The sequence below is a fragment of the Arvicola amphibius genome, chromosome 7, assembly GCF_903992535.2.
Source record: "Arvicola amphibius chromosome 7, mArvAmp1.2, whole genome shotgun sequence".
Taxonomy (NCBI): Eukaryota; Metazoa; Chordata; class Mammalia; order Rodentia; family Cricetidae; genus Arvicola; species Arvicola amphibius.
The window spans coordinates 7486900-7631078 of NC_052053.1; the positions used below are offsets into that span (position 1 = coordinate 7486900).

At 43.8% G+C, this 144179-nt stretch overlaps 1 protein-coding gene across 5 annotated transcripts; it reads left to right on the plus strand.

Moving 5' to 3' along the window:
• The first annotated feature begins 6305 nt into the window (after positions 1–6305).
• On the plus strand, positions 6306–108467 carry Znf385b (zinc finger protein 385B). Of its 5 annotated transcripts, none has more exons than XM_038336207.1 (9): positions 6306–6501; positions 21702–21844; positions 42274–42312; positions 45941–46051; positions 72203–72365; positions 102897–103142; positions 104115–104293; positions 105074–105175; positions 107015–108467. In XM_038336207.1, exons 2-9 carry the CDS (start codon positions 21758–21760, stop codon positions 107234–107236), a joined length of 1149 nt encoding a protein of 382 aa, XP_038192135.1. In that variant the 5' UTR covers positions 6306–6501; positions 21702–21757; the 3' UTR covers positions 107237–108467. The 5 variants fall into 5 exon arrangements, with proteins under 5 accessions (XP_038192135.1, XP_038192137.1, XP_038192139.1 ...); XM_038336208.1 differs by lacking the exon at positions 6306–6501 and adding an exon at positions 6996–7098; XM_038336210.1 differs by lacking the exon at positions 6306–6501 and adding an exon at positions 44321–44368 and having other exon boundaries at positions 21766–21844.
• Positions 108468–144179: the final 35712 nt, after the last annotated feature.

Sequence of the window (144179 nt, forward strand, 5' to 3'; positions counted from 1 at the left end):
CATATATTTTCAACACATTTTAAACCATTTTGATGTTTTCTTCGACACTGAATCTTTCTTTTACTGTATATCTCTCTTTTTGTGACCACATAAGTCTTTAATTTACCCACCAAAATCTGTAGAACTAAAGCCGTAACTTTGGCGGCTGGATCCAGCCCATGCCTTAGCTTTCTAGCCTCATGGCGGAGGTACCCGCAGGATCCATGTTTATCGCCACAACTCTATGGCATTTCAAGGTCCCTGCCAGCAAGCAAGCTGCAACAGTGTCAAACAACAGTCAGGACCGCCTGCTTGAAAGAGTCAGAATTTGCCCTGGTAGGATGACCCAGAAAGCCGGCATTTTAAAACAGCACAACTTTTTTCCTGCTATGGCTGAAAACAAACAAGCATGCAGTCAGCTTTTATCAACGCCATTTAAATGTTTCGTAACAGGACCTCTTAAAAGAGCTGCAGGGTTTTGCAGCTAAAGCTGAGTCAGGAAGCCTCTCTTAGATGAGAGCGCTTGCTCAGATCTGAGAAATTGCTGCTATCAAGAAAACATGCTTTACTCTATTCTTTCCCAAGCTTTCTCAGGTTTTCTGTGGATTCAGTTATCCACGTTGGGTGCCATTCTGTAGTGATTAGCTGTGGGCTGGCTTCCCGCTGCCCTATGCCCCAAAATAATTACACAGAAACTGTATTCTTTTAAACACTGCCTGGCCCATTAATTTCTGCCTCTTACTCACATCTCTTGCTTTAACCCATATCTAATTATCTGTGTAACACCGCGAGTGGTGTCTTACCGGGAAAGATGTAGCATGTCTGACCTGGTGGCTGGCTTCATGGCATCTCTCTGAGGAGAGGCACGGTGGTCTAACTAACTTAGGAGAGGCGTGGCATCTGACTGAGCCATCTACCTCACTTCCTTCTTCCTGTTCTGTCTACTCCACCCACCTAAGGGCTGGCCAAGGCAGTTTCTTTATTAATGAATGAAATCAACACAAACAGAAGACTCTCCCACATCACTATGGGATTTGGTGGTAGATGAAATACAGGTGAGACGCTAAAGGGAGCATCAAAGAAGTACACGTGTTAAGATCTTGCTTACATCCCGACTTCAGTGACACCTTCTCTGCCCATTCTAAACCTCTTAGTTTCTCCTTCTGTGGCAGTAGTTGATTCATGATTTCGTGCGGTTAGTATGGCTCCTGGTGTAAGGAAGTATTAGTGAACATAGGAAAGATTCTGGCCTTGCTGAAGGTTATCTTCTTCCTGTACTGCAGTCCTGTGTTTTATTTTGTTTTTTTTTTTCTTTCCTGGTAATTTGTAACAAAATTTTATGTGTCTCATTGGTCACTCATTATTTTAGAGATCAACTTTTCAGAGTCCATGTGTCTAACTGAGAGAGAAAGGAAGCAAAGGCTAGTTCAGGTAACTTCTCCATAGGTTTGACTATGGAGTTTGTATAGGTTTGCCGGCTTTGAGTATGCATAGTTGGACAATACAAAGCTACCATCATGTCATTGAAACACAATCGTTTTTACATTAAAAGGGGATTACTTACTCTCCCAAGAGTTACTCTGAAACTGCAGGCCGCTCCAGTGATGTAATTACATAGGTCAGTTAGTCTGTGTCCCCGTCAGAAGGAGTTTATACAAAGTGCTGGTGCAGGACTGTCTGCGGCCACCGTCAACTACAACAGTTCATAGTGAAGAAAAAGGAAGCTTAAATTTGGGTTTTATGTTTAAAAAAATGGCCATTTCAGACTCCCAAAGGGTTTAAATATATTAAATTCTTATAGGATTTGTTTTGTGAATTTATACCAATTATAAATTGATTCTTTAACAAGATCATGTTCATGTTCACACAAAAAAAGTAAGCACGTTTTCACCCACAGAAAAATGAGCTCTGGTTAGGGCTCTCTGAGTATGTCTGCACAGACCACAGAGATCACGGTTCAGGCTTTCCAAGTCAGACAGGCCATACACAAAAAGGATTCTGCCTCCATTTCAAGGCCCAGTGTGGTAGTGTTGCCACCGAGGTGCTGTTGCTGTCACAGTGCTTCGTTAAATGCAGCTACCCTGTGGACTAGCAGAGCTCCTGAGGTCTGCCCAGGAAGTCAGTGCTCACCTGTGATCTCATGTCCAGGGAAGATGCTCGGAGCTCCAGGATGCTGCGCTCTGATCGCAGGGCTGGAGGTGCAGCTCAGAGGGAGGAGGTTTGCACAGCCTACTGGAAGCCCTTGTTCAGTCCTCGGGACCCTGTACACCAGGCGTGGTGGGGCAAACCTGGAATCCCAGCACTTAGGAGATGGAGATGGGAGAATGAGGAGTTCAGAGTCATCTTCAACCCTCTAGTGAGTGTGAAGCCAGCCTGGCATACATGAGACCCTGTCTCAAAGAAAAAATAAAAGAATGGACCCCATTTGTGAGGGGGTAGACCTTTACCCTTGGCGATGTTCATAATTATCAATGGGAAATAAGACCATTAATTGGTGTATAATAGCAGGGCTCTTATAATAAAATATAAATTCTATCCCTTTCATCTCATTCATTAATTCATTCAAGATACTTCACTGTGTACCTTTTATGAACAGTGCAGTAGGCAAAGCAGAGAGCCAAATCTATTGTCTAACCCCAAAGAACTTTGCTTTTCCTCGAGAAGACCATACCAACACAGTAATGCACAAACCAGTGTCTTAAGTATTTAATAAATGTTGCAGTAAATACATTTCAGGCTTAGAAGAAAACAAAATCCTTTTCTTATAAACGTAGAGAATACATCATGTGGGGGGAAATTGTATCTAAAATGAAGCTTTAAACATAAAAAAAAAAGACTCAAAATAAGACAAAATGGGAGACATGTCCTTGGAGGTATGGCATGAATGAAACAATAGAACCCAGAACGCATGCCCATTCAATTAGGAGACGAGAAATAAACAAGTAGGCATTGCTCTTGGTGGAAGTCTATAAAACACAAAGGAGTAAATAGTTCTGTTAAATATGAAGAGGGCAGTGGGTGCTGAGTCGAAGCCATTGGAAGGGAACCATGGTGATGGCTGAGTGACGTTAATGAGAACACTCCCAGAGTCCTTCAAGAGTCTAGGCACAATCATAAGAACTTACATCATTATTTCTCTCAGCCCAGCTCAGGAGATAATATTATTATTTTATTCTTGCTCTTCAGACGAGAGAATTATATCTTAAAAGGCAATTAATTCATGAAATATTCAGTTACCGAGTAGCAGAGTGGAGATTTGAATGAGTATGTTAAATTTCATAGCCTATAACTCACCAAGGAAAGCCACAGAAAACACTTGAGTAGGAAAATGGTTGATTCAAGATGCTCTCAAGAATTCCACTGGCTAATATTGAGTACAGTTGGTAAACATTTTATGTGAGTGCACTGGAAGTTTTGAGGAGTCCCATCTGGGGTACCATGTGTTACTAAGGAAACCGAGGTCCCCTTCTCAGGGTTCTTAGTCTCCTTAATAAAAGAATTCAACAGCAGGCTCAGTAGGATGTTCAAGGGCATTTTTATCAAAGGTGAAAAGAAAAACCACAGGACAGGTAAATCTCAGTAGCTGCATCGGGAAGGGAGGTGGAGGAGAGAGAGAATGCCTTTTAAAGTTAGGTTTGGAGGCAAAGCAGCCACATAGCCAAAGGAAAGTAACTCAGAAAAAGCATAAAAAAGCCCAGAGTACACAAGAAAAGATGCTTAGGCTCTGACCAGCGTCTGAACAAAAGATGCATAAAAGAGAGAAAAAAGAGAAATGCAGCTTTCTGTGTGAGGACTCTTAAGAGGCTGGGGGACCTGACAGTCACAGAGCAAGGATGCTAGGAAGGAAAAATCGTTCTCATTAAAGGGACAATTATTTCTTCCACTACTTCAGAGTAGTGTTGCATGAATCTGCCCTCCCAAGGGGTGGTCTCTTAGTAGCATGATTGATCTGTCTGAGTAGATTAACTCTTATGTTTGGGGTAGCTTGGAATGATAGGTCTCCACCCAGTAGGAAAGATTGCTGTTATAGTGAAGTATAGATACCATTTCGTTCATTCATTCATTTATTCAAGGTATTTAATCAAGATGCTCTCTTATATTATTATTATTAATTATATTATTATAATAATTATATTATTATATACCTGCTTCATCAAGAAGCAAGCAGTGTGGGTCTCGGTGCAGATGATGGGGAGGATTGTGGTAAGCAGAGGAAACTGAATTTATACAGATCACTAATCTGATAGGAGAACTCAGAAGAGGGAGAAATCAGGTGTAACATCACAGCATCAGGTCTCCTACAGTCTGAATAGGAAACCCCTGGTGCTAGACTAGGAAATAGAGACCCCTGGGGAGTGCTAGCTGGGGTTGGGGGCAGCTGCCAAGGCAAGGCTGTGATAATTGTCTTTCATCCAGCGCAGGTTGGAGGTGACGTATCACTGTGTTATTGTAGGAGAGACCTGGAAGGTGTCTAGAAGGTCAGAAGAGATGTGGGATTGTACTCAACCAGTGGTTGAAAGGTCACGAACGACTAATTAAAGTCTTCTAAACCCTGCTAAACCATACTAGAGAAAATGCAAGTGTGGGCTGCTCTGGAAGGGGTTAAAGTCGAGGGAAAAGAAAGAGCAGTTGTGACTGCAGTTCCCAGGATGTAGTAAATTTTCCTCAAGAGTGGAATGTCTAAAGAAAGCTGTTTGGTAAAGTCTGGAGTGGGTGGACCACAAGATACATAGTTGCTGCCTATTGGTCCAAGCTCCTCCCATCCTTCAGACAACCACTTACTTGCTCCCTCCCTACAGAGCTTTTGTCTCCCACCTACAGTCTCCCTCACGGAGTTGTAAGCCGATCTTCATGGCATTTCCCACCAAGAGAGTCTGCCTGCTTCTGGTTGCCTTGGGGTGGGACCTGTTAAAACACAGATTTGCAGTGCCCCACCCCGAAGGCCTGGGATGGGGACTAGGAATTTGTTTTTCTTGCCCAGTTTGGGGAGATGCTAATGTAGCTCATCTGGGGCCCACACTTTTTTGAACTCTGACTGGAAAGAAGCATTGATAGGAAGGATAATAAAGTTTGGAAATTCGCTCATCGCAGATGCAGAGGTGGTCCTGAAAAATACTCCAGGCAGGTGCAGAATACTTTGTCTCCTGACCCATGGGCTCCTTAAGAGAGGTGCATCATGGGTGGAAGTTTGATTTCACAAAAAGACAGCATGACTGTCCCTTCTCTTAGTCCTTGGAGAGTAAATATTATGTCAGACACACGCAAGTGTTAGTTAGAGGGAAATGAGCTCAGAGCTGACCTAGCACGTTCCCATTTGGTGTGCTGTTTTACCATTGCACACGCGGGCGCTTACTGGAGAAGCGTGCTATCTAAGAGCTAACTTAATGATCACCACTCTGAACTCGGCATCCGATTATTCTATTAGGCGGCTCTCCTTTCCCTGCTCACGACTGTGCAAACCTGACATGATGGGTTTTTGTACATCTAACTCTTGGCTCTGGCTGCACCAAGTTGCACAGTGTTGTGCAAACATCAGTGAGATGCTCTCTAAGCAAATTCACCTGTATTGGTGACAAAACCACACACAGTCCCCACCCCCCAGCCACAGCCACATTGTGCAACATGGTCAGATGACCGCCCTCATTCTGACCACAGAGCCAAATGACAGGCTGAGTTAGAGGGGGCCCGAGTTAAATATAACAGTTGATACTGAATCATTTCACTCCCAGGACTAGACAAGTGCCAATTTCAACACGATCATTCCCCCATCTAGCTGAAATTAGGGTTTTGAGTTGGACTGTATTGACATCACTGCTAATCTTGTCAACATCAAATTGCCATCAGCTTTAGTCTTTTTTAATTGTATGCTCTGGATCTTTACTTAAAACCTAAATTTCCACGGGAAAGAAAGCATTTTTTCTCCCCCATTCCGAATAGCTAGTAAATAAACTGTTTTCTGCTAACAGAATACAAAACAGGCTCATTTGGGAACAGGTTCCACTCTGAAATAAAAAGCAAATTTAAATTTTAGATCCAGCTGCCCATTTATGAAAAAAAAAGCAACCTCTTGTAATTTACATGATACCAAGAATTCCAAATCATTGATTGAGCTCTGTGAGTATTGAGCTGTTTTGTTGGGGGAGAAACAGGTATCAAATTCATCTTGCCACAGTGGAGTGAGTGTATGGGGGACTGAGAAAAAAAAAACAAAAACAAACAAACAAAAAAAAACAAAGAAAGTGACTTGTCGGTCTTTTAGGATATATTTGGTTGTCTGTCGTCAGAAGGTAGCCTGCCCTCTCCCTGGAATCCTGTTGCAAACACACTCCTCTGTAGTAATTAGAGCTAGGCAGCAATTAGGGACTTGTGATTTGTTCGGAGGCACTGCCTGCCGGCCTTTCCTAGCGCCACATCTCGCAGGAGCTCCGGGTGGAGAGGATGGAAGGATTTATCTCTCAGAGTATTGCCGCGCTCAGTGCGGGAGCAAGGGCGTGAGCGCGGACAGTAATCTTTAAAGCGAAGGTAAGCATTGCTGAGTGCTCCGCGTTCGCACCGCGGGGAACTTCTCCCCGAAATGTGTGACAGAAATATAAAATTGTTCAAAGCAGCTGCAGGAAAAGAAAAACATCAGAAGCAGGAAAAATAACACTTGCTAATTTTAAGACACCCCCTACCCCCTGCCGGGCGCTCACTCCTGGTCTCCTGGTTTTCCTAACTTGTTTGTATTTAAAGTGTGTTGTGGAGGCACTTAGCTAGAGATCATAAAGAAGCAATCGGATGATTCCCTGTGCTGTCTGTCTGAGCTACAGCTCTTTTTCTTTTTGGAGTTTCTCTTAGAATAACTGCTGGTCACCAAGCAAAGTGTATATTTAACCCAAGCGTGTGGGAATTGCCTCTCTTTCTCTTGTCTTTAAGCCGAGGATGTTCCCCACCTCTGAGTCCACATTCATATTGACAAAGCCTGCAATAAAATGGGGTGACGCGGGTGATTTGTACTTTTGTCACATGATTTTTATGACGGGCCCAGTGCAGGCTGTAAAGGTCCATCTACTTTTAGTCAAACTCAATGGTTTCGTGTTTGTTTCCAGTGTTGGGCACAGAACTCTCTCGGGGCAGCCGGTAAGCTTAGCTCCTCCAGAGGGAGTAGTGATTGTTCTAAGGATGGGTGGATTTTGTGTGTATTAAACAGGTGCTTGGGGCATCCTCGCTTCTCCTTGAAGGTTACCACTTTGTTTTCTCGTCATTTTTTTTCCTTTTCCTTTCAATATTGCTGATGATAAAACGCGAGTACATGTTACTGCTGGGAAGGGACCTGGGAACCCTTGGCAGCGGGAAGATGTTTCTATCTCCCGGTCCCCAGTGGGATTTTGGGTGGTTTGGAAAATATTGAAATGGCATCAGGTTCTTGTGTTTTGTCTCGCCGGTGGACTCGAGGTATAAACACTGAGGGTTCAGTGAACTCTTGCGACCAAAACAAGTGTGTTAAAGCCAAAGCTTATTAATGTTCCCAAGGTCCTTCGTGCTCTGTGATGTGTGGCCTCTTAGGCTGTGGTGCTCAGTGTAGCCATCACAGCAGACGGGCACCCCACTGCGGAAAGATGCATTTAGGCTTCTCTCTACTGTCATTGTTACCATCTTGTATGATCGCTTTCTTTTCTTCTATTGTCGTTTGTTATGTGTGCATGTGATACATGTGTATGCATGTGTTCATATGTGTATGCACGTGGAGACGGGTGTCTGTCACTCTCCCCGTCACATTTTGTGATAGAGTCCCTATTGGTCCTGGAGCTCACTGACTGGACAAGACTAGCTGCCAGGGAACTCCAGGGATCCGAACTTGGGCCATCGTGCTTGCACAGGAAGTGGTTTACAAACTAAGCCATCCCCCATAAGGCCCTGCAAGTTTACCCTCTCGTGGGATTGTTTATGTGTGCCATGTCATTTGTCAGAAAAGCATAGGATGATCACAATCCACCTAGGGCTCTAGAAAACATCTTGTTAAATACATATGTCAGAAGTCTTCTTAATGTATGCGGTGGAACCATGAGCCCTGAGGTGAAAAGGGATAGTGCTTGTGAGAACCAGGACACAAGACTAAGTTTCTATAAACATACATCCTAAAAGCTCCTGCTGCATTTTAAAATAGAAACTAAAAGTCTATGGGAGCGTCTGAGTTCCTAACTTGCCCCACACCGTTACAAGTTGAGCAGATATCACTGTGGACGCACATAGGAAATCAGTCTTCAGCTGTTACAACCACTTGAGACATACACAACCGGAGGTGTGCGGCCTGATAGAATTGTTGTGCTGTGGCCAGATCCTCAAGAGGTCTCGCTCTCAGTCTCTCAGTGTACAGAGAAATCAGGATTAACCCAGCAGAGCCGCAAAGGAGGCAGAGGCAAAAGTCTTACGAGTACATTAGTTCCCGGTACTATTATGGTGAGAGACGGACAGAGAGACAGTAAGTCAAACAGACGAGGACAGACCAGAAGATAGAGAACCTGAACAGGTCAGAAGAGATGAGAGGCGGGGAAGACTGGCAGATTGGGATTCAGAAGTACGGTGATAGGGACGAGAAAGACAGAGTTCTGGCTTGTGGGAAAAGAGAGGGAGTGGACAGGCAAATCAACCCAAGTTTAAAAACACAGAGAGATGATACCGTTTGGGAAATTCCTGGAATATGCCTCATCACAGTAAATTCAGTGAGCATCGGGTTCATTTTTCATGGTTTTATTTTTCTTTCCATTGGTGTCTGTTCAAGCAGGGGTTACTTAAAAGGTTGTGTGAAGTCCAGAAGAGACCAAGAGTTAAAGTAAATGTGTTCGAAAGAAAACATTTCCATTCCTTTGCTGCCGTGTGACATAAATCGTTGAAAAGAAGAATAATGAGCAGCATGATGAATTCTTTACCTTCATGGGACTCCTCATTAAAAGCCCATTATGTCCACCACTCACCGTAGTTTCCTGATGAGCTCAGGATCGTACGGGGTAAGCAATTCCATGAGAAGGAAGTGTACAGGAAGAAACCAGCAGTGAGCCGTAGACTAACAAATTCATGTATTGAGCGGGCAAGGGAGACTCATTTGGAAAGTCAAAAAGATATTCCCGGTAAGGAATACATACTATCTAGCTTGGATAAAATCACATCTTTTGCAATAATGTGGATGAAACAGTATGATGAGTGTCTTAGTTAGGGCTTCTATTGCTGCTACAAAACACCGTAACCGAAAAGCCATTTGGGAGGAAAGGGTTTATTCGGCTTATGCTCTGCAGCACTGTACATCACTGAAGTCAGGGCAGGAACCTGGAGGCAGGAGCTGATGCAGAGGCCGTGGGGGGAGGAGTACCTCTTAATGGCTTGTTCTCCATGGCTTGCTCAGCCTGCTTCCTTATAAAACCCAGGATTATCAGGCCAGGGGCGACACCACCCACCATGAGCTGGACTCTCCCCGATCAATCAGTGATTGCAAAAATGCCTTATAGCCAGAACTTATGGAGGCATTTTCTCAGTTGAGGTTCCTTCCTTTCAGATAACTCTAGTTTGTGTGTGAGGTTGACATCCTAGCCAGCAAGGATGAGCTAACTGGCGAAAAATGTCACACGTTGTCACATGTGGAATCTTCAACAAAATGCAAAAGAATAAAAACAAACAGAAAGGAGCCTACCCAAGAAGGGGTGCAGGGAGGGCAGAGGGCAGTGTCGGTTGGAGGGTGTAGACCTGTATTCATGTAGCAAGGATAAACCTAGAGAATCCACAGACAGCACGAAGGCAACTATAGTTAATGATATCATTTGGCATACTAGAGATTTTTCTGGGGATAGATTGCAGGTGCCCTCACCACACACAAAGGTAATTGTGGGATGATGTTAAAACTGCTTACCTACAGTAATCACCAAATGATGCTTAACGTAATATGCACTATATAATATTAAAAACCTTTTTCTACAGAGAAGAACAGCAAGACAGAAACATATTGAAGTCAAGCTAGAGAATAAAAATTGCCATGAATTTGATGCCTATATTCTTTAGGAAAGAAAGAAAGGAAGAAAGAAAGAAAGAAGGAAGGAAGGAAAGAAGGCAGGAAGGAAGAAAGACAGAAAGAACGAAAGAAAGAAAGAAAGAAAGAAAGAAAGAAAGAAGGGCTTGGGAGGAGGTAGCTTGGTTAGTAAAATTGCCTGCATTGTCAGGGAAACCTGAGTTCAATCCGCATAAACCACTGAACAAACTACCAGGTATGGTGGCTTATACTTGTAATCTTAAGGTGGAGGGGGCACAGATGTTTAGAATCCCTAGCCAGACAGCCTAACCTACTTGGTTAGTAGTAGGTCAGTCAGAGACCCTGACAGAGAGAGAGAAAGAGGGGGGGGATAGATAGATGATGGATGGATGGATGGATGGATGGATGGATGGATGGATGGATGGATGGATGGATGGGTAGATAGATAGATAAAACGTAAACCGTGATGTGTGATGCTTTGGAAATACATACATTCAAGGTTGTCCTCTGGACTTCACACACACACATATGCACATGTACTAACACACACACACACACACACGCATGCACGCACGCACGCACTCACGTGTTTCTGCGCACACAGGAAAAAGAAGGAAATCCCATAAAAGAGAAGCAGGGACAAAGCCAGTGCGACAGTACAGGAGTAAACACAATGTGTAGGACAGGGATATGGTTTCTGAGGAATCACTCCGATAAAGACAGTTCAGGCAGGGCCCTATCTGATGCTGTTTTGCATATCACTCACGGCTCAGGAGCCACTGCTTGACTGAAACAAGTAGCATCAATTGCTAAGATGGCAGAGGTGGCAGAGTTCCAAGATGTCAAGCCACGCACTGGCCCAGCCTGCTAAGCCTCCACCAAAGCCCCTGTGGAGTGTAATTGCCCCTGGGCTACAGGCTGTTCTGTGTTTACCATGATGAGGTTGATAGCAAGGTGTGTCTGGTCGCCCAGCTCCTGTGCTTGGAGGAGTTTGATGCGCTGCCTAGCTAGGCTGTTGCGTCCCGTGTAATTGTTGCTTTCTGTTCTGTTTTTGCTACACAAGAAAAAGATGATGGGGTGGACATTTTAGGAGACAAAACTGGGAAATTCTAAATAAGGAAATGGTGTTGGTTCCAGTCCTCTTTGCAAAAATGAGGCACACACAGCCACTATGCTTCCTTCCCTCTCCGGAGCCTCTCTCAATCGTTGCCCCATATCAAGCCTAGTGTTACCTCATGGCTCACACCTGCTCATCACGTTGCCTGGTTGCCTGGTATAGCGAGGTCACACACTCCCATAGCAGGCTTCCCTGGGGGTATAGCAATGGTCTTCATGCTGCATGTGGCCCTGAAGGTTAGCTGGGAGCCATCTCTGCTCCTGGGGAGAATGGCTTCTTTGATGGTAGACGCTCAGGAGAATCCCCTTTGATGACGGCTGCCATGGTTGCTAACTGTCCGCTGGCAGTTTTCCTGTGGTTGGGAAGAAGCTCATGCACAAGGGACCACAGTGGGCTTTGCCTGTTATTCCCAAACTGTGCTTTCTAGGAGCCCATTGCCTTTGATTGGGTGGTGGGGGGGGGGTATGGGAACAACAGTTTTTGAATAGCTTTGAAGTGTTTGGTTAATATTTAAACCCAGGAAACCTTTTCTCTTTATCAAGGTGGGAGTAGAAGGCTCAGGCAGAGCAAATATTAACTGTGTTTCTGTAAATTGAGCAAGCTTGGGGGAAGGTATCTTTTTAAAAGCCCAATTTATACCCACCACAATTCCTCACCCACCACCGCTTTTAGTTTATAGATGTAAATTAGCCTAAATATTGAATGCAGGAACTGAAATTCTTTCTCACCAGGGCGTGGAGCATTTTGTGTCCTGGAGCTAGGATTTGCAGCAGCAGCTGGTGCCCTGACCTCCTGAGTGACTGTATCCAGCCCCTTTCCTGCTGGGCCCTTTGTGCCAGGCTGGCCCAAAGGGAGCCAGAGGTCAGAAGGGCCTGCTGCTGTGATTTGCTCCCATGGCAGGCCAGTTGCCATTGCTTGGGAAAATGTGTCTTTTTCAGATAGTGAGGTCATTGAAGTTCTGATGGTACATCTCTCTAAACCCACCAACCCAAGTCTGAGTATCCCCGACCACAATGCTGTTGAACTTCATTATATTGATCCAAGTCATGTGGTTAAAAGCCTGGCTTTAATGGACTCTGTCCTTTTCCCATTGGGGAAATTTAAAAACTCATTCAAAATGAGGTGTCGCAATCATTCCTGTGTTCTCCTTTAAACTGGGGAGAAATGCCAGTCTGCGACCACATCAGCTCCTCTTTCGTCAGAGTTCTTTCTTCCGTTATTCATACTGACAAAACACTGACGTTAAAAATCTTCATTTAGAAAAAAAAAAAAGGGCTTATTCTTTTCTGTTGAATTTCCAAGTTGAAAAGCAAAACAGACCGATACAGACTGAAGTGCTTGGAGATAATGGTGCCTGCAGAGGTGATACACGTCTGCTTCCTTGGTTCTTGAGGGGCAGAGGCAAGAAGAACAAGAGACTGATGGTCTCAGCAACACATTGAGGTCAAACATTCAGGGCCAGCCTGGGCTACAAAAGACCCTAACTCAACCCTTCTCCAACACCCCAAGAAAGAAGATCATGAAAATAACATGTAATCCGTATGCAACTTGGTTGTGCCAACTTAAATATTTAAAATGGTGAGCCTGGGCAGTGGGCTCTTTATTCACCAGTCAGGTGCAGTAGTGAAATCTTATTTTACTCAAGTCTAAATGATGTTTATCTCTAACAGGATATGAGATAGAACTTCTCAGGGAACATTCGATCACTTGAGAAGCAGTGTTGGCTCTTCTAGGAAAGTGTGTATTTTCAGGACACTTGCTAGAATAAGCTGTAGCTGTAGAGCACTGTTAGCTTTCTGTCCTGCAGTGCGGGGACAGCGAAGCCTTGCTGTGCCTGCGTGGCAGTCGGGATGCCAAGGCTGGGAGTCACTGAGCTGGCATAGCTTCGGACCATCTCCCTGAGCCTTTTGGCCAGAAAAATGTCACCAGGCTCCTGTGACCTCTCAGGCCATGCCTGTCCTCAGACAATTTTAGTAGATCCGTGTCTGGAGACCACTCTGGCTTCTCTGAACGCTTGGTAATTTAGGAAGCGGCACATGGCGTTCCCTCTTGGGAAGTCAGGTGTATTAAAATGCTGCTTGCAGCCCCTGAGGAGGCATCTGTTAGGAGCCCGGTTTCCCTTCCTCAATCCTGCACAGCCGTACTTCATGCTACTGAAGAACAAGTTTTGACTATCTAAACTTAAATCGTGAAATGTCCCTGTTTTTGTCTCCAAAGATTGCAGCCGCCACAGCAGAGCATGCCACATGCTTACCTAAACCATCAGAGTGCACTCCTTAGTTAATAAATCTCACTCATTCTTCGAGCATTTTGGTATAAGAAATTCGGTATGTGGGCCAGATAGTCAGAGAGAAATCGATAGCTACCTGGCTGTGTGTACTCTACGGCCACAGCATGAGAAAAGCTATCTTCCTGATGAGTTCACCATTTTGTATAAAAGCTCTGCATTACGGCTAAACTGAAGGACATCACGGCTTACCATCCACCATGACGCGGTCTCGCTGCTGTTGTCTCATGCACAACCTCATTACTGCCTGCACACCAGAGCATGGGGCTGCCAAGGATTTCCTTGTCAATGCCGCATTCCCCTGTGCTCCTGTGGTGGCGGATGCTGAGGAATCTCCCTGCAGGCTGAGGGGCATGGGGAGCCTTTGCTACTCCAAAGCCCAGAAGCCAACAGTTAACACTGTAGGGACTCACCAGGCTGAAGAGGTGGATCAGTGGCAAAGAGCCTACATATCCTGCTCTTCCAAGACCTGGCTTCCATCCCCAGCACCTACATGGAAGCTCACACATTTCTATTAACTCCAGTACCAGGGACTCTCATGTCTTCTGCCCTCCATGGGCACCAGGCACACATATTGTACATACGATTACATACGTGCAAACAAAACATTCCTACGCATTAAATTAAAATAATAAAATCTTTTTAATTGTATGGCCTCAGACTTCTAGATACACACTAGCCTCTTGGACATCAGACTCCTGTCTCTCTCCTAAAGCCAACAAGGAAGTCCCAGCATCATGGCATGCCCATTAACTGACCAGTCACTTAGAGCACAGTCAAGGAAGCCATGGAAAAGGAAACCCAGAATTCACTCAACACACTAACAGCCTGTCAGTATTCAGAGAGGTCCTCTTTACTGGGGAGTTTTCCTCTTATCTGTGGAAAGGTTTTCTTAACAGACTGATCCTGTTGTTCAAAAACAGCTGTTAATGCACACAGAAAGGCACCCTGGGAGCTCTTTTCCTTGCCGCGGTTTCTCGCCAGCGTTCCATTACTCACTCTTGTATACAGTTGGGTTTTTCTCACTACCGGAGTCCGTGGTTGTGAATATTTTGCTGTATAAGGTCCCGATATTATCTTATTCCTTCTCTAGTGGATGGGTTAGTTGGCGATCTTCCAGCTGGAACGACTGTTGCTATGGCTATTCTCTAATACACACTACTTCTGTGAGGCATCTGTCTGGAGGCAGAACGGCTGAATCATGGGGCATGATGTACCATGCTTACGGGAACGCTGTCAAATAGGTTTTCCCAAGTAGTTGTAGCAATTTATGCTTCATTATTGACTGCCTGATTCCTCGATGCTTCGTCTGTCTTCAGTGTAGATGTGACCTCATATGGCTGTGTAGTAGCATCTCCTTGTACTTAAAACTCTCACCTCCCTAACGTCTAGTGAACCACGTTTTGTAGGATTCTTAGCCATTTTAATAACTACTTTGTGAAATGACTTTTTGGGTTTTTCCTCATTTTTCTTGTTCTAATGTCTTATTATCTTTCTATAGACAAAGAACCTGAATATATACTATCTATACTATATCTGTGTGTGTGTCCGATTAGATCTCTCCCACTTGCCTTTCGTTTGCTTAGAGGCATGTTTTTGTTTGTTTTGTTTTGCTATACCCTTGTTTTAGTAGGATATGTCCTCAACCTTTTCCTTCTGTTATCAATGCCTTCAACTTCCTGTTTAAGAAACATCTGTATATTCCCGGTCATAAAGATGCTCTAGTTTTCTCTTCCTTGTTGCTCCTGTGATCCACAAACCCTAAGAATACCTTGAGAGTCCACAGTGTTCCACTTAAATACATTTGATTTCTTTGGTGTGCTTAAACAGTCCACCATATTCTCCTGTATTTACCTTCCACAACACTATCCATTCCGCACGATTGATCTTGGGAGCCAACTCATCTAAGGAAGTGTTGATGAAACCAGCTTCCAGCCATGCAATTCCGTTCTCCATTGTGCCTCCTGAACAGTGTGTTGATAACATACATACCCTCCACAAGTCTTGCCTTTTAAGATAAATATTAATGGACTTACCTACTTATCTTTTCCCAGGGTGTGACATGGTGTCTGGGGCATGAGAATAACTGATAACCACAGTTGTTGAAGCTTATACAACACCAGCTTTGTGTCAAGAACACTGCTGAGCACCTTCCAAAGAAAGCTCCTAGGACTTTGCCTGGTCAAGGGGAAAAGTGCTCTCCCATCTAAACTGTGTCCCCATCCCTGATGGCAGCTTTTTCACACAGAGACTTTTGATTTATGTAGTAATGGTCTAGGCTTTTGAGTCAGAGGATCAGGAGTTTGGATCCAGGCTGAAACCCCTACTGGGTAATTTTAATTGCTCTAAATCTCACCATTCTCTTCTGGAGATGGAGATAATAATACAAGCTTGATGATTTATATTGGAATTTAATAAAACAAGGGTTCAGATCACCTTACATTGTACCAAGGATGTGGTAGAATGTCGGTAAATATTTATTAGTAGTATTTTCTTATAAGCCCATCAGTATCATACCTTGATGGTTCCTTATAGCTTTTGAATGAAATAATACCATTCCTCGGAAAAGATTATTTTTAAATCAAAGCAAAACATTTTTTGCTGCTCGTTCGCTTCCCAGTCACTCACACCTGAAATAATCACTCAGAAACTATATTAATTACAACACTGCTTGGCCAATAGCTTAGGCTTCTTATTAACTAACTCTTATATCTTAAATTAACCCATTTCTATTAATCTACATATTGCCACAAGACTCGTGGTTTACCGGTAAGGGTCTCTGGCGTCTGTCTTCTTTGGGCAACTACATGGTGTCTCCCCAACTCTGCCTCAAAGCTTGGTTTGTGATTAAAATCATCTTCTCTGCAGCCGAAGGATGTACCTAGATAGTTAGAGTGTCTCCATCAATAACCCAGCAATGAAAACCAGGAGTCAGAAGTCAAATTGCCTGGATTTGAACTCTTGCACCTGTGCATATAAATTGTTTTGAAGTTGGACTCGCTCTGAGCCTTCGTTTCCCATCTCTGAAATCAGGCTAATAATAATAATATCCTGTTGTAGCATCAGATGAGTATCTAAGTATAAATATATGTGCGATCTATGAATACAGATGAATATCAGTGCCATGTGTAACATGCTTGGTTCATTGTCCTGTGCTATTATTCTATAACCATTTTGGAAGCAAAGTTTTAACAGTGTCAGTCGTTACTCACGTAGTCACCTCCTAGTGGTCGTGCTTGGTCAGTGACCTCTCGGTCTTTTATATTTTCCTAACCCAACAGGCTGGGAGAAGTGCATGGGTGCTCTGTTATCAATTGTGCTGGTCAGGGGGGTAAGGGGTCCAAAATCTGGGAAAGCAATGAAAATTTTTAAAAAATTGAACTGCCACTCATTTTAATTCCTTTAGGGAAATATTTGGGCGGTCTGTATTTGGCACATATGGCGTGCTAAATTTTCTATATCAGTACATGCTAGAAGGGACATCCCTGGCAGTGGCCTAGGGAGAAAGTCCTGTGTAGTTAAGAACAGGCTTCATTTCACTCAGTAAATAGTTCTTCATTTGGGTTGTCTGGCTCTCATGACTAAGACTTAGATGTTTTGTTTGTTTCTGTTACGGAACAAAGATGAGGCACCAGGAAGCCTTGGGATTATAACCTAAAATGGCCTTCCAGATCACATTTCTAAAGGTCAGAGACTAAAACAATAATTCCAAGTGTCACTTGGCCCTCAAATGAGCTTTCATTGTGATGGATTATGACATAATCCATTGACATGATAAGGTACCTATTATGTTACAGAGGCAGTTGACTGAAATAATAGGATTCTTTTTTATGATCACAGTGGTGAGTCTTTCACGTATTACTGATTTCATCAAATAGATAAATATAACTTCTATTTGTTGGGACTCAGAAAACTATAAATGTGCCCCCTAAGTAGGGTGCTTTGCTATGCTGAGCATGGTGAGCTGATAAACTGCACCCCCCAAAGTAGGGTACCCTGTCATGATGAGCATGGTGAGTTAACAATTGGAAGGCCTTGGAAACGTGGGATTAAGGTCTCTCTGACTTTGACTCTCCTTCTGGATGTTGAACGTGAAGCCAGCGACTGCTCCTCCCTTTTCTTCCCACCCCCACCTAAAAGAGAATTCATTAGAACCAGAGAAGTGTGGGTGGGTGGGTGCGTTTCATTTTTCATTTTAGCAGGAAGTTTGATAAATACATGGACTATAAAAAGACCCATCAAATAAAGTGAAGCCCTATTTTGACTTTGTTCATTTCTGTGAAACTCAGCACTTTCTACGCTGGCCTCAAGGGGTTAGCATCCTAGATTGGACTGTGTTACTGTCATAAAATACTGACCAAATGAGCCTGAGGAAAGAAAGGGTTTGCTTCATCTTTGCGGTTACAGCCCACCATCAAGATAATTGAGACGGGATTGTCGCAGAGACGCTAGAGGAACCCTGAGTACCAGCTTTCTTCCAGCTTGTTCAGCCTAGGACCACCTGCCCAGAGATGGCACTGCCCATGGTGGGCTGGGCCCGTCCACATCAATCATTAATCAAGCAGTCAGGCCAATCTGATGCAGGCAATTCCTAAATTAAGGTTCCCTCTTCTGAGGTGACTCTAGTTTCTGTCAAATTGACAAAAACGAACCGTTACAGTTAGTAATTCAAGAACGGCGACAACAAAAACAGCCAAATCTGTGGGTGCTGGAGAGGTAGCTCATTGGTAAGAATGCCTGCTGAGTTTGGGTCTCACCTATAGAAGAGTCCCTCAGGATGCAACGTTCCTGTCACCCCAGTGTTGCAAGCTGTTGGGTAACGGGGCACAGAGACAGGAGGATTGCTGGAGCGTGTTGCCTGCCCACCACAGATAGCTTCAGGTTCCGCGAGAGATCCTACCTCAGAAAGCGGTGAGTCGGAAGGCCACAGGATAGGACGCCTGTCCTCCTCTATCCGCTGTGTGGAGCGCACCTACACTCAAGTGCACATTTATCAGCTCTGTCACCCCCACACACCCTTCAGAGTCACAGGTACAGATGAATAAATGGATAATTGCAGAAAGTCAAAAGCGGTGACACTCTCACCAGCGGACCGCGTCCACTTTGCCCTGGGCGTGTGCCCGCGCATGCGCATTTCAGTCTAAGCCTAACCTCTCCTTGTATCCTAATAAACTTCACTTTACTTAATAACTGCCCTTTCCCCTTAACCCCCAAGCTTGCTTTTTTATAAAGTTAAATATTGTTCCTGTCTCATGACAGGAGCAATGCAAAGAGGGCACTTTTGAACGGAAGTGCTCATTATTACATTGTTAACCTTTTCGTTCGTTCGTTCTTTTTTTTTTTTTTTCTCAGCAAGTCGTTGGCTCTTAGAAAAATTGAACATTTTCTTGTAGGGTGCAATTCATTTCAACCAAATTTCTGCTCCACAAATCTTAAGCGACTTTCCGGCACCCAGAGGTGACAAGGAAGGCTTGCCAGCAGTAGTAGCAAAATCTGGAATTAAGTGACAGCGGATCAAAGAGTACAGAGCTTCCGACCGTGGGCGGGGTGGGAGGACGGTCGCTTTCCCCTTCGCCTTTCATTTCGATCTGCAGAAGCTTCTGTGCGCGCCAAAAGTGTTGGCGAAGACGTGCTGGTAAAAAAACAGACAATAGCTAGACTGAGGTGAAGGTATTGATGGGAGCTTGGTTTGTTCAGAAGATCCATCAGTACTTTAAAACAATCTGTGTTTAACGTGGCAAATTGTGTGTCATTAAAATGCTAATGAATGGTAAGCAGCTGCTAAGTTTTTATGCTAATGAACGGTGGAAGCTAAGTAGTTCTCCTGCCTCCGATCTATTAGCATAGAGATGTGATTGGGTAAGGAGGACGGCGAACGCTCTGACCTTCATTGATGAGCAATCTGTTTGTGAGTTTGCCCGCTGCTTTCTGTCTGATTTGAGTTTGCTAGTATAGCGCGACTCTCACCAGGCCCTAGGGGCCTCTGTGTTACTCGCTGTTGTCACAGCCACCATTGAGGCCTTGGAGACAGAGCTTGGTTTTCTTTTCAGAGACCCAGCCGCCCCAAAACTGTTCTGCTCCTTCAGTAGGCGACTTAGATTAATCTACCTGCTCACTCTTTGTACTTTACAATTCTAATAATAATTATGATGATAAATTGCTAAGGGCCATTTTCTCTAGCGGTCAATTTAACTACGATTTTAAAGTAAATCCTTTCAGATATGCCTCTGCGACATTGGATGCAATGATGTCATACATCATCTTGGATCTTCAGGCTTGAGGTTACCAAATGGAGATAGCATTACCTGATTAGGAGAATAATCTATAATTAAATGCCGGTGGTGTATACATACCAGACCAAACCAGATTATTTAATTGAGCATCAGGGAAACAAAACAAAAGCACTGTTTAGTGGATGCTCTTGGCTGATGATTGTCTGTACTAAGCCCTCATATGTATTTCCTAATGGCCATGGCTGATCAGAATGGCTATTACAGATAATACTTCAGGTGCCCTTTTTCTCTTATCTCTTTTACACACACACACACACACACACACACACACACACGTATATTTAAAGATCAGTGTAAGTGAGTTTTGACACTCTGTTAAACACTAATGCCAATACTCTGCACAACTGATTGGCAACATGCCATCAGTTTCTTTGGATACTCATTACCAAAACAAGCGATCTCTGAGGCAGGGATGTCAGTGATTTGGGGACTGAAGAGGCAGGTGTGCACTTCAGTGGTTGGGGCATTTTCTCTCAGTTCTCATTTCTCCTTGAAGCAAGCGAGAGAGTCTAGGCATGAAATTACTGTGTGATCCAAGACAGGCAAGCCAGGGAGAACTGAGCCCTCGTGTGTTGTTGGTGGTAATGAAGTCCTCAGCCCTCTTCAGAATGCCCCCAAAGTACAATTGATCCACATCCATGATCTGATAAATGAATATGCAAAATGGGGGACCTTCCCACAGCAAAGGAGCATTCAGCCTCGAAAAGACACAGTACGCTGGTGGATGCCACAGCATGAGCAAAACGTGAAAGCACTCATCCCAAACAAACAAAGGCAGTCACAAAAGGCATGGGAGGTTTTATTTAAATGGTATGTTCTGGTAAATCTAAACATAAAATTGATTGGTGGTTGTCAGGCACTAAGGATGCTGGGTAAAATGGGAAGAGACTGCAGCTACGTGCAGAGTGGACGTAAGTTTGATCCCCAGCACCCACATAAAAGGCAACCAGGGTGGTACATTCTGGGAGATCACTCTTAGAGTATCAGCTCAGGGAAGCAGAGGCAACAGGATCCCTTGGTCTACTGGCTTGCCAGCCTACCAGATCTGCAAAACCCCAATTAAAACACCTGACTCAGAAAACAAGGTGTTGGGTCCCTAAGAAATGACATTTGATGCAGGCTTCTGGTCTCTACATGCATGAGTACACATGTACATATATGCCTGCAAAAATAGGCATGCACGCATGCACACACACACACACACACACACACACACATACACAAACATGCCACGCCTGTCTTTCCAGAGAACCAACCATGCCAACAAATGTATCTATACTCTGAATGTTAATGATGAGGAAGAATGCCAACATCATTATAAATTACCCAGTCCTACACTAAACCAGATACCAAAGGATGCAAGAGCTAATATTACTATTCAAAGGGACAGGTGCCCAAAGAACACAAGTTCATTGGGTGTAAAAATTAAGACAAAATGATGAGTTCCTGTCTCCAGACACCCTGTCTACGGCCAGACCACAGCCTACCTTGTGTTCTCCAGCCATCCCATGTCCAGACTTCCTCTTTCCCCTAGAGTAAGGAAAATTCTGTGATCATTTTTAAGACAAGGAATTGAGTCATAACGATAGCCAGTAACTGCCAAAGTCCAAGTTTTCCTTCCTCATAAAAACCGCAGTAATTATCTCTGGTTTGCATAAAATTTGTTGCTGGCTATTTACTCCCAACAGTAAAGAGCATCTTGAGAACCCCCTTCTTTATTCTCCAGCAGTCTGTGGCTCTGTGGGTTCTCAAAGATGCCAGGACATTCGCAGTGTGCCACACCTGCTGGTGTGACCTGGGGACAGTTTGTCACCTGACCCTGAGAAGTCCTTGGCTTGTGCACAGGGAAGTACTCTGCAGGTCGCTCAGGCCACGGTGAGCTCTTCTTGACGGTGTTCCTCAAGTGCTTGCTTCTGTAACTCCTTGTGTTTGCAGGTCACAGCTCAGCAGCCTTGGGTTGGCCCAGTACACCTGGGCGGGAAAGGATGTGAGCACGAGACTGAGTTTGCTTTGCTTTGTCCTTGGCAGGCAGCGCGTGCCACGCTACGACCCTCCCTGCTCTCGTGCGCACACCCACCTTGGTGATGCAGCCTTCGCTGGACATCAAGCCGTTTATGTCTTTTCCAGTGGACAGTAGTTCTGCTGTCGGGCTCTTTCCAAATTTTAACACAGTGAGTACATGCTTTTTTCTCTTATATATGCCTCTGCCGTGTAATCTCTTTTCTTTGACTATGTTCCCAGGTAGACTGCGGGTAGACTCTGTTTCCAAAGTGTGTGGCTAAGGTCCCTCCCTTTCAGCTATACTGTGGGAAAATGCCTCAGTCGAGCCACATTAAACATGTGGACTGTACTAATGCCTCCAGAGATGACACTAACCTGTTTCATTGTCCAGTTTTGATGCCCTGCACAGTAGCTTTGCCACTCAGTTGTTCCTGAGGCTTCATGGTGACCTTGCTCTCTCTGTTTCTCCTGAGGCTTCAAGGTGGCTTTACCCTCTCTGTTGTCCCTGTGGCTTCAAGGTGACCTTACCCTCTGTTGTTCCTGAGGCTTCGAGGTTGCTTTATTCTCTGTTGTCCCTGAAGCGCACTGTTCAGATGTGGTCAAGAACTCAATTTAGAGACACCAAGCCACGTTAATTCTTTTCCCAACTTTCACTATAAAGAAAAATGAAAACAGCAACCATGGGCTTTGTCTTTCTGGGGGCCTTTTTATTTGAGAGATGTCTGAGATCAAGTCTGACTTTTGCATAAACAGAGTTTTTATTTGGGAGCTCGTGTGAGTTCTTGAATCTGACTCTGACCGAAAAGGAAGATACACATTTGAAATTGACATATCAGTTATCTGTGCAGTGTGTAGCTGTTCCCCCATTAAACATACATAATGAATACTTGTGAATTGCTGGCCCCGAATGGCATACTCACGTCAGTCAGCCAACTTCCTTTTATTTGAATGAAAGGCATTTCCTAGGTGTGCCAAGTAGAGCTGCCGCTTTTGAGCAGCCTGGTTCTGGGTTGGTTGGAAACTTCGAGCAGGAGGAAGGTTGAACACTGAGGGAATGGCACGGATTACATCTGCACCATAGATAAATGCGTTTGGTGGGGCAGGATGGTATTCCTGAACAAGAACATTCTAGACGCTGCCATGATCAAAACAAACAGTGGCGTTATCAACAGCACCAGACAGTGTGCTTTGGAAGCCCGGCCAGATGGGCCCTCTTTGCAAACTCTCTTCTGCAAGAGTGAAAAAAAAGCAAGAGGATTCTCCTCCAGGGTTGTAAATAGAATCTGTTGACAAGCCTTCTGCTGGGGCCCCAGTGCTCTATGATAAGCGGCAAGAGAAGGATCGCACAGATTTGTAAAGGCTCTACCGTTGACATGGTGAATAAATGGTTGAATGCTTCTGTTTTCGTTTCTTTTTTTTTTTTTTTCTTTTATTTCTTTTTTTTTTTTTTTTTTTTTTTTTTTTCTGGCCAAGGCCAACCGGCTTTCTTTGTTTGGTTTTTGTTTTAAGGCATGAAAGGCAAGCATGGAAATAAGATAAGTCAGGCCTATCTTGGCCACATGACCACATCAGAAGTGAGAGTGACCCTCCCAAAGCGAGGCATTGAGCTTGAGTCAAGCCTGCCCCTGAGTCTGCAATCATTTCCAAACACCCCGCTGTACTTGGAATGTTTTCCAGGTATTTGTTTTTGGTCCTGTTTTGGTCCGCTTATGTCTGTGGACTGCAGCACCAGGGAGGGGCTGCTGAGAAGCAGCCTGGGTGATTCAGCAAGCTGAAATGTGTTTGCCTGTGTTCTTACTTTTTAATGCAAGTCTCATACAAGATTATTAGCACGAGCAGCATGATATATATATATACTTTTAAATTGCCCACAGGAGATTAGAGCTGTGTTACAAACGCGTTCAGCTTCTAGGAAGACATTAGCACCCAAGGCAACTGGGAAACTTCATTCTCTGCCCCTGAGCACACTCTACGCCTTTCCCTGGGGATGCGTTGTCACAGCTAGCACCCTCCGTCCCGCTCCTTCCGACCGCCTCACACCTAACAGATACCTGATTGCCGACGTGTTTTGCAAGTACAGATACTCAGTGATATTCTGTAGGTCACTGTTATCAATCTTCAGAATGCCTTGCCTGCCATTGCATCTGGAATTTTAAGGGCTTTCAAAAAGGTTCTTCCTTAACGTAAAAATGAATTTTATATTGGCTTATTAATGTTGCATAGGGCTCACAGATGCACTGACATCATATTATTTATTTATTGTGCATAAGAATCTTATACTATATTGATAAAGCTCAATGAATATTCTTTTTATAAGGTTTTTTCTTCTTAGAAGAAAATAAGCTCCGAATGTTCAAATATTAATATTACCTGATTACTAGAGTGAAAAAATGCAAGAAAACTTACCAGAAATACTGATTTTGCTCAATTTGCTAAATCCAAGTCATGCCCCTCCTAGTGCTCTATTAAGGATTAAGCCAGCCCTAGTGGGACTTCTCATCTTGTTGGCCATGGTGCTGTACAACTTATGCCAGTGGGCTAAGACAGGACGATCTTCAGTACAAATTCAGCCTGGGCTCCATAGTAGAACCCTTTATCAACACACACAGATACAGGCACACACACACACACACACACACACGGAAGGGGGAATGAGTCTCTGTGTGTGTGAGTGTGTATCGCTCTGAGGTGCAGCTTAAATAACTGTCCCTTCCTCGATTTTTCCGTCCCAGCATCCGAGCCACTTGGGAAATTTCTTAGGAGATTTTAAGATGTGGTCTGTCAATGACCACATTTATTTCCTCGGGAAATGTTTCTATACTGTTACCAATCATTACACTAAATTATCATGCATTTGCGATCATTTACATCCCTCCAGCGATTCAAGGAGTCAGCGGTTGTCTCTCCTATTGTCAAGAGCAGTAGCTGGGACTTGAATTATGATCCTTTAACGCTGAGGTTTGTGTTTTGGTTCTTCAGGCCCTTGGCTCCTTAGGCCCATGTCACCTCCCACTCATTCACTGGGAACAAAGCCCAATCAGAAACCTTTCCCTGTCCTTGCTGGACGCAAGCAAGATAATTTCCCACAGGATCATGAAGTAAAAGAGGAAATGGCTTTTTGAATATGAAATACAAACTTCTTCCAGCAGTTGTGAAGAAGCAGAATATATCTGTAAAACAGCTGTCGTGTCTTATGGCAGATCTTCTTACCGTCTGCTCTTTCCTTGAGAAACAGGGTGACTTGTACTCTCGCTTTGCTTTTGGCCACCACTGAGATTAAATAAATATGAGAAATGGGATCAAACCTCATCAACTTTTACTTGAAAAGTAGCAATTTAATTGCTATACCAAGACTCACAGAGAAAAGTGGTGTGGGAGGTAGTTACTTTCCTCTCATGACTTGCCAAGTTATTTATTATACAAGACTCAAATTCATTAGGATAGAATAATTATTAAATATATTTGTTCTTATTGTATATAATTTTGTATTAGGCTTAGAACTCTCTTATTTAAACAAAAGGGGGAGGTGCTGTAGGAAATCCTACAGCCAGTAGCCTTTAAGTTACCCGCCCACTGGGGTGTGGCCTCTTATACTATTTATGCCAATGTAAAGCATGTGTCCAGCCTCTTTTCTGGCTGTAGGGTTCAGTTACTGTTCTCCATTCCAGCAGAGGATATTGATCTGTGAGTCTACCCCTAAATAAATAACCAGCTATTATTCTCAATTCTGAGCTAGTGTGGGATTTTTTTTAAGCATCCTTCTTCAAAAAAGTTTTGAAAATCCTCAGCTTTGTTACCTTCTTCAAGTTAATTTAAAATACATATATTTAGGAGCTGGATTGATGGCTCCGTGGTTAAGAGCACTTGCTGCTTTTGCAGAGGACCCAAGTTCAACCCCCAGCACCCACACGCATTGGTGCACACCTGCTTTAACGTCAGTTCCAGTGTGGATCCAGTGCTGCCTTCTGGCCTCCCCACCCGTGTGCATGTGCACACAAACATAAATAAGAATAAAGTAATTCTTTTAAAAAGACATAGTCAGATGTGGTGGCAGCTCATAGGCAGGCAGATCTCTGTGAGACCGAGCACGGCCTGGTCTATAGAGTAGAGTCCAGGCCAGCCAAGGCTGCTTACTAAGACTGTGTCTCAGTACACAGATACTTCATGTTTTCTCTTTTGTTTATAGTAGAGCAGATGACTGTATGACAGATAAGAATTAAAAGGCATTCCATCGTCGTCTAAAACAGAACGGGCGCCATGTTCTACGTTGAATTTACACGTTGCAGAATCTGTGCTTCCCAGCGTTCATTCAGAGGTTGCCTTGCCTCACACTCCACGGCTGAGGCTTTCCATGCTGCTTATGATGAGTAAGCAGAGGGTGGAGAGACGGCTCAGTGGTTAAGAGCACTGCCTGCTCTAGCCTGAGGGCACCAGGCACACTTAGGCTACAAATACGCGCATGTAGGCAATTTCTCATACGCATTAAAATAAGTAAGTAAATCTTCAAAAGAAAAAAAAAAGAATAAACCATGTAAGACCCCATCTAGCAGAACTGTGAAGAGACTGATAAGGAATCCAGCCACCAGCCACCAGGAGGGGATGACTTGAGCCCCAGTCTGTGGTTATGCTGTACAGAGAGATGGCTTATGTCAGTCATGAAAGTGAACACCATGAAAACACAAACATCCATTATCTTTAAGATCTTGACCTTCATGGTCCGACCCAGGAGGCTTTTCAGGCTGGCTACACACTGATGCTCATTTCTCCCGCTGCCCCAGCATTCAGGGTTTGTCTTTGAGGGGCTGCTTCTTCGCATCCAGTCTTCGGTCTGCATCTTCCCAGCCGCTGACTTTCGTGTTCTTGCTGGCATGCAGTTAGCACTCAGACTGACATATGCCCCAGTCCAACCCCCTTGCCAGTTTTTAACCTGTTCCCAACTTATTAAAGTTTCTATTTTTTGAGATTATAATATAATTTCAACATTTTTTTTTCCTTCTTGTCCACGTCCAGCCTCAACAGGTTCCTGCGTTCTAGGGTAGGGGCATGTGGATTAGAAATGTCAGGCAGAATAAACAAAGATACAAAAGAAATACAGAGATGATGTAAGATAGTGTGTGGAGGGCAACCCAGTGAATACTGAATCCCCCCACCCCCACGTTTATTCCTTATGACCTTTAAATACCCCATTCCAAGAGGGGAAGAAAGCAAAAGACATTTTTACCACAAGACAAGGAACAAACAAAGTGATTACCATCTTAATACCTAAAACACTAAGTAACCACAGCCTACGTCGAGACACCCTGTTAGTAGCCACACCTTAAGTCAAATCTGCTGTCAATAACCTTGAAGGAGCAAGACCAGGTCTGAACCCTCTGACCTTTAGTCAAGGTGGATTGGATCCTCTTCCGTGGACTCTAACACCTTCTCTTTCTTCCAAACGCTCCTGTCTACCTTGCTCTTCTCTCTTTCAAACTCTGCCCCCCCCTTCCCACTAGTTCTTATTGTATGCCCATGTAAATACATATATATCCCTAAATATAACCTAACCTAATCTCACACTTCCAGCCTCCAGGAGTGTGAGACCATGAAGTTCCGTTGTCAAACCGTGAAGTCTGTGGTGTTCTGCTGTGAGCTCGGTTTAGACACATTCCCATCTTACATGCGTGTAGGTACTGGTAGGTAAAGCCACTTCTAAGAAGCTGCATCCCGCAAACAGGGAGAGATGTGTTTGCCTGCCTCTCCAGGGCTCAACCTGCAATCATGAGCTGCCCGGGGACGACAGCCACCCCTCGGTTTCGCTGTGATTGACAGGTGTTTATGAGCCTGTTTATGTGAAATTCTCCTCGGGTCCTGCTGTGTTTCTGCCACCCTTCTAGGAGACCACAGGCACAAACTGCTGTTTCACCCCAAGAGGCTCAATAACCTTATTATTTTTTAGGGAAAAAAATGTGACCTCACTCCTATCTTGAAATTATTTTTTCCTGACACATGATCAGATGTGTGGAACAGAATAAAGATAATTTTCGGAGTCTGACGTCTCAAGCCAGTGTGTGATTGTCCGAATCACGCATGACAAGCTGTGAGATCACCTGTGCAATCAGCAAGTCACCTCACCATTCTGTCTGGTGTCTGAGTCCTTCCTGGCCCGCAAGTATCAACAAGCGCTCAAAGTTTGCCTTTCTTACAGTAGAAATAATGCATTGCTTAAACATCAACTGGTGCGGAAAGAAAGAACTTAGAAATTAAAAGCCGTTTGCCTTTGCTATGAGTTTATGTCTCTGGGATGCTAGACTGTTTCACCTGCTTTGAATACCTGCCTCTGTTGGATAAGCTCCTTATTGCTACATTCAGATATGTGCTTCTGCTTTGGTCTTGTATAGCGGAATGCTTCAGCTGGTGTAGCCCAAAGTGAATCTTTGCTCTTTGGGCCTGGTTTTTATGCTCTTAACAGTGCTTGTTAGCATTAAATATTTATATATTTTGTATATTTTACAGATGCTAGCATGTCTAACTACACTTACTCCTTTATCCCAGCCAAATTAAAGAGGAAAGAAATAAAAGAGAATGTGGTCGAAATTTCATTTTTGATGAAAGCTTCAGAATTACACTAAAGTGTCGTCCTCTTCTGCACGCTCTATAGAGAGGTGTGTAAGAAGCTACACTGGGAAGAAATTGCCTCTGGTTGCTCAGAACTACTTGAAAGGAGTAGAAATTGTTGCCCATTATTGGGCTTAGAATATTCATCAACAATGCCTATGAGATGATTACAAAAAAATATATGTTTATAGCAAACCTTTAAGGGGATTGTAGAGAAGGCGGAGAGCAAGCACTGCTCTGGCAGGAGACCAGAGATCTGTTCCTAGCGTCCACAAGGCGGCTCACAACCACTTGGAACTCAGTTCCAGGGACTCTGCTGCCCTCTTCTGGCCTCTGCAGGCACCTGCAGGCACCTATACTCATGTGTACATATACACAGAGACACATACACATAATTAGAAATAAATCTTGATTCAAAAGAAAACTTTTAAAATGTAACAGAGAGCTAACAAAGATTGCTATACAAATACTTTAGCCAGAGGTATACATGTATGAAGAATATTGCACCCCCATGAAATTTGACAGGGGGAAAAAGTATGTAGATATGATTGCTGGGAGTTCAACACAAACTCGCAGTGCCCACCCACACACTTGTTTTCCTTAGACCACAGACCACAGAATGACTCTGTAAAAGGGAGTTCAGTTTCTTCTCCTCGCCTGAATCCCTGTTTTAGCTTCTCACTCACAGCCATTCTCTGGGTATTTGGTGCTGCCCTCATTGCGCTGAACAGGGGATAGCCTGACAAACAAGTCACAAGTTGCTCCCTGATGGGAATTTACTAAAAGATCGCAAAGATTCTGCTAAGATTTTGATCATCCTCATGAGGGAAGGACCCCAATGTGTGCGGGTCGAGGATGAGACCTCTGCAGTTCCACCATGCTGTGTCCCCTATGTCCCTTTCATTATCCCAGGCTCGGCCTCGCAGGCTCTGGGCTGATCTTCAGTGCTAGGGTTTCACGGATTATGTGTACTTGGAGGGCTCACTGAACTCTTCTGGCAAAGTAGGCCCTCGGCCGTGGCACCTCCCCAGGCCAGCATTCTTCAAGAGTAGAGTCACCTTGGAAAGAGTGTCCACATCAGGCCATCTTCCTTAAAAAAAAAATCTTATATCAACTGAGATGCTCAGTGTATTAATTCTGGATAATTAGGAAAAGAAGAAACCGCTAGCCTTGTTCCTTTTTTAAAAAAAAATCACAGTTTTATTAATTTGAGAATTTTATGCCATGTTTTTTGACTGTATTTGCTTCTACTTCACCCCCTAACTCCTCCCTTATCCATCCATTCTCCACTCCTTATAGTTTGTGTCTGGCTTGTTTGTTTGTTTGTTTGTTTGAAATAACCATCAGTTCCAGTGTATGCTGTTCATATAATTCAGGAGATGGGGCTGTCCACTGGAATATGGATGAAGTACCAGGAGCCACACTCTTCGAGAAAATTGATTCTCCCCCTAGAAGCCATCAACTGCCTGTATCACTTCAGTTGGGGGCGGGCCTTCCTAAATCTCCTCCCCTTTGATGCTAGAGTGTTGATGATTGGCTTGGTCTTAATGCCGGTCATTTGCAGACAACCACAGCTGCTCTGAGTTCATGAGTTCAGAAGACGCCTGTTCACTCTTGTCTTCCGACCCCTGGCTCTTCAGTCTTCCTGCCCTCTCTTCTGCGTGGTCCCTCGGACTTGTGGCAGACAGGAGAGTGGGAGGAGGGGAGACAATTTGATGTGAATGTCCTATTTGTAGCTGGTCCTTTCAGAGACACTTGTTCCCAGTTGTGAGCATTAACTACTGTCCACTGCATGAGGACTTCTCTATTGAAGTCTGAGAAGTGCACTCATGGATGGGTGGAAAGATACCGTTTTAGAAACAGTTGGATACTGTGTCCATTTAGCAGAATAATAGTGGTTGGCTCACCCCTAGGACAGTGAGTTCCCAACCATAAGTTCTTGGCCAGATTTACAGTATTAGGCACGTGTTTCCTCCTATGGGACATGCCTTAAATTGTATTTGAAAGTGGTCAGCTACCTCCATAAAACAGCCTGTTTTTAGCTTGCCGCAGTCACCCAAGTGGTTGGGTGCCTACAATAAAATGGAAAAGCTCAATAAGAAAGTAGGAAAATATTAATAACATAAAATATTCTCCGCAGCCCAGGAAAGGGATTTCTAAGTTAGATGCTCAGTGATTGATGGGGGTGACGCCTGAAAAGCCTGAGAGCTCATCCAGTAACATAGTGTTTTGTTTCTGTTTTCCTTCTTCTGACTTTTCTGCCTTCTAGATTCTTGTGCTCAGAATTAAGCATTGCAGTCTCTTTGCAGATGAGCAGCGCCCTGTGGAATATTCCAGTCTCTTTGCTTTTATGGTTGCATCGAGGGTGCTAAAGATGAATTGGAGTGCTATTTAGCAATCTGTGAAGTTAAAACACATCTGCAAGCCTAGTAGGAATCCTGGAAAAAGAGTCTTTCCCAAATCGAGCTTTTTTGCTTTAGCTTTTTCACAACTTCGTTTTTATGTTTGGATTCTTGAAATAAAGTGATAAATAGCTTAAGTTGTATGACTGATACCTTGTTTCCCTGGGACTCAGAATCACAGGGCGTTGGCATGTTTTGAAGATATATAACAATTAATTGTTTTAATGTGCTCATACATGAAATAGGCTACCTGTGTCATTGTGGGGCACTCTGTGGCACGGAAGATTGAAGGATATAACCCAGAATCCTTGTTTCTTCAGTAGGGGGGCCTAGCGCTGGAAAGAGATAAGAAAGGGCTGGCCTCCACTTTCACCTCACAAGGATTGACGTGTGCTCACTTCTCACAGCTTGTTCCCGTGGGGCATAGCTCTAAGGGCCTAACAAGTCCTCCCCAAGCCAAGCTGAGAACCCCCCATGCACACTACACACACTGTGTGGGGAAGACAGGCTCGTCTCTTCTGTCTCAACACGCTCCCTTGTAAGCACAGTTCCTAGAGCCAGCTGAAGGTCTGAGATGCAGCAGCACAGCGCAGATCTCCCCTACCCGCCTGCCACTAAGGAAGAGCTCCCCTGGCCAAAAACATGTCTGCTTCTGGCTTCTTCGTTTCTCGCACGTGAACACCAGGCTTCTGTCACACCTAAGATGGGTCTTTGTCACTGCGGTACAGTCAAACTCACAAACGCTCCTTTCCCAAAAGGAGCGGGAGCCATCAAGACACGGAAATGATAACCCATCGCTGCTGTCAGGCAGGAAGCTGTGAAGCACTTCCCATCTGAATCAGGAGGTGTCCTTCCTCAGGGTAATCAGTCATGGATTCATTAGATTCCATCTCTTACAGAAGCCACCAGGAGGATCCCCTTTAATCTGAGGAGTGACTGCATGTGGCTGGCTCCAGGGGAAGCCATGACCCTAGGTTCTGTTGGCCATGAAGGCAGGGTCCAGGTGGGAGCTGGGAGGGAGAGGACCCTGCTGTGTTCCAAGCAGTGAGAGTGATCTTGAGGTCACTTTGTGTCATCTTTCTCCATCTTAATACAGGGCCTGATGGTGCCTTCCTCGTCAAATCATTATATAATGAAGGTTCGTGCTTGTTATATTCAAAGAGAACTGAGCATGATCGAATATTTTTAGGAAACTTCTAACATTTATTGAATTTGGGTTTCCTTCTGGGAGGAAGAGACTGTTGTGAAACACCACAACTATTTTTAATTATTTAAAATAATTTTATATATCAGATGTTTACAAAAGGTCTCAACATAGGAAGGCACTATCCTTACAAATAAATAGTAATTTATATTAATATTTCAGTCCCTTTGATCCCTTTCTAACTGTAGTAAGTAAATAGTGCTCATCACTGGGACTGGCTTTGTGCATTAGAGTAACCCTAGTTAACATAGATACCCAGGTTATGCATGTGGCCAAGAACTTGAGCTTATAAAATGGATGCTCCATTTTAAAATATCTGTACTTGGTTGGTTTGCAAGACAGTGGCCCTCAAAGAGAGTGGCACTGTTAGGAGACGTGGCTTTGCTGGAGTAGGTGTGGCCTCATTGGAGGAAGTGTGTCGCTGTGGAGGCGGACTTTGAGTTGTTTTACACGCTCCAGTCCACTTCCCGTTACCTGGGCAAGATGTAGAACTCTCCGCTACCTCTCCAGTGCCACATCTGCCTACCTGCTGCCATGCCCCTGCTGTGATGATAATGGACTGAACATCTGAACAGTAAGCCACCCAACTAAATGTTTTTCTTTCTTAGCGTTGCCGGGGTCGCGGTATCTCATCACAGCAGTAGAACCCTAATAAGACACCCGGTTCTCCGTGTGTTCAGTTTGTTCCAGCTGGATGGGATGATTGGCAGGCCATACTTACAGATCAGAATCACCTGACATCCTCCACGCACTAAAGATGGCCACAGCTGAATTCAGGGAAGGCTTGGTAGGGCTCTATTCAGTGGAGGTTGCGGATGAAAAAAAAATATATACAATTAATTTGCTTGGGCTCTGTTTGTCTTTAAAGTTACTCGGAAAACTCTTGGGAAGCTGAAAGCTGTTTTGCGTGAGACTTTGTCATGATGATTTGAAGAAGCCGTAGTCTACATTATTCATTAGGGAAACCACGGCTAGGCCAGTGGCCACGTAGGAAGTGATTTAACTCAGTTCTAAGAGTCAGTGTACCAAGTTCTCCTGCGTGTCCTGATACTGAACGTTTGTTCCCCAAGGTCCCTGGGCCTTTGCTTTTGACTTACACATCTCCCGCAACCCCTCTTCCCCACATACCTTTTCCCTGAATCTCAGTCACGTCATCCAAAATCTGAGTAATTGCAACTTACTGGGTTCCCTCCTGACTGTTGTACAGACAACTTTTAGGGTAGGTACATATGCAAGACAATCATTTTTTTCTCAGAATAAAAATGTCAGCTTAAATCAAATTTTACTCAGGGGCATTTAATCATAGATGTATCAGTAGAAAAATACTAAGTCTTTAGACTTTGTAAGTTTAAACTGATGTATTTTTAAAAGCAGTTTTTTTTTTTTAAAAAAAAAAAAAAAAAGCACGTTTTAGAAAGACAGAATGTACCACACACCCGACCAGGCCCGGTGCAATCAGACCCTGCATTGTCTTCGGCAAGCAGCCGTCTCCCTGACCTGGCCCCTAGAATGGATGAGTGGCTTCTGGGACCCCGGATGTGGAGCTCTTTGAAGCCGCACGTCTGGGGAGCAGCCCTTTTGTTACGGCGCCAGTGTAATATCAGAATTTCCTGGGAGTGGGTCATCACAGGAAATTATCAGCAATTCATAGACTTTCCTTTCTGCGCTCACTTCAGCCTCAAGGGTAATCACAAAAGATTATAGTCTCCATTTCAGCCTTCACATCTCCGAAATATTCTTCTCCGCTGAGAGCGTGATTGATTCCCAGAGGACAGCTTTTAACCCTAGCTTTAGGAGGGCTGGTCAGACTAAAGTCTTTTGATGACTGCCAATCATTGAGATTGTGGATGATTCCGGCAGATAGTTGGTGATTCCCAACTAATTATACAAAGCATTTTAGACAACATGACTTGCATTACTAGGTTAGAGGTATTTGTCCAATTTTAGTGAAAATGTTGGGCATGATGGGAGAGGCATAATGGTCAATAAAAATTTCAGATGAATGTCATGAAAATTGAAGGACAAGCATCCTGATAGAACTGATTTCAGAAAATGAAAAAAATAATAACAATTTAGGACTATTTCCGAACATCTTCCTACTCCATGGATATATTGTAAATAGCTTTTTGCTCAAATGGTAAAGTCTTGGGGTTTTTGTTTGTTTCACCAGCCGTGTAGCTCAGGCTGGCCTTGAACTCATGGCATTCATCTTTTCTCTACCATCTAAGTGTTGGGATTACAGGCATGTGCCACCATGCACCATCTGAAATGATAAATCTTTTGAGTGTTACTGAGAGACATTTGGTGTGTTTCCTGACAAAGCACGATGTCATTCATGTAGGTTTTTCTTGGTTTCTTTCTTTGTTGCTGTTCATGTGTAATGTGTACATGCGTGTGCACGCATTCATGCACACGCCGAAGCCAGGGGTAGGCACTGGATGTGTTTGAGACAGGGTCTCAAACTGAACCTGGTGCTCTTCAGTTTGCTAGACTAGCTAGCCAGCAAGCTCCGGAGACCTGCCTGCCTGCCTGCCCCTACTCCAGAGCCGTGGTTACAGACATACGATATCATGCACAGATATTTTCTATGGGTCCTGGGGATCTGAACTCACAGCTGGCTCTTTATTCACCAAGCTGTTTCCAGCCCCTCTCTGTTTCTCGGTTAGGAACTGTCAGTGCCGTATCTGAGCAAGCAAACCAGATGGATTTTTAGTTGGCTGACTTTGTTTCGCTGCCTGCACTGTCCGTATTTTGTGGTCGCTCTATTTAGAAAGAAGGCTCTGTGTATCTGGAGTAAGTTTCGATGGTGAATTTTCTTTTCCTGGAAACCGCCATTTCCTTACTAATGTAAAGGAGAGAAAATGAAGATGGTTCTACTTAAAACTACTTCTGGATTGAACTCCTTGCCTCTTTGCATTCATGTAAAATAGTTTCAAGTCAAATGAACAAATGTTAAATGTCAAGCTGTACAATTAGCAGAGCCTTATTCAATAAAGCAATTATCACTGTGGCAAGCAGGGGCCGGCGTTTTAGCACAGCTCTGTACTTCCCCTTACAACTGTGATGTATTTTTATAACATAAATGGAAAAACAAACCTGCGCCAGAAACGTTTTCTACTGCGAAGAGCTGATAAATGCATGCATGTACAATCACACAAAGGGACAATGAGAACAGGAAGGCATAATACAATAAAAACTGCTTTTGATAGATAGCCCATGGCCGTAGAACCACTCAGGCATTATTTGACGATTAAAATCCTAAAATGTTAAGTTTGACAAGAGGAGCCTGCAAGGAGCCATAGAACTCAGATCTGAGAGTCTGGGCGTCCTCCTTTGTTCCCCGTCAGAGGAAGGGGTACACGACATCAGAGTTCACCCGCAGGATGCTCCAGCAACACTGGCTTCCCGGATGAACTGCTGTCAGTTTGAGTATGGCGTGTCCTCTGCAGGCTTGAGTGTTGAAGGCCTTGCTCTTCGGCTGGTGACACGGTTTCGAGAGGTTCCTGAAACTTTAGAAAGCACAGGGCCTTGTTGAAGGGCACAGGGAAGATGCCATCGAAGGTCATCCCCTCCTCTGCTTCCTGCCGTCTGGATATCCACGTAATGCTTGATGCATTGTTAGATTAACATTTTGTTTTGCTGTTTACCCAAGATTCAAGTTTAAGGCTACAGAGTATCTTATTTGTAGAACATGTGCCTAGTTATGTGAAAGGCTCTAGCCTCAATCCATAAAAAACAGATGAATAGATATGTAAAATTTAACTGCCCGTCTTAGATTTTTGTTTGCTCGGTCTGACAACAATTGTTCTGTCTTAGTTAAAGAGGCTTCCACAGATCACTAAATTTCTCAAAATTTCTCCTCTTTTTCAAGTGAAGAAGCTTATATAAAATCATACTGATTTGCCAGGTCTGAGCTACCTGTTCCAACTAGAATTCCATTTTTCAGTGTGTGAGTTTACTGGGTTTCCAGTTAGGATCCTTTTTAGATGTGTGACTTCTGTGTCTCAAAGCAGAATTAAGCAAAGGAGCATTCTGGGTGTTGTGGCACATGCCTTCAGCAGCAAAGGAGCATTCTGGGTGTTGTGGCACATGCCTTCAGCCCCACCATCGCATTTTTCAGGCAGAGGCAGGCAGCACATCTCCGAGTTCAAGGCCAGTCACACCTACAAAGCAAGTTCCAGACTAGACAAACCTATACAGTCAAGTAGATAGTCCTGGAGATTTTTACCAGTACATAGGGAGTGGCCCAGGAAATCCATGCCTGGTCTGCGGACTGCAACACTCCAGATGCATTGCATTCAGCCCCCTGCATCTCAGCACAATCTCAGAGTGAGAGTCAGCAACAAGCTATCAGGCGTATCCAGGGGGAGCTGTTCCTGCTTTGCAGAGCTAAGAGTCTATCAAGCAGGCCCATGTTTCTGCCTTTACCTAGAGGAGTTTCCTTTTCTTCTTCTCTGTTTCTAATCTGCATCACGGACCTGATTCCTCCAGCACTGTGCTGTATGTGTTGAGTTCTTGAGCAGCATTCCAACTTGTTTAGGCAAAGCGGTTTTGAAAGGATGCCATTTCCTATGCTTTGCTGGTCCTGTCTTAAATCAAGAAAGAGCACCTCCCTCATCTCCCTGAAAGCTCTTGTAGTGTTTCTTAGCCTTTTACAGAAAGGGAGTAAGCCTATCCTCACTTACAGGAACTTGGTGATCTCACACCAGCCATCCTTAAAACCGTCTGTTGGTGTCAGATGTAGAATCAGGTGACATGCATGCAAGTCCCCTCCCCTTAAAATACTGAAGAATTAATAATAATAATAATACTGAAGAATTCTATTTTTAAAATAATATTTCTCAGACTTACGTTGGTGATGGCGTAAGTCACAAAACAATCCCACACTAGTTCAAAATTATGAATAAAAGGGTTATTTATTTAAGGGGAAAACTTACAGGTCACTGTCCTAGATAACAGTCCTCTGTGTGAACAGGAACAGAGTCTAGCAGCCGGAAGCGGGAGCCGGAAGCAAGAGAGTGGGCACACCTTTACAGCTACTTTTATAGTATAAGAGACCATACCCATACTCTGGAACTCAGTATGCAGTCCAGATTAGCCATAAACTCATGGCAATCCCCTGACCTCGACCTCCCATGTCCTGCATTATAGGTGTTAGCCAGCATGCCCGGCTTGACAGACTATTTTTAAGCTGTTCTGGGTAGAAAAAAATAATCTTTCAAGCCCATTCTTTCTGGTATTTTGGTTGTTATTTTGTTGCTGGGAGATTCCATAAGGCTAGTGTGTCTCTCTTACTGACATGGAATGTCTGAACTCTGACAGTAGATCCCTGTATGTAGCAAACGTTGTAACTACATATACAATCACCACCTGCCTGGTGATTTTCCATGCTACCCAGGATCAAGAGAAATGACTCAAAGTTGTACTTACGCTGCTGTGTCATTTGAAATGCCACTCTGAGCGCTCACAGAGTTCAGTTTAAACAGACGGTCACCCTATTCCTTTGTGGGCACAGTGCTGCTTACACGTGTACCCAGCACGATCTTGGAGTGCGATGATCCTATCAGAGAGTTAGACGGACAAACTAGAGAGGTTCTGAGGCATAGGATTCCAAGCTCAGGATAATATCATACACGCAAAGGTCTGACTGGTTGATTTGATGAATTAGAAAACATAGACCAAATTCAACCCGAACTGCAACTGCTGCTCTCAGAGAGGGGAGAATACTAAGGGAATAAGCTGAGCTGTGGCTAAGGGAACTTCTGCTGTTCTTTGCTTCCATTCTTAAACAAGAAAATGTTAAGACGCAACTAAAATCATTAGAAAAGAATGTATTTTTTTCCAATCAGGATACAAAGAACTTTCCAGGGACGGTTACATTTTATTCTTACTGTTCCAGTACTTAATTTCTGGTCAAATTATAAACACAGACTTGATAGATTTGTGTTCACCTGCAAAGTAACTATACTTCCTACCATATTACTACATAGGCTGTTGAAAGACATGAGAAAAACGAAAGTATTTGTAAAGGAGATAAAACTTTTATTTGGGATCATTGAAGAAATTAATGAGAATTTACCTCTATTACACAATTTAACAGCTCCATACAAGATGGGAAATAGTGGAAAATAAGGTTGATATTTTCTTATCCCTAGGGAAGTCACTTCCCTCAAAATATTGTTTTATTTTTCTCAGTAAAATATATTAGCATTTAAAAAAATCCATGGTTGACTATGGTGTGGACGGCACAGGTATAAATACCCACGAAGTTGTTACAGTTCGCTGTTCAGAGTAATAACAACGGGGACTGGCTTCACCAAGAGAATGCAAAACAAATAGACTGTCTCCTGCGCTGCCTAGTATCAGGTCTCCTTGGGGTGAAATAAAACAAGATAATACATATCATTGCAGGAACTCAGGCTAAGGAATCTTTTCATTTGAGGGAAGGTTATGAGAATGATTGCTCCATAATACATTTGAAGAAAAGAGCTATCCTAATGTTTGGAAGACAGGCCAGATAGAAGATAATCTTCAAAATTGGCATGTGTGTGAATGTCTGTACGTGTGTGTGTGTATGTCTTTGTGTGTGTGTGGTGTATGCATATCTGTACATGTGTGTGGTGTGTGCATGTCTGTACATGTGTGTGTGGTTTATGCATGTCTATATACGTGTGTGTGTGTGTGTGGTGTGTGTGCATGTCTGTACGTGTGTGTGTACGTGGTGTGTGCATGTCTGTACGTGTGTGTGTGTGGTATATGCATGTCTGTACACATGTGTGTGCAGAAAAACATCAAGTGTCCTGCTCTACCATGACCCCCTTATTCTCTTGAGACAGGTATCTCACTGAATCACCAGCTCAGTTATCTGTCACTAGTCTGGCTGGCCACTGAGCTGCCTCCACTTCCGATGATGGGGTCTCAGGCACACGATAGGCCACTCCTGGTTCTTTATGTGGGTACAGGGAGTCAGAGATCCCTCAGGCCCTTGTCCTTACACAACAAGCCTTCTTTCCTACTCACTGAGCCACCTCATTAGGCCGCCAAAAAACAACTCTGAATGACATCCATTAAATTTACATAGCAGACACTTCAGTGCCCCAACATGTTGTGGGAGTACATTCTGCTCCTTCAGCCAATAGCCTTTAAGATACATTGCTTAAAAAGGCATTGCTTAAAAATAAATAAATGTGAGCAGGGGAGAAAAGAGGAAGAGACAGAAGAGAGAACACTAAAATGACTCCTAATGACATTCCAGTGTGTGTGTGTGTGTGTGTGTGTGTGTGTGTGTGTGTGTGTGCACGTGTGCACGTGTATGTATTTGGGGTGGAGTATATACACACACTCAGATCAAGACCTTGTTCAGCCATCATCAGAGAAGCTTCCTCTGGCAGCAGATGAGAACGCATACAGAGACCCACAACCATACATATGGAAAGAATGAGAGGCCTTGGAACACTCAGCCCTAAAAGGGATATCTCTATCAAATCTCCCCCTTCAGGGCTCAGGGAACCCTGCAGAAGAGAAGGTCGAAAGAGTGTAAGAGCCAGAGGGGATGGAGGACACCCAAAAAAAACAAGGCTTTCTAAATCAACAAGATGGAAGCTTATAGGCATTCGCAGAGACTGAGGTAGCATGCAAAGGTCTTCAGTAGGTCATGCATGTTATGGCTTCCGGTTTAGTGTTTTAGTGTGTAAAAAAGTGGGTATTTGATTTCCGTGCCTTCTCTTTTCTGTCTTAGTCTTGTCCAACTCCAGTATGGTTTTGCTTTTATCTTACTATGTTTTTACTTTATTATTTTTTTGTTAAAAAAAAAAACCAAACACTTTAATCTCTAGGAATCCTAACACCTAAAAACAGATTAGTTTAGGAATAGTCTGTATGTTCCTTTTGATCCTGCAAAATGAGATCCTAGAGTAACGTTCAGAACATGCAGACTGGTTGTCTTTACTAAATGTTTCTTCAAACTGAATGAAGAACATTTTTTTCCTTCCTCCAAGCCATCCTCTTTGTCGAGGGAATAAATGGGGCGCTTGTTGGCTCTCAGAGCCCCTCAGAGCGGAGTGGGAGAGAGCGGGAGAGCTTCCTGGCTGTGTTGGGTTACCTCCTCCTCCAGAGTCTCACACAGGGATATAATGAATTGTAGCCACTTTCCGCCATTGCCCTCTCCCAGTCCCTCCTCTCTCCCCCAAAACACTTCTTCCAGAGCAGGCCTCTTTGTTCTTCCCTATCTCTGTTTTCGAAGTAACTTTAGAGAGACATTGCTCCCCAGTGACGCGGCTGTCACTTTTAAGTGAGTCATTTCATGAAGATTTGTGGTGTTTCGTGAATATTTGAAGTGTGACGGGATGCTTTTGTCATTTTCCCCTGTAAGTCTGATTCTGAGAAAGGGTTGAAGAAGGATAGTTATTTTTTTTGTGTGTGTGTACTACGGTAATTTGATAATGTCACAGTTAAAAAGCTGATACTTTGGCAAACTTCCAGAAGGTCCTAAACCGCAGAGTTTAGTAACTGCAGTCCTCTTTGCGGCAGTAAAGGAAGGTAGGTGCCGGCGACGACACCCCGCCCCCACCCCGCACCCTCTACCCCTGCTGACCTGGAATCTCTTAAGTATTTTCAGAGTGTTTTGTTTACGCTCTGTTCACACAGCTACAATTTGAAAACGGGGCGGAACATCCCACATTTTATAAGGCTTTCAAGAAGGTACTCAATTGAAATGGGGGTCATATTAAGAGCAGACAGAATCAAAAAGACAAAAGCCCAGGCACTTCTCCAAGGCCCTTGTAGGGGCAGCTGCCTTCTGGATTCTAGAAGCTCTAGACCCATCCTGCGCAGGTGATACATGGCTCCAACGCTCTCTGCAGTGTTCCTTTGCTGGGGTCAGCGTGGAGAGAGAACCGTGCCTAAGCTTGAAGCCTGGCTCCAGGACCTAAGCCAAAGGGTGAATGAAGAGCGATGGACTTTCTAAGAGCCTGGGATTCTTCCTCTGTACAGGGGACTCTTCAGTGAGTCTGCGCAAGCTAACCCCTCCACGCGGCCTAGCCTAAAGGAAGGCTCCGAGAAGCGAAACTGCCCTTCTGATGTTTATTAGCGACAGTGCACATGTAGAAAACGGAATTCCAAAGACCCTTGCAGGATGACGCTGACGTCACACGCTGAGAGAAGGCTCTTGTATTTGGATACCTGAGGTGTGAGAAGTCCGGAAAAGGGAGATAGAGCCCAGTTGGTTGTTGTATAGGAAACAGACTGTTTTGTTTGTTTCCCATGCCTTCTTATTTTGCTTACTAGTGACTTTCAGCCTCCAGATTCCAGTTAATTAGTTTGTAGCGTTGCACATTTCAACTTTAAAACTATGTCCCTCTCATCGTTGACCCGTGTCCCCATGAGGATCGAAACACCGTCTGGGCCACAATAGCACTCCAGAGGTGTTTATAAAAATATATATAGATGGATTGAAACCCTGGATTCTGATTCTGTTTAGGAGCAGTGGACTTAATGACGCTGTGTAGGTCATCTGTGCTTACCAAACGGTTTTAAGGACATTGGTGTAAGTAGGTGATTGGCTTAAAAGTGAAATTACCTTAAGAACAGCGTGTATAAAAGACAGTCCTCTATAAGTCTTGAATGATTTTCCTACTTCCTAACCTCGGCTATTGCTAGTCCCAGCCTTCCTCCATAGCTAAATTGTTTAAAGACATGGGATGCAGTTTCAATTTCTGCCTCTTAGAGCTCTTAGATGGGCGACCAAACTCATGATGCTATTGAAGTCCCAGCTAGAAAATCATCTAACGTCTAAAATGTAATCCAGCACCTGGTCCCACAGCGCCGGAGACTCCACCTATCTCCGTGGAAGGCAGCCAGAGTTCCTGTTCTGTGTCTGAGTTTCTCCACAGACACCCGTTCGTTCTCATGTGATGGCTTACCCCTACAGCTGCAAGTCACTTGGGAAAGTAATGGTCTTAGAAAACACACATATTTGTGCAGGTTTGTGGCTCTTGTGATCTTGAAGAGTATATCTAAAGGATGTTTGTTCTCGTTTTGATGGTGAAAATGTAGCAGATGGATGGTCGATGGGGCCAGCTTCATCAGTTCATCTTAGAGCATTGCCATAGTCAGTAGTTAATCCATCCATCCACAGCCTCCGGCCGCCTCCTCCGTTCCTGCCGCCAGCCACTACCCCCTCTTCCGTTTCTGTTATCTCCTGTTTTGCTTTCCATTTCTGTGTGGTTCTCATTGGAAACCCTGTGAAGGGCCCCGCCTTGCTGCTGTAGTTAGAGGTTTTCAGGCTTCTCCACCTCTGGGAGCCGGAAGTGGGTTTCTAAGTCGTGTAAATACTTGTGAATTTGCGCGTTCTCCTCAAGGCACCAGGTGATTCCTTCTAACTTTTACTTTTTTTTAGAAAAGAAGAGGCTTATTTGGGACCAATAAATTCTGCCAGGTAAGGGATTTTTGGAAGCTGGAACTGTATGGCAGGGATTTATTTACTTTTTTTCCTTTTATAAGCTTTCCCTCTCTGTAGACTTTTTTATGTAAACATAAATAGCATGAGCTAAATTGATATAACTAAGTAACAAGCATTTGGCCATTTAAAACTTACATCTTACACTTAATAAATTGTTGAAATTAACTCATTTTTAACAATTAAATGTCTATGAACTGCCAATTAAATCTTTGAAAATATTGCTTTGGTGTATAATTGCAGTTCTTCTAATAATTTACCTTAACATTCTATATATGAAATTGTTATGTACATATGCATTTTTTCATTTGGTAAATTTAACTTAACATTTCAGGGTTTATGGGAATGTCTTTATTAACCTAGGATCCATTATTTATTCTGGGGATCACTGAATGAATAAAGAGTTGGCACTGTTGTGTGTCTTCCTGGGGAGATAGGAAGGATCGTCTGTTTGGCCCAGTTGCTGAGGATGGACTCTTTCCAAGTCTATTGTCCCCATTCTGCCCATAACTTTATTGTGGTTATTTGCAGGGGTGTGCACACCTCAAAGGTAGTCAGAAAGTCTTATGGGCAACAACCGAGGAGTCCTGCCCAGGGCATGTACTACTCATGTAAACAGCACTACGGAAAAGCCCCCTGGGCAATTTGCAAGTAACACTTCATCCAAAGCGGTCCCCACAGTCCATTGCTTACCTATGTAACTTCCGGCGGGGGGGATGGGGAGGAGAGACCTCTTTCTGTTAGATACATTCCTATAGTTGATGAACTTATTAGCCTACCTTCTTTTTAAAAATTATTTATTTTACATCCCAACCACAATTCCCCTCCCTCCTCTCCTCCCAGTCTCTCCCCTCCACTTCCTTTCTGTACCCCCCAATCCACTCCTCAGTTTCTGTTCAGAAAAGGGCAGACCTCCCATGGATATCGCAAAGCATGGCATATCAAGTTGTATTAAGACTAGGAACCTCTGCTTGCATTAAAGCTGGGCAAGGCAACCCAATATGAGGAGTAGGCTCTCAAAAGCTAGCCAAAGATTCAAAGGCAGCCCCTGCTCCCACTGTTAGGAGTTCCACAAGAAGACCAAGCTACACAATAAAGTATCCTTTTAAATGAGAGACAGCAGAGGTACGTTTTTGATATGGCTAGCTGCATGTCATTCAAATGAAGGCAGCAAATCAGGAAGCAAGGACGCCATTCAAACTGCTGTTTCATCTGAATGGACTTTGTGGGGAAATCTATGATCTTACACACTAATCTGGTGCCAATGTCTTGCAGGGACCTCCTTAATGTGCTTTGGAAAGCAGGTGGCTAGGAACTTGTCTGCCTCTATATTTGGAGTGTTCAGCCTTGACTTATACTTAGGGATGGAAAAGAAGAAGCAATGTTTTCAGTCTGGTGTGGTACAGATGTCAGATTTGAGCACGATACAGTTATATTGGGAATTTTTTGAAAAAGAATTTAGAGGGAACAGTTCTATTCAGAGATTGAGTTGGATCCACCTCTAATTACCTTGGTTTGATAAAAAATTTTAAAGTAGAATATTTTAGTTTCTAATTTTGTATGTGCTTCTGTGCTGTACCATAGGTAAAACCGGGAGAGATGCATTTATTTTAAGCATTGGAAGTTTTTAATTTAAAGATTAATTTTCAACTTATTTTTGAATGAGTGATAGGAAAAATGTACATTCTAGCTATGGTTCAATAAATAAGATTGTTTATGTTTTGATATATGCTCGTTATAAAGATAAATTAACAGTGCAAATACAGTAAAATCATACAGTAAAGATGAGTTAAGTGACCATCATGAGCTGGCGTTTGGTAGATGGCCATCCAGTTTGGTCCTTGGTATTTCATATATCACCCGATGGGAAGTATTTTACACTGGCTGAGAATAAAATCTTGTGATAACAGGCTCTTCTGTCAGTTTTGAAAATTTGGGGAATTTATAAATACTGCCAGTTAGGTTAGTCTGTCTATTTTATTTTTAGGCCTAATACAAATCAATATGCTGCTATATCCCTAGGAGCCATCAGAAGGTAAATAGATAGACACATCTACAGAGGAAATGGACACCTGAAGTTTGCTTTCCTGACTTTTTGGGATTTTCTCACTGGTAGTTTTTTTTGTTTAACTTAATTCTGTGCTGTCCAATCCTCATGCAATAAAATACAAGGACCGTCGGGGTAAGATGGTGGTGACCCTTGCCTAGCATCCATGAGGCTCTAGGTTGGGATGTGAGGCCATATCTGCCAATCCAGAAAATGCATATTCAATCCATCACCCCTGTGTTCATAGCGGCCGTTCCTTTACTATCTCCTCTCCCAACTCTTAAATCTTGTACCAAAAGGAGGCTAATTCTAATAACTTCACAATTTTATTTTTGGAGACTCTCATATATGAGTTCACTGTATTTTCCCAGTTTCTCCCTCTACCCCCCCCCATTTCTGTAGCGCTCTGCACCCCCCTCAGATTAGTTCTCTCCTCTTCTATACTTACCGTTGAGTTTCACGTACGTCTCACGACTCTTGTTGCACGTGACATAAAGAGCAATAACTCTGCCCTCTTTCTCGCTGCACATCAGTTCTCCTAAGTGCTAATTTTATACTTTCTTGATTTATAAGCATGATCAGGGATAGGATTTATTTCTTCTCTCTCAAATGTCACCGACTAATCCCATGTGAAACTCTGAGCCTGGGAGATTTCCTTGGTGGTGGTGTCAGCCGACCCGCCCTTGTTCGCTTCACACCTGTTGAGTGATTCATCGCTCCTTGTCTGCATTGTTGCGTGAGCTGCCAGTTGTCTGATGTTAATTCTGGGATTAATTTCTGGGGTACATGGGAGAATCATCACGGTCTCTATTTATCTACTCCACGTCTATCTAGAATTGTTTCTGTAAGGGTGAGGGCTCGACACCATGCGTTTTTCTATGGCTGAATACTTTCATTACTGTACGTTTTCCCTAATGTGTATGTTTTATATGGAAGCCAAAAGGAATCATAGGCTATAAATCAAAACCTTGCTTGATCAATATTTAAACAAGGATTGCATATTAACCAATCTGATGCATGCATCTGAGTGTTCATTTGTAATATACTTTCCAGTACAGTGAATTTCAATCCGTAGGACATGAAAGCTAATAAATTATTTTAAAATAAAGATACACACTTTCTGTTCTGTAATAAGAGCCTGACATTTACAACTCTGCCATAAATCAAAACTTAAGAAGTTAAATATATCTGTAGTGACTGTCACCGAGATCATTCGAGAACCATGATGAGCATTATCGCTTCCCACAAGGAAAACATTAACGACTTAATTTTAACCCTAAGACGTGGATCTTTGGTTTTCTGTAGTGTGACTCTTTAAAAAGTCTCATGCCTCCTTTCATTGATAGCAGGTCGCTAGGGGCGTGGTGATTCTCTTGTGGTCTTTGGTTTATTTTGCTTTTGTTTTTATTCTCAATTCCTGGAGACAGCCTTACTGGTGAGTGAGACTCTTTGATAGCCTCATTGGGAAGCTAAGCGCTCCTCTTCTTTGCCTGCAGTGCTGTCTCGGTCTTTCCTTTGAAGATAACTTTGCCCCTTTGTTTCTGATCATTTGCTCTTCAGATGGACCCTGTGCAGAAAGCCGTCATTAACCACACGTTTGGAGTCTCCATTCCCCCGAAGAAGAAACAAGTTATTTCTTGTAATGTCTGTCAGCTGCGCTTTAACTCAGACGTGAGTATCACTTTTTTATTGCTCTCTGAAGTGTGTTGATTGTGCCGGCGCTGATTGGCCTGAAGATGTCCATCTCTTCACGTGTGCCTGCTCTGTGGCCTCTCAGCACCGGTTCCTCCTGATGACCCACTGCCTCCAGTGTGTCCAGTTTCCAAATGACTTAGCTTTGGTACTTCAGATCTGAACAGCAGGGCAAGTGATTGGTCATAAAAGTTAGGACATTCTCTTGTTTTATACTGGATCACATTGATTCTATTTGCTTGTCAGAAATATTTGAAAATTAGAAATTATGAAAAAAAATGAGTGAATGCTGAAGAAGACCACTGAATTTTGACAAGAACTATCAAATTTCATGCATGTGTTCAATCTTACTAAACAGCCAAAGACTAATGTATTATACAAATTATGTTTCCATTTCATATAAATATGGGAAAATTTTTCTACAACTAGCCAACATAGACATTCTGCTGAAAAGAGGTGCCAAGGAAGGGGTAAATTATAAGTAGATTTTTAAATGTATAAAAAATAAATAACAAATCTGGTAATATTCAACTACCAGACAAAACCAGTTTCCAGGATGGATAAAGAAAATGCCATATATTTACACAATGGAGTACTACACAGTGGTAAAAAAAATGACATCTTGAAATTTTTATGCAAATGGATGAATCTAGAAAAAAACATATTGAGTGAGGTAACCCAGACCCAGAAAGACAGCTATAATATGCACTCACTCATAAGTGGCTTTTAGACATAAAGCAAAGAAAAAACCACCCTACAGTCTACAACCCCAGAGAACCTAGACAATAAAGAGAACCTAAGAGGACATACATGGATCTACATAGGAAGGTGAAAAAGACAAGATCTCCTGAGTAACTGGGAATGTGGGGGTCACAGTAGAGGGTTGAAGAGGAGGGAAAGGAAGGGAGGGGAGCAAAGAAAAAGGCATAGCTCAATAAAAAAAAAATGAAAAAAAAATACCAGTTTCCAGTGCAGATGGGATCTGAAGACAGTATCTTAAATGTGGGATTTCCCAAGTTTCTGGATTCAAAAAGCCATTCTGCAAAGAGCATGCCACAGATTTAATGTGTTTTTAGAAATACAAAAATAACAAGGCATTCTTCTTCATGTATACCACGATGTGACATTTCCAGAGTTCTACACAATAAACACAATGAAATTGCACTCACTGGAAAAGAAGTTGATCATGACCTAACCAATTATATATAATGTGATTTCAACTAAAGACTGGTGACTGTTTGGTACCTCATAAAATTCTGAAGAATTTAAATGACATAAACAGAGGAACATAGGATGTCAATTCATTCCACACCTCAGTACTGTTGAGATCTTAATTCTCCTCAGATTGTAAAAACAGCAGGGTGAATACCTAGACTCCCTAAACCCTCTCTTTTTGTTATAATCACCCACAAAGATGTATACTTCGTGATTTTAGTGCTTACCACAAAACCCACAGTTACCAAGGTACTTTGAAAAATCAGTCCACCTTGGAGCTGGAGAGATGGCTCAGCAGTGAAAAGTACTAACTACTTTTGCAGAGGACTTGGGTTCCATCCCCAGCACCATCCATAACTCCAGTTTCCGGGGAACCAGCACCCTCTTCTGGTCTCCATGGTACAGCACACACTAGTGCACTGGCATCCATGCAGGTGAAACATGCACACACATAAAGATAAATACATCCTCTTTAAAAATCTCATCCACTTGAACTCCTCAAGCCCGACTTGTCGATCCCAATTACTATCAACACTTCGTACTTTTTATGTAACCTTCCAGAGTTGGTTTATAGAGCTATATCTAAATGTGAGTGTTTTTCTTTCTCTTATGTATAGAGTAGAAAGCTTTTCTCTGCCTTTGTTGGTTTGTTCATTTGTTTGGCGTTTATCCACCAAGCATGTACTATATTCATGTGTATTTTTATACATGCATATGTGCAGGCATGCACATGTGTGTCCAAGAGTGTGAAGGTCAGAAGTTGATGTCAGATGTTTTTCTCAATCTCTCTCCACCTTGTTTTCTCACTAAACCTGGAGCTCATCTTTCCAGCTTGACTGTCTGGTCAGTGAGCTCCAGAGATCCGATTCTCTGTCCCCAGCAGATTGCTGCCACGCTTGGCTTTTGTATGGATGCTGAGATTCTTGTGTTCGCATGGCAGACACTTTACCCATCTCGCCACCTCCTGCCTTGTCTTTCTCACAGCACAGTGTTTCACTGAGAAGCCTTTCTGTCCACGTAGAGCACTCCTTGACCTTCTGATCTGCAAACGTGCTAGACAAAGATGCTAATGTCCTAAGAACCTAGATCCTCATAATATGTTACGTTACATCACAAAGGGGATTAAAGGCAGTAATCTCTAAAACAAAAAGAATGTCCATCACTGTGTCTTGTGCCCATGTGTAAAAAGGGAAGAGGAAGGCAAAAGAAGCAGTCATTAATGATTCATCGATTGCCCATTGACAGCTTTGAAGTTAAAGGAATGTGCCAAAAAGCCAATGAGTGTGCGCAGGTCTACAAGTCAGTCTTACCAATATCTTAATTTAGGCCAGAGAGATGCACATCCCATTTCTGGTACCCAACTAGGCAATAATAAATTGCGTTGTTTCTAGCTTATGACCGTTTCCTGTGAAAGCATTAGTAGCACACTAGTCTCTGTGTGCATGCCCTATACTCTGTTTACTTAGTACCCGTTAGCATTTGTGTGCCCGTGTTCCATGGTTGTTGGTTTAGTGCCTTCTAAGTGACCATGTAGGTTGTTTCCCATTTAGGAGAACTGCATATATTTTCATAGTCAATACACAACAGAACTAGGACATAAATCTGAGCGTCTTGCCTCTAAATCTGCAGGTGCGCCTACAATACTATTTCCAGTAAGTTGACTTTTGTCTAAGGATTAATTGAACCCCACTCTGTTCTCAATTTCATGTACAACACTGCATTCAGAGTCTTTGAGGGCCAGGCATGATAACACACACCTTTAATTCTACACTCAAGAGGAAGAGGTAGACACATGCAGATCTCTGAGGGTTTAAAGCCAGTCTGGTCTACACATGAGTTTTAGGACAAACAAGCTACATAGACCCTGTCTCAAAAAACAAATTCTTGAACATGCATTTAAGTTCTGGTTCCCGAACCTGGAAAGTAACAGCAACACTGTTGACCTTAGTTTTATGATGGGAAAAGGGACTGTTCCAGCTCTGTGGTTAAAAATAATCCCCACAGTATCACCATCAGCAGAAGAGAACATAAACACATCTGCCATACAAATAGGGCAGCTAAGATCTCAGAATTATGCTTCCTATTGTGTCATGGAAGCCAGGTGTGGTGATGCACCCCTGCAATGTCAGAACACAGGAGAGTCAGCAGTTGACGGCCAGCCTTGTCTGCAGAGCAAGTGTGAGGCCAGGACAACATGAGACCCTGTTTGCAAAACCAAAATAGAAAAAGAAAAACCAAAACAGAACCAAAAACGAATCTGTCCCATGGGTGCTTTGAGGGGAGGTGTGAGAAGTTTCTCTCTATAGTTCCAAATGTCTTCCACTTTTGGTCTGTGTACACCATCATCGACTTTTTTTCTAAGTGTAAATAATATGGGTAAGGACCGCTGTAAACGTGTTAGCAGATGACCACCAGCTTCCTGACACTACCCAGTAGCCCTGTGGAGAAGAAAGAAAAAAAAGTGAGATTTCTGAGTCATGCTTCGATTCTGGGCAATAAAACTGTAAAATCCGGATGGCAAATGCAAAACTGTGACATATATGTGTTCCCAGTGTTTAGCAATGGTGCTATAATCTGCATAACCAAGCTCTCTAACTGAGCATTTTTTATTGGGAAGGGAGTTTATTATTTTATAATTACCCTATTTACATTTTAATGCAAAGAATTAAGAAGATGCTCATCCTTATTTGCTTTAATAACATTTCTAAATCAGCCCGAGACTGAATTGGCTTCACTCTTCAGTGTAGAAAGTATGTTTATGAAAGATCTGGAAGGCAGATTTGCACAGTAAACAGACTGTTCTCCACTGCTCCCTGTAACACACATAAAACACACCAGGGTAGACCTTGTGCGGTGGAACCCAGAGCGACCTAGTTTAAGTGTTCTGCAGCCTGCTTTGTCCAGCTTTTACCATCTCAATAGAGCGCCACGGTTGGAAAGCCAAAAGCTACAGCTTTATTGACACAATGAAGCCTTATGTAAATGAGCAGGCATTAATCACAAACATTTCCCAAGTGAACCTTGACAAATTGACACCATTAACTTTGCCAGGGGCAGGCCAGGCACTGCCGTCCAGGAATAATACACTTTCCAGAAGAGTCCTGGACCTTGGCACGAATATGTGCAGATGCCAATTCCTGCTTTCTTCTTCATCATCTTCCTAACCCAGGGTAAACCAAACGAAGTTGTCATGAGCCCCCATGTTCATTCATCCGTTGATAAATGAGTGCACACTGTAGAATGATCATAAATTGATGAGCCTGAGTAGGAATCTGTACCTCTCTAGAGCAGGGCCCCGGCAGGAGAACGAGCTAGTGTACACTTCACAAATAATACCTTGAGGCAAATATTCTTCTCCTTTTTGGCAGTGTTGGAAGCTGGGAGATCACAAATAGTTTCTAATTTGCATATTAATTTCAGTTCCCTGGAGACTAGCAGTAGAAGGATCAAGGAAATACAAGTGGAGTTTTACATAAGAGAAGAGCTGAGCAATGTGGTTTTAAGTGTTTAGAAACACAGATGCTTCATCATTCTCTCACCGCAGTTCACTGTAAATGGCCTTCATCTCACCTGCATCCCCATGCATCATCATCCCCATGCATCATCATCCCATGCATCGTCATCCCCATGCATTATCATCCCATGCATCATCATCCCATGCATCATCATCCCCATGCATCATCCTCCCCATGCATCGTCTTCCCATGCATCATCATCCCCATGCATTATCATCCCATGCATCATCATCCCCATGCATCATCCTCCCCATGCATCGTCTTCCCATGCATCATCATCCCCATGCATCATCATCCCCATGCATCGTCCTCCCCATGCATTGTCTTCCCATGCATCATCATCCCCATGCATCATCCTCCCATGCATCATCATCCCCATGCATCATCATCCCCATGCATCATCATCCCCATGCATCGTTATCCCCATGCATCGTCTTCCCATGCATCATCATCCCCATGCATCATCATCATCCCCATGCCTCATCATCATCCTCTCACCACAGTTCACTGTAAGCGACCTTCATCTCACCTGCATCCCCATGCATTATCATCCGCATGCATCATCATCCGCATGCATCATCATCCCCATGCATTGTCATCCCCATGCATCATCATCCCATGCATCGTCATCCCATGCATCATCATCATCCTCTCACCACAGTCCATTGTAAACAACCTTCATCTCACCTGCAGTCCCGTGCTTTGTAAAGGAAACAGAAACAAGAGCACAGTGATCTGACCAAAATGTTTAGACTCTAGCTCAGGAATAGACCTCAAAGTGTTGGAATGCATCATTAAGGCCATAAATTATGAGGTGTGAGATAGTATCCGGGATGTTAATGCCATTGCTTTCATTACTAGCATGGAACTAAACTTGCAAAATTTACAGTGTTATGAGTCCCACCATAGACCATATTCTCTTCATTTTATCTTACTCTACGGCATTTGTAGGTTGGTGTGTTTTGTGACATCGTCCTGTCTGGGTTATGGTTTAGCTGGTATCTCTGGATTTCAGCCTTCTGTCCTTGTTATGCTGTATGCCTTCCTGTCTGGGGATATGAAGAGATGACCTCATCCCATTTCATTGATTGACCTCAGAATATTATAGACGGGCAGGAAACTAAAGGTTGCTTTGAAGAGAAAATGATAGGTGACCAACCATTTGTGTGAACATTTTTTAGGGTGACCTCACTCTTATTCTTGACTATAAACCTCTGGAATTTTGAAAATCGCAGCCATTCAGAGATCAGCAGCAATTGCCAGGACTGCAGTTAGCAGGCAGTTGGTACTTCTGCAGCCCTGGCACCTTCCTCATTGTACGCCTGTGTCATCTTGCTGCAGCCATTCCGCCCAGATTGTCCCCTCTGGCCTTTCTGCCTGTTCCCACCTCCCTGCTCTGTTCTAAGTCTCCTTTGGACCTCCTGGTTTCTTTACCAGTTACAATCTCACAGTGCACTCTCCCGCCTTTTTGTAAACAAACTTCATCCACCATGTGACATTTAAGAAGCCTTCCTGCTGTATCTGCTAGAGACACTGGCATTCTCTACAGCCCGCCCAGCAGCATCCTCTGCAGTCACGAGGTTGGCTATCATGCCACAACTTTGGGTCCCACACGAATTTTCTTCCCACACGCTGTTTGTGGACTCCCCGGTGCTTGGCCACCAGACTTGACTGTCCCTCTCTACCAGCTGCCCTGTGACACCAAGTCCCGGCAGCAGCTGCCCTTCCTAGGAAATCAGGTGCTGCCTTAGGAAACGTCCCTTTAAGCAGAACTAGGGCAGGCAGTCGACTGCAAGGATTTTTCTGAAACTTCGGCACCATTTAGTAGTCTAGGGAACTCTTCAGTCTGCTGATGACATTCTTGAACTATCTTTTATCTCTAAAATATGTCATTCCTTGTTCTTCCCTGTGTTCTCTTCCAACCCTTTCCATTTCTTCTTCCTTCATTCTCCACGTTCTTCATGCTTAGTGCTTCTTCCTTTTCCTCTTTTCTTCCCCCAACACAAGAGACACAATGCACTGTTTCCCTTTTCTTTCTTCAACATTGGTAATGTTTTTATTAAGCCTTTTTTTTACCCTTAAGGAGACGCTTTGCTTTCAGTTCAGAAAATCCATCTTCTAATATTTGACTCTCCCCAGCATAAGGTCGCTTTCACATGAATCCAGCCAACTTCTATGCATGATTTAAGGCGGACGTTAACTGTTCCCTACCTCAAAAATACGCATCTCATCACTGTCAGCCACCCACGCACATCTACTCTGTTGCTCTTGAAATATCTTGGGATAGACAGCTACTTCTCTAGGTTTTCATTTATATAATTGCATAATAATTTTATAAATAATAATATGATTATTAAATATAAAATATAATGTAAATATAAAACCTTCTATACTTACAAGCATGGTTTGGACATTCCTCCTTAAAAAGTCTTGTATGTATCTGTACTGAAACCACAGACCATTTTCCTTGACTTTCTTCCCTAAACATTATAGCTTGAGAACTGTTACATAGCATTTATATTTTAATGGTGTTATTGATACTCTAGAGGTGACTGAAAGGAATACAGGCAGTTATATGCAAATGCCACGTCATCCTACTTAAGATTAAACTTCAGCAATCACAGATCTGGGCACTCAGGAAGCTTCTGGAACTAATCCCTTACGAACATGAGGAACAGCTCCACATACATTCATGGATAAGTTGTACGTGTTTGAGAGCACAGCTGCCCAGTCTATTAGATTTTTGCCTGTGCTAACATGGTTCCTTCTGGAAGTTGCCCCTCGCCGAAACGTGAGGATGTGGTGGGTTGGAGAAGGCTGGACTTCAGCTGAACTCTGCAGGGGATGATTAAATACAGAGCTGCCACAGGGACGGTGCTCGCGTTGCTGATCCAGGAACTTCCATGCTTAGTGTAAAATTTACATCTACTATTAAGCCATACGAATTATTAGAAAAATTAATATTGTAAGTTTGAAACCCCAACCGGCTCTGTCGAGAACAAAGGTGCGGTCCCGAAAATAGAAAGAATCGATAGGTTCCAATGAAAACCTGGAAAGTGATAGCCAGCTTTTGTCAAACATTTTACATTTTTTCCCATAAATAAGACTATTTATATTGATTCTTAGGTTTGGAGGGTAGCGAAGCAGATAGGAGGTAATTAAAAGCATAAATCTCCAGAGCCTGAGAAGGTAATTCTCTGTTTCTCAGACAGAGCTGACAAAATGATGAACCATTTTTGCTCCCACATGACAGAAATATAGCGTGATTACACGGAACAGGGACACGGGGTGCTAAAAGTTTCCTCCAATGGCTACCATTAAACAAGCTCTTAAAAGTTCAGTCAGCTTTTCGAGGTACATAGTAGTTACTCATTAAATTCTTTCCAGCATTGCTTCCACGGTAGCACCGTACAGCAACGTTCAGTCTTCAGCATTTCCTTCTATTTTAAGTAGATAAGTGGAGAGTGTAGGACTGACTTCAGACTCACCGGTGCCTCAGGACTGGGGACATGGCTTCCTCTGGTAAAGTGCCCGTCACACAGGCCAAGGACCAGAGTTTGACACCTGTCAGTGACACCCTCCCCACCCCCAGTGCTCCGGGTACTGGGACAGGTAGATGTTTGGAGCTCACTGGTCAGCAGCTTAGCTGAAACATGGTTCAAGTTCAGTGAGTGACCCTGTCTCTAAACAAGCAAACAAACAAACAAGATGAAGAACAGTGGAACAGGATCATACATGATGACCTCTGCTCCACGCATGTGCACACAGGTGCACACATACCTGCAAACATGAGCGCACGAGTAAGTGCATAACACACACACACCGACACACGCACACACACACACACACACACACACACACACACTTTAAATTTACCACCAGGAGGAAGAAAAGACTACCTTAGAAAGACCAGTTTTGTTTTGTTTTGTTTTTGAAGTGAGCATAACAACTTGGGGAGACTCATCAGGTCCTAGATTGCGCTGGCGAGGAGATCTCGCGGTGTATATGACTCAGCATTTTTCCGGCTCTTCTTTAGACACAGAGACGCCCCGCATGGCATGGAGCGCTAGCTCTCCTCTGTTTCTAGCTGTGTGTGGCATGGTATGGTCAGCCTAAGTGGATGGTACCCGAAGTGTAAATGTGGGCGTTAGACTGAAGGCGCCAACACCCATCCCTGCTCGCCAAGGTCCATTCTTGAGAGAAAACCACCATTATGTCTAACTCAGTCACACAGATAGCTTTGGTTCTTTTCCTGCATGTGGTTGGCTGACCAGATGTTAGCAACAGCCCTGAGGAACGCTAGAGGGACCTAACTTCTTGGCTCTAAAGTTCTCCTGCTAAGAACTTCTAATTAAAAGCTTTCTCTTTCTAACCCCTTTACAGATCTTCAAGTCATTGTGTTGTTGATTGTTCTTCACCTAAAAGTTCCCATGCCTCATGGGATTTAGGAAAGACGACGGCTAAGAGTGTGTTTTACTTGTTCCCTGGATATGGATTTCCTCAGTTAAGACTGATTCTAGAATCATTAACAATCAGGAAAGGTTTCCCTTGACTTTTGTGGCTTGGGATTTCAGCTACACCTTCATTCAATATATAATTAAAGACAGAAACTCTGGGCTGAGCCCCTGTAGGTTCAGTGTGATTAGCAGCTGGTGTAAAGTGGATTTCTGGGCTTTGTTTTAGGAAGCAGTTGGTTTCCCATAGCTCCTGTCCGTGTGCTGTATTAGGCAGCTGACTAGAATTTTTGCCATTTTTCACAACAAGAAATGGAAAGTGTGATTTATGTATGACCAAAACAGGGGAAAAAATGGTTGGAAGTTTGTATGCGCCACTACTTGAATAAGTGGAGTGACTCAAAACAGTTTAGAACATTTAGCTAATTTTACCTCTCAGGCAGCAACTTGAATAAATAGGAGAGTTTTTGTGCTGCCAGGCCCAAGGCCTTCAAATCTGATGGCTTGGCAGGTGGCTGTAAGGCTGTAGGAACCTGAACATCCATGGCCTGCGTCCACCAATCTTTAAAATACCAAGACTCAACTGGCGGAATGAACGTGTGAACAGTATGTCTGAGAGTGAGCTCTTCGAGGAGAGAGAAGCAGCTAAAAGCAAACAAACAAACAACAACAAAACCACTAGGACAGTCCCTGCATCAGAAGGAAGCCCTAAGCAATTTCCTCAGGGACTTGGTCATCTGCCTGAGGAAAGGAGGGAGAGAGGAAGAGGGAGGGAGGAGGGAAGGGAGGAACGGGAAGAGAAAGAGAGAGAGACACACACACACACACACACACACAGAGAGAGAGAGAGAGAGAGAGAGAGAGAGAGAGAGAGAGAGGGAGGGAGGGAGGGAGAGGGAGGGAGGGAGGGAGGGAGGGAAGGAGAGAAGAGAAGAAAGAATGGGATAGACATTTAAGGCTGTGGAACCCTGTGTTGCTAGCTGTAATTCAGGAGAGAACAGAATCTGTGACCGGAACAATCTCAGCGGAAAGCTCTTTGATGGCGCCACCTCCCTGCCTGGCGCTACACTAACTCTCTCCGCACCTCTTCTCTGTAATTGCACACAGGTGGTAAGGAAGGGGAAGCCTTGAGAGCCGTCAGGATTGAGCAAAAGAAAACCGGAGAACTACAAAACTCGATAGCTAAGGCGGGCAGGGCTCGGCCAAGCTTGGTGACGGTGACTCCTGCCTTTTGTTCTACCACTCAGGAGGCAGAAGTAGGTGGATCCCTGTGATTCTGAGGCTAGCCTGGTACTCCTTACAGAGGGCAGGCTAGCCAGACTCCTTAGTGAAACCCCGTTTCACAAAACAAATAAAACAGCAGCAATAACAGAAGCCAAACAGGTCTCATTACATAAGTGGTCCTCATGGACTTCGGATAAGCAACAGGGAATCCATGGCCTCCCAGAACTATGCAGGGTATTTTGTATTTTCGTATCTGAAACCAGTTACGGGTAACTGATCTGTCTTCTCATGGGGCCAATGTTCCACATCTTTTTATCAACATGATGCCATGTTCTCGCCCTTAATTGCTTTTAGGGATTATTATTTCAACTTGCCTAAATGTTTTGCCTTTCTTTTCTCTTCTCTTCTTCGTCCCCCTCTCTCTTCTTCATTCTTTTCTTCTTTCTCGTTCTTTTCTCAGTGACAGTGGTGGTGATTTGATTAAACCCAGGGAGGGAAAAGTCAGTGTCACGTAGTTTTCAATCACATGGACACATTCTTGAGGAAATAAACCCAGAAAACAGAAATTCCAAGTGGACACACTAAATTTAAAAAGTTAAAATGCTTCAAGATTTGTGTCTTTGCCTTTAAAATCCCCATGGTATTGTGTGTTCGTGTCAGATCGACTGTAGCAATGCCACAATAGGAGAGGCTTGTAAAGTTGAACGCCTTCTGAAATGGCGTTGCGTGACTTCTCGCCATGAGGAATTTACTCAGAAAGATTGCATCTTGTGGAGTCAGTGTGGATTGGGAGTTCTCTGTATTCATTTCCATGTAGCAAAATGTAAGTAACAGGAAGGTGCTCATTTTATAGACCTATACACACACCTACACAAACACAACCACAATGAAATGTACTGGGTTGCACAACTCAGTGGTAGGATACCTACCAAGCATGCCCCAGACCTTGAATCCCATCCCAGTCCTGAGTAAAGGATAATAAAAATAAGAGTAGCCACAGCACTTACTGGAACTTAGAACAGTGGTTCTCAAGCTGGGGGTCAAATGACCGTTTCACAGGGGACACCTAAGACCACCCAGTATATCAGATATTTGCATAATGGTTCATAACAGTAGCAAAATTACAGTTATGAAGTAGCAATGAAATCATTTTCTGGTTGGGGTCACCACAACATGAGGAACTGTATTAACGGGTCACAGCATTAGGAAGGTTGAGGACCACTGACTTAGACCAACAACAAAAGAGCATTGCCAAGGGAGGGTATTTTATTAGTGTGGTTTATGATTTCCAGCATGCGGGCTGAAGAGATGGCTCAGCAGCTAGGAGCCCTTGTTGCTCTTGCAGGGGACCAGGGCTTGGTTCCCAGCACCCACACGGTGGCTCACAGCCATGCACAACCTTAGTGCTAAGGGACTCAAAGCCATCTCTGACCTCACACATGATACACAGACATACTCAGGCAAGATATGCATACACATAAAATGGGTTAAATAACCCCCCCCACCCCGCAAATCGCCAGCCTTAGTGAAATTGCAAAGCAGGCTGGTTTTAGCCAGTTTTCCTGTGTAAGTTATCTACAGATCCTGCAAACCCTTTCCTCTGAGGGTGCCCGGGGCCCTGCCTTCAGTGCATCTATGAAGACCATGTTCATCCCGTAGGGATGAATTCTGGTTCTGCTTTACACCCCCTTTCATATCGTGTGAGAGATGCGAAGTACCAAGATGAGACCCCGGGTTTCCTTTCCATCTGTGGTCCTTCTGCTAAATACTCTGAGAAGACTTCCTTACACTGTCTGCTAGCCGAGCTCAAGCCAATGACTGCAGGTTTGCTCTGGAAAGAGATCAAGAGATCTCATCCCATTTTACGGGAGACACGGAACCCTTTTGTGTGGTGCCACGGTGCTATGGCATCTTTCCTCGTGCCATTTGGGGGTACTAGAAAAGACTGCTTCTGAAGGAACCATTAATAATTTGTTAAGAGTTTGTCATTGAAATGGTTTGAGTCAACAAAATGCCCCGCACGTATTTTTAAATTAAAAATAGCAGCAGTCACACTTTGTCGTTCTGGCTATACATTTGCACAGATGGTCAGAGAACGGAGTATTCATTAATATCTCTAAGTCATGGGGAAATGATAGATCCCCACATTTACAGAGTGCCACAGTAGGATTACTGAGTTTATAGATGTAAAATAAAATAGATAGAAAACCTTAAAAACATGAATATTTGACATCCCTTTCCAGCAAGCTTGCTACAGATTTACACATTGGATAATTATCATTTACATGAATATCCATTTTTACAAAAGTGATAAATTCTTATTAATTTGCATGGTATTAACTAGATCTCTGGTAATTCAACTATGTATGAACTGTATATTTGTTTGTTCCAAGTTCTCGCTTCAGAGATTAGTGCACGTGAGTCTCACGGAGGGATGGAAGTGTGAAAACTGCCAACCAGCAGAGACGGCTGCTTGAGCCCACGTGTGCACTTCATGCATTGAAATACAGACAGCGGTGTCATATCAGGGACTCTTATATGATTTTAACAAATCACTTCATCCCCAGCAGGTTTTTAAAATCAACTTGATCCTCCCTGCTCCCCGCTAACAACATCTCCTTAAAAATGTTCTAGTCTTTACACTGCCCTGCCGTCACTACTGAAGTTTCCCCAGTTCATAGCCATTTAGAAATACCTTATGCCGTTCTCTCTTTTAAAGAAAACTAGTCATGTTGTTTAAAAAAGATAATGTCACCTAACTCACACCCTGAACGTTCAGATCCCTGGCCAGCTGGGCCAGTGTCTAGCCCAGTTTTTGCCTCTGGCCCTTGCTGCTTCCCTACTCCAGCTGTTGTCACTTTGACTTCCGTGAATATGCCACACCCCCACCCTCGGCCCCTCTACTTTAGAACTAGTTCTCTCTCATCTTTCAGGTCTCACTCCAAATATTTCTCCCTCGCCATAATTTTTCAATATTTAATAGGCTAATTTAGCCCCGCCCCACTGGCTTTCTTTAAATGTGTCACAATTTGGAAATACATATTTATAGAACTGTCTGCCCTCCCCATTGATAATGACAGGACATAGACTGGATCTGTTCTGTTCTGCCCACTGCCTTCTCCCTGGTGCCCAGCTCAGTGCATGGGAACCGTACTAAAGGGATCCTGGCAGAGTTACGAAAGCCATGCTCTGTGGTAAAAAAAAAAAAAATGACCTTAACGTGGCCTTAAAACAGTGCTTCTCAACCTTCCTAATGCTGTGACCCTTTAATAACAGCTCCTTGTGTTGTGGTGACCCCTAAACCATAACTTTATTTCACTGTTATTTTATAACTATAGTTTTGCTACTGTTATGAATCGTAATTTAAATATCGACTATGCAAGCTATCTGCTATGTGGTTCCTGCCACCCAGGGGTTGAGACCCACACGTTGAGAACCGCTGTCTTAAAGGCTCTCTTCCAAACTCGTTTTCATTCCAGGCCACCTTCTAGCATCACAACAAAAGGGGAGGGGCCATCTGGTTTCGAATCCTCCTCTGTGAGGGCTGTTTGGACCTAGGCTTGGGGCTTCCTGCATTGATCTGCAATGCACTGGTAAAAAGCCTCTTTTCATCTTTCATTTACACCCAAGGTCTTCCATTACTAATATGGTGGTTGAGCAGTAATAATTACAGAGTTTTCTGTAAATTCCAACCCATCATACTCACTTCCCATGGCTTAGTGAGGTGAACTGAAGGTCTGCACAGAAAGCGCTTAGCTTAGCGCTGTGCCTGGTGCCTGGCAAACGATACTAGACGCTGTGTGTCTGGAGTTTTGTTTTTGAGTTCAGGAGGATGTGTCGTAGCCTTTGTGTTTACAGCCTCTCTGGATGCTGTGTTTCCCTTCTGGCTGTGTTCTTGGACTCTTGGAAGAGATGGGGCCACCGTGCTCTAGTATCTTCGGAGGCAGCTATCAGTCCTTTATTCACACAAACATGACTAGCACAGAAGCAGCGTTGCCAGCTTCCTTCTAGGACAAGACGACCTGAGAGTCTATCATTTCCCCAGTTATTTATAAGGCTGATTTGAAATTGCAGGAAAGCGCTTTGACACCCAGGTGCCGCCACGTTTGTAAAGACTCTGGTGGTTCCTGGAGAGCTGGAGTCTTTTTCTTTTCTAAATTCTTTTCTCTTGGACTTTGGCGCTTTGTCCTCTGTTCTGACCTCTTCACTGGTCCCTCCCTCTATCCTGGTGGCCCTTCCTCTGTCCTGACTGATGAGTTTCCTCCCACACGACTGACGGAAGTGTCTTCCCAAGACTCTTTCCTCGGAGAGATTTTTCTCCCCGCTGTCCGTAACTGTTTTCTTGAGATTCTTTTCAAAAATAGATTTCCTTCCCTCTGTTCTCAACTCCCCAGGAACCTCGTCTATCTCCAAAGATGCATCCATCATCTGTCTGGTCATCCAGTTCCCAAACAGTTGTCTCCCCTCCGGCCACCGTCCTCAGTGGTCCACTCTCCTGGGCCTGTATCCCAGGAGCAGCCTAGAGAGCTGTTCAGACAAAATCCTCATTTCCTCCTGAAAGACATCCCCATCCACCATTACTATACATTGTTGCTATTTGGTCTTGCCACTTCCCCTGCCTTTGCCTTTCCCACCCTTCTATCCTTACTTGAGCCGTATTTCGAAGTAACAACAATTAGATAGTCATTCCCCCACCCATCCAGGTAATGAGTATTTATCAGACATCTACTGTGTTTTAGGTCATGCGTTAAGTGCACGGTGCACAGTGAAGAACAAGCATCTCATAGGCATGAGCCATGATGGAGGCTGTGGTCTGGTAGAAGAAGACAGAATTCATCAAATGGTCATATGAATTCATCAGTAGATTTGAAATGAGGGAGGACTTTTGGAAGACATCATACAGAGTCAGGAAGGGGAGCTGAACTAGCACTGGATGGACTTCACTTTGGGAGAATCCAAAGTTAGTGTACGACCTCGTGGGGCTCTCAGAAGGTGTCTTCAGGAAGGGGGTCTAGCCAGGTTCTGAAGGAAAGACAGGGATTAACTAAGAACAGACACAGGGCTAGCATTCCAAAGCTGCAGAAAAGAGGATGACTGGATTTTGCTTAGGCTGCAGCCACACTCTTGGTTTCTCAGAGAAAAACAGAGAGGACCCAACAGAAACCAGAAGTAGGGAGGAAGAACATGCGGGTTGCCAATACGACTATTTAGGTTCTTAGATAGATGCTGTTGATAGGAAATGGGAATGATTAGGTAATTCAGAGCAGGAAACAGCAATGTCAGTAATTAGTTCTGAATCTCTGTTTAAGATGCTTTGCTATTCAGAATGGGCATCCAGAATCTGAGGTACAGGTGGTTTTGTGTGCTATGATGTGGGTGGTATTGGGCAGAGAGTAGACTGGGAAGTTTGGGGGAAGTTCAGGAAGGGCTAAGGATAGGCAGTATTTGGTGACCGAGCAAGGAAGGATGTGCCAGCAAGTGCCCTCTATGTCAGAAACACTTATAGATCCCTAGCTTGTCTACTTCATTCAAGTCTCTGTGCAAATTCCCTTCTGTGGAGTGTCCTTGGTGCATGGAATGTCACGTCATACCACCACTGTGTGCTACCTTCTTCCTGTTTCCACAGGATGGTGCAACGTATTCAGAGAATGTGTTATTTATTACTTAACACCTCCAAATATTCTACACATCTAGGAATCCACTGGTTCCTTCATACAATCCCATATTAGAATGCAAGTTTCCGTAGTCTGTGTGTCTCAACACCTAGAATGGTGCCTGGGAAATGATAGGCGTTCAATGGATATTCGTGGCCTGAATAAATAGAATGAACTCAGTGCTAACTTTCCAATTGTAGAGTTTCCTTTCTTGTTCCCATATTTATAGATCGCTGTTGTGCGATGTTTCACTCTTTGGGCTTTTTGAGGGGGCCACCACCCAGCTCCAAGATAAATCACACACAGAGTCTTATTCTTAGGAATGCCCAGCCTTAGCTTGCCTTGTTTCTTAATTTAAATTAACCAAACTACCTTTTGCCTCTGGGATTTTATCTTTCTCTATTTCTGTATACCTTTCTTTACTTCTGTTTGCCAGTTTTTCTTAACTTAAATTAACCAAACTACCTTTTGCCTCTGGGCTTTTATCTTTCTTTATTTCTGTATACTTTTCTTTACTTCTGTCTCCGTGGCTTGCTGTGTAGCTGGGTGGCTGTGTAGCTGGATGGTTGGTCCCCATAGCCTCCCCTTGCTCCTCTTCTTCCTCATTTCTCCTTCTAGTTATACTCTCTGCCTGACAGCCCTCCTTATTTTTGCTTCTGCCTTGCTGTTGGCCATTCAGCTCTTTATTAGACCATCAGGTGTTTTAGGCAGGCAAAGAATCACAGCTTCACAGAGTTAAACAAATGCAGCCTAAACGAAGCAACACACTTTAAAATATTATTCCCCAACAGACATCCAAGCAGATGTTCAATTAAACTGATTCGCATTGATCTTACCACATGTTACATGTGAACAACCTTTGTTATAACTTATTCATCAGCAAGACATGTGTGGGAGTTGGTTCTCTACTTCCACGGTATGAGTTCCAGGGATCAAACTCAGGTCATGGGGCTTGAAGACAAGTGCCTTTACCGATGGAGTCATCTTGCTGGGCCCAGGAGAACTTTTAGGAAATATCATACGGAATCAGGAAGAGGGGTCCACTAGCATTTGCTGATTAAAATATTTCAGATTCTGTAGGTGAATCAAAGCTGCAGACATTTATATCCCTATTTTGCCTCAAGTAGATGAAGCTCTTATGTGTCACGCAGGCTGCAAATATTTAGAATGAAAACATGAGGTTTAATCTGATGCTTTTATGTGAAGACGCAGTTCTCATGGCAAAGTGGGCTCTGTTGTTTCGTTATCCCCCCTTAGCTATAGTCATCTATTCTGATCTTCATATCTACATATTTTATTTACTCTGACTTATAACATTATGCTAGGGCTTAGTCCTTAATTTGTCACTTCTAAATAATGAATTTTTATATGGCTGTAAAACAGATTCTCGAATAAGTAATGAACATCTAAAATGCTTCTGGGCCCATGTTTCGACCCACTCTCTAAGCATTGCACCCTCAGAGTTGCTCTGCCACTGTCGCCAACAGTGAGCTATTATCCATGGACTATGAGGGGACACAATGCAGATTCTCATCTTAGACTTACTTGGTGTCGTTCCTGTAAACGTCTCTAATGTGGAAGTAGAAATGAGTGTAATGATTTCTTGAACTGATTCAAAGTAAACGTGTGAAAGTCTGAGAGCCTAATTTACGAGACAGTTGAGAAGGTTTGGGTTGGTTAGGTGAAGGGTCCCAGCGGTGCCCCACTGAAAGCACACAAATACGCCAGCCAGGCAGGTAAAGCAAGCCGCCGCAACGGCAGGAATATCCTTCTATCTCACAGTACCAGAGAAGGAACTAACAGCTCCCAGGTTTGCGTAAAATGTGAAATCAACTCAAGGAAAGTGGATCCCTCCCACTTTTAAATACTGTGGGGAAACCCCAAAATAAATGATTTAAAGATATTGAGTAATTGTTGACAAATGCTTAATATTTTCTCTTGTGTCATAAAAACACAAAGCAAAATCTACATGATTCATAAAATATTTCTAAGGCAATTCAGTCCCTGTCTGCATAACTTTAGAGGAAATTAGGTATTCTTTAGTTGTAAAAATGTTTTCTTTTTTACTTACCATGTCATATTTTAGTCAAGTCAGTGTGTATAAAGCACTCTCCTTCCTGGGCTGGGTACAATCATTTAGAGAGCATAGCTTGTTGAGTGCACCCCTGGGGAGTTAAGCATCCATTCCCTTTTGATTTAAGCATGGCAGAACACACCCCCTCCCCGGTTTATTGCTTCATCTTCCCCCAGTTCAACCAATGGATCCTTATTAGGAACTCACTTATGCACAAGGTATTTGCTTCCATGCTTTCTGCGTTCAGGTGCTGATCCTCAGTGCAGAGGACGGCATAAGCATTCCTCAAAAACTGCAAAACTGAAGTCAAAATGCAGAGTAAATTATCCTGTTGTTGTTTTAAAGATGACGCATCTCAGACACTCCTTGCTAGAGTCCCAAGTAAACTGTAATGACATCTGACAGAGCTATGACGTTAAGATCCCGTGTTGAGGAAGTCACATAGGCATCCTCCCATTTGATTGGTGAAAGAAGGTAGTTTTTCAAAACGCAATCTCTCTGACTTTTATTGTTTACGCACAGAGTTAAGAAAGGAACCACCTGGGTTGACTTTGACCTTAGCATGTATATATGATAAACTTAGGTTTGCATGTTGTTTGTTTGTTTTCCTTTTGTTAGGGACGTAAGTTTTAATCATGGCCTAATTTGAAGTGAAATGAGGAACTAGGAGAGGGGACAGTACTGAACAAGTCAGAGGACCTGCAGGCAGATCGCAGTTAATGCAGGCACTCCCAAATAACTGCGCCTGATGCCTGCCCTCATCAACCCTAAGCTGGCAGCGCAGTGTACAGTTGGATCCCCAAGGGGAGAAGCTAAGATTGCTGGGAATCATCTAAAATTAATAACTCACCTTCAAATGACTCAAGTGAAGCCTAAAAACCGAGGGATGAAGAAGTACAGTTTGGTTCACTTGAAACTGCAGGAGAAACCCCCGTACTTCTTTTTTAAAGAGAGCACTCCCTACCCGTCACCACAGTCCAGCTGATGATGCACCAGACTGCACGTCCTTCCAACATATCACCTCTAGCCAGTCGCTGTGCTCATGTGCAGCACCGTGTGGAACCCAGCAGAAGCACGGGCAGCAAGGCTCTCGGGATAATAGGACGTATTGGGGGGAAAATACTTGAAGTGCCCTAAAGATCTCATAGCATTTTTAAGAAATGGGTTTAATTTGCCCTGTTGAAATGTATAAAGGGAAAGGACTTCTGGTTAAAGCTGCAGTATCAAGCAGTGGCAGTCTGAAGCAGCTGTGACCCGAGAACCCTACTTCTGTCTCTAGTATTTGATGGAATTTAAATTGGGCCCAAAGAGAATTAACAGTCTAGAGTGCACATCATGTTCCTCCAGGAGAGCTACTGCGTCTCCCTTTAGTGGTGCAGAAAGATTTGGAGTTGCAGGGCGTTCTCTACACTAGACAGCCATATGCGTTAGAGTGTCACTTGCAGAGGCTGGCCTGCTTGCTGCCGTAGCCTGGAGGTTGGCATCCGTGATAAAGTTGTATAGGGATGGTGGCCCCTGGAGTTTAGTCGGTTGTCAAGGCTATTGGGTGGACTATAGAAACCAGAATTGTTTCTCACTAGGTAGGTAGATCTTAGACATGAGCAAAGACATTGAGGCTCTTTAAGCTGAAAAGCTCAGAATGGTCATAATTTTGTTGGACGTTTTGTTTCCAACAGATTCCCAGTTAGTGAGGATTGAATGGGGGTCCATACCAGAGCCAGTCAGTCACAGGTCATTGCTGATACTGCAGGCTACAAAATGGCCAATATCAGAAGGAGGTTGACTAGCAACTTTGGGTTGAGCCAGGCTTTCTCTTGGGGGTCTCTTAGGGTTTTCTATATTATGACCCTCTCTCTGAAAGATTTGATATTTAAAATATCAAATCTTGTCCATGCAAAAGTACATCCAAAAAATTTTTTACTGATAATTAGTATGAAAGAATTTAACTTTGTGATAAGGAAAAGACTCAAGTAATTAGCTTCGATTTGGTAATTTTTAATTTGTTTCTTAATACGTTGGTAGATTTCAAACTGTCATGATTTTATCTCAGATAATTATCATAGTGGTTTAGCGATGATGCAGGATTATAGTTTAGCACACAGGATAAAATCTGTAATGTAAAAGCAACATCTAATGTCACAATCACTTCTATCCAAAACGCTCATTAATAGAGCATTTGCTGTGTGTGTGTGTGTCGAAGGCTCTGTAATGGTTCCCTCTACAAGGGACATGGTTTTTAAGGTAGCACAGTCCAGCAACATTCCTCTGTTGTTTTCTCTGTGTCGGTGTGTTCTAGAGAAGCTAAAAGCACATATGCCAGGAAACACTATAGCTCAAAGGACAGGACCGTCCAGCACAGGCTGTTCTCTTTGCCCCAAAGTGCCCCCTGCTGTGCCCCGCCACCATCAGAGCCCGCCCCAGAAACTGAGCCCAACCTCCCTGTCCTCTTTTGAGGAGCTTTCTTGATCCCCTACAATCTGAGGAGATGTTTTCTTTCTGTTCTCTGACTCCCTGCAGTTTCCTTGACACTCTGCCCATGCTGTTTTCCACCCTTGGCTTTGGGTTATTATTTTACCTTGTGTTTTTGGGTTGTGATTGTGTGTTGTCTGTGTTCTGTCTGTCTGTAGTCTGTGTGTATCTTTTCCTTCACCCACTGATCCTCGGTATGTGTGGTAAAGCCAAGGGGCCGTGTGGGCTTTCATTTTCCCAGTGGCACACTGTCCAGTGGATGGCGTGCTGCCATATCGTCTCTAGAACAGTCAAATTTATTAGCCTATTTACGATGGTTGCAGGACATATGTTTTACTTAGGATTTTAATCATTTGTATGTTTGTTTGGAAACTTGTGGTGGTTAGTTTGTTTGAAATTAATGCCCATTCTCTCAATCATATACCAATGCTGAACACGCCATCTTGTCTGACGTTGACTAGCCATGCTGCTTCCCTCGTGGACATTGCTGAACACATTGACTCCCAAGGTAGCGAGAAACGATTGCCGTAGTTCAGATTAGATATTTCCTTTAGTCAAGGAAACAGTTTACTTAGTTTTTTTTTTTTTTAAAAACAAAAAAAAAAAAAAAGATCAGTTCTGTAAGTAAAGCGTTGGACACTCCCTACCACTCCACGAGTTTTCCTTTCCTTCCACACTGAACACAATGTGACATCATGTTGGGAGATTGAAAGCCCCTTCCTGAGGCAGGAATTCCAACTTGGGTGAAAACCCAGAGGTGAGAGCAGCACAATAGATTTGAAAATGGCTCACTGGGACTACTTCATTACATTTATAGTTTCAAATTAAAACCTTGTCTACTTCATGATCTCTTTTTATTTGGGCCAATGAGGTTCCAGGAAATGTTGAGGATTTGGGAAATCAAAGGGACCTAGAACCAAAGGGAATTGCTGGAAGAAAATGCATCCCTGGATGTCATTCTTGTGAAAGCTATTTACCAGTGGACAGTGGGTGTTCTGGGAGCGACAGAAGTGGCCCCTAAAATATGAGCCTAGATTCCCATCAGTTCCTAGGTGGAGGTCAGGATGGTCATTCCAGCAACCCTTTCTATCTGCCAGGTCTTTGTCAGGACTTCCTTCTTCCTCACCTTTTCCAGTGCTCAGGCTCAAACCCAGGGCCCTGGGCAACAAAGCATGTGCCTCAGTGCCAAGCCACACCCCCAAGCATGGCTTGCTGCCCCATAGGATTACAGCAGCTCTTTTGAAGTTATTTGCACCAGACAGCCCTCTCCTGCCCATCAGTCACCGGGCTGCAAGGACAGTCAGCCTGGCCAAGCAAGTCCATTGTTGACTGAGTTTGATTGTGGTGTCACCTGGCGCCATGAGTTTTCTGGCTCTCATCCTGGCCTCTTTCGCTCCTCAGGGCAGGTGCCTCCTTGCTAATGAAGCAGGGACAGTGTTGGCGCTATTTAACAGTGTCTGGCTGTCTCGCTTTCACTTGAAGATGTGCCCGGGAGGCAGAAGCTGTTGACACTGCCTCAGATAAAGCACCGAGGATAGCAAATTGCCACAAACCAAGAACGCCAGAGGGAAGTCGAAGGGTGCCAAGTAAGACGGAGGGGTGCCTGCCACTCTCCCTGTTGCGAAATCGGCTACTTCACTTGCCCCAAGCACCCCAAGCACCCGTCAGTGGGAACAGAGGACCCTCAAAGCCTCCTTCCCCATGCCCCAAACTCAGAGGGAAAGTGGGTCACATTGTGGAGGGCCCTTTCTCTCTTGACATGCAGCGAGGTATCACTTAGCTGGGTCTTTATCTCGAGTGCTAACTGACGCTGTTAACTTTCTGCCCTGGTGCCAAGAAATAGTAATGAGGAAATCACACTCTGTTCATCTTGTGCTTGGAAGTTATATTTAGAGAATTGTGTTCTTGAGCCAAAGGGCACTAAATAACCCTAAACTACTCAGTCCACTTAAGAGATGAGGCCTTGAAAAAGTCTCCTTGGGACCTTGCTTGGTGCCACGTGCCTGTAATCCTAACACTTGGGAAGTAGAGGCAGGGGAGTCCTGAGTTCAAGGCCAGCTTCAGCTGCGCAGTGAGTTGGAGACTAGCCTTGGCTACATGAGACTCTCTAAAAATTTAAAAGCGAGGGGAAGGGTAGTTATCCTACTGCCTTGTAGAAATTCGTATATCACTAAAAAGTGGGACTTCAGGGCTTTCTTAGCTATTTATTAAAAGGATTGGACCTAATGTGTTACCTTCCTCCAAAATTAGGTAGCTATTCCTATTCATAGGAATTTCAGTGGTGTTAAGGTCTCATCCCTTCCTGTGTTGTTTAAAGCAGTGTACTGTCTTGTAACGCTTCAAAGCTCACAAAATTATAATGTAGATACAGTGTAGGCATACAGAGATATGTGTGGGTATATAATTAAATGGAGATACACATCTAAGCACTTCGCCTTCCTCAACTCCCTCTGGGACTGTTGATGAGTTATCTGCCTCCGGTATAAATAGTTTCTTATTTGCCAGGCACTGACTGATAATGCAGCCTCGCACAGGCTCCCACGAGGATCACGTGAGCCACTCCGTGCAGTGTGCATGCACCCCGGAACAGTGCTCAGAAACATTAGTTGTCACTGTTACTTCCCTTATCCGGTTTTTATGTTCATTTATTCTCCTAGTTCGTAGCTGTTGCTATAGCGTGACTTCCCTGGCTGTGGTGAACACCGTGACCAAGAGCAACTTAGAAGGGACAAAAGGAATTCTTTCAGATTGCACTCTGGAGTCCCAATCCAAGATTGAGGGAAGTCAGGGCAGGATCTAAAGTGGGAGCCAGTCAGGAACTCTGCTTGCTGGCTCCCTCCCGACCTTCTGTCCAGCTGTCCTTACTGTACAGACTCCCGCCTCCCGCCTAGGGATGGTACTGCCCACAATGGACTGGCCCCCTACGTCAATGGTCAGTCAAGAAAATGCCCCATAGATATGCTTACAGGCCTGACTGATGAAGGCAGTCCCCCAGCTGAGACTCCCTCAGAAGATAACTCTGAGCTGTGTCAAGTTGGCAGCTGAAACTGGCTAAAACTACCCAGCTACACTTGATTTCACCTTTCTTGGCTAATAAATAAAAGCCTAAAAGTGCCTTATCTTTTTCCCTGGAATTTATTTTTCACGTTGGCAAAGACCACGAGAAACCTCTGGACTTGCTAAGCAAGAGCGGCGGAAAGTCAGCGGAGGAGAGCTAGGGGCATACCTGTGGGAGTGTGCTGAGAAAAGCCGTCCTGCAGTTAGCACAGGCCCTGGGTGACCAAGGTCATACACACAGGAAGTCACTGCTGTGGTTTTTATTGTAAAGCAAAACAAATCCTTCCTCAGATTACACTTCGACCAAGGCATTCTATGCTTCACATTCATTGCTTAGCCCATGGGGGCGGGGGAGACACAGCAATGCCAAAGAGCTTTGAAAACGACTCAGTTCCCGCTTCAGTGGAACATCAAACATGCAGATAGGACGTTCAGCTTGTCGCATGGTTTCTTCATATTCGGCGGCTGTCACGCTCAGCAAGAGCGCCTAGCTCCATCTCCTCACTTATATATTCAGAAGAACTAGGCTTTTCTCCCATACTAGTATACAAGTTACGGGACATTGAAGCAAGTCCCATCTGTGTCCCCATCTGCAGCTCCACGGAAACAAGTGCACTGAATCGCTGAAGGCAGTGACGTTATGTGTGCTCTGTTTGAGTCGGAACAAAACAAGCCAGGAAGTCAGGGAAACATTCCTGTACACACACCACACACACACACACACACACTCCACAGCTTGAGGTGGCGTAGGCAAGTGTGGCATCTTGGGAGATGCCACTCTACATTGAGTCATGACCAGGAACTGGTGGCTCCACTTAAGCAAATGAGTACAGGACTGATAACGACGAGAATTCCAGGATCTTGGGCTATCGTTATGATCAGAACATTTGTGTTATAATCATATTCCTCACTCATGAGTCTACTCCCCCAGATAAGCCCATATTCTCCGTGCGTCCTTGCTTACTGTCCTTTGCTCATACGCTGTCAACAAATATAATAAATAGCTGTTGCAGAAATCCTCCTCCCTTGAGATCGATAGCATTTGCATCTGCTGGGGAATTCATCTCTGTGATATCCTGCTCCACAAGGCAGCACACCTGGCTCTCATGGGCCTCCCAGTGAGTATTCTACCAAGTGGCCTGTTGCGACTGCCCCCTCCAGCCATATCCACACCTCTGGCTCTCCAGCACCAATACTTTCCCTTGGCTAAAATTCTCCCACGGATGCAATTTCCTCTACCAATTCATATGTAACTCTTCCTTCAAATCTTCAATCCAGAGCCACCCATTTTAGGAAGTCTTGATCAAGACTCCTCCTCTTTGGTCCCTTGGTTCGGTTCTGCATCCCCCATAGCATGCTTTGCTACGTTCGCCCACTTCCTCATGAGTGGATCCGCATTCCATCTGTTTCTTCATGGACCTATGAAGTTTTGCTCACCTTGATCATCTTTAGACACATGTGGATTCTAATGGAAACTGTTTTAAGAGAAATTATTAGCTTAAAAATCTTCTAATAAAGCCCCATCTTGTATACATAAAATTCCTCCTGAATGTCACTTTATAACTAAGCCATTCTACTCACTATATCTGTCTTATTTTTTACTATGCGCATGCTTTTATTTTCCAGTCTGCAGAATGAAATTCAAATGAATTTAGTTATGTTTTTTTCTCATGTGTGCAGTAAACAAGATGCCAAATGACCTTGTTTAGATGGAAGTTAACTTTCCAAATGTCGGTAAATTAACTAACTGTCTTCTAGGTTTATTGTAATTTGGTGTTGTCTCTTGTCTCACTTTCTCCTTCCTTTGATCTAGTATTGAAGTCACAGTGTTACATATGTTTTATGTACGAGAGCTTTGAAGTGAGAATCAATCACATCTGAGATCAAGGATCGTCCTTACCTCCCTTGTGACATGAGCTATAATTGGCACTGGAACCATCCAAGATGGCATGCTAAGTGCATGTAGATGTCTCCAAAATGTGGTGCCATCTTCATTCAGCAGCATGTGTTTACTGCTGCTCGGTCGCTCTGGTTGATTTCAGAGCAAGGGCCCCCCGGGAAACAGGCACAGAGCAGACAGGCTTTTCGCTAAGGCGCGGGGATTGTGGAAGTCCCTGTCTGCGGGTGTGAATTGGGTACTCGATGCGAATGCTGCCAGCCAGACCTTGAGAAGGCAGTCCCCCTGGCATGAGCAGAGGTGGGAGGGCCCTGCCGACCAAGCTCCTGTCCTGGTCCTGTGGTCCATTCACGGAACTTCTAGGTTCTCAAAGACTTGAGGCCTCCGTTATGGATCAAGGTTTGCGATGTTGAAACCTCATAGGTAAATGCCAGAGATGTAGTCAACACTGACTCGTAAATGTCTGTGGCGCCTAAGACTGTATTTTTTGACTGTATTTTTTCCTGCATGCTCATCCATCGTGGTGTTTGTAAGTAGCAAAAAAATGAGCCTGATTTGTTCTCCTTTGTAGAGCCAGGCCGAGGCCCACTACAAAGGAAGTAAACATGCCAAGAAGGTCAAAGCACTAGAGGCAACGAAAAATAAACCCAAAATGGTTTCTTCCAAGGACAGCGCAAAGGCTAATCCCAGCTGCTCCGTCAGGCCAATCACAGGCGACAGCTCTGACAAATCAGGTCAATGACACTTTTTGTTCTTTGGCATTGTTGTGTTCCTCCTCCCGCCCCTCCCACCCTCCCCGACCCCATTTTCCTCCCCCCCCCTTGGATGTTGCATGTTACTCTCCATGATTTATTTCTGTAATATGATATGTTTCCTTCGCAAGAAGGGATATGTGTTCGCACAGAATGTGAACATTTGATATGTCGCCATTCCATGTTGTAAAATATATGACTTTAAATATATGTTTGTGTATATAAGTATATATGTATCGAAATAACCAAAGACTGCTAGTCACATGTTCAGACAAAAATCAAGTAACGGATATAAAACAGTGGTATTACCTCTTTCTGTTCCTTCTGTGTTTGGTTTGTGTTACAGGCTTTTTTTTGGATAAGAGATTCTTAAGATTGTTCATAATAGATTTTTTTAAATCTAATCTCAGTGAAGAGTTGGGGTGACATTTACAGAGAGAATGGCATTAGTGGGTATGAAACTGTGCTTAGAAGTAACAGATTCTGACTTCATCACACCACTGTGAAGCTCTCCTCTGAATTACAAATCGATCCAAATAATTTAAAGGAATTATTTACAATGTTATTTACGAATTGCTTAACAGAAAGGTCTTAATATATAATTAGAAATATGCTGTTGAAAATTCTTTAATACAGAACCTGCCATATCTGGGTGAGTTCTTTCACCGGGAAACAAAGTTCCCTCTCTTTCTCAGTGTGGCTACCATGAAATTGGATGTTGATAGGTTCCCCTCTCACAGCTGCCGCTGGGACCCATAATGGATTTATCATCCTGTTTTAGTGGCTAGCCGTGGAACAGAGTGTGTTAGAGGACACTGAGAGGACGTGTCCCTTTCCGTGTGTGTGATTGTGGCATGAGGGACTTCTGTGTTGTGGGAAACACACACTTGAGGCTCTCTCCTCATCATCAAAATCCCTGTAGCACTTGAGGAGGAAGCTGAAGAACGCTTAGCAATGACTTCCGGGGGCCATTGGAAATGAGCAAACCCATTACTGTAAGAGGAGTGCTCAGAACGCCTCTTCAGATAAGAAAACTATGCCCTGTAGATGCTGGCTCCAAAAGCATGGAAACCTAGAATTTAGCTACCAGATTTGGTGTTAATAATAACAATTCTTTGTGCTTTATATGATAGGGTCACCAAATGATCTTATCAAGGAAACGTGATAAATACTGAATTTTTACATAGCACTTCTAACCTTGTAAAGAACAAAACCCCTGTAAAGATAAACATAAAATCTAATATTTAACCTATGTCTAAAGCAGTTATTAGTGTAGATGCCAAGCCCTATTTCCACGTGCGCAATTTCACAGTGGGCATCACGGCTCATAGCGAGGCCAACGTCAAGACAGCTGTCTGCTAGCAGTTGCCCTGTGTATGGGAGAGCGGAATCCATCATCCCCTGACTTCCTGCCAGCTTTCATTTCCCAAAGAATATTGTTGCCTTGATGAGGCAATACTCTGCCAAAGGTTTTATTACCTGGATTGTGGTCTTTACCTCCAGCAGAACTTCCAAGTAAAAGGATAAAATAATCGAGGTTAGTGTCACCCTATTCCCTCGGTCTATTTTGTGGCGCGAGCCAATCAAAGAGCCAGCGGGCTCCAGCATCACAACCCAATGTGCCCAGTGTTTTGCTTATGCCCTGTAACACTTGGGAATTGTGTTTGCTCTGAGGGTGGTAGCAAACGTAATGAGTAGACCGTGAAGTGAAAGGAGTCGAAGGATAGAGGGGGTCGAATCAAGGACAGAGCAGTGTGGGCACAGAAGATGCAAATGAGAGAGACCAGCTTATAATCATAGCCTCTCTTAGGCCTATAAGGTGCCCAGTGAAGACCGGTGAAATAATTTTACCAGTTCAGGGTTTTTATCCCAACATGTGAATGCTAGCATTCACCAAGGACTTACGTTCATGAAGCAGAGAGACCCCCAGGCCACGGTTTGCCTGGTGAGCTATGGGAACAATCTAGAGTCAAGGATGCCAGTGATCTACACAAAGAAAGAAAGCTGAGGTTCAGGAGAAACCCTGGGGGATGAGAGCAGAGAGATGAAAACAGAAATCACAAGGCAGCATCTCTAAGGTGTGTGTGAGGTGGTCTTTCATCCCACAGTCTCTGCTTTCCCTGTTAGAGGACCGCATGCCCCTTCCTATGTACCTGTAGTGGCTCAGTCTGTAGCGGTCACTGAGAAACTCTCCAGATCTGTGTCAGCAGGAACGAAAATGTTTGCATTTGGGAGTGCCTCTTTTCCCTGACAATCACTCAGAATCTATATATTTGTGAACACACTGATTAGATTACTCGTGGTTTGCGTAAGTATTAATGTAAATGGAGTATATTATTTCTATGAGTGCTAATAAAACACCAACATCACTTGGAAGCAGTATTTGAAAATAATTGAGCTGTACCTGTTAAATGTATGTTCTTCTCCTTTAGTTGAAATTCATTTCTAAGCAGGAATTTATTTGTGTTTTATAGAAGTTCCAAATGAGGAAACTAGAAACTTTGGCCAACTAGAGAATCTTTTCTAAGTAGTATAACCGACGGTGAATTGCTAACCAGCTAGTTCTAAGCCATTGAACTGCTCCCATGGCTTTGCCATTATCTGTGTCTCTTATTCATTTTAAATACGGTTTGGGAATAACAGAAAACAAAAATAAATAAATAAAATGGAATAGAAAGTATTCCAGTCCTTTGTAAAAGGCCTGGGTAGAAGGGGGTGAGAGAGACTAGGAAGCGGGATGGAGACTTATGGTGGTAGCTGGCGGAAATGCTTCATCAGACGACATTGTCTCTAAAGTGTCAGCTGAAACCAAGTCTGTCGCAGGGACTCCTCACTTGATTGTCAAGTCCCATGAGGCTGACATTCTCCAGCATTTTGTTGTTGTTGTGAATGAAGAGTCCCTGTCAACTTGTTTTAAATAGTATCTCTGATACCTAGGTTTTTGGAGGAGAAGCCAGCCAGCCATCTGATGTCTGGGCTGCAGGCTTCCAATGACATAGACAACCATTATATTCCCGGGGATCACTAATCCAGTGTCTAGCCTCATTATTTAGTATCAATTTAGGAGCTGAATGTTGTTTAAGGGAAGCACATCTTGAAGGAAAAGAAAGAGCCCAGCATTGAGGGAGTTAGCTTCAAGGATTCATTAAGTGCCGTTGAGCATGAGACGAGGATTTGGAGTTTCTGGCTGAGGAACATGTGGGCCCAAGGACCCCTCTGTGATCCTTCATGCTGCCCTAGCGCGCACTTGGTCTATTCTAAGATGGTACTTCCCACCCTTCAGGGGTTGGGTGAGCCTTCCTACCTGCAACTTTGACACTTGGTATAACCATTTCTCTCTTTTATGTTTTATTTGGAGATATAATTTGGCTCCTGTTGAATCCAGGTCTGTGCACTACAGAGAGATTTGTTATAATAGAACCAATAGATGTGAAAAGGTCAGGATGACATGGCAAGCTCTCTGGGTCTTTCTCTCAGATCAGCAAACAGAATAGGTTTAAACTACAATAAGCAGGTGTCTCATTTATAGGAAATTCCAACTACATGATTTCTTTTAAAGGCTAAAGAAAGTTGAGTAAAAATAGCTGTCCCACTCAATTCTTAGAAGTTGAAGTAGAATTAAATGTAAAATACAGATAAATAACTTTCTGGCCTCCCAGGATCTGCCCCAACTTTTAATGATGCTTCAGTGGGCATTGAAAACATAGTGAGGAGGAGGAGGGAGTAGTTGGGGAGAATCAGGGTCAGAACACAGCACGCATTAGGTAGCTTCAGGAAGACAGCTGGAACAGATAGGTTAGGCACTGCACCCAGATCTCTCCCTGGAGCGCAGGTGTTGTAAAGGCGTGAGGCACTGCCCATCCCTGTGATGATATGCCCCACCTCACACTGCAGGCTCTTTCAGCATTTCAGAACTTGTAGGAGGTTCAAATTCACAGAGCCTTCAAAGGAAACCTCATTTCTTAGAAATAATAAATCATCAATACAATCGGCCGTGTTCTATCATCCTAGGCTTTGCATAAGGCCTTTAAAAATTAATAAAGTACTGCAATGAAGAAAATATTCTTGGTTTAAAGCATATATGATTTAGAAGCAAGCAGGCTTCTAAAGAAAGGAAGGCATGAGGAATGATTTCTAGTGTCCAGCTAAATTTACAAACGCAATTAAGAGCAAAACCAAAGGACCCAGAACATTCTGTGTGAAATACAATCACAGGAGCATTAAAACATGCTTGGGTTTACAAGATGCAGGCACATACATGTTTTCATGTGGTGCCTTCAGGAACCTTGCAGCAATATGGTGAAAATCCATATCTGCTCTTTCTTTGTCGTGCAGCCAGCTGGGTTTCCATAGTTGCTTTCCCTCTATAATATAATGCGGTACATGTATGTGTATTTCTGTCAGACTCATACAACAATGAGTAGAAAGATTTTTTTTCCCCTCCTCTAAGGGCTTTTTAATCTCACAGCATTTTAAGATTTGAAATGAGTGAGTTTTAAGACAAGGAATACATAGTCACCAGCACTCCAAGTTGCTCCCCAGACTATGGGATCAGTGAAGAACCGGAGACTGGAAAAGTAGGGCCTCTTGAGTGTGACTCTGCGTGACTCAAATCCCAGCAGAGTCAGCAACCACCTGGATCTCGGGCTTCTTGCTCCACGCTTATTTGACCCCGATTGCTTCTAAATCTCTCTGACTTAGAAGAACACACACAGGAGTGCCGGGGATAAAGCAGGGATCACCAGAGAACTGTTTCCCAGAGTTAGAAAGCAGGATCACACTTTACTCTTCAGTGGCCATTGACACGTCAGGGTACTCCCGGGGACTGTGAGAGGGCTGTCATACATTGCTTTGTTGATAATCCTAAAATTCTTGTGTGGCTATTACCGGCAGTGCTTAACTGTAATAGAAGGGGCTTTATTTTGGAAGCAATGCGCTTTTTATTTAAGGAGAAATTTGAATAAAAGCATTCACTTCAGGTAAATGGCACGTGACGAATGTTCTTGAAGCTTTGGCTTGACAGCTGCTGACATTGCCTGCCTGGAGACAGATGATGCTGAGTGAGACGGGGCCAAGCTCGGAGAGGACACTGCCAGCATGGCACAAGCCTTGCCCTGCCTTCAAACGGGGGCATCTTGTTTGCCTTCGGCCCTGTCTACCTTTCTAACAGAATTTAAAACCATTCCATTGAAAATGCTGGCTGAGAGGACATGGGGATTGTTTTGTTTGCTTCACACCAGTGACCTTTGGAGACTGTGAGGTGGCAATGGAGGTGTCAGGGTAGGACACCTTGGTGCAGCCCATTGTAATTGTTAGCATGTGACGGTTTTGCATGGTGGCTGTTCCTCAGGTGTAAGCTGAGAACTGGGATCAGCTCATACGTAGTTCCTTGTATTTTGCCTAGGAAGGCTTGTCAGTTAGTTGCATGTATTTACCCTATTGCTTCAGGGGAGGACATCCTCAGTTTTATCAAAGAGGGCTTCTCTCAAAGACTCATCATCTTTATGCCCTCTGCCCCCGTGTGTTTAGTGGCTTTTATGCGTTGTTACAAATGGCGCCAAGTTTTCCAAAAGACAGCTTCTCATGTCCACTGACGGCTGCTGAATTCCATCTGTGTGCCTTCCTTCGTGTACCTTCTCCCTTCCTGTATCCAGCAACGGGACCTTGTGCTGTTAAATAGAAGAAAATGGCGGTCTCTTGCTCTGACCGTACCTCTCATTTGTAGACAAGTGCCATCATAAATTTCCCATACATCTATCCAACTCCGGGAAGCCCAGATTTAGTAACCCTCATAAAGTAATAGATTAAGTGTATTTATGGCAAACATATTAAGCCTGAAGTTCTGGGGTACCATCATGTAGAACATAAACGACCCCATCTGTCTGAAGAGAACAGACCATTATACTAAGGCTCATATACTTACGAAATGCTCATAGATCGTGAAGGCTTTCAAGGAAAGTTTCAAAAATGAAACCGCCTCCATCTTTGCTCTGGACAGGAGCGACCTGCCAGGCGAAGCCAAGGACGCTGGAAACATTCATCCCCACTTGAAGCTAACTTGGAAAACTGTTTGCAGTAGCTTCCAGGCAAATAATGCCGGGGGTTTCCTGTCACACTTTCTGCTTTTAAAAACTGGACCCCTGGGGTTGCTTTTTTAAAAAACAGAAAAAAAAGTGAGACTGATTTATGATCAACCTGTTAACTTATGATTTACCGGGGACGTGTTGTGAGCTGCGTCCCCATCCCATGAGCTGGGGCTGTGCCTCATTAAGCTCACCACCTTTACAAACGCTTCCTCCTTTATCTCAGCTCGTATCCATCCCCTCGGCTACCTTATAGTCACGACATTTCTGCACCGAGGAGCCACTGGAATGGGAAAGGCCTTCTATGTCCACTGAATGATTTTGTATAACCACAAATGCCCTTGAGATTTCAGCAAAGGTTATTATTCATATTTTAATGGCATTCCTCTTATTTGCTTCAGGAAAAAATTCGCTTGTTGTGGCATATTTTTCCGACAAGCGTGGCTGCTCACATAGAGCTACTCAATAAGTGCTTTATATTCCGTATGCAAGGCACATGCATACATGGGACAGTTTTGTTAGGACTCTGGGCCCAATTTTAATAACCTTATCTAGTGCCACACAAAAATCAATTTTTTTCTGGAATTTTTCAGAAGTAGATTTTCCCCCCAGCCTTGCTTAAGGAGGCCTAGATGTAGTTTGATCCTCCCCATCTGGAGAGCGCCACTCTCTGCCTTGGCGATGTGCAGTGGGGCTGATTTGGCAGCTGTGCCAAATTAAGGGCATTGAGAACATGGTTTCCTACACCGAGACTCCTAAGGATGTTGTGGACTTCACAGGGACCCAGGTAGAGATTTGCTGTAGGAGCAGAGCCGCCAGTGTACTTGCCTAGAAGAATTCTGGGGTCGGGGACATCGTAGGAAGCTCCTACTAGACAGTGGCTGGTGGAGCAGTGGAGTAGAGCCAGCCTCGAGATAGCCGAACTGAGAATACAAACAGGAAGCCAGGGTTCGAACCTGCGAGAGCCGCTGCTGAGGCAAGCAAATCCTAACTTCGTTCTTCTTGCCCCTTTCCTCCTTCTGGAACGATAATGTCTCATGTTCAGGCCTGTCCCACTGTTACATTTTGGAAAGAGCTCATTTAGATTCCACAGACTCGGAGCTACAGGGAATTAACCTTAGGATGAACTGCGCCTTCTATTGCTCTCGTCTGATTTGGATAAGACTTTGGCCTTTAGACTTTTGAGTCTTGGGATGAGCTAAGATTTTTGAAGCAATTGGAATGGGATGAATGCATTTTGCCTGTGAGGCTGTGAGATCTGTAGGAGCCAGAGGTGGAACGCTGTAAAGTGAGTGTCCCCTCCGAAGCTCACCACGGATTCAATTTCAGCCGGCACAGCACAAAGGCTTTTACCGGATAGCAGTGCCATATAGAAAGTGGCCCTCCTGAGACACCAGACTTCCTGGTCTCCAGAGGTTTACAGAAGCAAACGTAGAGTGTTCATCAAGCGCTCAGTTCATGGTATTCTGCCACAGTGGAGAAGAGAGTGAGACACAGCCATGCTGGTGACGATTAACATACAGCCAGGGATCGCTCTGTGCCTGCGCTGTGCTAAGTGCTTTATGCAGACTGTCTTACTTATGGGTGGATACTGGAAAGTGAGGTCTAGAGAAAGGGAGAAGAAACTTAGAGGCCTGTCTTCAGCTTTTAAGGTCAGTGTTATCGCCCAGTGTATACCTCAGCTGCTCTCCTATGGACGTGCTAGCCTTCGGAAGAAGCTTTGTGGACTGTACTGCTGTATGGGTGTTTTGTTGTTGTTTTTTGCTCTTGAGGTCTTTGGGAATTTTTCTTCCCCCAGCCTACTTTACCGATGGTTTTGTTGGCATCGTTTTGTTTTGTTTTTAATCAAGTTAGGCTGGGCACGGTGCCACGTACTTCTGATTGTAGCAATGGGGAGACAGAGGCAGATACAGCTCTGTGAGTCTGAGGTCAGCCCGCTCTGTGTGGCAAGTTCTAGGCCAGGCAAGACGACATAGTGAAACTTGAAGTCATAAATGGATTTTCATTATGATGTGTTAAGTCAAGGTGTGGTTCTGAGTGCCATTTACCTGGATTGCATCTATAGCCCCGTGAAAGCATTATGAGCCTAAACCCATTAGTCTGCTTCTCATTGACGTCATCTAATTATGACTGGGTCGTGCTCTCTGACCTTCTAGTTCCCTCCTCTATAAAATGGGAGTGTTAGTACCTACCTCCTAGGACTGTCAAGATTAATTAGCTGAAAAATGCTAGGTGCTCAGTGAAGTGCCTACCAGCTAACAGGCGTTCAATAAATGGTAGCCATAAAAAGCAACCGTTTGTTCACAGGTATTCAAGGCCCTGTCCCTGACTCTGCCATCATTTCCTGGTGTACTGATACGCAACAGTGGCCTGTTCTCACATTCCCTTTATGAGCCTATTGCTCAGAGTCAGTATATGCATGTGTGTTTTCACTCCAGGACATTGATACTGGATGAGCCCAATGTCTCGTAAGACATTTAAAATGTGCAGGAGCCCCCTTTGGCCTTCCTCCCATTTTATGTAACGAAAGAAGCATTTCTCGACTCGATCCTTCCGCTGGCTTGAGTGCCTTGTCCCTCCTGGTGTCCTGTTCTGCACCTGGCAGTCACATATGGATGCAGTTAAGGAAAATATCATGGCGGGAGCTCTGGTCCCTGCCGTAGATGGTGAGTGAGGCAGCGTGACTCTCATTAGCTCTGGTGTCTTCTCCAGTCAGTATAACGAAGGCCAGGCTCAGGTTGCTGGACCACATTCTGTGTTTGACTGCAGTGCTTAAAACAGGGACAGCCTAACACACTTGCACTTACTCAGAGAGAAGTTTGGGTGTTAGATGTTGAGCAGTTGCTCAGGCTGGAGCCAGCCTTGGCCCTTGAGAGCAAACATTTAGCGGACATGGGTGATCTGGATGAGAAGCATGTCCCTCTGGCGAGTTCCAGATGGCATTTGTGTCAATGAGTAAGAATTTTATCTGCTTATGTTTTTAATCTCCAGCTATTTACGAAGCTTTTTTGGCATATGATTATTTGGGTATTTCTTATGGGCTGTTAATGACTTAACCTCTAAGTACACATTATTCCTTTTAACTATGAAATAGCATAAATAAACACTAGAATTCCTTCTCACAATAGGCTTTTATTTTGCTTTCAGGTATTTGAATTTTTATCTGAATTTCATAATTTTTGCCAACTTAACCAGCAAAGTGGCTATTAAGTTAAAATACCAGCCAGGCAGTGGTAGCACACACCTTTAATCCCAGCACTCAGGAGGCAGAGGCAGGTGGATCTTTGTAAATTAGAGGCCAACCTGGTCTACAGAGCAAGTTCCAGAACTGGCTCCATAGCTTCTGAGAAATCCTGTCTTGAAAAACCAAAAACCACAAAAAAGTTTAAATACTATTTTTCTAGCACACCATTGTCCCTAGTTCTCTCTTAACAAATGATTTTACTCAATATTGAGATGTTGTAACATGTAGTCATTTCCTTAGTGTTCATGAGGGACTGATTTGAGGACCCCCAAAGTATACTAAAATCTGCAGATGTTCAAATTAATTATACAAAACAGCAATGTGTTTGCCCAGAACCTACATGGAGCCTCCCTAATACGTTAAGTCACCACAAAATATTTATGACACCCATACAGTGTAAATGCTATAGGGAAGGATTTTTACATATATAGCTATACATGTTCAATACAGATGTAATTCTTACCTGAACGGTTTTGATCCGTAGTTGGTTGAAATTATAGCTATAGAACCAGGAAGATATAATGATTAATATCTAGTTAAAAGTATGGGGCTGGGGGACAGCTTAGTTGATGAAGTGCTTGTCTCACAAGCCTGAATACATTAGTTTGATCCCCAGAACTCACATAAAAATGTGGGTCCCCCTGCTATACTTGTATCCCCGTGCTAGGGCAGTGGAGACAGTTGGGTCCCGAAGGTCCACTGGCCAGGCACCCACTTGATGTGTTTCAGATAGTAAGACACCCTGTTTCACAGGGAGAAAAAGGAGATTGTGCAGCTGAGGCACAGTTCTCTGAGCTCTGCATACATGTGCCTACATACATAAAGATGAACAAGCCTCCCACACACACATACTACATACACACCAAAGTATTTTTTCTAGGAACTACGCTTGGAAAACTTGTTCATTCAGCTGTTCTTCTCAGAGTACTTGTGGGGTTTAAAACTGAGAGAATCCATGCTGGGAGGGACATTGTCGGGAAAGTACTTATGAAGAAACCTTGGAGACCAGAGCTCAGATCCCTAGTCTCTGCATAGAGATCCAGGCACATTGGCACAGGCCTGTAATCCCAGCACCTGAGAGGCATAGAGACAGGCGCTGAGAGGCAGAGAGGCTGGCGCTGGCCAGCCAGTCTCACGGAATCAGCTGCAGTTTTAGTGAAAGACCCTGCCTCATACAATAAAGTGGAGAAGTAACTGAGGAAGACACCTCATGTTGACCTTTGACCTCTACATGCACCTAGCATGTACCTGACACACACATGTGAATATATCAGCACACAAAATACAGATATTAAGTAAAGAGAATCCTTTCAGAAGCGGTAGACTCAGTGAAGAGCCATAAGAGAAGGTTCATTCCATTAGATCGGTGAATCCTTCTTTCTGGGTTCTATGACAAGAAAACAATTATCAGTACAAAGTGCGAAAAATAAAGCGTTGTTCATGGTATTTGTGTTACTGTAAAATGGGAACAAGACAAGGAGATTATTTCAACAATTTGCATTGTGCATCTTAAAAGTAAATAAAAGTAGTAGCATGAAAATGATGAGCGACAAACATTTAAGAGTTAGAGAATATGTTAAATTAAAATAATACAAAGTGGAATATATATGTGCTCATATATGTATGTATATTCTCTACTGAATATTCAGCATTGCGGCGGGCACTGGTGATTGAAGGACCAGCACACCACAGAAATCACCATGTAGGCCACTACCCGATTAAATATTTAAGACAGTGGAAGAATAGGCAAGAAAGAAAGAGAGAGCACTCCTGAGACAGAATCTAGAAGGAGAGTCTGAACAGACACGCAGGCAGAATGAAACATACCCAGAAACATGCTACCGGACCGTCCTGCGTTTTGTGGACTCCTATGGCCAACTGATGAAGCCTGTGGTCAGAATAACGCTTCAAAACCCCTGTGACACAAGCTCATCTGCCGGTCTTTGTTGTGACACCCGAATAGAGTGGCAATGCTCCGGGTGTGCTCTAGCTACGGGTCTACCATCCACCTGAATGTACAGTGACGGTAGAGATGCACGGTGTTCAGATATTCTGTGGCAATGCTAATGTCCCCTAAGATGCTGGACACCCATTGGTGGCAAAGATAAAGGCACTGTTAAGTCTGTCGTGTTCATCGGAACTAAAGGAACTGCTACATTTTAATGAGAGATAAATGAAAATAAAGATAACTGTTTGTTAGGCAAAGCATATACACCTTGAACTTTAGGCGCCTTGGGGTCCACAGAGCTCAGGTTAAGAACTCATGTTTAATTTGACATGAGGACATTATGATGTGTTCGTAAGCCTTGATGAAGATTTTACACGACAGACACAGACCAGACAGGAAAGACATGCACAGCTATTTGTGTTCTCATGGTCAGGCTGAAGGTCATGCAATGCCCTATCTGGGTCTCGCTATCACGGTCAGCATCTGCTTCACCAAAGTTTAACCACAGTCCTGAAACAAGCAACTTATAACAAGGGAAGGTTGACTGGGACTCCTAGTTTTGGAAGCTTTGATCTGTGATCATTTGACCCTGTCAGTTTTGAGCCTGTAACAAGGCAATACACAATAGCTGTAAGTGTGCACCAAAACAACACTGCTTCATTGTAAGGACGCAAACTAAAAGAGGAAGGGACAGGTGTCCATCCTGTTACCAGCCTGGAAGGCAACCCCCTGCCTACCCTAGACCTAGAAACTCCCAGCCAGACCCACATTTTATAAAAAAAAAAAAAAAAATTCCACCACCTTCTAATTGTCCCAAGGCAGGGACAAAGCCCATCAGACATGGGATCAGAACTGTAGCAATTCCTGAGACCAGGCAGGAGAAAGCAGCCCAAAACAAAGTCCTCTGGAGACTCAGCCTTTTAAATTAAAAGTGACTTTCCACGGTCAGCCGACTTTCCCCGGCATCTCTAGGTCTTAAATATTAAGCTGGCTTTGACAACTTCATAAAGCCTCAGACCGAATTCAGAAACAAAAGTCAGATGAGAACTAGCAAAGAGTGATGGGTGTTTAGCAATACATTCTTAAAGATCCCTAGCCTCCTTGTGCTGCCTGAGTGTCTAGCCCTGTCTCCTTAGAGCAGATGGTACCTAGTTAAGTTTATAAAGCATGTGAACTAGGTACCTGTCTGCCAGGGATGGCCTGGGGCTATAAATTTGTTTCCCAGCAGACAATTTTTGGCTCTGACTAGGTGAAGAAAGAGCAAGTGTCCTCCACAGCTCTCAGGCTGACCTTTCCCTCCTCAGTGAGCAACTCCCCCTGCCTGGATCATCAAAGCCTTCCCCCTTGGCTGAGCTTGTAGCTGGGGAGGAGAAAGGTGAGCCTGAATTCAAACAGTTTTGTCTGGGCTCTGTGAATCCAAAATTGTGTTCCCTGAAATAGGGCGATACAGTTAGCAAAATAAAAACAAATAAAAAGACCCTGTTCCTTGTTCTATCTTGAAAATTCGTTTTTTAATCTTACTCCCAGAATTTGAATCCCTACTCCCTAAGGGTCTTGGTTTGAGTGATGTGAGTTCCTTATTCTATTTTCAATAATAAAGGTGCCTCAAAAATAGCTGTTTCATACCTCTTAGTGACAAATCAGAAAAGGGGCAATTTTTCAACCTGAAGAAGTTGAAATATGCTTTCTCTATTGTACAAGTCAAATGGCTGGGAAACTATACAAAGCAGGAGAAAGCTTTTCATTAGATTCAGACTCCAGCAGACAATCTCTCTCTGTGCTCACTTGGGAAAACTGATGAGTTCACAAACATCCACACCAGTTCACTGACGGCAAGTTGGGGCCGCAAGCTTTCAATATGGAAGTGTTTGGTCATGCAATGGAGTTTTCATCTGAGTGTGAAGCTGGCTGCCTTTGCTCCTGAACAGGGAACAGTGTTACAAGGGACAAAGAGAGCCAACAACCTACAGTCAGGCAAGGAAGGCAATATCTGACATTTTGTTGAGCCACAAACCCCCGGGCAAGGCAAGGCCTGAAGACCAGAACCTGACTGAGAAGGTTTCAGATGGAATTGAGGGCAGCTGCCTAAGTCAGATCCTTGCGCAGGCCCAGAGGTCCCAGATGCCAGTAGAACACAGGGCCAATTTTGAGCTTATAGAATTTGTCACCCCGCTTTAATGAGTCCTAAATAACTTTAAAGAAGTGGACTTTTTTCTTACTTTTTTTTTAAAGGACTTACAAAGCCTGATTCAGCAAAAGAGGCATGTTAACTTAGGCGATGTTTACCTGCCTCCAGGGTTAGTCTAAAGGCCACCATATGAAGATTAGGCATAAGCATAGTTAATTAGGAATTAGTAAGCGTTACAGTGATCAGCCGTGCTTGAAGACACAGGGTTTCTGGAATTGAGCTAGGATGTGGGAATGTGGCATTAAGCATCCAGAGCCCGACAGCTTCAGATTGGTGGAATGGTTTTGTGCTTGGGGACTTCTACAAGCCAGCTGTAATTCCTCTATTTCTCCGTGACCTCTTGGTATTTCTGGACTGATGATTGAAGTACGCTAGCTGCTTTCCTTACTTGCTATACAGGGAAAGGGCTTCCAGGGTCCAAGTTCAGAGGCATTCTGACATTCCTTCCCAAATGTGGAACTGAGATTAGGCGTCTCCCAACAGGAAGTCCTCTGACTAGTCAAGCAAGTTAGCCAGCTAGATGTGAGACAAACCAGTCTACACTACTATGCCAGGAGAACAAGTAAGTTAGCCAGCTAAATACGAGACAAACCTGTCGACACTAGCTCTGCCGGGTGAACTTTAGGGACACTTGGAATAGACTCAGTCTAGGTAGGACAGTTAATCAGAAAACGTCTAAATGGATGACTAGAGAAGATCCCAGTCTGCTGAGTCAGACTGAACCACCATAAAGCTTGGGGACTTCATGTAGGTGTGAGTGGTAGAATCTCTAAGATACAGAGCCTCCATAATGGCCTTCAATGATGATACCCAAAAGGGTATAGAAAATCAATTAATGGCACAGTGCCTAGTACTTAGAATTTCTTCAGAACATTATTGTATAAATATATCAGCTCCATAATAGTTAAAAATGCAAATAACAGTAGCATGATATAAGTTAATATAGGGAACATAGAACATCCATTGAAGAAGAGTTGCTAGGCAGGGACCTCTAATGAACCTCCAAACAGAACACAAAGAGTTCCATAGGTGGGGTATTTCGCTGTGAGTGTGACTCCGTGGTAGTTCTTATCTAGTATGGACAAGGTCAAAGATACCAGGAAAAAAAAAAAAAAAAACGGGCACCGCCATGTAGCTCCATGTCGAAAGCCAGCAGCCCCAACTTGCCATTAGTGAGCCCATCAGTTTTCTTGCATGAGCACAACAGATTTTTGTTTGCTCTGCTTTGATGACAACTCATAGTGGTCTCTTGTATACGTTTTTAGTGAACTAGCTCTTACCAGGAATGCAGAAGCCATAGGTTCCATCACGACAACCCAAAAAGGCAAGAACAAGAGAAAAATAAGTTGATCACAAACAGGAGGCAAGCTTGCTTGTAGAGGACTGGCTGCTAGTCTTTGGCTTTTTTCACCATGTGCTTTCTATCTCCTGGCAGGGCACCTACAGGCAGAGCTTCATCCGTATTCACAGCTCTTTTAATTATCAGCTTTGTTTATCTCTGTGCTGCGCAGTATTGCTAACGGAGAACATGATGAAATATCCAGATTCGTTTCATTTTATGAAACATTAAAATATTGAACCTGTTGCAAATGTCCCGCTGAATCTCAAAGAGATCCATTGTTAAGTGGAAAACTGCAACTTAAAGGGACACATTAACTGTTGCAAATATGGGGGCTGGCGAGATGATTCAGGGGTTGAAAACACCTGCTGCTCTTCTGGAGAACCAGAGTTCAGTTTCCAGCATCCCTGTCAGGCAGCTCACAATTACCTATAGCTCCAGTTCCTGGGGATCCCATGCCTCTGGCTTCTGACAAACACATGCATACATATAATTAATGATAATAACCTTACTAATAAGATGAAGCTTAAAAATATTAAAGCATATGCTGTTTTCATAAGTGGTAAAAGTATTTTACATAACTAAGAAATATATGGTTTTTTTCTATGTCATTTACTTTACTCAATACAATTCAATAGTTAGCACTGATGTTTTAAAATTTCTATTCCTGTAGCACTATCTAGAATTAGGCATCCTGTAGTTTAGTAGAACCATTGCCCACGGATATTTTTCTGCACACTTGGCACAGAGATAGGTTAAGATGTTTCCAGGATTCAAGAAGCTCTCTCTTGACCATTTGTGAGTGCAAATAAATCATTCTGTGATAATAATTATGTGAAGAGGGAGGGATCACCAAAGCACAGTAGGGGAGATGGGGAGATCTGAGTCTTCAAACCGAAGAGCAAAATCATAAATGTTTGTTTTAAGATTCAGAAAGGTTTGAAGAGGATGTGAGATGCTGTAGATGCTCGAGAAATGTCAACCGGATGAAAGGGTGAATGCGCTGATAGCAAAGATACTGAAAAGATTCTATCATGAACTTCTGTTAATTAAATATTGAAGTAAGATAGGGAGAGAACACAGGGCTCCTGCTGACATGACTGCTTAGTGGAAATGAGGACAAGAAAAGTACTTGGGAGGATTTCTCTGCAGGGCAGCTCAGTCCACTTAGCATTCGTGATGTTGAGTTTGAAGATCCATGAGACATCTAGACATAGACATGAGGAAAGGGTCTTGAACCATGAAGAGGGGGTGACCTGTGAATTTAAGAATTCATCTGATAGATGAAGTCTCCAAAGCTAATTAAATTTATAATACCAAAGAAGAGGTGAATGTAAGGTGACCAACCCTAACGCATGTCGTCTCTTAGCTAAGGCCAGGCAGAAGAACAGGCCCCAGGGAAGGACCTAGAATGGGCTGTTATTGTAAAGATGAATAGAGAAATGATTGTGGGAGGAACTACAGTCATCAAAGGAAGAAAGTGTGTGGATATCAAGGGAAGAAAATCTAGAAGCGATGACTGCAGAGGGAACATTGGTTTGGGTGGGTTAGGATGGGAGAGAGGAAGCAGAAAGGAAGCTCATGGCCTCCGCACATCAAAGAGAAGACAAAGGGAAAACGCCAGGGGTGAGCCAGTTCAGAGAAGAATCCTTAGAACCTGGAGCTCTTGGGGCTTCCGCAACAGAAGGAAAGTAGTTGACATCATAGAGGGGACAAGAACCCCAGTGGAACCAGGCACCTTTCCCTCACAGACGGGAAAAGCTTTAGCAACAGGGACAACCTTACCAAGCCTCCGCATTCCGCGATAAAGCAAGAGACCAGACATTTGCTAATAAAGGATTAGAGAGCATCAGTAGCAAAGTGAAGACAGGGAAAGCTTCCACAAAGATGAAGATGTATAATATGTTCCCTGCATATAAGACTTTTCCCATTTGTTTGCCTTGCCCATATATAGAAAATTTCAATAATTTGCACCCACTAATCTATATTCTTTTTTCTCTTACTGAAAATGGATTTTTCTCTCATTATACATCCAGATTACAGATTTCCCTCCCTCTGCTCCTCCCAGTTTCTTCCCACCTCTCCTCCTATCCAAATCCACCCCTTTTCTGTCTCTCACTAGCAAACAAATAGGTTTCTATTTAATAATAATAAAATATAATAGAGTAAAATGTAAGATAAAACAAAAACCAGCACTTTGGAATTGGTCAAAACAAAGAAACATGAAAGAAAAGAGCCCATGAGAAGGCACAAGAAACAGAGACCAACTCATTCACACACTCAGGAACTCCATAAAAACACTAAACTGGAAGCCATAATACCTATGCAAGGAAACTCTTCCCACCTCCTTTTCTGCTAATTCCTGAGGCAGGGGATTTGATATAGACAGACATTCCCTTTAGGGCTGAACATCCCAAGGTCTCTCACTGGTCCCTGTATTTGATCCCATCTGCTGCAGGTGGAAGCTTCTCCAACGATAACTGAGCAAGTCCCTGATCTATGAGTACGGGAGAATGTCCTTAGGAGGAATTTTGGTGTTATGTGTTCTTGTTTTGTTTTGTTTTTAGAACAGCAGTACTGGGTTTTACTGTAGGTCCTCAGGCTGTCTAGTCTCAAGTTCTTTGTGACCCAAGTGGAGTTGGGTGTAGGTTCCAGCTTGTGGATTGGCTCTCAAATCAGATACTGGTGGTTTACTCCCATAAACTCTGTGCCACTCTTGCACTAGCCTTAGTGTGCAGGAGGACACCGTTGTAGATAAAGGGTTTGTGGCTGCATTGGTGTTTATGTTTCTCTTTAGTAGCATGTAGAGTACCTTCCTCTACCAAAGACACTAGCATGTAGCTAAGATGGTTCCGTGTCGGCAACAGCTCAACTGCTCTGTGTTTGGTGAGTTGTGTCAGGGTGGTCTTCTACAGTGGGGCTCTGCTGTCAGTTTGTGGAGAGCAACTTACAGTCTCAGCTAAGCTTAGATTGTTTAGGGATTCCTCTGGGATTCCTTTGGCCAACAACTCAATTATGTGTAAACCATTCCAAGTACTAGAGGCTTCATTTGGTGACAAAAAATGTTCAGCTGAAGCTCTATCTCCCCCATTATTTAGCGATTTTATTTAGTGATCCTTTGTGTACGTATATATTTTAGGAAGAAGTGTGTGTGTGTGTGTGTGTGTGTGTGTGTGTTTATTTTTCTGTATTAGATTTCCATATGATTCCTCAAATGGCCCTTAATTTTTACTGTTGCTCCTCATATTTCCTCCCTTGTATCCCTCCTCCTTTTCACCTCCATTTGGTCCTCCCATTCCGCCCCCCACCCCCACATCATCCATAACTATATCATTTCCCTTTCTATCTGTGGCCACCCTCAATCCCTTACTCTATACCTAACCTCTGTGTTTAAATGATTGTAGCTTGGTTAGCATTGAATTAACAGCTAATACTCACCTGTAAGCAAATTTGTACCACATTTGTCTTTCTGGGTTACTTCACTCGGAATGATTTTTTCTAGTTTCATCCATTTACCTGTAAATTTCCCGATTTCACTTTTTAACAGCTGAGTAATGCTCTATTGGGTAATGGACCACATTTTCTTTCAGCCATTCTGTTGAGAAAATGTCTAGGTTGTTTCCAGTTTCTGCCTATTATAGATAGGGCAACGATGAATGTGGTTGAGCAATTGTCTCTGTGGTAGGATGGTGTGACCCTTGGGCATGTGCCCAAGAGTAGTACTGCTAGATCTTAAGACAGATCAATTCCCAACTTTCTGAGCAGCGACCATATTGATTTCCATAGTGGCTGTACAATTTTATACCCCCACCAGTATCAGATGAGTTATTTATCTTATTCCATTTCCTTGCCTGTATGAGCTGTCATTTGTATTGTTGATCTTACACATTCTGACAGGTGTAAGATGGGATCTCAAAGCAATTTTAATTTGCATTTCCCTGATGGATAAAAATGATGAACATTTATTTGTTTCTCAGCCATTTGAGCATCCTTTTTGAGAATTCTCTGTTTAGATCTGTACCCCATTTTTATTGGGTTATTTATTTTCTTGATATCTAGGTTTTTGAGTTCTTTATATATTTTGGATATCAGCCCTCTATCAGATATGTACTTGGGTAAAAATCTTCTCATTCTGTAGGCTCTTTCTTCAGATGATGGGATCATTTGCCATTTTCAGTTTCATGAGTTCCCATTATTATTTGGTTGTTGATCTTAGTGCCTGTGCTAATGGTGTTCTGTTGAGAAAATCTTTCCCTGTGCCAGTGAGTTCAAGACTATCCACACTTTTTTTCTATTAGGTTCAGTATATCTGGTTTTATGTTAAAGTATTTGATCCATTTGGAACTGAATTTTGTACAGGGTGGGTAATAAGTATGGATCTATTTGGATTCTTTGTGTAACTGTCCAGGTTGACCAGTGCTGTTTGTTGAAGATGCTGTCTTTTTTCCAATGTGTGTTTCTGGCTTCTCTGTCAAAAATCAAGTGTCTATTGGTGTGTGGATTTTTGTCTGGGTCTTCAGTTAGATTCCACTTATTAATGTGTCTGTTTTGTGCCAATGCCATGTGGTTTTTATTACTATGGCTTTGTAGTGTAATTTGAAGTTGGGATGGTGATACTTCCATAAGTTCTTTTATAACTCAGGATTGTTTTAACTATCCTGGTGAGTGTGTGTGTGTGTGTGTGTGTGTGTGTGTGTGTGTCTGTGTGTGAGTTTCCATATGAATCTGTAGACTGCTTTTGATAGGATTGTAATTTTTACTATTTTAATCCTACTGATCCATGAGCATTGGTAATCTTTCCATCTTCTTATATCTACCCCAAGATATTTTATATAATTTTAAGGCTATTGTGAGTTTCTAAGCAAGATGATGTTTCCCTGGTTCTTTCTAAGTACATGTGTTTATAGGAGGGCTACTGATTTTTGTGAGTAATTTTGTATTCAGCTACTTCACTGGAAGTGTTTATCGGTTGTAGGAGTTTCCCAGTGGAATGTTTTAGGATAACTTATGCATAGAATCAGATCATCTGCAAATAAAGACACTGACTTCTCCTTTCCAGTTTGCAGGTCCCATTGGTCTTCTTCAGTTGTCTTATTGCTATAGCTAAGACGTAAAATTTCGTTGATTGGTAGTGGAGATTATGGAAAACTGGTGCCTTGTACCAAAGGTTTCTTAGATTTAACATTTTCTTTGATGGAAGTATCTGTTTTCTTATAGTGTCTTCAATGCCTGAGAGTCTCTCTTTCCATCTTTTGTGTTCTGTGCCTGAGGCTTGCCTCCGAGCTTCCTGGTCGAGTTCCTACATTTTCAATTCCATGTTTCCCTCAGTTTGGGTTTTCTTTATTGCTTCTCTTTCCACTTTCATGTCTTGACTGTTTTATTCATTTCCACTATTTGTGTTTTATAGAGTTCTTTAAGGGATTATTCATGGCCCCTTTAAGGACCTCTGTCACATTCATAAAGACTATCTTACAGTCTTTGTCCTGTGCGTCAGGTGTATTGCAATACTCCGGGCCTGCTGTGGTAGGTTGCTGGGCTCTAGTGGAAACATATTGTCTTGGATGCTATTGATTATGTTTCCTGCTGGTGCCTAGGGCATCTGGGTTTGGGGAGATTTATAAGGAATTTGTTTTATATGTCGAAGATTAATTTAGCAATCACTTAAGTCTCTGGAGATTAAGGTCAGCTGGGAATGCAACAAGAAATAGCCAAGTTTCTTAACTATAAGAGAGAAGGTTTTGTTTTCCCCACCTTAAGACCATCACCCGCCCTCTTCATAATGGAACCGCTATAGCATTTACTGATTGTTTATGCAAAAGCCATAAATCCCTGATTTCTTTCTTTGGACATTTCACATATAATCAGTAATCTTAGTGATTCTAAATATAAACATGCCCTGAAACTACCGGGAGTTTCTCTAGTACTAACCTTGGCTACCTTGTGGACAACTGCAGGTGGTCTCCTAGCCTGATATCTGTGCTTTCACAGTTTGTTTCGCAATAGGAATGGTGGACACAGGGCTAGGCCACTCACCTCTTGAAAGCCAGTTCACAGGAGAATGGCAGCTCAGAGTTGCAGAGGGCTTTTTACAAAGAGAAAGGGAAGAAGAGTGAGACAGTGAGCAAGAAGACAGCATGTTTGAAAAGGGGTCTCGATTATCCAGGGGAGTTTTCTTCTTTGGGTCTTGTTCTTTGGGTCCGTCCCCCTGAGAAAACATTGCAGTTGACCTTACTACTTACCGTTGCCCAGCCTAACTCACAAAGGAATGGCCATTGCTATTACAGCAGTCAGCACGCTGATCTGAAAACATGGATCTCATCACCTTTTCCCCTCTCAGTACTCAAACTTGATTTGAGAACTCACCCGAAATTTCTCTCATGCTCTACCAGACTGATGTGATCTGATCCTGATCGGATTTTGTTTCAGACCTATCAATTACCTGATAATAGACAGATCAAGAGGGGGAAGGGGCGTGTAAATTATTTAATATGCACACGGGCCAAATTTCTGTAACTCAGAGTCAGATCTGATATTTGAAACTTTAAATGTCCTCTTCTTGGGGGGGCAGGGTGTGTGTGAGTACCTTTAGCGGGATGGCAGACGGTTCTCGGGAGAAACAGACGAGTCCCTGAAAAGAGGCACTGGAACGGGATAAAATCCTCTGGGATAGTCGGCAGCCTCAAGTTACTGGAGCCTCGGGGGCAGAACGCCACTGTCACCATGATTCCTCCTACGAGGCAGAGACAGTCTCTCCCTGGAGATCTCTTCAAAACTGCCTTCAGCAGGCCAGGTGAAAGTCCACCTAGACATGGAGGCACACCTTGTCTCTTCTCTGGCAGTTAATCTTTCCTATCTGATGAAGTTCCCAGGGAGGGAGGCAAAGATAAATTTTTCATCTTTTGGAAGAAATCTTAGTTGAATCTTTAAAAGTAAAGACCTTTGGAGGGAGCCCTATTCTGTGTTTGTGGGGGAAGGGTGTGGCATGGAAGGTTAAGAAGAGCTCATTTTTCACGTGGCTTCTAAGATCTTCCAGTTTCCTTTCATCTTTAATTCCAAAATGCTTAGCATGCCAACCACCATGGCGCGTTGTTTCCTTAGCCCCAACATCACACACAACCTTAGTTTCTGTCTCCACAGCTAGACAGATACGTAGTTTCCACTCAGTTCAAAGTCTTGGTCCTTTTCCTTCCAACTTTGCAGTTTATATATTATAGATTATATTTAGGGGTTCATTAAATGATTGTTACGTGGGTGGATGGCTATTTCTTTATGTTAATTTACAGACTCGCCAAATGGTATACATAATTAATTTATTGTAAATATTTATGTATCTATATATGTCTATATATATATATATATATATATATATTTTATGTGTCGTTCCATCCTCCTCCTGTTGTGATTTTAAAATCTTGACCATTTCTCAAAGGTGGAGAATTAATAATCGTTCTTAATTCAAACAGACTTGACAAATTAAGACTTTAAAAACAACAACGCAGGGGCTGGAGAGATGGCTCAGAGGTGAAGAGCACTGGCTGTTCTTCCCGAGGTCCTGAGTTCAATTCCCAGCAACCACATGGTGGCTCACGACCATCTGTAATGAGATCTGGTGCCCCTCTACTGGCCTATAGGATATATGTATACATAATTACTGTATACATAATAATAAATAAATCTTTTTTAAAAAAAAAACAACGCAGAAAATTTTTCTCTTATGAAGCATGAGGATTTCATTGGCATATCCGTTAAGTTTGGGGAATTAACTGGGAAGTAGAAAAACCACAGGAAAATAATCTGGATGGATTTTTGCATGAAATAAAGATTTGGAGGGCTACTAACATTTGTTTCTGTGGCCCACAAGCTAAGTCACTACTAAAGTACAGTGAAGTAAAATCATTCTCTCTCTTTCCGAGTTTCCTGCTTGGAACTGACTCCTGTGATGAAACCCAGATTGGAGAGGAGGAAAAAAACCACATATGTCTTTTGTGTATCCATGCAATGCCAAGAGAAATGAGTGTCTCTGAGAAATGGCTCTGAATTCAGACTTAAGTGCCATCTTCAAATGGACAAAGAAAGGCTTGGAGAGGCCAGTTACAGGAAGTTCTAGGAAATGATCAAAAGAGATCGTAAATAAAGATGATGTCGAAACTGGCTTTCCCATTAAGAGCCTCTAGAGATGTGAAGTCCTTCTCTTCCTGGTAGAGGAAGGGGCACCCTTATAAGCAGGCTTTCCATTGTAGGTGTACACGTCCCTTAAAATACAGCAATTTCTAATTATCCGAGCCTCTCCTCTAGCTGCTGCTCCTCAACCCTTATGCCAAAGGGACATCTAAGAACGGGCACTTCTGATCCCCCGTGCACCTAAAGGAACAGCGCTAAAACCATTTTATTTACCCATTTCTTGGCAGTTTTGAGCATAACATGTAATGCTTTTGATGGCCTCTAATGACTTCCATACACAGACTGACACCATCTACTTACAGTGTCAGACTCTAAAGAAGATGGACCCTAGAAGTGAGCAGTCTCAGTGTAAGAGCCTACAAAAATATTAGAGTGGTAAGCGCACCAGCTCTGTGTTCAGACAGCTCTTGTGGGAATCGGTGTTCTCCCTTCATTAATTGAACAGCTATAGGCATCTTGTTTCCTTAAGCCCTGACTTTGTTTGTACATAAATGAGATTATCATAAGACTCCACTTAAAGGAAAGAAAGCATGTTCTCAGCCTGGGAGAGGAACTGTGATACATGTTAAACAAAGGATGTCGGTTCAGACTCTGTGTGTGTGTGTGTGTGTGCACGTGTGTGTGTGTGCATGCGCGTGCGTGCACATGTATGTGTGCACATGTGCATGAGTGTGTGTGTGTTCCAGTAAGTTGAAGTATTTTTAAAAGTAATAATCCAGTTTAAGCATTGTTTAAACAAACACCTCCCAAGGCCAATTGTGGTGGAGCACATCCTAATTCCTGCATTCAGAAGACAGAGGCAGATAGATCTCTGTAAATTCAAAGCCAGCCTGGTCTACATAGTAAGGTCTAGGAGAGCCAGGGCTACACTGAGAAGCCCTGTCTCAAAATACAACAGCAACAAACATGTCCCAAAGGAAAACATACAACTAGTTAATAATATGAAGATGTGCTCAGTATCACTAGTAATAAATCACTATTACAATAACATCCTGACTCAGTTCCACCACATTGCTAAAATCAGACGTGATGATGATTCTGATGTCAGTATTGGAACAGTGAGGCCCAGGAAGATCTCAGGAGAAACAGGGAAACTGAGGCCTTTACCCAGTGTTCTTGTCGTCTTGGGAGAGAAACATCCTGAGAGACAACAAAGCAGGGAACTGGGGGAGAGGCTGACTACATGGGAAAAGGACACACTCAAGGAGTAAAATGACATTCTCAGATTGTGTCATCTGCCAGGAATTAGGGCAGCACCTCTCCAGCCTTGCTTCATGGAGGGGCACATTCCTTATGAGCCAAGATGGGACAAAGGCAGGGAACTCCCAGACGAGTTGGAGACTCCCTGAAATCAAGGCTATTCCCCTTTCTGTCCTTTTTTTTAAAAAAAAATTTATTCATTCATTTATTTATTCATTTATTTATTTATTTATTATGTATGCAATATTCTGTCTGTGTGTATGCCTGAAGGCCAGAAGTGGGCACCAGACCTCACTACAGATGGTTATGAGCCACCATGTGGTTGCTGGGAATTGAACTCAGACCTTTGGAAGAGCAGGCAGTGCTCTTAACCCCTGAGCCATCTCTCCAGCCCCCCTTTCTGTCCTTTTATATGTGTTTTTCAGATGCAACATAGGCACAGCCAATACATAATGCTAATACAGGGACACAGTTTACCTAAAAAAAGAGAAAAAAGTAGTAAGAGTTAGCCGCTATCTTGGAAGCCATGGTGGTCCTAACCAGCACTAGCAAGGTCTCATATTTTTTCAACTTTTTCAGCTATTACCCAGCTCCCTGCTACCCTAAAGCTCTACTATGGCATTAGCCTTTTGCAACAAGCACCCACCCCTTTCCCCTAGCCTACCTCAGTACCTAGTCCTAGAGAGAATGCAGGAAGTCTGAGGTTCTCATATGTTCCTGATAAGAAGATAAACTGTTTTTGGAACCTACTAATGATAGCGAGATGAGTATCTTATGGCCCCGAGATTCTACTCAGCATTTCTACTGGCTACAGATTAGTATTAAAATTTACTAATTAGAGGCATTACTCAAAGTAGGCAAAACTGGAAACCTTCCAGATATTCACCAGTATCTGAAAGATAAACTATAGTGTAGCCACATGTTCTGGGGCATTACCTGGAAAGTGAGAAAAAGACCTTCTCCGTGTAACAGCTCAGAAATGCATGTTGTGTGATCCCATTTATATGAAGATTTAAAATAGTTACTTGTATAATTTGATAGAGGCAAGAATAGTGGTTACCTTTAAGAGTTCTTAATTGCTTAGGAGTTCAAACAAACCTTCTGGGGTGATGGGGAGGGACATTCTGTATCTGCCTACATAAATGTAGAGATGTATTCAAATACGTGCACATTATGGTCTGTAGAGATTTTGCAAAAGAAACTCAGACTAAACATAAAAGTGTAGGAAGCAATGGTTTCTACCTCATTAGAATTTGTGTAAAATAAATAAAATAAAATTGATTACAACATTTTGGTGAACTCATGGTTGATTTTAACTTTTTAAATGTCATCTGACCTTATCTTCTAAATTTTTATAGTGAACGTAGATTTGTTAATATATAGATATGTATGTTAGTCCATCATTGAAACCTGGCTAGGAAAAAAATATTGAAAACCTTCAAGGGCCTGCCTTAAAGGTTTTCACTCAGGGTTCGAAAACAGAAGCCACAGTGAGCGTAGGAACTAAAGTCTGATGGCTGTAGGGAAAAATCTCTCACACACATTCTTTCTATTCTTGTGATCCTTTTATTTCTCTTTATTCTGCTGCCTCTACCCTAATTCTTCTGTCCTAATTGTTTATAATTTCCTCACTCTAAGTCTCTGTCTCATTCTAAATCCAATTCTCTGTTACAGTACTCTGTTCTAATTCATTCTTGTTCGAATTACTTTACAATGTTTTTTCTTCTTCGACTTCTCCATCTCATTTCTTCTCAATCTATTTCTTCTGCCGTAATAAATTCCCAAGAGTGTGTGTGTGTGTGTGTGTGTGTGTGTGTGTGTGTGTGTAGCCATTCATTAGCAACTTGGTAGTAATATAAAAAACTACAAGGAAAATTCTCAGGGACACAGACATTCTTTGAAGATAAGTTAGCAAAGCTTATCAGCTACGCTCTGTAGCTAACCACCGCTGAAGCTGTGGGGAGGTGCCCACCATCATTTAAAGGGACCGCTACAGGTTACACAGGGAGAAAATTAAACCATTGGGAGGTGTAAGGAAAAGGCAGAAAATAAGTGAATTATTTTACATTTCTTAAGTGTGATTAATAATATCTGGACATGGTTAGTCAGGGAGGTGCTATTGGTTTCTTGAAGGGCTAAGATGAAGCAGGGACAGACACCGGTAATACCACTCTCATTCATCATAAATCCTCTGAAGGCTTAGGTTGTACAAGGCCAGACACCTGCAATTTCATAAGTAAAATCTGTGCAAGTTCCGTTTGTGGTGTGTCCAGAAGGACGCATGTCTGGCCAACTTGCCCTGTCAGTCAGGCTAATGACACAGAACAGATTTCTAAGTTTCTCACCATAACGTGGAGAACATAGTGCGGAGAGAAGTCATCCCCTACCATCCACAATGCATATGCCTGTAAGACTGAGATGTAATCATGAGATTCCATGGACACATTACATGAAAATGTATGGTAATGGGGAGATAACATAGCTGTAACTGCACAAGTGAAATTACAGATGAAAGCAACAGTTTCCAGAGTCAGGGGCGCCGCCAGCTTTGCCGGGCAGGGTTACTCCATCTGAGAAGAATTTTTCAGGTGCGTTGATATCTGAAGTATCAATTGCTATAAACTGTAATTGAGCGTGATAAGCACTCCTGATGAAAAATTGTCACACTAATGAAATCAGATTCAAGAGTAACCTTTGCAAATAGAATAATAAAAATCTGGTAGGGTTCCCAGAGTTCTAAATGAAAATGTAAGGCAAACATAGTAAGTAAAGTTTTTTTTTTAAATTAAGAAACGTAAATGTACAGGTTTGACATCTACCTGGATTCATTCCTTATCACTGTCTTCCGTGTTAGTACATGAGCCTTCCAAGGTACCCTATATGAAATACAGTATTAACTTTGAACAAGGTGAACTTATTTGTGTGAAGGTTCTGAGGTGGAAATACAGATGACAAGTATTGATGACTGACTTTCTGTGGTTCATCAACTGGGATATAAAGGAAGTCCCCCAGCAAAGAGTCTTTCAGTGTTTGGAGCTCTGGGAAGGGGGTGAGAGGTCCCGTAGCATCCGAGTCCCACAGCATTAAACCTTACAAGAAGTGTGTGCACGGGCAGGAAATGATTAGGACAGTCAGAAAGCCCGCTAATTAACAATAGGCAAGGGAATACTTGAAAATGGAATTCGCGTTAACTCGAAGTTCCAGATGACACGCATCTTTATTAAAGGAAACAGAAGTAAACAATACATTAATTAAACCTTCAAATCCATTTTAAAACTCAGGTTTTAAAAATGTCACTTAGCAAAGAGAAATAAGATAGTAGATTGTGATCTCAAGCCACTGAGGGGGGAAACAATAAAATCAGCCCTGCTGTTCTGAAGTTCACACTGATTTGAATATGTAAATGCAGCCGTCATTTTCTTGATGTTAGAGTTTGTTTTATTGACCAGCAGGCTTCAATCACACAACAGAATCCCCTGACTACGTTGAAATCATGCGTATATTTCCAAAGTCAAAATTCTTCCTTATGTTCCAAAGTATTGATTCTATGGAATCAATCTCATGGAAAACAATTATTTATCTAAATCTTAAACCACACAATATATTCTACACTTCAATCTGTTGTAAATAAGGAGGTTTCTGTCCTCAGTATGTATTTCAATGTATTTGAGTCTCTGGCTCTGGGCTCATTTGACCTTCATAGGAATATTTCCTGCAGCATCTGATGTCTTATACTCAGCCAGGCTGAGCTCCTGAGATGTTTTCACCCCTACCCCTGCCCTCATGCTGCGGCTTCTAACCGGCCATTTTCCATCCCTTTTCACCCTCGTTCTGTGCTTCTCTAAATCTGACCTTCAAAATTCCAAAACGTCACTTTCTTAATGAAAAAGAAAAATGCTCCTTTCTTCCCAAGCAGAAATAACTATTTCTGCTGTATGCTCCGATGCCTCTCACAGGTTTCTACCATAAATTAGAACCCCTGAACGGTTATCTCATTTCCTTGGCTCCTCTGTAACTTTCTGCAAGTCTATACCTGGCTCACTTACTATTCTCTTTGGTGTCTCGCACCTTGTCAGCAATTAACATGATGTCAACATGCATTTGTTAGTGAATAAATTAGCAATTTAAACAGGAAATTAAAAATGGAATTGTTAGTTTTTCTTAAAGAAATAAGCATAAAAAGAAAAATTATATATTTCATACATCTTTTCATTGTAACCCGAAGCAGATGATTATTGAAAACAATGTACAGTAGCTTCACTTAACAAAAATAAATGGCAGGCTGTATTTCTCTCTCTCTCTCTCTCTCTCTCTCTCTCTCTCTCTCTCTCTCTGTGTGTGTGTGTGTGTGTGTGTGTGTGTGTGTGTGTGTGTGTATAAAGAAAAATGGTAGGGTAGAAATGATATAAATACTATACTCATGTAAAAAAATTCTCAAAAAAATTAAATTAAAAAGTGTCTTAAAACTTGTAAAAAAGACAACAGCTAGTTCATAGATAGGGTGGCATTTGTATGCATCTGTAATACTAATGATGATATATTAAGTCACTTCCCCATTTTTGCAAAAAGATTAGTATAACGCATGAAGATCAGGTGTGAGAAACATGACGCTCATTGATGAAGTTCATTCTTCTCACCTTGAGGATAAGAAACAAAATTTATTTTCAGCCTTACCTATTCCACAAGCTTATTATAAGAGAACAATGTTAGTAATACTTTGTACGCAAAAAAGTTTGACCTGAACATAAAAGTACATGGGGAACATTAATGTCAGGAACCTAACATGAGTAAGAATGAGTGAGTAGGACCAGTTGGGTTCTCAGGTCAAAGTCGTATGAAATAACACGCAAAATGCAGGAGGTAACTGTGCGCAGCAGCGTGGCACCATCCCAAGAGCAGGGCAGCTCCTGCTGCCCTGCAGGAAGCCTGCCGTGTTATCTGAGTGCTCCAAGACTCAGTCCGGGATATGTTTGCATATGATGGCCTTCCAGTCTCAGCCCTGAGTCTCCATCTTGACTCCCTCTTACCAGTCAGGAGCAACCATCTTCCACCCGAAATGCAAGTCCATTTTACAAAAGTCGCAGACTTTTTTCATTGGACTTCATTACATCCTCGAGTTTGAATGTATTGTCTGAAAAGGAATACAAAATGTGGAACCCGAAGATACAGACCTAGGCTCCCCAGGTCGGGGGGCCTCTCTAGGGCACTCTTGTTTTTTCCGTCTTTCCATGTTATTCTTGACATGGAGCCAGCATGGGGGGGAGGGGGGGACCTATAAATCCTCATTGTAGCAAATTCTGAAAACTTTGGTTTGCCACGTGCAGGATTTTGTGACTAAATCTCAAAACAGACAACTGGTGGTCCTGTCAGCCAGCTGTGCACCATCCTGAGTTGCCTAGGACAGTTCGCAAATGCGCTTCCATGTAGGCTTCCTCACCTAATTGTCCTGAATGCGAGTCAGTCGGCATATCTCTAGCCGTTTTCTAAGAGAACAAGCTCTGCTAGGGTTACACATAGGACCGGTACGTTGTTGCCTCGTAGGCTCCAGCGTTTCTTCCCTAGGGAGTCACTGAACAAAGCCTAGATTCTAGCAAAGTCACTACGACCCCCCTCAACAGCCTGCTCAGGGCCCTTCAGAATAAGAGGCCTTCTGAAATCATGTGACTAAAGTAGGCAAGATGTCTTTAAATTATTTGACTAATGCTCATGTTGAGACCATGCTTGGGTATGATGTGATTATTTAAAACTTATTCAGCTGGGCAGTTGGGCAGTCAGTAGTCATTCATGAGCCTAAAGAATGAAACTCAGCTTCACCATGTTTTGGATAGAATGCGTTGCCATCCAGAGATCAGGGAAAACTTACCAATCATTACCACAGTTAACCGTGTTTCTTCCCTTCTCCCTACTGAAGCACATAAAGGTAAAGTTTTGACCTGGTGTAAAAGTTAAATTTCAACTTCATACCCGGGCCATAATGAAATCTTAGGTAGTCAGCTGAAACCAACATGGGCTAATGACTTACCTCAGGTTGCCACCTCATCTTGTCAACATGCTGAAGAGAAGCTGATTTTGTTAGAGTAAAGCCTTCCCTAGAGCATGATTTATGACTCAAGGATTCCAGAAAAATCACCTACCCAAAGTGGGAGACCAAAGTCCTCATAGATCACCAGGATTTGGGGGCAATATAATATGGAAGCTAAGGGGATGGGGTTTTGTTCAGATCAAGCTATACAAGCTAAAAATCTGTGCTAAACTTTAAAAGAACCTAAAAAGTCTGGTATGTAAGGCACAGGAGGCTTTAATAACACCTCTCTGTGTTGTCTTCCGTAGAAGACAAAGGGAAGTCAAAAGCCACCAGTTCCGCTCAGCCCTCAGGCTCTGAGGGAGGCGCCTTTCTCCTCAAATCTGGAACCGCACCTCTGCCACCCGCGGCCATCACTTCTCCCTCCAAGAGCACAAACGGAGCTCCGGGGTCTGCTGCTGAATCCGAAGAAGAAAAAGCCAAAAAACTGCTCTATTGCTCGCTATGCAAAGTGGCTGTGAACTCCCTGTCACAGCTGGAGGCACACAACACAGGTTAGCTGCTGGGCTTTGAGTCCAAAGAGTATTGATAACCCATCCCAGCTCTTCCCACCAGAATGTAACATCTGCTGCTTACATGCCAATGTGTTCCCTATTCCTCCCCCTCTGTCTGTGTCTCTCGCTTTACTTAGGAGTGATTTTAGCAAAGTATGGTCACATGACTGAAAAGTGCAAAGCTGAAGTAGTGTGGAGAGAAGCATGTCCTTTATCTCATCAGGAAGCATCTAATACTTACCAAAAATCATTCTGATGAAGCGACAGGAATATAGTCACAGGTTTGTGTAGACTGGCCACTGCTATTTACTGATGAAACAAAAAAAAAAAAGGAAACAGCATAAAAATTCATCAGTAATAATATTCTGAATAAATTATTGTAGCCCAGTATGATAGAATATATTACTAAGTCACTAAAATTAATGAGAAAAAAACATGTACATGGGCTAGAGGTAGTGGTGCATGCCTGTAATTTTAGCACAAAAGAGGCAGGAGAATCACAAGTTTGAGGCTATCATGGGCTACAAGATGAGTTCAGGCCAGTCTGGGGTACATAGTAAAAGCCTGTCTCAAAGAAAATTAGAAAGGAAGAGAGGAAGTTGGGGGGAAGGGGGAAAAGAGAGAAGAGGGGAGGGAGAAAAAGGTAATGGAAGAGGAAAGAGGGAAGAAAAATAAAATAAAGGGTTTCCTATAATTCATGTTTATTTATTTGTTTATTTAGGTAAGGTCTTGTGTAGCACAGACTAGCTTTGGACTTGCTGTGTAGCTGATGATAACCTAGAACTTCTGCCTCCACCTTCCTTCCAAGTCCTGAGATTACAGCCATAAACCACCACACCAGGATAACTAATTGCTGGGCTTGAGACCTCGTTCTTCACACATGCCAAACAAAAACTCCACAAACTGGACAATATCTCCAGCCCTGCCTCCTGTCCTTAAAGAGCTACTAAGTACATGTGTCTTTATTTTTAGGATCTAAACACAAGACCATGGTTGAGGCTCGTAATGGAGCTGGTCCAATTAAGTCCTACCCAAGACCTGGGTCAAGGTTAAAGATGCAGAACGGCAGTAAGGGTTCGGGACTCCAGAACAAGACATTTCATTGTGAAATCTGTGACGTTCATGTTAACTCAGAGATCCAACTCAAACAGGTAAGGCAGCCCAAATTAAACACTCTGAACATGTCAGGTCATGTCTGTGTACGACTCCTCATCTATCAATGGTTATCTGTGTGTTTTTTTAAACATTTTTTTTAAAGATTTTATTCATTTATTATGTATACAATATTCTGACTGCATGTGTGCCTGCAGGCCAGAAGAGGGTGCCAGATCTCATTACAGATGGTTGTGAGCCACCATGTGGTTGCTGGGAATTGAACTCAGGTCCTCTGGAAGAACAGTCAGTGCTCTTAACCGCTGAGCCATCTCTCCAGCCCGGTTATCTGTGTGTTTGCTGTTAAATTTAATCCACAACAATCCGCAGTGCGTAAGTGCTAGATAGAAAAGTGCTGCGAGAGCTCCTTCCGCTCCTTCAGCCAATAGCCGCTGAGATACCAGCCCAGTGTGGGATTGTTTCGCGCTTTAGAAGAGAATATCTGAGCTGAACGACCTACCTCTCAGCTTCCAGCCCAGTGACTGGAGACAGATAAGTGAGCACAAAAGTTACCAAGAGCAAACAATGCATCCTTAGCCAAGGGTCGATGGCATGTGACACTTGTCCCCTAAACACTCAAGATCTGGTCAAGGAAGACAGGCTTGGTGGTGGCCGGCAGTGGCAACCCAGGGTGACTCTGATAAGACTGTAGAGAACAATAGAGGGACTGAATGGAAGGAAAGTCCTCTCCTGAGGGGGGAATGGAGAAACCAGCTATTGCTGTTTAGGAAATAGAGCTTCCCGAGAGCCAGCTAATGCTCACTACCTCTTTCCTTCAGCACATTTCCAGCCGAAGGCATAAAGACCGTGTCGCAGGAAAACCGCTGAAGCCGAAATACAGCCCCTACAACAAGCTCCAGAGGAGCCCGAGCATCTTAGCCGTAAGTTCCCCTTGCACACCTGACTTAAGGGACAGCCTGGCTAGGCTGGATGGTGGTCATAGGGACAGCCTCGGAACTGGAGGTTCCTAGACTAGCCTCTGGGGAATGATTAATCCATTCATTAATTTTTATTTTATTTATGTATTAATCATCTAATTACCTGGCCTGGGGATCTAATCCAGAATTTGCAACCTACTTAGCACAAGTTCTAGCGCTAAGCTAATGGTTGTGAATTCATGGAAGAGAGGTGCTTGGTCCTTGGTGCCTATGTGGAGGGCAGAGGAAAACTTGATGAAGTTGGTGCTCTCCTTCTCCCTTGCGGGTCCTGGGGATCAGATTCTGGTCGTGAGGCCTGGCCATAGCATATATATCCACTGAGCCATGTCAGACTAAGCAGCAGGCACACCTACCTGCTGAGCCACCTCCCAGATCCAGTAATGTTAGAATGAACTGCTTAATTCCCGCTACAGGGAACTCCAAAGTCATCTTCCTTATAAGAGCAAAGGGGAGCTTCTTTAGAAGTCAGTGTCTTGGTGCCTGAGAGAAAACAGGTCAGGGGCTTAAAGCACTTGCTGCTCTTGCACGGGAGGCAACTTCAGATCCCAACACTCAGGACAGGCAGCTCACCACAGTTCCAGGGTGCCTGACACCTTCTCAACATGGCAGGCATCTGCGCTCAAGCACACATACAATTAAAATTAAAATAAATATTTTTTAAAAGCTAATGTCTTCCTTTTACTAAAACCTTGTCGAAAACATCCTTCTGTAAGGTATAAACAAAACTCAAGGCCTAGAACAAGAGCAAGTGATGCCGGGGAGTTCGGGAAAGGTTTAATTTCATATGTCCTTCTCCCTGCTACGAGCTTATATACGTAGGAAAGTGTTTGAATTGCTCCTTCTGTTCATGGTGGTAACCAGGCCATCTCACCTGCTCTCAATTTGTACCGTTTTCAGTTTCTTGCCCAAATACCAAGAGACTCCAGCAGTAGGTACTATATAAATACACGGACGGATTTGCAGTGTCTCTGGGGCAGGGTCTAACGTGGTCTGAGATGGGGCTGAGAGGGACCTGCTGGAGGGGAGCTTAGATCATCTTCTGGCCTCTCCAAAGCTACGAGCCGGTGCTGCAGGCAGGTGGTACCTGCGTTAAGCAAATACAGTTGGCACGGCCCCTTCTGGTTACAAAAGACAGAACTTTATGACTGATTTCTTCCCAGGAGGCGTCCACACTGGGATCCCTTCAAGTATAGAGAGGTTTCTAGCCCACTTACAGTCACTGTCAAGTACAGAATTTGACTTAATTATAATTTTTTCAGGGAATGCTCATCACGGAGATGGGGACAATACGAGAAGGGCAAATTGGTTTTATAGTCTCACCTCCTCATGGGTCCCTAATGTTCTACATCTCAGTTACCTAACCCCAGTGCAGTCTAAGAGATATGAAGAGTCGTGCTTCTCAAAATCCAAATCTGAACATGTTGGATGCTGTGGCTCCTCTATCATCCCTGCACTCCTGGAGATGGAGTCTAGCGCAAGACCAGCCCCAGCCTGCATACCTCTCTCTAGACCACTGTCGTCTGAGATTCGAGTTGAGCTGGTTGTCTCGGAAGGCCCCTTCTGGGTGTCTCTCCAGAGACCAAAACAGAACCGAAATGTCACAAAGTCCGGTCACACCCAGAGCCACCGAGCCCAGCGACAGCCATCGTTTCGTGACTTCCCAGAGTCAAGATGTTGACAGTTCGGTTCACTAGCTCTGTAGCGTTTTACTAGTGAAAACCCGTGGTGCTGTGACTTGTAAACATTACCCTCATCCCGTTTCCTGTTCTTGTCCCTTCTTAGGCAAAGCTGGCATTCCAGAAAGATCTGATGAAGCCTCTGACCCCGACTTTCCTGTCCTCGCCCCTGGCGGCTGCGGCAGTGTCTGTGTCCTCGGCGCTGTCCCTGCCGCCTCGGCCATCCACCTCGCTCTTCCAGGCTGCAGCCATTCCGCCTGCGCTGCTGAGGCCTGGCCATGGGCCCATCCGGGCCACTCCCGCCTCCATCCTCTTTGCCCCTTACTAAATACTTGCAGCCCGCAACAGGCCAGGCCAACGGAAAGGCGTAGAAGAAAAGCCCAGAGGATTCAGCGATGTAAGCCTTGTATGTGACTGTAACCACCCCACCCACCCACTTACAAAGTGCAGGCCGCAGATCAGCCCAACCTCCAAAGCCAAGCAGAGGCCAGGCTGACAGGCACTATCCCCGTTTTCCGTGCCCCTCCCCCATCCTACCCCAGCCAATTGGTGTATCTGAGATATTTAAGTTTATTGAAAATATATTGATCAGAAAAAGAGAACCGACCTCCGTATTCCCATGGACGTGAACTGGCTTAGAAACGAAATGGAATCTCTTCCTGGCAGACTTGAACAGTCAACTCTTCCTCGGGTGTCTGTAAATAACTCCGGAATCCAGGCGGGCATGTTCTAGCGTGGAACGGAAGTCCATTGCAAGTGCTTAATTGTGGATACCACCTTCCCCACAGATCATGGCGATCTTCCTTCTGGTGTATTAGCGTCCATAGGGACTGTGTACTGTTCTAGACCTGAGTACTGTTGTATCCCGTGTAGTACTAGATTGTAACTCTTGTCGAGTTAAACTTTTTTTTTTAATTATTGCTGTGTAATTGTTAGGAAGCAAAGTAGCTTTGGAATTTTTTTTTCTCTTTAAGAGAACAAAAGATAATGTATTTTCCTTATTTCATGTTTTATTTGGAGATATTTAAACAGAATAGAAAGCCATATAACATAGCTATAATTACTACCTGTTTGCTGTTTTTGTTTTAACTTATTTTTGTAGCACCCTCACTGGTTTGAGTTGCTAAGCAAATGTATACAGAAACACAAAGAGCTTCCTAGTTGCACATGTTTGCACCTTCTGTGCATCTGCAAGGAGACAATGAATCCATGTATTTCTACATAATGATCTTCATTTTAAACTCTTTTCATTTGTAATGATGCTACATAACTCTGTGGCTCCCTGATGCAATAATGTACAGAAGATATATAATTTATAATTGAACAATCTGTCTTTCTGTTCGATGACTATGTCACAGGTCACATGACCATGCCCTTCCCCACCCCCAACAAAACCCCAACTGATGTTGAGAAGACTGGAATGTTTGTGATATCAGGGGCAGGAGGTATCATAAAACAATGCAGAGAGTGAACTCTTGTAGAGGGCCTATATCTGCCATCTGTAAATGGTAAAATGTCTGTGTATTTTTTTAAATGTACCTTTTCAATAAAAGTACCAAAAAAAATCTGCTGCTGTTTCCTGTGGCATTTTCTCTGGAGACTCCTGTGACTTCGCATCACCCGATGAGGTAGGAGGACCGACTCTTCCGCGTTCCACACTTAGGCGTGCAAACTTAATCGCCACGTTTATTCATTGCTCCTCGTGGTGTCTGCGTGAGGCCAGACTTTCCCACCGCGATCTCGCTGACTCTCTGGGCCAAAGCTGTAATGTCGTCCAAAATGGTAGCAGCCTATTCAAACCCCGTGACTCTGATGTCTTCAGACTTTGTGAAGGTCCTCTAAAACCCACGACTCATTTTTTATCCCTATCAGTTACATTTATGGGCGGTTCCGGTTCCACGTCCCTCCCCGACCCCTCCCTCCAATCAGGACACCCTGTTCTATCGCGTTTAAACCATAGCGCTTAAAACCTCGCCGTTTGTTCTGATGAGCTGTTGCTTCTTTACCAACTAAAACTCTGTGGCCTAAAATAACAACCGTTTTATTACATCAGGATTTCACAGGCTGGTAATTCCAGAGGGCTTCTGCCTGGGTTGTGCTCTGTTCCCTCAGGCATCATCCGAGTTACCATAATCATATTCAGCCAGAAGCTGAGCTGGGCTGGGCTGGGCGTGCAGGGCTGGGCTGGGCTAGTTTGGAAAGCCCAGATAGTTTCGTTGGCCAGTGCACCCCTGTGGAAATGCCTAGTTTGGACTCTGCTGGAACAGTCTACCAGAGTGTGTATGTGTGGTTCCCCGAATCTTTCCAGTTGAATTGGATCCTTACATAGTGATTTTAAAAGGCCTAGCTAGGAATCAAAGGCCTCTTTATGAATCACTCCAGAGAGTACTAGCGTGTCACGTACACCACAGCCGACTGATCAAGAAAGACACTAAACCCATCCAAATCTAAGGGAGGACTATTAGACTTCAGGTCTTAAATGTAAAGAAGAGCAAAGAATATGCCCCCATCGTTAATCTATCACGCTATTGTAGACTTTTGAGGAAAAATGGTAACAAAAGTATTATAGATCTTCTGTCTTCAGACCCTAAGCCCAAACCCCGTTAGTCTTTTAAATGGAGACTTGGGTTGGAGTGGGAAATAAATACTGTCTTTAAAACCAAACCTGGTAGATGGCAGCAGCGCTGTGACGGAGGCTCAGTAAGTGAAGTCAATGGCTTCTCCCACCAGAGTTCAGCCAACTGTCTGAAAGACTGCTGGCCTTAACACCCTATGCCTATAAACAGGCTACTCTTACAGTCTAGCAGAAGTCTAGTTTGGCAATCAGAATTCGGATTTTGTTTTGTTTTATTGTAACCCATTTGAACTCTATCCGGCACTGGTTAAACCTCTGTAATTTGACCTGGAGGCTTGACTGATAGATGCCATACTCTGTGACAGAATTAGGTTTCCATTTGACACTTGGAGAACTTTTACTGTTACTTTTCTGGACATCAGTGGCAGTTTTATTTGATTTACCTTGCCTTGTCTTCTGTCTTGTTGAAGCTTATTGCAACCTCGGAAATTTCCAAATGTCAGTATTTAAATAGACCCAGAAACTTATTGATTAGATTGAGAGTTTTAAACCACCCCAAGGAGGAAGCACAAAAGAATAGCAATTCATAAGAATTCATGCCTCCAAAAGAGGCCATGAGTAGCTTCAAGCTATGATTTATGAAGCACTATTAAGCAGGCCACATCCCATCATCTACTCTGATACTGAGGTGTCAGAGCTGGGCAGCCCCAAGGGAATGCACGTATTTGAACTAATGCCTCCTCATGCGTCATTTCTAAAGGAAGAAGATGGTGACTGTGCTCTGCCAACTGGGCAAGTTTAAAACAAAACAAAATATACACTGTGGAGTACGTGAGTGGTCCGGGCAAGAGAATCAGAGATGCAAGATCAGCTCAAAGGCACAGTAGGCTACGCAGTTCTGGGATAGCCTGAGCTAAACAAGGCAACACAGAAACATCAGATAGCCTTTTAGTAGAAGTATGAGGAAGCAGGGTTTCTGTGTCCTCAGATACAGCCCAGCTACAACTGGTCTGCTGAAGGGGAGGGAGTCAGATAAAATATTAAACACTTAGTGAAATTTGAATTTAAAACAAGCTACAAGTAAATCTGGTATGGCATTTGCCTTTAATATGCAATTTCATATGCTACTGCATACCGCATATGTATGTCCCATAAATAAGTATGTATTATTTGGTACATACTTCTACTAAAAGACTATCTGTTGTTTATCTGAAATTCCAGTTTGTGTGGCCACCCTGTGCTTTCTCAGAAGCACCTCCTCTTCTCAAGTGTTAGGATCCTTCAGGAGAGAAGGAAGGCCCTCTTGGGTATTAAACACTCAGTAATGAGTTTTTGTAAAGCACATTGTGAAATATATTTGCAAACTGGCAGAAGGAGGAGCCCGCATTAAGTAAATACACTGCATAGAAAACAGCATGGAGCAACAAGCTAGACATACATTGTGCCTTATGCTTTTACCTAGACTGATAATCAGCTTGACACAATTAATGGAAGAGAAAAACACAAAATACTGACTTGTATTTTGTATTAAACATATCGCCTTGTTCCCCCCCCCAACCCTTTTTTTATCCTAAGAGAATTCTCATTTTCCAAGGATGAATTAGATATATCTATGTAGATTTTTTTCCAGAAAGTGTTTTAGGCCAGGCTGGCACACGCCTTTAATCCCAGCAGAGGCAGGTGGATCTCTGTGTATTCCAGGCCAGTCTGGTCTACAAGAGCTAGCTCCAGAACAGGAACCAAAGCTAAAGAGAAACCCTGTCTCGAAAAACCAAAAAGTGCTTTAGTTCAAGTGTTGAGAAAAGGAACAAAGGAAATACAGAGGCTTGTTTTGCTGAGATTCACAAAGGAGTCAAGAGAATCCCTGGAGAGACTGTGTTTGGAATATTGTGAGAGCCAGGCACCCACTGAAGGAAGACTCATGGGGAGGGGAGGGCTGGCCAGGATTTCTCCAAGAAAGGCAGATGGGGTGAGCGTCAAGAAGCGTGCCCTACACAAGCACGTCTGGGAGGCCATCTTCTCCCCTCTCTGAACCTGCTTTGGGGTTCTTACCGCCTCTGGGAAGCAGTAGTTTGGGGTACTTGGGCGGGTAAGAAGCTGTGTACTGCGAGGGCCGGTTTCACAAGGGACCCGCCTCTTTGTCTCCTTCCTCCAAGTAATTGGCTCCATGGGGAAATGCATCAGGATTGTGACGGTGCAGGTTCTCGGCTACCGAGTGTGACTGGGGAACTGCCCTCGTTTCTTTGGTTCAAATTTCTAGGGCCAGAATGACAATATAATGTTATTCCTCATCCAGTTAAATGTTCCACATACATCAGACCTCTGCTTGTCAGACAGAGTCCCTTCTGCGGACCAGGGGAATGTTCCCATGCCACATTCTTCAGTTTAAGGAGTCACTTGTCTACAGACGATTGGACAAACTTGCCGCTAAGCACCTGCTGTTCATTTTCATTCTAGTGAAAAGGTAAAAATGGGTTAAAAGAGTTAAATAACAATAATACATAAATCTTACTCTATAAGACCCAAGTTCAAATTCCGGTGACATCATGCACGTATTAGGTCTGTAATTTTAAATCACAAAACATCTTATATCATTTTCCTAAAGACTTTTTTATCTCCATATAAATGTGCTATTCAAACAAAATGATCTAATGAGCAATTAAAATTAAGAGGGGAAAAATTCTTCATAAATTATAACACGCTTTATAAATTTTCATTATGAGTGAAATCAGCTTTTCTCGTTCTAAACTCCTAAGTTGTTGTGCCTCTGTGCAGTGGGCTTTTCTCATGTTTTATGTCTTTAATGAGGACTCAGACTCAAAGAAAAACACAGCAGTAATGAGTAACAGCAGACTTACTAGTTGTGATTTTTATGCTTCTATCCTCAAAGGTATAATTCAAATAACATTATCAGTAAGGTAATAAACCAGTATATCCCAGGCAGCTTCTCACAAAAGAAAGGGGCTTTAGATTCATTATATCAAGATTCTACGTATTATTTTTATTTTGCCTTTTGAGAAATGGTCTCACCGTTAGGGTTAGGCTGACCTCAAACTCAGAATCATCCTGTCTCAGTTCTAACGGCTAGACTGAGGAGACCAACCTTTAGATTTAGGCTCTGAAGAGATTCACAGTCAGATGCTCTTCTGTAACCCAGAAGGATCTGGAATACCCTCAGAATCTATTTGCTTCTGCGCACCCCCCCCTGCAAGCAAAATCCTACTATAACCCCTAGTTTAAAAATAAAAAATAGAAAGCTGAGAATTGTCTGTAATGTGGCTGAAGATCCATTAAGTCAGGAATAGAGAAAGCACATTTTCTCTATGAACACAAGGAAGGGGGACATGCTGGGTATTTGTAGACTTGGGCTCCCCCTTCTGTCACTGAGTATGTCTTTTAAAATAAGGTCTTTTATACTTATTCATATTATTGCAGATGAAGGAAAGCAGGCCTTTCTATAAAGACAGAATGATTTTTCTTTAAAAGATTTATTTATGTATTTATTTATTTATTATGTGTACAGTGTTCTGCCTGCCGGTCAAAAGAGGGCACCAGATCACATTATAGACAGTTGTGAGCCACCATGTGGTTGCTGGGAACTGAACTCAGAACCTCTGGACGAGTAGCCAGTGCTCTTAACCTCTGAGCCATCTCTCCAACCCTAGAATGATTTTTTTGATAATTCATGACTGAAAGCATAAGTGGTCTTATGGGAAGGGGAAAAAAAAAGAATGAAAAATCAAAATCCAAACTGAATTTTAGTCCAAGAACTATATTTACTTGGTATGGTACCTTGAGCAGGTTCAGATTCAGCATCTCCTCTATTAAATGGAATGATAATCTTAATCCTGCACATTCTAAGATTTATCCTGGGGTCAAACAAAACAATTACGGTGAGAGTTTAGCCAGTGTCTTGCTGTCCTGTTACCGGTATGCCAGACGCTGCACATATCCAAGGGCACATGAGGAACATGGAAACTAACTTCCCCAGGTTTGTCCCTGGCGACTTCAGGCCCCTCTGGCTCTCCTGTGACTGCTTTATGCTATCAGCGCACTGGGTTCTGAAGCCAGACCCCAGGAGCCATTTGTAGCAACACTGACATGGTAAGCTACTTAATTACCGAGGTTCCTGATGAAACCTGGTACCTGGGCTAGGGAAATGGGAAGGTGGATGGAAAAGAGTTGTCTGTCTGTGTCCCATACAACAGCCAGTGGGTGTCAAATGCTCATGGGATGGTAAACGTCATAAAGAACGGTCCTTTCAGATCCTGAAAATAGAGCGGGGGGGAGGGGCAGAGGAGCAAGGAAGGGCCGTGAAGAGAAACACTTGTGAAGGTCATTGCAGTCTAGAGCAATGGTTCTCAGCCTGGGGGTCAAGCGACCTTTTCACAGAGGTCACGCAGCATATCCTGCATATCACATATTTAGAATCCGTAACAGTACCAAGATTACAGTTATGAAGCAGCAGCAAAAATAATTTTATGGGGCGGGGGGGGGGCAGTCACCACAAAGTGAGGAACTGTATGAAAAAGTTGCAACCTTGGGAAGGTTGAGAACATCGGATCTAGAGTTAGGGCAAATGGAAGGCAGCTAGCCCAAATGGGAGGGATGGCACCAGGTGAGGTGAGCCGGCGCTGAGGGGAATTGCCCAGAAGACAAGGAGGCTCAGTGGCGAGAAGAAAGGAATGGCCTAGAGTATAAAATGACAAGGGGACTGGTTCATAGCAAACCAGAGCTAAAAATGAGAGGCTGGGCAGGTGTTTCTATGAAATGCACATGGTCACTGGGAAGAGCTGGATGCAGCATTCACAATTAGCTGCTGTGGCTTGCGGGGATAGGGCTGCATTTGCATTTAGGGAGAGTTTTCTGGTAAAGAAGATTGAATGGTTTTTTTTTCAGACTAGAGATAGTTCTAAGACATGAGGATGGCCTGACCTAGGATCTCAGCTACAAGAACAATAAAGCGATTTGGACAACAAAGACCATGATTGGAAAGTCAGTGGCAATGCCGCAGTTGCCCTATACTTTAAACATCCCAAAAAGAACAAGAAGTCCTAGGGCCCGATACAAGGTCAAGCCTCAGTGCCCAGAGGTCATCTCTCCGACCCAAAGTATTCATATTCACCGTGGTATCTTGACCCAGTAAATCCTCAAAATAAATGTATACCAAGCACAAGAACAGAGATGCCTATATGCATAGCTATGGTCATCTGAATCCTAAATCGTCCCGGAGAATGATGTCCTGAGCTCTGTTTTCCTCTTTTCTACACGTATCAGTTTTCTTCATGTCAAACAGCAAATCAGTCAACTTCTTATCCTCTGTGTGTCTATGAATGGCCAAGCCAGAGAAGCAAGACTATGGAAACTGTGCAGGAAGTGGGAGTGGTCCTCCTGGAGTGGCCGGAGGGTGCTCCCAAGGACAGTGAGGTCCAGTCTTACTCCCCCCTCAATGTCTGTTTGGTTGCTCAACAGCAAGTGCTCCATAGTATTAGTCACAAAGGATGTCACAGGAATTATTTCCGGAAATGTGTCCTGGATCACTCTCCTAATACAAGAATACATCGTGACCTCCTTGATTCTTTCTGTGAACTAGATGTGCCAGGCACTTAGAACATAAAAATTAAAACAAACAAACAAACAACAAGAAGAAGGACCACCTAAGACCCTGAAAGAAAATAAAGCCAATTACTGGTGCAGTGGGCTTCCTTGTTTACGTGTGTTTTCCTGTTTGTTTTTTACATGGATTGTTTTGACTTGTTTTAATATGAATTGGTTTGCAGAGATGAGTTTCAACTTGCTTGGAATTTTCAAAAAATATGAAAGCCACATCTCATTTCAGCTCAGCTGAGGCAGAATCTTAGAAGGCGAACCTGACGCAGACCTGAAAACCAAATATCAGCTCTTCGGGTGCCTCTGTGCAGACGAATAGCCATCAAAGGATCCAATACCCTCTGATTACTCCAGGAAAAAGAGGGACCCCAAAGGTGACACCAAGAGGAGTTTGAACTCAAGATTATTTCTATTTGAGAGCAGAATATGTCTTCTACGGTAAGTGGGGAGAAAGGGGGAGTGAACCAGCTTCCTAGGTCATCTAGTCCCCCCCCCCCCCCGTGTGTCGCTCTAGACCATGCGAGCTGACAGCTGGCCCTGCCTTCACGAGGTCTGGGGGAGAAGAATATTGTCATTTATTACCAAACCTCTGGTGGAAGGCAATAAACTCTAGAAGCTGATTTTCTAAAATTATCTAAATATAAAATTCCCCGAGTGACCCAGTAATCTGATCAACTTCTGATGCTAGAACAATTTTTAAAAATTATTTAATGACTCAACATCTACAGTTGAGTTCCCCAAAATCAGTTTAGGGAACTGACAAATGTCGGATTCAGGCTGATGGCTTCTGGGTCTCACAGTGGCATTTGAGGACATTAGTTGACTTCACTATATGACTAACTAACATGAGTCATTGCAGTCATAACCTGTTATGAATCCTGCCACAACTTTTCTTGCTGTCAATCTTTTTGATATTCTATCAAGGATTCTATTTACTGCCCTGAAAAGTGCCAACCCCTTTAACCATGGTTTGCAAACATGGCTTAGAACAGACCGAGAAACACCCATGCCTGTGACGTAACTCATCAGGGTGTGGTGGGGGCAACGTGAGCATGTAGCTCACTTTGTGCTTATCATGTAATGAGACCATGAGTTCAAGTCTCAGCATTCCAAAAATTAAAACAATTATGACCACCGTAGCAGAACTTGGGCATAAGTGCAAATCTCTCCCCACCCCCACCCCCGTGCTTTAAAGCAATGCCAGAGATGTTGACGGAGGGAACATTGTTTTTGAGAGCAACTTCAGCTGCTCTCACTTCAGTTAAGCATAACTCGGGATGTTAGGGTCTCAGACAAATCAATAGCCACCAAAGGAGCCCTGGGCTGGTGACTTCCTAGTTCTCTGTCTCATGAATTCAATAATGACATTCATGGACAAAGGCAAGATATGTTTAGAAGGGACTGGGAACTTAAGGGGTATAGGACTCCTGACAAGAACGGAGGCTCGGGGAGCTGGAGAGAGCTGGCTCATCTAGTTGGCTCATGCGTGCGCTGTCCAGGTGTCTCTTGGTTTTGATCATAAGCTTGTGTGGACTTCCCAGGCAGAACTGCTCATTATGGGAAGAGAGACAACAAAGCAGCCTTCCCTCCCAGGCTCTGGCAAGGACAGAGCTGCCCACAGAACCCAGGACAAGAGTGAAAATGTCTCACATTTGGGGTCCTTATCCTAAAATTTCCTGACTAGTTTTTAATCACAGGAAGGCTACTGGAGGGTTGACGGCTGGACCCTTCAGATCACATTTCTGCTTAGTCAATGCTGGTTTCTGACAGTTTATCCCAGCTACCCCATGCTTCAGACATGTGACAAACAGACCAGCACTGGGCACTGGTCATCCATTCTATCAGAGACATGATGGAGCCTTAAAGGGAAAGAGAGACTTCCCTTTTTACTGAGAGAAACTTCATTAAAAGTACCAGAGACAGGCTTCGTGGACATGACGGGGAGGCGGGGGGGGGGGGGGGGGGGGGGGGAGGGCGGGCTTGAAGAATCACCAGGGAAATGCCCAGATCCAAGGATGTGTTGTGGAGTTACATACCTCAGGAGCATAGAGGACTCGACTACTGAGTAGGGCAATAAATTAGAAGCTGTAAAATCCCAATACCGCTTCCCTCTCTTTCCCAGAGAGAGATACAGGAGTCTGGAGAGTGAGGAGGTTTGGCCTGATTTCTTCAGGCTATGAGATTAGTCCTGTTAGAGCAACCAGTATCTTAAAGGAGCAGGCCCATAGGCTAACAACGGAGTCTGGAGTCCAGAGTAGGACTTACTTACAGTTTCTTGTGGGGTGGGGAGTTAAGTAACACTGGAGAGCAGTGCGTGAGTGCGTCGCGTGCTTGCGTGCTTGCGTGTGCCTACGTGCGTGCGTGCGTGCGTAAATACTTACCAAAGGGTTCTCTCATTTAGAAGCAGCAGCTAAGGAATTAATATCTTGTGCACTAATGTATCTCAGAGAGCTGTATCGTGGCTCCCCTTCCTGAATCTGATACTTTTAAAAACAAATCTGAAAACATACATCACGCGGGGCCTCACCAGGAACCCATTATGCAGACTCCATGCTCACAAAGCTTGCGACCGAGTTTGCCATTGAAGATAGAAGCCAAGAGGAAATGAAAGTGACCTGCTGGGGTTTTCATCCCCAGAAGCCAAGCCCATCAGTGAGTGCCACCCTGTGGGGGAGAGGAGCAGGTTTTAAGCCAAGAAAGCCCTGGTTGTGAACCACATGGGTCCCTTTGTAGGCAGATCTGCTATGGGAGCTCCACAGAGCCTGCATCTGGGGGCTGGAGGATGACTGGCCAGAGGCTGAGGCTCGGTGTCCCTGCTCAGTGCTCAGTGCTGATCTTACACAATCTGCTAGGTCCACTGTCTGCAGAATTAGGGAACCTACCAAATGCAAGGAATAGTGGAGTTAAGTTATTAGGCCAAGCCGGGACTTGACAATTTAGACTAAGTCAAATCCTTAGGGCAAGACCAACTTGGCATTTAGGAAGACCCGAAGCCATTTTCACCCAGCAGGGGATGGATATTGCTTGCACTGCCAGGCTTCTGCTGCTGGGAAGCCTGCCTTCCCACACAACTCCCTTCTAAGGACGGTTCAATCAATAAAGGGACCCGTCTGGAGCAGTCGCAAATGTGTTTGGCTCTAATATAAAGTCAGCATGAAGCCTTGATCCAGGCTGTGCTGGATGCAGTGCGGCTCTCCTCTCCTACTCCTGGGAGCAGATGGGAACCCTGGCAGCAAAAGGAGCCTAAAGAAGAAACAAACCCACAAGCCCGTGGTTTCTCTGCCCCTGTAAGGAAGTGGGGAGAAGTCTCCTGCTGGCTCCCAAAGGTGTTTGAAATGAAATGGGGTGTTCTAGGACACACGGGTAAACAGGCCTTTTAATGAGCCAAACCACATTGGAACAAGAATTAGAAAAAGACAGAAGCTGATATCAATCAATAAATTAGATAAGTTCAAGGTGCCTCAGCAGAGAAAATAACTCCCCCACTCTCTTCCCAGGGCACTCCTCCTTACAGCCCCTCATGCGGGGTGACCTCCCCAGTCAAGGGCATTCCGACACTTCAAATCAGTGGCTACATGTCTCCTGAAGTTCATTTTCAGAGGGCTTGTGGGAATTGGGTCTCTGAATCCCAACACCTCAATATCTCAATTTCTTCTGCTTTACACAATGTCTTCCATGACTTAGTAAATTCCTCCGGCCTTGAATGTGGCTATCATGAAGATGAAATAGCATATCTTATTTGGTTATTTTACCTGCTCCGAGGCGATGCAGGAAGGCAATAAAATTAATTAAATCAACACTTCCCATTACCGCTCCTACTATTTTCCCCCCGGAAGTTGTCATTCTCTCTAAGAGAAAGAATTTGTTTTTCCCAAGGCTATTTTAAAATGGTAATACAACCTCCGCCGCACACACAGGCGGACTCCAGGAAGCCGTGCAGACGTGGCCTTTCCTGACTGAATTAACCTTCTGTGGCCAGGGTGTCTCTTGAAGCCGTGGTCTTCTGGGCTCAGGCCTACTGGAGGAGTATATTTGTTGCACCTGGGGAGGAGGCATTGCCTTGCAAGGCTGGGCAAATGGACTTCTCTCATCCACTTCTACTCCAAAACCCAGAGGCCTACAGGGCCCCTGGTAAATGAGAAGAGCTAAAGACCTATGTGCTTACCCTGAGGAGAAAGCCTGGGAGGTGGCCCAGGAGGGAGGTGGTTCCTGAAGAACCCACTGAAGTGTTGGGTTCTCTCCACGGAAGGATGTACACAGCCCATGTTAACACCGCACTTCCTATACATGCCAGAGATGTCCTCAGAGAAGTCTATCTGTAGGTCACCACCCGTGGTTCAGGGAAGCACTTCCCAGAGTTCCTGATTCTTGGAAACTGACAAGATATAGCATAGCATTCTCCTATCCTGTCTGTCCAACTCCAGCACAGTGGCCTGGACACAACACTGATCCCATGTAAGGAAGATGCCACTGCTCTCAATTCTGTGACTCTCTGCATGTCGAGTGACACTTCCCAATGTCTGGATTTCACATCAACAGGTAAACTTTGGTGTCACAAATTCCAGGGCAGGCGCTTGCTGCGAGCCATCAGCACAACTCAGCACCGGGTAAGTTCAGATTCCGGGGAGGAGGGACACACAAGGAACACCCGAGGGAATGCCCGTCAAAAGCCTGGGAGCGGGAAGGCTGACCCAGCAAAGGTGTCACCCCACCTAAACGTGAAGCACAAATGCTGCCGAGATCTCGTGTGGTGTTGTATGGCGTTTTGTTTTTTTCTTTATTCCCCCTCTGGGCATAACATGATGCCATTTTGGACTTTCCCTCCAGTATCCATGGCAACCAAAGCAGAACAACACAGTGGGTAGACAGGTCCGTGGTGATGGCATGAGCTATTTAACACTCCCTAGATGAAGGAAAGGAGTCAGGGAAGCCTCACCTGAGAGTCTTGCTGTTGTGCCTGCAACCCTCCTGCAGCTGTAAGTGATCTCGGGAGACAGCTGAGTCTATGGGAAGTGGAAGGTTAATTGAAACAGAGGCTGCATAATGCTGTTTCCACGGGGTCATCACTCACGATGGGGTGGGATGTTGCGGTGATACCACTCACTGTTTGGGTGTCTCCGGCGTTCCTGTGTGCAATCCTTCACCTGTGCTGTGTGAGAAAGCCCAAGAAAGGCACTGGCTGCACTGAACTTTGATGCAGGCTCTGTATCCAGGAAAAGTTAGAGCAGCACAACAGCCTTCCGTCCAGGTCAGTGAGCCACAGGGCTGCCTAGATCCACCTAATAACCATTAGGGGAGGTTGAGATCAGACAATGCCCTGCGCCAAGTCTACATTCCATGAAACTGTTTTGTGGGGTTTTTTTTGTTTGTTTTGGTTTGGTTTTGAGGTTGTACGATGCCCTAGAAGACTCCATTTCACAAGCACCTTTTGACTTCATTTTGAGGGAGAAGGAGAATTCCAGCTCCCATGTGGACCCAGAAGCCATGCCCGTGTCAGGGATCACCATCCAGCATAGACTCATAAATGACTTATATCTGGGAGTAGAAATGCAGCCCCCTCTGTTTTGTTGATGTAAATTGAGACTGGGGGGTATATTGGCATACTCAAATCATGTAAGGGAAACCAAACCCAAGAACTTAACAGACACGTAAGACCAAGGAAAGGGCTTAACCTCCTTACCTGGACCCTGGGAAGTGATGGACACCCAATACTGCCATACTGTGGCCCCCTTGATATCCTGTGTGTGTCAAGGACCAAGACTGTCCCTGATGCTTTACCTCACCTTGGTCCCCCACTGTTGGTATAGCCGACTCACTACCTGTCCATCCACCCATTCCCCCATCTGGACCTGACCCTCCATCTACCCGTTCCCCCATCTGGATCTGACCCTCCATCCACCCGTTCCCCATCTGGACCTGATGCTCCATTTCTTGCCTTTGGACCCTGACTTGGTGATTTCCACCTGGCATCTGGAACTTGGCTCTCAAAGCTTCTACCAGCAAGGTCCCTCTTGGCCTGGCCTGATTTGTCACCAGTGCAGACTCTCGGCCCACTTGTGAGATCTCTTGAACCCTGTTGCAGCCTCTTTACCTTGTATTCGTATGTAAACCCCACATATGCATTCCCACAGATTTGCTATGTGACATGTGATATGGGAGTTAATAATGGTAATGAAGATTGGAATACAAGAACGGCATTTACCTGAGCCGGACTCCCAAGGGAGGTGGAGCTTTGCCGGATTCTGTTTCTAAAGGCAGGCTGCAGATTCGTGTGGCTCTACTGTAACTCAGTAAGTTCTGACACTGTGGAAAGAAACCAGTGTGCTCATCCCTGTTGCCGTCATGGTATTCTCAGGGCAGAGGAGCCACCGCTGGCGAGAGAGCTGGTTTGATGCACGTAGTTAATTTTAGATGGAATAGGTTCTGTCTGTCCACAGGCTGCAGGTTGCAGCCGACAGGAAGGTGTGAGTCTGGGGAACGAAAGGATGCGCTTCTGTTTCCATTTCCAGAGCAGGCGGATGGTCTCGGGTAGTATACAAGCTTTGCTCCAGGGAACACTTGATTTGGGGCGTTGGGAATTAGGAAGCCTGGCCACAACCCAAAGCCAGGAACTGCAGAGATGGGAGGGGCCTGTGTTTGCAGGGTCTTGAGACTCCTGCAGTAAGTAGGGTTCACCTCTATCTCATCTGCGCGTTTCACAGGAGTGTCGGCTGCAGGGGCAGAGACCGGTGACTTCACAGTACCTCCGTGAAAAGCCACAGTGTAGCCTAAGATACAGGACCATTTCTAGAGTAAAGGATGAGACCTTCAGGTCAGCTTATCCAACTGGACTTTTAAAAGTGCCTTCTGTTTTTGGAATTGTCACAGTGGTTAAAATATAAACGCCAGAAACACCCTTGAAGTTTGGTCTCTCAGGGCATCTCTCAGGAGGCGATACAGGCTGGGTGTAGGCTGTGCAGTTAATGTAAGACCCTGATGGTAAAGGAGGCTGGGTGTAGGCTGTGCAGTTAATGTAAGACCCTGATGGGAAAGGAAGGCTGATGGGAGGCCGTAAAGATAGATACAGATGTTCACCGAAGCCCTTGTATGAGGAAACCATGCTCATTTATTGAACTTTTGGAAATGAATGTGCCACAAAATGCAGAGAATTGCTACTATTTACTTCTAGGTTCATTTTCAAGGCTTCTACTCCCACTTACCAGCATTTTCTGGCAAGGATTTGGATTATTGGACTATTGGAAGGGCACCGATCCGATTAATGTTTGTATTCAAGGCTATCCTGATGCAGACTGCAACCATCTTCCGCAATTCTGCCAGGGCTGCTTACAAAAGATCATGGCAGCCTGTTGACTACCTCCTTTGATAGAAGGACCATAGGACATAAATATTCAGTCACCCCTCCCAACAAGTCATATGCAACCCTGTCCTTATTACATGCGGTCTTCAGGGAGGAGCTAGAAGATATTGGTAGGGAAGGGGCTGCACCCACACAGCCATGGGGTAGCGATCGTCTACACTGGTTGCAGGCCTCCCAGTATGGCTACTGGAAAGCCATCCATGCTCCTGCCTGTATCCCTTATCCCTTGCCTTGGAAGGAAGCCTAAGGAATAAACTCACTGGATCCTGCCTTGGGGTTTCCCTTGCTGTGATAAAGCACAATGATCAATAGCAACTTGGTTTATTTCCCTTATACTTCCTTCTCACAAGTCTCCATCACAGGAAGCGAAGACAAAAGCTCAAACAGAAGCTGATGCAGAAGCAAGGCGGGGCGCTGCCTACTAGCTTGCTCCTCATGGTTTGCTCAGCCTGCCTGCTTGCTGGCTTTCTCTTTTTTTCCTTCTTTTTCATTTTTTTCCCATATTGAAAAGATTCTTTTCTCATACAATGTATCCTGATTATAATTTCCCTTCCCTCTATTTCTCTCAGTTCCTCCCCACCCCTCCAGATCCATTCCTTTCTGTTTCTCATTATAAAAGAACAGGCTTCTAAGAGATACCAACCAAACATGACAAAATAAAATATAAGACAAAGCAGAAAGTGTTATATCAAAGCACAGCAACCCACCGGGAGGAGGAGAGACCCAAGAGCAGGCACAAGAGTCAGAGACCTGCTTGTTTCCTGGTCAGGAGTCCCTTAAGCTAATGGGGATAATATATACACAGAGCTCCTGGTGCGGACCCACATAGGCCCTGTGCTCTCTGCCTCCATCTTTGTGAGCCCTAATGTGCCTTGCTTCGTTGATTCAGACGGCTGTGTGTGTTCTCCTGGTGTTTTACATCCCCTCTAACTCTTACATTTTTTTCTGCTTCCTCCTCTGCAAGATTCCCTGTGCTCTGAGGGGAAAGATGTAATGGAGGCCTCCAATGTAGACTCTCTGCACATAATGCCTAGCTATCAGTCTCTGCGTCTCTTCCCATTTGCTATCAGAGAAAGCCTCTCTGACGACTGTATATAACAGTAATCTACGAGTATAGCAGAAAATCATCAGGAGCCATTTTACCCATGCTTTTTGTCTTTTAAACCAGTAATATTTGGTTTTACCCTAGGACACTGGGCTAGCCAGTCTCTGGTTCTTGGTTACCCAGACAGTATTGGGCATGGTTCCCTCTCATGTAGTGGGTTTTAAGTCAAATCAGACATCAGTTGGCCACTCCCACAAGTTCAGCCTGCTTTCTTTTAGAACCCAGGACCGTCAGCCCAGGGCTAACCCCACCCAAAATAGGCTGGGTTCTCTAACCACTAACAAGTCTAAAACGCCCTACAGACTTGTCTACAGCCCAGTCATTTGGAGGCATTTTCTTAACTGAGGTTCCCTCTTCTCAGATAATGCTCGCTTGTGTCAAGTTGACATAAAACTGGCCAGCACAATTTCCTTATGGTATATGTGGTGGAACCTCAGTCTGTAGGTTTGTTGTTAAGACCTTAAAAAGGGGTGTAGGTGTTGTTTACATCTCTCCCAGGGGAGGAATTTTATCAACAGTACCTAAATAGAGCACATTTGCATCTGTTGGCTCTCACCTGTGGACTGAGCAGGTCCCATGGCCTTTCCTGCTCTCACAGATAGGAAGAGCTCAGAAAGATTATCTAATGCGCCTTCTACTAAAAAATGCAGCTGCTAAGGATCAAATCACACACCCAGCCACAGAGCCTTGATTTTGTGTGGCTCTTTGATTTTTTAGAAGCACGTTCCCTTCTTTAGTCTAGGTTAGCACTAAGAGGCAAATTGCGTTTCTCAGTTCAACTCCTGGTTCTACAACATGCTGTACAGCCATAAGCAAAACAGAAACCTCTCTATGCACGCATTTTTAAAAAAAAAATCTATACAAAGATTATAACGCTCTGTTCCCATAGGATTGCTGTGAAGATGGAGAGAACTACAAGTTTAGAATAGTGGCTGGTGCATCAGGTATAAACCGAAGATGTGACCTCTCCACAATGGCTACGGGAAAGGTTTTTGTCATAGATATGAGAGAACAGCCGGAGGCATCTGCAAGAGTCCAGAGCAGAGAAAGAGAGAGCAGATTTCATCAGGCCATCAGACTGTGTGTGGCCAGGGCTATCCTGCAAGAGGAGAGACTCGCTGGGGTGGGGGGGGGGGGCAGAGAACGCACAGTGAGAAAAGTAGGAGCAGAGCACAGCGGGGTGATAAGGAGAATGAGTGGCTGGGCTGGAGAAGCCCCTGAGCTGGAGGATGTTTGGTTGAGGGGTAGGAGATGAGGACTAGGGTGCCAGCACGGACTTTGAAACGTGTGACAGGCGTGTGTGTGTGTGTGTGTGTGTGTGTGTGTGTGTGTGAAGAGAGAGAGAGACTCTGAAGGAGCCTGGAGGCCAGCATGGGCTTTGATAGGCTGCTGGGCTCCACAGACAGTCATGTGTCCCTTCTACCAGAGGCTTTTGGTAGAGGGAAACAGGTTCGCAAGTTCCTGAGGAATGCTGGCTTTACTGAACCTTCAGAAAGCCCTTCCACTGTCCATGTTGAGCTCATTTCTGGGTGTTTGGACTGTCTTGTAGAGTTTGGGGATTTCGAGTTTCCGTTACACCTAACATATCATTGTTACGAAGTTGACATATATTCTATTTACTTTGAAATTTAATCTATATCTTGACCAGTGTTCCCTTCTGTCCTCACCCCTTGTCATTTTTCTGTGTATCTTTTGGTTGTGCTGTCTCTTGTGGAATTAATGAGGTTAACAAACCTCATTTGTGATGGCCGACTTCTGTGTATCCACTAGCTGCGGCTGAGGGATACTGTCTGAAGGTCATACCCATTGACGTGTCATAAGTCCACAGCTTTCTCCGGCTGGTCTGTTCTGCTCATAAATAGAATCTCGTCTATACATGGACCAGAGCCCTTTTCCTAGGAGCTGGTATGTAAGGTGACATTTGAAGGGCGCTGGGACCCATGTGTTTCAAACGACTTCTGCTACCCACCACATCCTCCCGCCAGCATCAGCCATTCCGTCTTCTCCCTGCTCGGTGGTACCCGCTAGACTGCAGTGATCACATGTACCCACTGTTCAGGACGATTGGAAGGGTGACCGTGGCCTGTGGAACTCACAGACACAAGTTCACTTTCCAAAACCTTTTCACTTCAGTTTCAATATTTTCATGTGCACCTTGGGGTCGAGGTAATGTTTTCACCTTTAGAGTTGAGGAGGGAGAGCAGGTGCAAGAGTTGACGTTCGTCTTTTGCTGATCAACCAGTAACCATCCAGTCGGGTCTCCACTGGGGGTCAATACAGAAGACCCAAATTTAGAGGCATTTACAATCTAGCCTCGGCTTCACTTCCTCCCCCATCCCTTGAAGATGAACCCTGAAGTTAACTAAAGGTGCAGCCCGTGGTGGGTGGGGCCAAATGTCCCGTGGCCCGTGAACCAGACTAAAATCCCCAAGTCCCGAGCTACCTCCTCATTGTCATTGGACTGTCGGACTTGCTGGTTGTCCAAACGCTGTCCCTTCTCCTGTTTGCATAACAGCCTTGGAAGTTATTTATTCAGGTTACAATGTGTTTTAGTAGTGGGCAAGCTAGGGAGAGATTTTAGTCCCACATCCCTCCAAAACCTGGCAACTGATACTGCATCTTTATTGGCCATTTATTATTTTCCCTCCTCTCTCCTCCTGGTCTGTCTTGAATGCCTGCCTCCCATCACACAGTTTCTCAGGAATACTGTGTTGGCAGCACATCCCGCCCAGCCCTCATTTCACAGCAGTGGATAAGCGGATGCCCCTGGGAAGCCCTCCCTACCAGGCGCTGTGAGGATACACAGCCCCTTTACACCCTGAAGCACTGTAGCTGGAGGTGGTTTGACATCCACTCACGTGGCTGAACCCTGCTTGGGCTGAGTCCTGGGCACGGCGAAGAGGAGAATTCCTTCCCTAGGCTGCAATGCTGTGGAGAGAATCAAGTCTTAGCCCCGCCCCTCACCTTCCCAGGACCCTCCCACATCCTCCTCTGACTCTCTAAGAACTTGTGTTCCATCCCACCCCCCACCCCCAATTCCCCCTTGTCTTCTCCGGAGTCAGCTTCTGTTTGCAACCAAGGATTTCATAATTGATATGATACTTCAGACATATTAGAGTAGAAGGGTTGTTTTCCCTGCGTTCACGAAGCGCCAATATGTCCAAATGTCTGTGGCGTGCTGCGGCAGTGCGGCGCTAGTGAGAACACAGGCTCTTCTTGGCGCTCATCCTGGCACCATGGCTTACTATAAACTGAGGGCAGAATACTAATTAGATATCTCTGGCCCTCCATGTTTTCATTTGATTTTTAACAGCTTTTATGTCCCAGATTTGAGAAGGACGTACAATGAGCAAGTATTTATCTTCATGAGAATTTATGCAGAGTCTAGAACTTAATAAATTCCTCCTGATGTTAGGCAGTATGTTCCCCATTATCTGAGGAGTGCATAATAAGTCAGAATGAACAGGCTGGCTTCTCGGAATCGGAAGAATTCCCCATCAAGCCACTGCACCAACGTTGTGTGAGTTCCATGATGCTTCCGTTTCCCAGCAATAAAATACAGCGAAACAGATGGATCGTGACTTGATGAGTGTATAAAGCGCTATGGAATCCTTAGATGAAAGGTGCCCCTGGGCTTTTTAGCACATGACGAGCCATTGGGGGTTATTACAGGGCAGGTTTTATATTTTTAATATATCTAAATGCTTTTTTTGTCAACAAGTAAAATGAGGAAAACAAGTGGGTTTTGAGCAGAACCCCATAAACAGTGCTATAATTACCTCCTGGCTTGCACCGTCCTGTTATATTCAACGCGTGGCACAAAGAATTTGAAAGATAAAAGTCCTCGTTTTTTTTTTTTTTTTTTCTCAGCCTTGAATTTCAATAATTTCACTCTGATAAACAAGACCATGCCAAGCCTGTTTCTCTAACTTGGATGAGTTGGAGACCTTGGATGTGGATGGCAGAGCGTTCATTTTTTAATAAGCATCAGCCAGAACCAATGTCTGTTCTCAACTGGATTTCTTTCTCAGTGTCTCAGTCTCCCTGATAGATCAGAGGACACCAAGGTCATCTCCTTTCTCTGTGCAAAGAGCGCCTCCCTGTTCAGTCCTTAAAGGGAACACTGCAAAAATAACCACAGTTCTTTGCAACACATGATGGACACTTTCAGTACTAGCAGTTAGAATTAGAGATGTGGTCTTGACAAATTACTTTAGTAAGACAAAACGATACATAATTTTCAAGCCACCATATAAGAGTATCTAACCTCATCCCTAGTGTGGACTATATGCCTCCCTCCTAGCTTTTCAATGAAAGACTGTCTTACCCTCCATGTGACCCTAGAGCCCTGGGTTTTCAGGCCATTCTCTTGGAGGTCAAGTCAAGTTGATAAGGTATAAAAGGGTTAAAATTTTGCTCCCTGTTGCTCAGAGCACCCAACAGAATTAACAGGAACTTCAGATCCCCCACTTAGGAAGTCCATGCCGTAATGAGAAATAATGAGACCAAAAACAGAACCCAGGAAAGCTGTTCTCCAATCTGCCGCTGCAAAACAAGCCCACAACCTTCTGGCGCCCCCTGGAGGCTACCTGCGGCCTACCGCGTTCAGGCAGAAAGCCCAGAGCCTCACTCCTACAAGTGTTGGGGGGAAAAACATTAACACCAATTTCCAATTTCAAGATACCAATACACATGTATATTTGGATTTTCTCACATGGAAGATTCATCTGGCTCTCCGAGTTCATTAATTTTCTATGACTTGAGATGTCTGGCTCCTTTATAAGAAATAATAACAAGCATGAAGAAGAGGTCATTAAAAAGCCAGCACTCCAGGAGATGCAAATCAAAACCACACCAAGACACCGCTTTGAATGTGGCAGAATGGTCATAATAAATGGCAGGTGCTGGGGAGGCTGTGGGGTTCTGAGCTCCTGTGTCCTGCTACCCTGTTTGTAGAAATGGACGGCCAACAGTGTGCCTGCGCCAGCAACAGCAAACACGACCCTGAGGTTCCTCCTATCCTACTTTGTCTGCAGACCCCATCTGAACAACAAATGAGCATGCAGGAATGGGCAGCTGCACACACGTTCTAGCAAACGTGTTCACAGGACTAGAAGACGGAGCAAGCCAAGTGCCATCCGCAAGTGCACAGATAAACAGATGTGTCAAATCCACGATAGAATGTTACTCAGCCTTTCCAACGAAGGACGTTCTGACATGTACAACAGCATGCTCAAACTTTGAAGATGCTACGTGACATTTACCAAGGACAGACGTGATATCTTTCCACTTGTGTAGCGTACTCACAGACGCCAAATTCACAAGGAGAAATGCAGAAAGTCTCTCAGAGAGAAAGAAATTGGATATAAAACAGACTGAGTTCCTTTAAAAAAAATAAAAGGCTAATAGAGGTAATAATTCTACAGAAAGTCTAATTGTGAGGCAACTCAATATTTCTCTATATCATAAAATCCATAAGGACCATAAGCCTCCCATAATCCCTATCTACAGAGCAGCTGTGGTCCAGAGACTTGTGAGTGTTGACTTGCGTGGTTTAGGGCACTGAGCACCTGGCAGCCAGAGTCAGTTCCAGGATTTATATTATACAACCAAACCAGGCAAAGACTGTACAAGGGATGGACTTCAGACTTGGGGGGATAGATCCAGACTACAGTTAATCCAATCACTGGCTACAGAGTGATACGTTTGTGTTCCTCAGCTGTGCACTGTGGTAGCACACCGGAGAGAATCAATTTTAAAAGAGAAAAGTTTCATTGGGCTCATCATTTTTAGAGATTTAAGCCCACAGTCAGTTGCCATAATTGCTTTTGGGGGCAGTGATGAAGAAGCCTATATTGGCAGAGGATGTATAACGTTTATAAGTAGAGTACACACTTGCTAACCCCAAAGCTGTGAAGGGACACACACACGGAGGGGAGGCGTGGAGTCTCACTAGCTCCTTCAAGGTTGTGTTTCCAATAACCAGACAACTTCCCGGTAGACCCCACCTGTTAAGTATTCCTGAGCCACATCAAGCTGGCACTGGCTCTTTAACACACCATCTTTAGAGGGCATTTTGGGTCCAAACTCTAGCACACTATGATGCTATTTATGGGGAATTTTAAAAATACATAATAATAATTATAATTTGCAGGTAAAAGTCCATGAACAGTGAACTTAAAAACTAGAACTCTAAGGATAAATACCAAAACCTCCTCTGGGTACATGGGAAATGGAATAAAACAGGAACGAACCCACAGGTGCTTCTCAAAATATACATATGGGTTTTATTTCCTTTAAAAACATGAATCCAAATGGGTAAATTAAACTTTAGCAAAGCTTGGGGCTATATTGGTTTGAATATCGTTTGCTTTTGACTTCTTCAATGCTTTCTCACATTTCGTATATATTTACATTTGTCCAAGGTTACAAGCACAGGGCAGCCTAGGGTATGCTTGAAGAAGAGATGGAGTCAGGAGAAAAGTCCAACCACTGTACGTAGGGAAACTAATGGAACATTGCATTCCTTCCAGGCAGAGAGAGTGAGTAAGGGAACCGGGGCTTAAGACCTAGCTAAAAGCAGCTCTCGAGACACTTGCTCAATTGAACGTACGTGATCCAAAGGCAAGGGTGGGATAGGATGGCCACTCGCCATGACGGAGTCCAGAGGAAGCGGAGAGTATTGAAAGCAATGCAAAGAACTCACTGATGGAGATTTTGAGTGTGCCGCGCTGGTTAGCATATGGATGGTGAGTCTCGGAGGTGGCTGGGATTATGAGCTTGAAATTCTACGTGTAGGTAAGTGGCTGGATAGGTAGAGTGGGAGGCCATAGGGGAGGAGATTGTCTGAGCCTTAGGTTACATTTGTTTGACATTCAACAATGCTCCATGTTTGCTCCTGACACACGAAAAGCATCAAATTGAGCTGTGTCAAAAGTGACAGACATGGCCTTCACTGCTTTATTTTATTATTGATTGATTGATTGATTGATTTTGGTCTGGGAGAGATGAGGCATTCCTAAAAGGACTACTGTCAAGATCTCAGACAATCTGTCCCACTAGCTTCCTCACCTGGATGCCCACCCAAAGCCCAGCAGTGCCGAGCTGGCCCCTTTGGGACTAGTATTCCACCGGCTGGTGGGTTATACAAACACTGCTTCCAGAGTTGTCCTGCACCCGCTAAAACACACTGGGTTTGACATCTTTTCATTCTCATAATTTTAGCTTTGAATTTCACCTTCTCAGTGAGATTGTGACAGTGTGTCACACTTCAGTGTGGCAGTGAAGAGACCACAGTAGCAGGAGACACATAAGAACGTGGCCATTGTGCTTCTTATACATAACATATAATACGTAATACATATTGTTGATGTGAAACCATGATTTTTTCTTAAAGGATATAAGAGAATCTAGACAAATATGGATGACCATCATCTGGGAACAGCCGACTTAAATGACACTGGAGGGCATGTTCTGCCACGAAGGAGTGGAGGCAACCTTTTATAGCAATAATGGTGTATGTGCGTGTGCGTGTGTGTGTGCTACACCAAATGCATTTACAAAGCCACAGCCTGGTGGGAATTCTGTTCCCAAAGGCACTGGCAATGTAGCTGTCACCAAATACAGTTTTTAACTAAATCTCTACCATTCTGTTTATCAATAAGACTCAGGAGTCAAAGGCTGGGGTGAACACCTACTAGCTCAGAGAGGTTGAGGAGCAACCAGCTGACCTCTCTTTTCCAGCATCTCAGAAAGAGGGCATTTTTCCACTTGGCCAAAAAAAAAAGATCACACTACCCTAAGTCCCTTTCTATTACTTCCTGTGGACATCTCTGTTGTCTTACAGACCCTTGATGCTCTATGATTACTTTCTGTCAACTAGTTGCTAGCTCGGCCTCCTGACCCAAGGTTGATTTTATTTAATTAACACAAATGCAAACTCGGGGTTCACAGTGTAACTGAGTATCCCACAACACTTTACTGTATTTCAGTTGTTCAGGCAAGAATGAGATACATATGCGACCATGATCTACAAAAAACAGTGATTCTACATTTAACCCTTTGTTCTGATCGGTGCTGCATACTATAAAGATAAATGATAAAATTCAAACTTTAAAATTTTACACACTTAAAATGGTGATTATTTTTGTTGTAGTTTGAATCTAAGATATGTCACATGAACTTGTGTCTCAGAGCACTGGGTCCCTACCTAATGGTGCAGTGGGCGGGGGTGGGGGGCAACTCAGGGAAGAGGCCCCATCTCTCTGTTTCCCCAGCTGCCTCTCAATGTAAACACTTCTCCATTACAACGGAATGTAACACCTTAAACCATGAGTCACCCCTTGACCCATGAATCAAATCCCTTCTTCTTTAAAATGTGTCTTGTCAGTCAGGAGACAAGAAAAGTAACTAACATACCTACCATTATATATTACAACCTGTAACATAGTTTAAAAGAAACATCCATAGGTTTGTTCTTCCACTGAGAGTTTTTTCCTGCTTTTTGAATTTGAAAGGGCCAGATTTTAGTAGTGCTGTGGGCCCTACAGGTTGTGTATCCAGGAAGGCTTCTTTTCTTCTAACCACGATACACACGGCCCTCTTAGCTAAGCAGCCCAGAGCTTTGCGTCGTTCCACGATCACTAGTCTGTAATACGTTGCTAAAGAAAGGAAGAAAGTAGAGATGAAAACAGCCATGGACTATGGCTGGCGCCAGAGCCCAGAGCGATTCAGAGAGGCTCAGACATCTCGCTGAGGTTTTAGACTCTGTGATGAGAATCAAATGGACTATGATTTCACCCTGCACATAGAGATAGAAATGAAATAGTCGCTTTCTGCACACCAGAACATCCCAACCGTCCCCTCTTTCTCTTCCTGTCTGGCCTAAGACATGGTATAAGAGAGTGAACGAGAAGCCACCCTCATTCCCAGCCTGAACCGCCTACACTCAGTTACTAAATCTCCCTGGTTCGTTTCAGAGACAGACAATTCTCCCGTCACCCATTCACCGTCTGCTTAGCTGGGCTTCTCTCAGAAATGCCTACTCCATCTCAGGTTAAGATAGAGGGGCTTTACAGGGCACAACGGAGGTTCAGGTCTGACTGAGTACTCACATCATTCTTCACCACCGCTGAGTGGGGACTGTCTTGTGCCTTTGAAGACTGTGTGACCCTAACATTCTTATTCTAATCTATTCCAGCAGTGTAAAAGTTTGCGAGACACCCTGCAGTGAGCGTCATCTCAACTCCATGGCAATGGTGGTCAGGAGCTTCAGGGCTCCGAGAACCACAATATCGCCCCCTGGTGGTTAAGATAACGCAGTCACGATCCCAGGTTTTTGATTTTTTTTTTCCCCTTCCATTTTGGACTCATTTTAATATAAGACGTTCTCTTGGAGATAAAACCTTTAAATTCTTGCATACAAGTCTACACAGTATGCTCTTTGGTTCAACTATAGGTGTTTATTTCAAGTCTTGTATTCTAGAGGACTATATATTCCTTTGGTTTTTTTTTTTCTTAATGAGTAGGCTGGCTCTGATGTAAAGATTCTAGGCTTCATAGGTGCTTAGGAAGCACATAAAACTCTATAACTTGCCAACTATGTGTGTCTGTGTAGCTGTGCATTGCACTTGGAGAAGGAGGCATCCCATCAGAGTCTCCCATCCCATGATCTCTGCCTATGAAAAGGAATTCAGGTTGACTGTGGATGCAGGCAGGGAGGAAGTGGCGAATGGGGTTCTGGTTACTGCGCTTTCAAAGCTGCCTTTGAGTCTCTTTGAGTGATCTGGTCTATTTCTTCCAGGAAGCAACTGCAAACTAGAGCTAAGTTGTCTCTCCAGAACATAGTTTTATACCCACTTAGATCAATAACCTTGCCTGCCTTGCTGGTACTACCAAGTTAAAGTCGTAGACACGCAAAACCTGTGAAGTAATTGAGCATTTCTGTACATCAGATCTAATTAAAGTTGTGTTGAATGGTGAAACCATCACCTCCTTTACATATAATTAGCACACTTATTTTAATTAATTTAATATATGTCTAGAGCTTTCAGGAAATTGTTCATTTTTCATCAAAAGAAGAGAGGAGAAAGGGTTTCCATTGTGATGTAAGCACTCTGTGTATTATAACAGTGAATTCCTGTCATAAATGTATCAAACCCATAGAGTGTACACCGTGATTGCTACATGTAAAGTAGACCTGTCAGTTGTAATGTGTTGCTGCAGTAGGAAATGCTGATCATAGGGAGGCTGCGTAGACATGGGAACAGGAGATATATGGAAAACCTCCCTCCTTTCTGTTCAGTTCGGCAGTGGACCTAAAACTGCTTTTGAAAATAAAATCTACTGACGAGAAAGGAGGAGGGGAGAAAAGAAAGTAGGAAAGAAGGATTTTTTTAGCTTCAACTGATTGCTAAGAACTTGGTTTATTAAATTTACTATAAAGAACGCATTTATGAAAATCTAGCTAATCATTTCCAGGAACAGGTGGCACACAGCCACCCAAATTCATGGCTGAATCTCCCAACTGGTGGAGCAAACTGCTGACAACAGAAACGGTTGTATTGACCGAACGCTGTGCTTTGATTAAGTTTGCTCATTTATTTTATAAATCTGCTGTAAAGCCATTAGAAGAGTTTTATTACTCAAATTATGAGGCTGAGTCAGAGTGGCCTTTAAAATCTATAAATTAATTAGAACTCTCTTTCAGGAGCTCTGAGACTAGCCAGCCCTTTCGTTTAATGAATATATTTCCTTTCTCTATTACAAATAAATTGTGATTTAGCTCACAATTTCTCCAGCTTGCCATCACTCACACGCGTGCTACTTGCATAGATTAGCAAATATAATTACACATTTACTGTCCATAGAAGATGAGAAAAGCTTCTCTAAGCATATTATAGAGGGGACCGGAGGTAGTGCGAGCATTGGGTGCTCAGTGTATGATCTAAAGCATGCCCACGCAAAGGTGGAACTCTGAACTGTCTTTCCTTTGCATTAAATACTTTTGCCTTACTTAAAACTTCACGGAAATGCATGAGTTCCCCAAGAGAGCATGCTTGTTTGCCTCCCATCTACAACCTTATACACCCGTTTGACTTTGTGCTCTTTTCTGATTGTACGCAGAACCATATGTGATGGTGTCCACGTAGCTGGGGCAGGCTCACTTCACTGCCTTTCTCCCTTAGGCTCTGAGTTGCTCCAGGTGTTAAGTATAGGATCATGGTTGATTTAAACTGGAACATGGATTCCCATATTGGCACACAGGAAGAAGCCACGAGAGGCTAGTGCTGCCACCAAAGAGGGCAGGGTAGAGAACAAGAGGAGCTGGCTCTAGTGGCCTTTTGGACCCCTATATCTAGCCACCATTCATGAATACCTTAATTTTCTTTTTTATAAAAGCCATGACTTTCTATATGAGCTGTATTTGGTTTTCATAAATATGAGCCCTGCGTCCTAATTTTTGTCCTAATCTTTTTTTGGATTATGGTTATGAATGTGTCTCCCAGAAGTTGATATATTAGAAACTCAAACCCCAAATTCATATCTGAATTCACAGGTAAGGCGTTTGAGAAGCGACTAAGAGTAGATGAGCTGGCAAGGGTTGTGGGCTATGAAGAGCATCAAGTGGCTTCAGACAAGCCGGAGCTGGCAAGGAGCTAGTGCTGCCTAGTCATCACTGCCCTCTGTCATCACTGCGACACCAGAGGCCGGGTCGCACGGTTAGTCGTCTTCATCCTCCAAACTATGCTTTGTTTCCTTATTATTTCTTCCTATGGTAATTGATTCTAGCAACATAAACTGACAATTTACAATCAGTAACAGACAAGATATTCTTAGCTACACCCCAAATATGACCCCATAAAACAACATCGCTGAGACAAATTAACTGATAAGGAGGAAAAACCAATTTCAGTCTGGTGTAATTTGGAAGAACTCCTTACTCCCCCTTCTCTTACTGTTTCCTAGGAAGGGGAGACAAGGACAGTTGAGCCCCAGAACTCAGACATGATTATTATTTTTATTTTTTTAGCACGTTCTAGTTCTTCATCTCAGCTCGGCGTCATCCTCACAGGCTGACAGATCCTCTCCATTTGGAGATAGCGTATCCACCGCCGGTTCCAAAATTGCATCTGCAGCAGCTTGCAATGATATTTGCAGGAAAGGTTGTACTTCATCCTGGCTAGCGCTTGCTGGGTCATGTTGCTACAGGAGCTTTCTCCTTGGTGCTTGTCTTCTAGGAGATAACTCAGCCAAAAGACACTGTTTAGGCAGAAGCCTATCTGCAGAAGAAAGCAAAGCAACGCTACGCTCCAGAAAAAGACTGGAGCAGGCTGACACCACGGGAGGCAGCCGCCCAGTGGGCTCTGCATTGGGAGTTTAAAGATGCTCTTAGGATCTTCATGAGATAGACGGCTTATGACGACGCCCTTTTCCTTTCAAAGCGTGGTGGAACAGGTCTCCCTATTAGGGCACTTCTTTCTGTGATCCTGTTAAAAAGCTAACAAAAAGAGTTAAAGCCAGAAAGAAAATGAGATCGTAACAAAGTGAGGGGCTTTGGAGGATGCTGTTGCTTTGTGGGTACACGTGTGTGACAACTGAGAACACGCCTCAGTGCCTGGGTTTCCGACGTACTAGAAATAGCCACACTGCAGCTTCACTGAGGTTCAGATACAAAGGGGCGTCTGACTGTAGCTACAGAAACACGGCTGCTCTTTACCATGCTTACCTCACACCTAGCTCCCCGCCCGCTTGATCTCGCCTTCATCGGAGTAATGTGCTCACTTCCGTGATCAAGAGCATGCCTCTTGTGACCGACAGTCCCAGTAAAGCCCTCAAGAAACTGGGGCTAACAGCAGAGGAGGAGAAGCAGTTTCTCTAGTGGAAGAACAAGCGGTCTAAACTTTTAGTTAAGGGCTTCAGATTCGCTACCTGTGCTTCTCTTTGCTCCTTTCCAATGTCCCACTAAGATGAAGGAATAAACAAGCTTAAGAAAACCATGAAATCTGAGGAAGTAGTATTAGTGGGTGAGAAAACACACCACGATTTTGGAAGGCTAAAAACAAACGAAGGGCCAGAACCCTGGGAAGTTCCTAATTGAAGGGGTACACACTGTGTAGGAAAGAGCCCTATCGATCCACAACCACAGGAAGAAAGAAGGTATTTATAAAGAATAACAGGTCGCATTAAAAGCATTGAAAGCTGAGAGTGGCAGTGGAGGTGACTTATTCAGAGGTTTTGCTAATTAGTGGACAGTCGCATAACCCCTACAAAATGACAAGGTAGGATATGTGTGAGTCTCACATCTCCCCCCCCACACACACACACACAAGAGTACAGGACAAAGTCATGTTTATCGAAGAATATACTTCATACCTTTCACTAAAGCATGAGCCCCACTAAAATTAGGAGTGCCATCAAGTGTGGCAGGGCAAATTCCTGTTGTCCAGCACCCAAGAAGCTGAGGCAAAAGGACTCTGAGTTCACGGTCAACCTAAGCTATAGGGAAAGACCCTGCTTGAAAAGAAAAATTGAAGTCAGGTTAGAAAGAAGGAAACATAAAATCTGAGGGGGAAGTAGAGCAAACCTTTAAGAGTGTTCCAGGAAGCTCGCTGTGTGGCCCATATTGGAGTAAGATGTCTGAGACCCTGCCATTGGAAATCTTCAGGGCAGGGGAGAAAGCCATCCATTAAGACAGCTGAAATTATGGAACATTTGGTTTGGAGTAGAGTGGGAGGATTCATGGGTAGGGAATTCTGTAAGTGAAAACACTTAAGGTAAAAACTGCCTAAAAATGGGACATGTGTCATAGTAGATAGTTTTAATAGATGTTGATTTGATTAAAAGTTGTGATGTGTAATAGCGGATGGACAGAAAGAAAAATAAGGTTGTGACTTAGTTACTTTTCTGTTGCTGTGATGAAGCCCCATGACCATTTAATTAGAGATTCGAGGATCCACAGAGTGGTAGAGCCTGCGGCTATCATGTTGCAGAGCGTAGCAGCAGGCAGGCAAACACGGCATTGGAGCAGCAAGTGAAAGCTTGCATCTGATCCCCAAACACAAGGCAAAGAGGGAGAGAGCCAACTGGGAATGGCGTGGACTTTTGAAACCCCAAAGGCCACCCTCAGTGGCACACCTCCTCCCACAAGGTCATGCCTCTGAATCCTTCCCAAACGATTCCACCAACTAAGGACCAAGCATCTCAACACGGGAGCCTAAGGTGTGCAGGGCGGGTGCATGCTCATTCACACCACCACATGTGGTACAAGAAAGAATCCTTAGAGTCCTCTCAGCCTTGTGTTGTGGCTAATGCCTTTAATCCCAGCACTCTGAAAGCAAAGGCAGGTGGATCTCTGTGAGTTCTGGGCCAGCCTGGTCTACATAGAGAGGCCCAGGCTACCAGGGCTTCATACATAATGAGACCTTGTTGAGAAAGGAGGGTGAGAACTGATTTTGATTCTAGAAGTCAGTAAGATAGCTCATCGTGTAAAGACACTTGTAGCCAGGCTTGATGACAGAAGCTGGATCCCAGAATCCACGTGATGGAAGGAAATGAAAGACTCCTTCAGTTTCTGTTCTGATTGCCACATGCACGCACGCACACACACACACACACACACGCACACGCACACGCACACATACATATAAATTTAAAAATAATAAAAAGAGATTGAGCCTATTCTGTCACAACCAGATATCTCAAATTAATAACTTGAGAAAATGGAAATACAGGCTTGAAAACAGAAGACTATTTTTTTTTTTTAAAATCAATAAGTCCTTTTAGGCCAAGGACTTATTTCTCATTTTAAACTTATTGATATTTTAAAATTTTTTTTAACTAGTTTCACATATTTCTGCTTTTTATTTCATGACTATTTCTAAAGCAACAAAATTGAACATCAAATTCACCGAAACCTATCTTTTCACAGTTATTTCACTCGCTTGCACAAGAAAGTAAATCTCTGAAAATAACCCTTTTTTGACAGACCCTTTTGATTTTTCACATCTACACAGGCATAATTTAAGATATTTAAGGGTAAATGCTTTTGTTAATCCCAGTGGTGTTGCTTCACCCAGCGGACATGTCTGAACCCTCACGCTGCGTCATCTGAAGTTCTCCCATGTGGCTCAGTGCAGATTTGTGGAACTGTTGACTCTATGAGCCAAGCCCCAGGACACTTCACAGTGGAGAGGGTCCTGAGAAATTGCCTTCTTGAAATTGCCTTCTTGTGGATTTTTAACCACATAAATCCTGAGTTTAAGAAATTGTCCAAATAAGCCCCCAATAGACCCGGAACTTAGCTCAGAAAGTACTCCAAATCCTTCAGACAGAAGGAACTGTAAATCCTTTAGGTTTTATTAGAGAGCCTAAAGAAAGGGGATGTGTTTAAATCCGTGAATTACACAGCAGAATTCGATCAGCTTGGGAAATTCTTGCCACGGTGCTGTTCCCAGGGGAAGCTCATCTCTGCCACCAATACTGCGTCACTAAGAAACACGGCAACTGGTGGTGCTTTTCCCCCATTGTCCTCTGCAGCCTGAGCCCCCAGAAGCCTCTGAAAATGCACAAATTGTTAACCAATACAGGTTTCATACCATGTCTCTGAAGCACAGAAGCAAGGAGGATGCTCGGCACACCGTGGCTTGTAGAACAGTACAGGGGGCAATGGCCAGTGAACCACTCTGTCACCTGTCTCCGCAGCAGAACATCCCATAAGGTGTTCTTCAGTCATCTATGGATCCTCCACAATCAATCAAGACTGCCAGTCTCTGGGAGAACTTGTCAGTCAAGTGACCAATCGCTTGCTTCACCCTTTGTGGTCTGTCACCCCTCCCCTTTAAAACTAGGAAGATAAAATGCTTAGTCCCTCCCCTAACACATCTGTATCAAGAGCACCCACAGTTTAGAAGCATGAACTGCTCATCAGGGGTGCAGTGAGTCATCATTTCTACCTTCCTTGACCTTATCCCCACTTGGTTGACTAAGGTTTCTGTCCTGCAGCCGTTAAGTCCCAAAGAATCACATACAGGTCTTCATTAGTTATAAACTGATTGGCCCAGTAGCTCAGGCTTCTTATTAATTAATTCTTATAACTTATATCAGGCCATAATTCTTATCTGTGTTAGCCACATAGCTCAGTACCTTTTTCAGCAAAGCAGTCACATCTTGCTTTCTCTGCATCTGGCTCACAACTGCAGACTGCACTTCCCTCTTCCCAGCATTCTCATTACTCCGCCTCTACTTCCTGTCTGGTCGCCCCACCTATACTTCCTGCCTGGCTACTGGCCAATCAGCATTTTATTAAAAATAATATAAACGACAGGATAAAAGACCATTGTCCCACAGCATTAGAACAGGCGAACAGATCCTCCTGTCAGAGTGGGACACACACACACACACACACACACACACACACACACACACACACGCACGCACGCACGCACACACTTCACTCAGCTGGTTGCTCCCACCAAGTCCTCAGCATAACTTCCATCTGTAACAGAGAAGCTGAAGTGTTTACAGGGTCTGCGGCTGCTTGAGAAATGCCAACTGACTTTTGGGATTTCGATCTGGTGATTTTGCTCCTTCATATTTATCTCAATTGTTTTTGGTGGCTTTTCACAAAATTATTATTTTTATAAACATGAAATAACTTGAAGATATTTTTAAAATATGAAAAGGAAGTAGAAAGGAGGTGGAAATGATGGCGTCAACGTCATACTCCCCTTAGGGTGGAAGCGTGTTTTCATAAACAGTGAACGTTGTTACTTAGCTCAGGAGGGAGGGTAGTTCTCAGCCATGTAAGAGCTGCTTTCTGTTATTAAGATTTAAAAACGCAAAAAAAAAAAAAAATGAGGTACACTGGGGAAAGAGAGGAGTCATTCCAAGCAAAGAGCGCAAATATAAAATTCCCAAGGAGGAATAAGTTTTGTGTAGCTCTGGATTAGTAAAGCTAGCTGTGGTTGGAGGCTCCGGAAGGGAAGATGCAGTGTAAAATCCCAGAACTCTTAGGAGCCCAGACATGTGGCCTTATTCTCTAGAACACGATATTTAGGATAGGGAAAAGCTCGGGGAATTCTGATTCTCAGAACACACATAAATGGCCTGTGAATGTGGAGGCCCACCTGTGATTCCAGCCTTAGGAGGCAAAGATGGGAGATCCCCAGAGCAAGCTGCCTACTAAGATAGCCTTCTCTGAGACCTCTGTGAGTTTGTAAGATCCTGCCTCAGTGGATGAGGCGGGGGAATAATCCAGGATGGTTCCTGACACTGACCTCTGGCACATAAACACACAAGCAACACGAACTTCCACACATTTGTGTCTCACACATGCAAATGTGCATTTACACACACACACACACACACACACACACACACAAATGAAAAATTTTAAAAAGACCACTCTGTGATATGGGATCCCAAAACTACCATCCCCACAAAAAAGACAAGCTAGCTTTGGCTGCTGTGTGGATTAGGGTGCAGCTCAGTGAGGCAGGATGCCTATTTGCACTAGATACCAGTGGGACCCAGCGGAAGTGGCTATGTTTGTATAGACTTTGGAGCTAGCTCTGCTAGTACCCAGAAAAGGGTAAGTTGTGGGGAGTCAGGGAGAGTGAGCAGTCAAAGTGTGCCTGTAGCCCGAGACGGAGAGCCTGCATGAGTTGCCAGGTGCCTAATGAATCTGACAATTAGGACAATGAATAGACACATCTAGAGTCGAGAAGATTGAGGTAGAGAGAAATGGATCTCTGATTATTAGGCTGAGCAGACAAGGCCCAGCAAGGCAGCAAGCAGCACCCCTGCAGGCCTCTGCATAAGCTCCTGCCTCCATGTTCCTGCCCTGTGTGAGTTCCTGCCCTCACTGCTTTGGATGATGAACTCTTATGTGGAACTGTGAGTGAAATAAACCCTTCCCTCCACAAGTTGCTTTGGTCACAGTATAGAAACACTTACTAAGACACAAAGCTATGAGGTTTTTGGTTTGGTTTGTGTGGGTTAAACCCATTATGTATGTTTTAAGTTAGTTAACCGCCTGGACAAAGAGCCCGCTAATGTCAAAAGCAAACTTGCCCTCCGTTTATGAGCTATGTGAGAATTGTGTTCAGGAACAAAAGATAAACAGTTTTTACAGCACCTTATCCTTACCCGAAAACACTTCCTTCCCTGGAACTTTTAGCTCAATGAGCTGAAAGGAAGCTTCCCTTTAGCTAGTCCAGCTGGAGTTTCTGGGCGTCTAATGGAAAGAGCCTTGCAAATGGTATATGCAGGTAGCAGACCTTAAAGTGAGCAGTAAGCTGAGTCCAGATAGAGTGCTCTGTAGTCACAACAACGTTGGTTAAACCTTGTGGTGTGTTTATAGGATACAAGTCAAGCACACGCTCAGCCTGTAGCCCTAGTGACGAGCCAAAAAGATATTTAGGGGCTCGGTAGCTACAGAGATGGAATCATGGAGCTGAGTTTCCCTTGAGCACACGCCCGCGCGCACGCACACACGCGCACACACACACACACACAGCCAACAATTGTTTTCAGGCACAGGATAGCAGGCATCACAGGAGAGTGATTTCTGAGAGAGAAAAATCAATGTGGTAAGCTCTACACAGGCAGAGCCCACTGTCTAGATAAACTTCCCAGGAAGCAATGTGGAGGGGACCAACCCAGGAAGAGACCAACAGTCTCCTGCGTGGTGAAAAGAGGATTCGGAGTTTGGATGCCTCGGGAGTTCTGCCAAGGAACTAGAGAAGAGAGAGGGCCCATAAAAAGTATTGTGGAGATCTTTATAGCTATTAATCACTCTTACCAAGTCTCCTGAGTTCTGCCACCGCCGAGATACAAGGAAAGGACCTGCAGCCTTGGAAAGGGCTCCTAGGAGGGGACCTGAAGCCAACACTGGAGCACAGGCAGGGAAGACATAGTGGCTGTGTTCTGGAGTCTGTGTTCCCCCATAGGAGAAAGCAATGCCTTCAGGTAGGGCCTCCAAGGGAAGTCCTCAAGGTGTAACCCTGAACACACAGGCACAGTTCAATCACCTGTACCAGTCTAGTATTGGCTCACTAGTGGGTGAATCGGCCGTAGAAGAACAGCTAATCTGGCGCTAGTTAATACAAGCAGGAAAACAACCGTTGCATGGCTTTTCCTGGGCTGAAGCACAGACACCCCCAACCACCCTGGAGAGGGCACTGACAGTCCCCCTTGGTGAGCAACAGGCTTGTCTGGGTTACTTCCAAGACCATGGGTAACTCTCAGGCAGTTGTGTTATCCAGCCCACTGTGGCTGGTGGCTCACAGGGGGTGCCTTGCTGGAGTCCCATCGCAAGTGAAATTCCTACCTGTTCTGTACTCATGTACCGCTCAAGACAATGTCCCGCTGTGGAAGAATTCCATGGGAGTGGGTGAACTCTGTCAAAGGCTGATGACCCCCTTATTCTATGTGACAGTGTCAAGAGGCTCCACGTTTTAGAGGTCTTGTAAAGGCTTTCTACAGGAAATCGTTGCTCCTCTAATTTCAAGACAACAGTCATATAATGCCCAAAGGACAGAGTTCTACCACCAGTACAAACATTGAGAGTATAGCTCCATGGGAAAGTATTTTTTAAGGACATAAATAGGCTGATTATGGTGATACTTGTTAATCCTAGCACCTTAGAGGCAGAGGCAGGCAGATTTTTGAGTTCCAGACCAGTTATGACTATATAGTAAGGCCTGTCTCAAAGAACAAAATAATAAAACCCACAAAAAAACATGTATAAGAAATGAAGGTGTGCTCAATCAACAGAATGCTCTCCTAGCATATACGAAGTTGCTCGCCAATCATACGTGAGGCCGCTTGCCCAGCATACACGAGGCACTGGATTTGACCCTAAGCCCCGTGCAAACCAGGCCTGTTGGCACATGCCTATGATCCTATCATTTGGTCGACAAATACAGGAGGATTAGGAGTTTGAGGCCATCCTGGTCAATATGAAATCTTATGCAGAAGCCAACCAAGTAAAATCCTCACTGCCTGGCATATAATCAAAAATTAATAAGCATTCAAGCAAACATGAAAATAAGTCCCTTAATAAGTAAAACCAATCAATCAAAATAGAAACAGATGTAGAACTTGCAAACAAACATTAAAGTCATTATCATAATTCATTCCATATGTTCACAGATCCAGGGGAAACAAGCACCAGTAGGAAACGATGAGAAAAAGATCAAAACTGGTTGTCCAGAAATCAACAGTGCAATGCCAGACTACAAATGCACTAACATAAACCGCACTCCAAGAGCCTGGCAATGCCTTTGACATCAGTGTCCACTGGACTAGGTAGGAACACCCTTCAGCTCCATTTCCTCGGCTGTACACTGTGGGTGATAATAGCATCATCTTTTTGTCCCTGGGACCAGATAACTGATATGAACTTGAGGTTGGTTTTCTTGAGGGTTTCCTGGGCTCCAGGTGGTAAGGAGGGAGCAGAGGGAATTCCTTTTTGGAGGGGAGACAGGGAGAAATGTCTGCATTTGCTGGCTTTTTCCTTTCCCGATTTTACTCCACCCAGGCCCCCAGTATAGGAGATGGTGCCACTCACAGTAAGAACGAGTCTTCCCAACTCTTAGTCTTCTTTGTAAGCATCCTTACGC

Coding starts and splice junctions, on each gene's coding strand:
- Znf385b (XM_038336207.1), top strand. CDS start 21,758: ATGCAGCCTTCGCTGGACATCAAGCCGTTTATGTCTTTTCCAGTGGAC. Junction 72,366..102,896: donor CGACAGCTCTGACAAATCAG/GTCAATGACACT, acceptor TGTCTTCCGTAG/AAGACAAAGGGAAGTCAAAA. Junction 105,176..107,014: donor GGAGCCCGAGCATCTTAGCC/GTAAGTTCCCCT, acceptor GTCCCTTCTTAG/GCAAAGCTGGCATTCCAGAA.